This window comes from Bos indicus x Bos taurus, chromosome 13, assembly GCF_003369695.1.
Source record: "Bos indicus x Bos taurus breed Angus x Brahman F1 hybrid chromosome 13, Bos_hybrid_MaternalHap_v2.0, whole genome shotgun sequence".
Lineage (NCBI taxonomy): Eukaryota > Metazoa > Chordata > Mammalia > Artiodactyla > Bovidae > Bos > Bos indicus x Bos taurus.
In genome coordinates, this window is record NC_040088.1 from 72,866,917 (window position 1) to 73,011,095 (window position 144,179).

The window sequence follows — 144,179 nt, forward strand, 5'->3', positions numbered from 1 at the left end:
AAAAAACAGAACAAATATACATTGAATTTCAATACACTATCCTGCTGCAGGTTTATAAATGCTAAGGCATATATAGCTAGTTTGATCAAACAAAATCACTTCAGCTTACTTCAGAGGGTCGGTCATTGACTTCCCAAGGAGTCTCAGCCTTCCTCCCACCTGAGCAACACAAGTGTGGAATGTGATGCTGCAATTCCCTTTTGTGCCACATGCAGCCTGCACACAGCTTCTGAAGCACTGGAACGGGACCAGCCCCAGTAAACAGAGGTGGGTGGGTCGCCTCCTCCCTGGACGCCACTGTGGAGGAAAGATGTGGGTGCAGGTACATTTCCAGAAACAAATGAGTAACCTATATTTCTCTGTCCGAAGTAAGAGGCGAGAGCACGCTGCAGCCAGCAGTGAGGCAGGCAGAGCAGACCCAAGGGTGCAGGTCCCAGGACACGTGTCGTTACAGAAATGTTATTACTGGTCACAGAACCGGCTAGTTTTATCAGCGTTTGGTTCTCTATCGAAGCCAGAAATTCCAGAAAGACTTCACATAAACCGTTTTGTTTCATTTCCAAAATGTCTGAGATCTCAGTGTTGAAGTGAGTGGGTATTAGTGTGACGGCTCCTTGCTCACACTAATGAGCGAGAGAGGTCATTTTTTAAAAAACTTCCCTAGGGTTAGTCCAAGAACAGACCAGAAGGTCGGCACAAAGCACCCCTGCTGCTGTCTGCAGGGTTCACTTGCCAGAGCAATGTCCTCAGGATACCCAGGAAGACAGGCTGATTCTGACAGGCATGATCTTGCTTTTCTTCATCAAATAAGTAAACACTTAATAGACACAATCTTGCTAATGTCAACTTAAAAAAGAGTCACAGCCTAAAAGTTGAGAGTTACGGGTTTTTGGTGGGAATTTTTAGGACTTCAAGCCTAAAGTAATCTCAAGTAACCCTGGGGGAGGGGGGGAGGGTGTCAGGTTATATAGGTTTGCAACAAAGCGCAAGTAGTCTGAACATCAAAAGTTATTTTTCTGAATTAAAGAAAACCAGATATCTCAAGGAATTTAGCACTTTTCTACATATAGGAAGATGCAAGAGTCTGGGCCCACTAAAATCATTCCTCTCACACGCAGCTCAGCTATCTGGGGTCAGTATCCTACGTTTTTTCACGTCCTAAGTTTCCTCAGTGCTCACCGTAGGGAATGGTGCAACCTCATGGCTGCCTTACTGCAGGCATTGTTCTTCCCGGGTGCCCTCAGAGTTCAGAAATTCATATTTGGAGGGCTGGAATTGCTGATGGCTGTGACAGCCTTGTTTACTGGTATGGCAGGAAATACTCCATCTCTCACTAATCACTAAAGAAACCAGACTGAAACAGCTCAAGCAACAGGTTTCCACCCAGGGTGCAGGTGAGCTGGCTCCACCTCCCTGGCCCGGGGCAGAGGTGGGGAGGAGAGGGCTGACACTCCCACCCACCTCCCAGGGAAGGGCCACTGAGGATGTTCTGGTCAGAGACCCCACTGGACACCCATCCCACCAGCCACATAAAGGAGCAGAGGTGGGACTGGAAGAAAAAACCAAGGGGTGTGCTTTCATATCCAAAGAGAAAGACAAGAGGAAACCTAAAATTTTTCATAGAATGCTATGTGAAAGTTCCTAACTGTTCAGCAAAAAACTAGAAGCCTAACCAGAGGGAACAACAACTCAGCACACCAGGTGTATTTTTTTTTTTTTTTTGCCACACAGCCCAGCAGGAAGGATCTTAGTTCTTCAACCAGGCAGGGACAGCACCCAAGCCCCTGCACTGGAAGCAGAGTCTTACCCACTGGACCACCAGGAAGTCACCAGGTGTGTGTTTTCAACAACAGTGAAAATGGACAGACCTGCAAACTGTATCATCACACAAACCTCATCTTTAAAAAAAAAAAACTACAGAAATTAGCAGAACAAAGCAGAAATCTAGCACACCTTTCGACTCCACATGCTGCTTTCCTCCACAGCGGAGGCAAGGACGGAGCCTGCAGGGTAATGAGAGCATCCTGGTGAATATACTCTTTCCTTAAAGTTAATCTGTGTTCATCATTTTTTGAAATGTTTGCATATTTTGCCATTCTGAGTAGTTTCTCTTTGTAGGATAACCGTTGCAATTTATTTTTATTTCAGTCAAGTGACCTTAAACGTTGAGAGAGAAAAAGTAAAACAGGCTCCAGGAGGTTTTCTTAAAGCCTGCAGGCACTGGAGTCTACTTTCCGCGGACAGCCAGAGCCGCAGGAGAGATGTCTCGACCTTTGATACCTCCACAGAATGCTCGCTCTTGCTAAATAAACTTTTAATAATACAAAACTAGTATTTCTTGAGCACTCATCTTTTAATGGGCACGTTCCTAAAACTGAGGAATTTAGCCTTGTGAGGGAGGTGCTGTTATCATCCATATATATATATATATGTATGTATATATATTATCATCCTTATATTAAAAGCAAGGAAACTGAGGCATAGAGAGGTTAGGTAATTTGCTCAAAGTCACAGAGTTGGTAAGTGAACACATACTGAGGTCTAACTACACAGAACTACCAACTTGTACATCCTGCCTCATGCCTACTGATAGCATATAAACCCACAAAGCAGTTTTAAATACCAAAAAAAAAAAAAAAAAAAAGTTTTTCCATGACTAAGTTCAGGAATCTGAAATCCAGAATATATGAGAAAACGTCCTTCTAGCTCGAAACCAAACCAAGAATGTCCTAATGTTACGCAAGAATTTTCTATTAGGAAACCTAATTATAAGGAAAGAACATTAACTTGGATAGTCCCCCAAATTAAAAGCATTACTTTAACCAAACACTCTGTGTCCCGGTCCATTTCTATTCATCTGTTAAGAAACTTTCCCTTTGCCAGAACCTTTCTCATTTTGTGTTGGCAATAAAGAACACAAGAGAATAAAATAACAAAGACTACAAAATCTATTTAGAAAACCCTAGGAACAATTTCGGAGAAGGCAATGGCACCCCATTCCAGTACTCTTGCCTGGAAAATCCCATGGGCGGAGGAGCCTGGTAGGCTGCAGTCCATGGGGTCACTAGGAGTTGGACAGGACTGAGCGACTTCACTTTCACTTTTCACTTTCATGCATTGGAGAAGGAAATGGCACCCCACTCCAGTGTTCTTGCCTGGAGAATCCCAGGGACGGGGGAGCCTGGTAGGCTGCCGTCTATGGGGTCGCAGAATCAGGCACGACTGAAGTGACTTAGCAGTGGCAGGAACAATTTGCCCCTGCTCAGTGTTATCCAACTTTCTTATCTTAAATTCCAGCCAAGCCGTTAGGAGCCTAAAGGCAAATCACACAAAATTGCTGATCTTCTTTGTTCTCTACACATATTTAAAAGTCCGCAGAATTCAGCAAAACTCAGAAACCCCGGGTTTCTCCTTCTGAAGAATGAGCCTGCTGTGAAGGTCACTGTCAACACCAACAACTCAGTGGCCCAGCAGCAGACTCAGAGATGCCAAGAAGTGGGCTTCCCTGGTGGCTCAGCAGTAAAGAGTCCACTAGCAACATGGGTTCCATCCCTGATTCTGGAAGATCCCACGTGCGGAAGAACAACTAAGCCTGCCCCCATACCGGAACTACTGAAGCCTGCACGCCCTAGAGCCTGTGCACAAGAGAAGTCACCGCAAGAGAAGCCTGCACACTGCAACTAGAGAAAAAGGCCTCACAGCAACAAAGACCCCGCCCAGCCAGAAACAAACAAATAAATAAAATTATTGTACAAAAAATGCCAAGAAGCAATCACCCAAAATGTAGACAAAACACAGCAGTGAAGAAACCAGGCCATGGGGAAATCACCATATTTTGCTATTGCAGTTGCTTGAAGTCCATGCCAAACAAAATAGTAAAGTGTTATCATCCTGAGCTGATGCAGCCCCTAAATCAAACGGGGCTAAAAAGGTTCAGATGGAGCCATTCCCAAGTCTGACACATGAGCGGTTCAAGACTAGTGAGACAATACGATGCCACGCAAGTTCCCAGTGACACTGACCAGTGGCCCCAGGGTGGAGAGGACCCTGGGAGCACCAGGCACGGCCAGTTCTATAAAAGAGCCCTGCTCCTGGTGGCGCCTGCCAGCATCCGGTGTAAAACCAACACCACCCTGACTCACCCAGGAACCGGACTCCATTCGGGAAAGAAGCCTGGGAGGAAGTACTGGCTGCCCACACCCCTGCCCTCACTGACATGGGAGCTCAGAGCAGGTCTGCTTCATGGGAGCTCACTTTGCTGCTGCTCACTTTGCTGCTGCTGCTGCTGTGTCGATTCAGTCATGTCCGACTCTGTGCGACCCCATAGACGGCAGCCCACCAGGCCTCCCGTCCCTGGGATTCTCCAGGCAAGAACACTGGAGTGGGTTGCCATTTCCTTCTCCAATGCATGAAAGTGAAAAGTGAAAGTGAAGTCACTCAGTCGTGTCTGATTCTAGTGACCCCATGGACTGCAGCCTACCAGGCTCCTCCGTCCATGGGATTTTCTAGGCAAAAGTACTGGAGTGGGGTGCCATTGCCTTCTCCGGGGAGCTCACTTTGAATGATACTATAAAAGTCTTCCTAAAATGCTCTCCTGTTTTAAGTCACAGGATTTCAGAGTTTTATGGTTACTGAACTTGCTTGTCCATTATCTTGATAGACTTGAGGAAAATATCCTCATTTGACAAATGGGGGAAACGAGGCACAGATATTTGGAGCCCAAAGACAAAAACTAGGCAGTCTAAAATCAGCCTGTGTCCCAGGTGAGACCGGGATGCACCCACACCCCATCTCTGTAAGCACTGACGGGTCCTTGCGCTCCTCTCAGGGGCCCATTTTGAGCCAACTCTGGCTAAAAGTCAGGTTCCACTCTGAGACAGGAACCCAGAGGAAGAGCAGTTTGGGGGTAGAGGTGAACACAGAAATCCAGCCTGGAATGTGTTGAGTTTGAAATACCTAGCAGGCACAGAAGTGGAAATGAGCAAAGGCAGCTAGATATCTGGCCTGGGGCAAAGACACTAGCTGAGTAAAACTTCCTGTGAGCGAAACTTGACACAAAAAGCTACTCAAAGCACCATCTTCTTTTCCCACCTCTTCAAACAACAGAGCCAGGGAGAATACCTTACTGTCTGAGCCGCCAGGGGAGCCCAGAGAGAATACCACATTTCATCAAACTCAAGGTGCCTCTGATGCTAAGACAAAGGACAAAGAAAGGAAAACTCTGTCAAAACTTGACACGATGAATTCTAAGACAGCGTTGATCGTAAGATGCACCCGCAAGGACTTCCCTAGTGGTCCAGTGGGTTAGAATCTGCCAATGCAGGGGACACATATTCAATCCCTGAGCTGGGAAGATGTGACATGCCACGGAGCAACTAAGCCCCTGTGCCACAACCACCGAGCCCAAGTGCTGCAGTCACTGAAGCCTGTGAGCATAGAGCCTGTGCTCCACGACAGGAGCAGCCACCACAGTGAGACGCCTGTGCACCACAATGAAGACCAGGCCTCATGCACCTCAACTAGAGAAAGCAGGTGTGCAGCAACGGAGACCCAGCACAACAACAACAATTAAAAAAAAAAAATTCAACCCAAATTCAGAGAAGTGAGAAGATGAAAAAAATGCATCTTAGAAAAGATGAAATAGTGTAAGCTTTTATCAGTGGCAGATTTTTACATTGCTGTGAATCCAGGGCAGACATTTGTTTTTGTAACTTTTTATTCTGATGTACTTTCAATTTCAAATGCATAGAGAAGTTGCAAGAACAGTACAAAGAATTCGCCAACACTCTTTGCCTAGATAACTTCACCAATGTCTTGCTTTCACTTTGCCCCATTGATCCTACGTCCATATGATCATTTTCTCCCCTCCCCCTTACCCCATGAAGTTTTAGACTATGTGCCGTCTTATTCCTAAACATAGAATTGGCCAGAAAGTTTGTTCGGGCTTTTCACAAGATGTAACAGAAAAACCCAAATGAACTTTTTGGTCAACGCCCTACTTCCACATGTATTTACAAACACAAGGACATGGTCACAGCACTGTTATCAGACTCAGGAAACATGATATTGCTAGCATACTATTGGCCCATCCACCTTCACACTCAAATTTTGCCCACTGACCCAATAATGTCCTTTACAGCTACCCTCCCCCGAATCCAGTCCACAGCTAAGCACTGTATATAGTTCTCAGATCTCTTAGCACTCTTTCAACTGGAATAGTTCCTCATCTTTCTTTGTGTTTCTTGACCCTGAAAGTTTAAGAGTACAGAGGCCAGGGATTCCCTGGTGGTTCAGTGGTAAAGAATCCGCCTGCCAATGCAGGAGACACAGGTTCGATCCCTGATCCAGGAAGACCGCACATGCTGCAGAGCAACTAAGCTCGTGAGCCACAAACCGAGCCTGCGCTCTCGAGCCCACAAGCAGCAGCCGCTGAAGCTCACAGGCCCTGGAGCCGGGCTCTGCAGAGAGAGGTGCGAAGCCTGCGCGCCGCAACCAGAGTGCAGCCTCCGCTTGCCCCAACTAGAGAAAAGCCCGAGCAGCAACCGAAGACCTAGCATACCCAGAAAAGAGGCCAGAGGCCAGTTACTTTGTAGAATGTGACTCAAATGTAGTTTGTTTCCCACACGAGATTCAGGTTACCGCAGCAATACCCCAAGCAAGGCTGTGTCCTTCTCTGCACCTCTTATCAGGAGGTTATCTGGGACCATAACTTTGATCAGTCACTTAGTTAAGGGGCATCCACAGCAGGGCAGTCAACACCTTATTTTGTGTGTTCAACTTGAAATAATGAGTATTCAAAAAGAATTAAAAATGTATCAAGAACTGCTTAATTTTGAAGTCACACTGCTGCATGTAACTACCAGCTATGTTTTTACTTTTTTGCCACAGAGCAGGACCGACTAAGTCTGATTAATTATGTAGAACCTTGTGAACAACCTGTTAGAGTGCGACCAGCAGCGAGCACAGGTCATTGATGCAGACAGTGGCCCAGTCCAGGGGCAAACTCGCCCTGTCCCTTTCTTAATCTAGGTCCTCAGACAGCAGCGGCTTTCTCGGGAGCCGAACCACAGAACCAGTCACCTGGGCCCAGGGGGCTCAGTGGTCGCTGCAGTCAGCAGTATCACGCCCGGGAGGCGGCGGCACAGCCCTTCCTGTTATCACGGGGTCAGCGTCCCCCAGTGTGAGCGGAAGAGTCTGGTCTACCCCCGGCTCTGTCATTCGGCCCCAGCTGGAGAACTGGTGACGCTGCCCACTTTTACTTGGCTTTGCCCACTTCCGGGAACGCAGCCGGAAGCCGAGAGGCCAGGTGGCTGGATGGAGCGGCGCCTCTAGACCCCCGAGCGCAGGGCAGGTGGAGATGGTCCAGGTACAGGGAGCTCTCCCTGGGGTATGACAGCCTGCCTGCTCATCAAACTCTCCACTGAGCAGACTGTCTTGTTGGTTGTTAGAGAATTTACAATCGTTGACAAAATTCCTGTGCCCTGAAGTGAGAGAGTGAAGGTCGCTCAGTCGTGTCTGACTTTTTGTGACTCCATAGACTGTAGCCTGCCAGGCTCTTCTGCCCATGGAATTCTCCAGGCCAGAACACGAGTGGGCAGTGGTTCCCTTCTCCAGGGGATCCTCCCAACCTAGCGATCGAACCCAGGCCTCCCGCATTGCAGGCAGATTCTTTACTAGGGCGCAAGGAAACCCCTGTGCCCTGAAACTGAACCCCAAATCTGTGAATGTTTCATTACATGATGTGATGCTGGCTCTTAAATTCACGCCATCTTTGACCCTGAGAGCAAGGCCACCACCTGGCGTGAACCACACTCCTACACTCCAGCTCTTTTGTTACTATTGTTAGTTGTTATTGTTACTTCCAAGGACAGACACATCCAGGAGGCCCACAGAATGCAAGGCCAGTTTATTAAGCCATCTACACTCTTGTTCACAGATGGAATTTGGTTGACAGTTCCTCTCTTGTCCCGCACTTAGGATGACTAGACAGATGATGTTAGTCACAGCTTCATGGGGTTTTTTTGTTTTGGTTTTGGTTTTCAGTCACCAACACTGAAAAACCCTCATTTTCTTTCTAATGTAAAGAAACAACGTTGTCACTGAGGCAATGAAGTACCAGTCTTCGAGATGGGAATCACAGTACAGCCAGCTCAGCAGACTGCTGTGAGCACCAGCCAAAGGAATTTACCCGAAGCACTGAGAAGAGAGCCTGGCCCACAGTGAGTGCTTAGGCACAACTTAAACAGAAATCACCAAGAGAATCGGCTCCATTTCTGACAGTAGCTCAGCGTGGCATGGGGCCCAGGTACCAGGGACACACCACCTGTGCAATGAGCCACACAAGCCCACCCAAAGCCTGTACCTCAGCCCCCAAGTCTAAGGAAGGGCCATCCAGAGTTGAGAAAGAAGTGTGCAACTATCAGAGCAGATGCAAACTCCAACTTCCACCAAGAAACTAAAAATACAGAATGCCCAAAAGAACCCCTTGGTCCCATAGTTCACAAGTCAAACAATGCTGACAGTCAGAATCCCCTGGTGGAGAGGTCTCACCAGCGGGCTCAAGGTCACCTTGGGGCTGGGGCAGGGAAAACCTTCTGCTGCCACCACCCGCCAAATAGCTCCAGGTAGAGTCTGGCCTCCTGCTTGTGATTAACCAAATTGCTGGCCTTGAGCCTGAATTCCTAATTCATACTTGGAGAAGGAAATGGCACCCCACTCCAGTATTCTTGCCTGGAAAATCCCATGGACAGAAAAGCCTGGTAGGCTACGGTCCATGGGGTCACAAAGAGTCGGACACGACTGAGCGACTTCACTTCATTTCACTTCACTGCACTTGAAGCCAAGGACTAAGTTAAAACCTAAGTTACAGCTACTGCCACTCAACTTTTTAGGGAATGACCATGGAATCAGACGGCAAAGTGGCCTGGGTACTGGAAACACTCTTCCAAGTTGGAGGGCACTATTCCTTCAGTCAGAAGCCATGCCACGCAAGTGACTCCACCTCTGAAACTTCTACTTCAAGGCACACCAGACACTGTTTTTGCCTCCTTCTTCTAGACCTATCTTGAGTCAGAGAAGAAGAGAGATGTTCAGCAACTGCCTGCTTGTGGCAAGATCCAAAGCTAAGTGTCCAACGTAGAAAGAACATGGACAGAGGGATCTATCACATGCCCCAAACACCACATGCGCCATCTTCAAAAAAAAGAAACAAACCATCCAGTAACCAGCAACCAGCACCTAAAGCCACTCACCATAAAAGGGCAGGATCTGAACACCTTGAATACTCAGATAGAACTCTGCAACTCTTCTGTTACTCTATTTCCCACCACCAGATGTTCGTAAGGACTCAAGACACACAATCAAACTACAGTAAATCCCCTACATATGAACAAGCTCCATTCCAAGAACATGTCCTTAAAGCCAATTTGTTCATAAGTCCAACAAAGTTAGCACTGGTACCCAACTAACAAAATCGGCTATATAGCACTGTGCTATAGTTGGTTTACAATACTTTTCACACAAATGAAACAAACACAAAAAAAATAAAGAAAACATTTTTAATCTTACAGTACAGTACCTTGAAAAACTACAGTACAACAGCTGGCACACAGGGGCAAGAAGAGTTACTGACTAAACAGGCAAGGAGAGTTACAACAGGCAAGAAGAGTTACTGACTAAAGGAGGTGGGAGATGGTAGAGGTGAAGGATCATCAGCCACAGATGGAGGACAACCTGCAATTTCACTCCTGCCTGATGGTGATGCGATGCACATTTGCATCTTTGAAAGTTCACAACTTGAAGGTTCATATGTAAGGGTACTACTGTAACACTAAAGGATGAATCCCCAGCATGTTGTGCACAATGACACAGCCCATCCACCTCCGAGAAGCCCTGCAAACTGCAATGTCTGGGGCAAACATGAGCTAGAGAAAAACAGCTATCCATCAAAGTTTATATAAACTCCTCAACTGAACAGAATTCTCTGGTGGTCCTGTGGTTAGGACTCCAGGAAGGTGGCATAGGTTGGATCCTTGGTCAGGGGAACTCAAATCCCACAAGCGGAGTGGCCAAAAAGAAAAGGTAAATAAGATAAATTCCTCAATTAAAAAATGTTAAAACCCTAACTTTTCGATAAACTGTTCTCCTAGTTTGATGACGTAAAATGTTATCTGAGATTCAGGTGCTTTGGAGATGGCCTGTTATTTTACCATTCTGCAAAAACGATTATCTATTTTTTTTTATTGAACCTGAACTATAATTTCAGCAGCAGCCCCTCAAGAGCATCTTACCGTCGCTCCGTCCTATTGACAATGCTGGCGGTGGGACCGCGAGCATCACTCGATCCTCCAGCCTGGACCATCACAAGACCACCGGCTCCCAGTTCTTGCCCCCACCCCCCCCCCTTCCCTTGCACCACCACCCCCGGGGCCGTTCCACAGCTCGGCCTAAGTCTCCAGGAGCAGAAAGGACCCGAGCGAACTTCCTCACTTCCATCTTGTGCAAATACACAGCTCAACAAGGAGTTTCCAGTTATCAGTATGATTTATGGGATCCGCGACTAAGCGCACCCGCGGGAGGAAAGCCGCGCTTCTGCAAAAACTACTTACAGCATACAAAACTCATAACAAACTTTTCCGCCCCAGAGCGTGAGTCCTTATTTCTAACAATTTTTTCAAGTGTAAACTCGTAATACAGCAAAAGGAAGCAGGTAGGAAGCAGAGCTTCTGCACAGTGAGGCGATCTTACTCAGAGCTCATCCCGAGCAGTAACTGGACGCCAGCAGCCGCCTAGAGGACCGGCCCGGCCGCCTTGGGACCCCAGCCGATCGCCCGCCGGCCACCTGAGCCAAGGTCCTGGAGCGGCAACCCAGACGCGACCCGCGAGAGGGCCGGCCTGGCTCTACCGAAGCCGCCCCGCGCCCCAGGGTCTCGAGGGAAGCGAGTTCCCTCCGGACTGACTCAGGGGCCCCCAGGCCCGGGGGCAGAGCGAGGCGCGGAGCCCCGGCCCGCGGTCCCAGCGCCCGCCACTGTACGCCCCCGGGTGCGCGATTACCCCCGCGCTCGGCTCACCTGGGCTGCGGCGTCTCGGGTCCCGTCCGCGCGGGGACAGACCAAGGGCGCGAGCGTGCGCTCCGCTCCTAGCCGCGTCTCGCCGCCGCTCTTTGTGTCTGGAGGCCCGGGAGCCGCTCTCCTCCCCGCCTGCAGGCGCTGAGGCTGCTCCTGGCGCGGGGCAACGAGGGCCGAGCCCTGGGCGGGACCAGGGGAGGCGGAGCCTGAGTCGGGGGCGGGCCCCAACTTAGAGGCGGAGCCAGAGGGGCGCGGCGGGGCGGAGAGGCGGGGCGGAGAGGCGGGGCCAGAGATCGCGGGACCCTCCGCGGCGGGGCAAAGCCAGGGGCGGGGCCCCCTCAAGAGGGGCGTGGCCCGTGCCGAGTGGGTGGGGTCGGTGGGCGGGCCCGCAGTGGGTGGGGCCCCGTCTGGAGTCCGCGGGGTGGGGATCCTAAAGGACGAGAGGGCTACGCGCTGCCCCGGGAACATCTTGGGAAAATTTAGAGCCTCAAGGGATGAACCAAGGGGCTGACCTTGCTGATCTCTGTGAGCAATGCACCCCTGTTCTCAGGTGTCGGTCTAGCATCCTCTTTTGGAAGCAAACCAGGCAACACACCTTAAACCCAAGTTGAGCACCATGCTCTGCTGCTCGGGGTGATGCCAGAGCCTTTACGCTGTGCCTGTGACCTTTCCCAGACAGGGAGGGACCAGCAGAAAGTCAGGCCACGCCGAGGTGGTCAAGCTGCCAAGACCCTGGTCGATTCCAGTTGATGGAAATTCCCCTAAATTCCCAACGGTGCGTGTTGCCAGAGTGAAGACTGTCTTTCCTCTCCTGTTCCTTACTCTCTGCTTGCTTGGGTTCTCTCTCACTCACCAGCTGGTGAATAAATTGTATGTCAAATGATGCTAGTGGAAGTGACAGAATCCCAGCTGAGGTATTTAAAACTTTAAAAGATGATCCTGTTAAAGTGCTGCACTCCATATGTCAGCAAATTTGGAAACCTCAGCACTGGCCACAGGACTGGAAAAGGTCAGTTTTCAGTCCAATTCCAAAAAGGGCAATGCCAAAGAATGTTCAAACTAATGTACAATTGCATTCATTTTATATGCTAGCGAGGTTATGCTCAAAATCCTTCAAGTTTCAGCAGTATATGAACTGAGAACTTTCAAATATACAAGCTCGGTTTAGAAAAGACAAAGAAACCAGAGATCAAATTGCCAACATTTGATGGATTGTGGAAAAAGCAAGAGAATGCCCCCCAAAATCTACTTCTGCATTACTATGTTAAAGCCTTTGACTGTGTGGATCACAACAAACTGTGGAAAATTCTTCAAGAGATGGGAATACTAGACCACCTTTCTTGTCTCCTGGGAAACTTGTATGTGGGTCAAGAAGCAACAGAACTGGACATGGAACAATGGACTGGTTCAAAAGTGAGAAAGGGGTAGGTCCAGGGTGTTTAAGGTCACCCTGCTTATTTAACTTATATGCAGAGTATATCATGCAAAATGCCAGGAGAAATATCAACAATCTCAGATACGCAGATGATACCACTCTAATGACAGAAAGCAAAGAGGAACTAAAGAGCCTCTTGATGAGTGTGAAAGAGGAGTGAAAAAGCTGGCTTGAAACTCAGCGTTTAAAAAACTAAGATCATGGCACTCGGTCCCATCACTGCATGGCAAATAGAAGGAAAAAAGTGGAAGCAGTGACAGATTGTATTTTCCTTTGCCCTTATCCCAAAGAAGGGCAGTACCAAAGAATGTTCAAACTACTGCACAACTGTACTCATTTCACATGCTAAAGTAATGTTCAAAATCCTTCAAGTTGGGCTTCAAAAGTGTGTGAACCGAGAACTTTCAACTGTTCAAGCTGGATTTAGAAAAGGCAAAGGAACCAGAGATCATATTGCCAACATCTGCTGGATCATGGAAAAACCTAGAGAATTCCAGAAAAACATCTACTTCTGCTTCATTGACTATGCTAAAACCTTTGACTGTGTAGACCACAACAAACTGTGGAAAATTCTTAAAGGAATGGGAATACCAGACCATCTTACCTGCTTCCTGCAAAACCTGTATGCAGCTCAAGAAGCAACAGTTAGAACTGGACATGGAACAGTGGACTGGTTCAAAATTGGGAAAAGAGTATGTCAAAGCTGTATATATAATGGATATAATTTGAGCAAACTCTGGGAGGACAGAGGAGCCTGGCATGCTGCAGTCCATGGGGTCACAAAGAGTTGGACACGACTTAGAGACTGAATAACAACAATAACAACATGGGAATCATAGTGCCATATACTGGCTGCTTGTGAACCACCCAGTCATTTAACCTTTGGTTTCCTCAGTTCCCTCATCTGTAATTTAGAAATTTTAAAAATAGTCACTGGATAAGCATGTGTGCTAAGTCATATCTGACTCTTTGGGACCCCATGGACTGTATCCCACCAGGCTCCTCTGTCCATGGAATTTTCCAGGCAAGAGTACTGGAGTGGATTGTCATTTCCTCCTACAGGGGGTTTTCCTGACCCAGGAATTGAACCTGAATCTCTTTTGTCTCCAGATTGGTGGGCAGATTCTTTACCATTGCACCACCTAGGAAGCCCAACAAGCATGTATCACGTTTAAATGAGCTAATCAGTGGCTACTTATCTGAAGGAGGCAGGGAGACCAGGAATCCTTCACCTTGAATATTTAAAAATTAAATGCTAGTCGGAGGCCTTCCTTGGTGGTCCAGTGGTTAAGAATGCACCTTACAATGCAGGGGGGGCACTGGGTCCATCCCTGGTTAGGGAATTAAGATCCCACAGGCTGTGGAGCCTCCAACTACTGAGCCTACACACTGCAACTGCAGAGAAGCCCTTGAACAGCCTGAGTGCTGCAACGAAGATGCCGCAACTAAGACAAAACACAGCTTAAATAAGTAAAAGAATTAGATGTCTTAAATATGTAAGTAAATAAATGCCAATGGGTATATCTTACTGTAACCGAAAGTGGGAGTCCTGCTGCTTGCTGCTCAAAAACCAATAAAGAGGCAAGGTTAGTGGAAAGGAAACTTTATTTCGCTTTTTTTTATTTTAGTTTGCTTTATTTCAGATGCTGGCAACCCATGGTGGGGAGTGGAGAGCAGATTCTTGTCCAAAAGCTGACCCTCCACATCCATGTGGCTCTCCTACTTTAAATTTTTTTATTTTGAATTAGCATTATATTTATAGAAAACTTACAAAAATAGTACAGAGAGTTTCCATATACTTCTTACAAGGTTCCCCTAAAATTAACATCTAATACAATCATGGTTAACAGAATCAGGAATTTAACATCAGTACATTACTATTAACTAAAGGCCGTATTCAAAAAATCAGAAATATTTCCAGCTTATCTTGCTTAGGTGGAAGATGAAGTTGAAACATTACCCAACACTTTAGGGAGAAATGAGGTGTTCTGTTCTCACCATTACTTACTAGTGGCATATTGATTGTAATTGTTTTACAAACTCAGTATTGTTTAAATTTAACCAGCAGTTGGGCTCAGTGGTAGATTCCAGTGCTTTCCTTTCGAAAGATATTATCTTACCCACAGTCTGGATTTAGAAGAAAAACTAACCCCAAATTCTATTTGTTAGTTTGTAATCTTATCCTATGAGAAATACATTCAGTCTCTCTGTCTCTGCTGCTGCTGCTGCTGCTGCTAAGTCGCTTCAGTCGTGTCTGACTCTGTGCAACCCCGTGGACGGCAGCCCACCAGGCTCCTCCGTCCATGGGATTTTCCAGGCAAGAGTATTGGAGTGGGGTGCCATCACCTTCTCCGCTCTCTGTCTCTAGAGCATGCTTAATGTCTGGAGAGACTAATGATGCAAGGGGCTTCCCAGGTGGTGCTAGTGGTAAAGAACCCACCTGCCAATGCAGGAGACATAAGAGATGAGGGGTTCAATCCTTGGGTCAGAAAGATCCCCTGGAGGGCATGGCAACCCACTCCAGTAGTCTCACCTGGAGAATCCCACGGACAGAGGAGCCAGGCGGGCTACAGTCCATAGGATCACAGATTTGGACACCACTGAAGTGACCTAGCATGCAGGCACAATGATGCAAGAGAAAGAACATTCAGGACATGTTGGGTGGGGATCAGCATAACTTTAAGGTATGAGAGGGAGAAACTAGGGCCCTAGAGTTCTGAAGACCACTCACAACATAAGATGCACCTTATCAGGTTACACCCAAAGCCCCCACCTCCCAATGTTTCTCCTCCAATTTATGTGTTGTGACAAATGACAAACATCCCATAACCATGTATTCCTTTACTCAAGGCTTTGATGGCTCCACATTTACTAGGCAAGGGAATCTAGGCTCACAAACCCTAGTCCAGGGTTGTTCAGACATCCCAGTGCACCTTTCCAACTTCTATCTTTTGTCTCATGAAGCCCTGGCTCCAGCAAAGCCATGTACTGGCTGCCTCTTGAGAATGCCCTTGGCACTCCTGCCTTCGTGTTTTTGACATGAAAGGCTTCTCTCTGCTTGAGTTGATCCATTCATCAAGGTTGCACTCCAGCCTGATCACTTTGGAGAAGACACCCTCAAGACCATCTGTCCAAGTCATCCAGTAATAGTCCTCTTCTGCTTTGTGCCAATCATTCTGGTGTCCTGATCTGTTATTTACATCATTATCTGAAGTTCCCCTGGTAAGTCCTTGTTGTTTGAGTCCCACCAAGATTATAGCTATAGCTATATATATAATGTATTATATATATATATGTGTGTGTATATATATATATATTTATGTATATATGTTGGCCACTCCAAGCAGCTAACAGGATCTTAGTTCCACAATCAAGGATAGAACCCATGCCCCTTGCAGTGGAAGCAGAGAGTCCTAACCAGGGACTTCCAGGAATTCTGAATCCCACCTAGATTATAAACTCTTGCAGTCAGACATAGTAATTTTCACCTTTATATCCCCCAAGACACATTAGTAGAAAGCCTGGTAAGTGAGGGAGGGGGATTCCTTATTTTATTGGATTCTCATGTTGATGCTATGTTTCTGGCAATTGTCTCAGTACCGAGTGGGGAAAAGCGTGGTTTTTCTCTGTGAAGAGATATCCTAGTTTTTCTTTGATAACCTATCATGAAATTGCTATCTATGAATTCCAATGTCTTTCAGAGAGTTGAGAATGGCCAGCAAACCTTCAAACGGCTGTGCTTTGGCAAACGGCCACAAAATACTGCATTTGTCTTTATAGTGTTGACTCACAGATTTTTCATAGTCAGTTTTCAACTTAAAACAACAGCAATCAGATGACTTAACGGAGTACTTTATCCTTTAATCCTTTTAAAGGAAAGAGTTGCCGTATTCAGGTTCTTTTTCACTGGGAGTCATGGCTAAGTGCTGACCTCAGTACTTTTGGAAAACATATTCATTTGTGGATACTGTTGCTTCATTACACTTTGATGAGCCTGGATAACGTATGTAGCAATGTCACGAACCTAAGAACTAAAGAAAGAACTAAAGAAGCTTATTAACTCAGCTTGATTATACTGTGGAAGTGACAAATAGATTCAAGAGATGAGATCTGACGGACAGAGTGTCTATGGACGGAGGTTCGTGACATTGTACAAACCATCCCCAAGAAAAAGAAATGAAAAAAGGCAAAATGCTTCTCTGAGGAAGCCTTACAAATCGCTGAGAAAAGAAGAGTAGCAAAAGGCACAGGATACAAGGAAAGATATATCCATCTGAATGCAGAGTTCCAAAGAATATCAAGGAGGGATAAGAAAGCCTTCCAAAATAATCAATGCAAAGAAATAGAGGAAAACAATACAATGGGAAAGACTATAGATCTCTTCAAGAAAATTAGAGATACCAAGGGAACATTTCATGCAAAGATGGGCACATAAAGGACAGAAATGGTATGGACCTAACAGAAGCAGAAGATATTAAGAAGAGGTGGCAAGAATACACAGAACTATACAAAAAAGATCTTCACGACCCAGATAACCATGATGGTGTGATCACTCACCTAGAGCCAGACATCCTGGAATGTGAAGTCAAGCGGGCCTTAGGAAGCATCACTATGAGCAAAGGTAGTGGAGGTGATGAAATTCCAGCTGAGCTGTTTCAAATCCTAAAAGATGATGCTTTTTAAGTGCTGCACTCAATATGCCAGTGAATTTAGAAAAGTCAGCAGTGGCCACAGGACTAGAAAAGGTCAGTTTTCATTCCAATCCCAAAGAAGGACAATCCAAAGAATGCTCAAACTACCACACAATTGCACTCATTTCACATGCTAGCAAAGTGATGCTCAAAGTTCTCCAAGCTAAGTTTCAACAGTACCTGAACTGAAAACTTCCAGATGTTCAAGCTATATTTAGAAAAGGCAGAGAACCAGAGATCAAATTGCCAACATCCAATGGATCATCAAAAAAGCAAGAGAATTCCAGAAAAACATCTACTTCTGCTTCATTGACTATGCTAAAGCCCGTGACTGTGTGGATCACAATAAACTATGGGAAATTCTTAGAGACAGGAATACCAGACCATCTTACCTGCCTCCTGAGAAATCTGTATGCAGGTCAAGAAGCAATAGTTAGAACTGGACATGGAACAATGGACTGGTTCAAAATTGGAAAGGAATATGTCAAGGCTGTACATTGTCATCCTGCTTATTTAACTTTTATGCAGAGTACATCATGCAAAATGCCAGACTGGATGAAGCACAAGCTGGAATCAAGATTGCCAGGAGAAATATCAATAACCTCAGATATGCAGATGACACCACCCTTATAGCAGAAAGTGAAGAAGAACTAAAGAGCCTCTTGATGAAAGTGAAAGAGGAGAGTGAAAAAGTTGGGTTAAAACTCAACATTCAGAAAATGAAGATCATGGCATCCGGTTCCATCACTTCATGGCAAATAGATAGGGAAACAGTGGAAACAGTGTCAGACTTTATTTTGGGGGGCTCCAAAATCACTGAAGATTGTGACTGCAGCCATGAAATTAAAAGACGCTTGCTCCTTGGAAGGAAAGTTACAACCAACCTAGATAGCATATTCAAAAGCAGACATTATTTTTCCAACAAAGGTCCGTCTAGTCAAGGCTATGGTTTTTCCAGTACTCATGTATGGATGTGAGAGTTGGACTATAAAGAAAGCTGAGCGCTGAAGAATTGATGCTTTTGAACTGTGGTGTTGAAGAAGACTCTTGCGAGTCCCTTGGACTGCAAGGAGACCCAACCAGTCCATCATAAAGGAAATCAGTCCTGAATATTCATTGGAAGGCCTGATGCTGAAGCTAAAACTCCAATACTTTAGCCACCTGATACAAAGAACTGACTCATCTGAAAAGACCCTGATGCTGGGAAAGATTGAGGGCAGGAGGAGAAGGGGATGACAGGAAGAGATGGCAGGATGGCATCTCCAACTTGATGGCCTTGAGTCTGAGCAAGCTGCAGAAGTTGGTGATGGACAGGGAAGCCTGGTGTGCTGTGGTCCATGGTGTCCTAAAGAGTCAGACATGACTGAGCGACTGAACTGAACTGATTGTCTCCCAATTCTAGGAGGCTGGAAGTCCAAGATCAAGGTGTTGGTGGGGTTGGTGGAACCTGCAGGCTCTCTCCTTGGCTTGCAGAAGGATGTCCTCCCCTCCACTCCCTGGTGTCCTCATGTGCCCTTTCCTCTGAGGGCATGCATGGTTGGTGTGTCTTCTTATAAAGATACCAGTCCTAGAGGATTAAGGGTCCACCCTTATGGCCTCATTTAACCTGAATCACTTCTTTAAAGACCCTGTCTCCTAATAGTCACATTAGGGGTCAGGACTTCACCATATGAAATCTGGGTGGGGCGGGGGGACACAGTTCAGTGCAGACACCTCTCCTCATCTGTGGGTCCCTCACCCTCCTCCTTACATACCTACCTCCTTCTCTTCTCTCACTACAGATCCACTTTCTCTTTTTCTGCGGTTTTAACTCATTTGCCCTTTTAAGTGTTCACTCAGGAGAGTGGAATGTGCTGAGTTCACAGTCCTTGGACCCGTGGTTTCACCTCAGGCCTGTTTTGCTTGGCTCGATGACCAGGACCCTTCCTGTGGGTGACTCTCTCCCACATTGGGCTTCTTACAGTCATCACCCTCCCTGTGCCCCCACGACCTGGCCCCCTTGGCTCCTCCTTAGGGGGTCTGGCCCCCCTGGGAATTCACGAGTGGACCCCCCAAACTAGACCCTCTCAGTCCCAAACTGTAAGACCTGCACATTGAGGCTTCCTTGGTCCCACCAGGCAGAGAAGTTCAGAGAAGTCAGGGGTGGGAGCCCCTCGAAGCTGCGGGAGTTCAGACAATGCCTGACAGATGGACAATCGCACCCTGGCCCACATCTTAAAGGAGATTCCCAGCCTCTGTCTCCGTCTCTCACCCAAGCATGTTTTAACCTGGTCAAGGAATCACTCTTTCTCACGTCATTTTTATTCAGTCACCACACACACACACTTAACACAGTAGTACTGCACACACACACACACACCATCAAAACACCCCACTGCACACAATCCCACCAGACATCCCACCAAGCACATGCATACCCACTGCTCACATCGACACCGCAGTCCCTCGCCTCACAAACTCCACAACACACAGCCCACCACTCACACGATTCCACTGCATGCACCCCACCATTCACACACGCCCCGCTAATGAGCACTCCACTACATGCACAATTTCACACACATATACTGCAGTACTCAACACACATAATATTCACATACACGCTCCTACAAAAACTACATGCTTACACACAATCCCACTACGTACATACACAACCCTCCATATTCACCTCACGACTCACATATCCACATGAACACAGACCACTACACCCATATTCCTCACACACCCATGCACACGCACCCAGAACACTGTATTCGCTCCCCACTATTCACACACACACCACCACACAAAACTTCAGTGTGCACATATATACACCCCTTCCACGTACTTGCACACACACTACACATGCAACTCTCTGTACATTTATCCACCTCTACACACACACTTTCGCTCCACTATCCACACCCCCCCATATCCACACTCACACACCCCATTACACACATGCACACAAACCCACAAGCTCACACACACAAGCTTTACCCCTCCTTATTCTAAAATGCTGATGACAACGCTCTCCACACCCCTGAGCCTCATATCCAGGAGTGTCCTTCCTACCTGTCCAAGCTGCATTTGTCCCCTTCCCTACTCAGATCCCTTTCTTCAGCCAGGCTGATCACTTTCCTTCTTTGGAGGCTGTGAACTCCTCCTGACTGCTCAGCACTCACTGCCTGCCACTCAGTAGGGGTCTGATAACTTTGTGTTGAACTGAATTCTGTGCAAATATTTTGACTTGGGCATTTTTATTTTTTAAAAAACTTTTTATGTGGCTGCACTGGGTCTTAGCATGTGGAACCTTCTTTGCCACATGCAGGATCTTTAGTTGCAGCATGTGAGATCTAGTTCCCCGAGCAGGGATCGAACCCAGGCCTCCTGCATTGGGAGCTTGGAGTCTTAACCACTGGTCCACAAGGGAAGTCCCGGGAAGGGGTCGTGTATTTTGCAATATACTCCTTCTTTCTTATGTACCAGGATGTCAAAATTGAAACTAAGTCAGTAGATATCAGACATCAAAAGTGAGTGTGAGGCTCCCTGAAGTTTTCAAGGTAATTAGTTAAGAACTAGTTTCCTGATTTTTGAGGCTCCTCCCCGTTTTCAGAGCATAAAAGTTGAGAAAGTAGAGTTGGAGGTGGAAGGGACTTGATGGGGTTTCTTTGTGGAGTAACTGCAGCCTGTGTGTCCCAGTCCCCTGGAGAACGGTACAACTATCTCCTTGACCTCAAACTTACAGAGTCGGGTCCAATGAGGAAATTCAGAGAGGGTGACATACATTTGCTGCAGAAAGCACACAAGTTCCAGGGTCCTGGGGCAGCAGTCAGAACAGAGGAGGGAGGTGGGTGGGGGTGTAACTCCATTCATGGATGGTGGGGTAAAGACACGGGAAAGAGGCTGATCTGGACCCATGTGAAGTCCTTCTCATCCAGGACTGCCTGGGAGAGAAGGGTCTCACTCGTCAAGGTCGGTGGTGAAGAGGTCTGGCAGAGAACCAGGACTTGGGTGGGGGTGGGGGGCAGCCCGCTGGAGAAGGGGTCCGGCAGCAGCAGGAGCCAGTGGGGGCCTCAAGAGGCCTGGGCAAGCCCACAAGGTAGCCATGTGCGGCATCTGTTGGGCTTGCAGGCCGTGGGGCCAACTCACAACGGCAAAGGCTCCAGACACACGACCTCCTCCCTGTCCACACACCGTTCGCTGCCCCACCCCTGGCTGCAAGGAGATGAGCGCACGAGCCAGCCTGGCTTCATCTCCACTGGGAGGCTCCAGGAATCTCAGGCCTTGAGGGGACAGGCAGGGTGCTGGGGTCCTGTTCTTGACCAAAGATGGCAATGTGGACTCATCTGGTAGGCTAGCCCTTCTGCAAGTCTGAGCACTAGTCTCAATGCACTGGCAGGGAGAAACTTTCACATCTAAGTAGAAGTTAAAAAACAATAGGTGACAGGAAAGTTTCATCTTGATTACATTCCAGAGTCATCCGAGCTCAGCGTGCTGGTTACACGCATGTTTCCTCAAATTCTTTTATGTCTGACTACCTGGTGCTTCAAACGTGGTCCCTGCATTTTCTTTGATCTGCCGTACTATCCAACACTTGCCTGGGGAGATACTTGCCGGGCTGGGTAGGGGGACTGGCTGGGGCCAGGCTCTCACACCATGCCATCCAGACTGTCTCGCCCACTATGGTGTGCACCCAGGGTACTGACTGTTCTGCTTTGGCTCCATGTTTATCATTCCTACAGGGAGGAGTCAGCCGACTGATCCACAAAATTTGCACATTCCAAGGAGTTAAATGTAACAAACAGTGCTGTTTTCAGAGGAGCACTGTAAATCTTATTTCAACGACATCTGCTGGACACTCAGTGAAGAACCATATGTGTGATTTTCAGAGTGTATTTTCTCAATTATTATTTTATTTACTTTATTATGTTTTCAAGCACACATTTCAAGCTTAGGAGATGTACAAAAAGATTATCTCTAATTATTAGGAACTCAGCAAGTATTACATGGGTGATATTAAACCAACAAATAAACCACCACAAAATTTAACTTTGAAATTATTAAAAGCTTGGGTTGAGGATCTTATCCATTGATCAGCCTGATGCCCAGGAAAAAAAAATCATGACATCTTCCAGGCAATCCATGAAAATAACTGTATTGTCAATGTCATATATGTGAAGAGTGGTTTAAAATAGACAGTTTTGACCTACCAAGGTCACGTGACTTTTCTGTACCTTTCTTTTTGGCCACATCATGCAGCTTCTAGAATCTTAGTGCCCTGACCAGGGATTGAACCTGGGCCCTGGCAGTGAGAGCACCAAGTTCTAACCACTGGACCACCAGGGAATACTTGTTAACTGTTAAACTTCGTTGTAAAAGTATAAATCGAATGGATTATATTCAGAAGGGTTTTATTATGAAGAAATCTGAGTTTAAGTCTTAGAAGTGATCATAGGAACATAGTTGCCTATCAAAATAAATATCTTATGTATAAAGCAACTTTGAAAATTCAGGAACACAGGATCATAACGAGCCCTGCCACTACAATCAAAGTCAAAGAAGAAATGTATACAAGAATAAGAATATAGAGAATGAGGAAGTTGGGGAAGAGATCTTAAGAAATAAGCTGCATATATAATTTTTTTTAAGTTTCAGGCATGCTGTAAATCTCCAGCTCAAATGAGCGGCTTTTCTCAAACTGTGGGTAGTGACTGTGGGGCACAGGACTAGTTTTGTGGGGCCTGACCTACACTGAACATCGACTGGATAGGCTTCCATAATAACGGCAATACTGCTTCTACGCCAAACCCAATGCAAACTATGTATCATAAAGGAATTTAAACACCCACACGCGAACTGGGCAAACAGGCACCGACGGCAAAATTACGGAAGCCAAAAAGCACGGGGACAAGTGGCAAAGGATTTAGTGATGCAAGCAAGCGGAGACGAGAGCAGCAATGGGGAACGCTGAGGAACCACGAGGTGCACAGCTACCCCTTCAAACATTCAGGCACGGAAACCGCCAGATACCTCAGTCCTCACGGAAGAGAGCGAGCTGAGCTAAGGGTGATGGGGAAAAGGTGCTCCAAATACCAATGGAGGCAACTCTCTGGGAGTCCAGCAGTTAGGCCTTGGCATGCTCACTGCAGAGTTCGATCCCTGGGTTAGGGAACTAAGACCCCATAAGCCACGCAGCACAGCCCCACCCCCCTCAAAAAAGCAAAAAAAAAAGTGGTAAAGAAAACATGCAGATACAAATAGATCCCTGGATCCTTGCCGTCTCCAACCTGGTCCTCACTCAACAGAAGTCATGATGCTTCTCTGGAATAAAAACAGAGGGTCTCTAGACAGGGGCACCACACACAATGGGCTCAGGAACAACCAGAGATTAAGTGACCATACGGCTGTCCCCTCGTGTGACATACCTTCCCACTCAGCTCCCAGGGGCCCACATCAGACCTCCACTCAGTCAGGAGTCAGAGATTCCTCTCCAGGAAACCAGACCAAGAGCAAAGACCTTAAAACATTGACCCCAGGGGTTTTTCAAGTAACTGCCTACCAAGCACCCTACAGAAAAGGAACCTCTGAGTATACAAGCCCCATCCATTCATGCAGAGCTCCCAATCGTGCATTTTCATCCCTTTTCTCTTACTCGTGATACATGAGGTTCACTGGGCATTTAAGGAAAGCCTCTAATGTGCACAAACAGACCCAAATAAACAGAAGACAGCAACATGGAAGATACAGTGGATTCTTGGATTCTTCAAAAACATTAAAAAAAAAAAAAACTTTAGGGGTGATATTCCACTCAAACCAAAAATAAATGCTATTAAGAACATTTTCTTAAAACTGAAAAAAACTTGGAAATTAAAATACATAATGGCAGGCAGGAAAAAAATCAGTAAGACTGAAAGGTAAAGCTGAAGAAATCTTTCAAAAAGTAGAACAAAATAAGAGATTTTGGGAGAAAAAAGAAAACAAAGTGGAATGTCAGGAGAGGAGGTCCTGAAGGGTGGGAGGTCCACGGAGTGGGAAACACAGGAGCAGAGCGCTTATCAACTAAGTAAGGACATTTTTCTAGGACTGAAGAACGTAAGGTTTTGTTTGAAAAGGTTCAAGAGCGCCAAGGACAGAGAATGCAAACACAGCAAGGGAAATTTTCACAGACCACTGGGGGGCGGGAAACAGAGTTCTAAGAGCTTGAAGAGAAAAAGAAAAGTGTCACAACAACGTGGCCGCTAGGCCACAAAGCAATGCCTTTGAAACTCTGAGTGACCTCTGGCTACATGCTGTTAAACTATCAATGCTGGGAGAAGAGAATAAAAGCATTTTCAGACGCTTGAGATTTATCTCATCTTTACAGGGAAACTGCTCAAGGATGCATGCCACCAAAGGGGGAACAAGTCAAGAAAGGGATGACACAGGGCTCAGGACATCTAACCTAAGAGGTAAAGAGACTCACTGAGATGGGGTATGCCCCACAAGAAGGCAGGCAGATGGAGCAGAGGAAGGGCTTCACAGCTGTCCCGACCTCAAAGTGGACACCATGCAAGTCAGCAGAACCATCGCCTTTATTAGCAGTGGATGGCTGAGCTCAAAGGCGGATGCTCCTAACAGGAACAACTTACAGAAGCTTCATGGCTTTTTAAATCAGTATCTTAGCAAGATCATTGCTTTCTAAAATCAAAAAAGCAGAAATAAAAAGCTGACTGAATCAGAGGAATTTATACACTCACACCTACCTATATACACAGATACGCAGGAAAGTGCTGACAGAAGAGGCCTTTTTAGGGTAGGCGGGCTGCTGGAAAAGAGATGAGACGGACATTTTGCTATTCACACGTTCATTCTTTGACTTGTGCACCACAAATAGGACTTGTTCCAAAATGAAAAAAATACATTCCCCCATTTAAAAAAGGATGGAATGAAAAAATCCTGAGCATCATGCGTAGCAAGGAAGTAGCTTTGTTTGTTAAACAGGTAAAACTATGCCTAATGTACACACATTGAGTCAGTGTTCACCATACATGTGTCTAATGGATTGTGACAGAAAATGCTTCCTGTTGTGGGCCGCAAAGAAATCTGACAGTGCTAAATCGAGCACCTCTGCAACTAAAAAACTATCTTTCCTGCAATACCACGCTCACTGGGTCCTGGGCACTACTGTATCTAGGATGCGTGTGTGCCAGTGGGCGAGTGTGTGAATGGAACCAGAAAACAGCCAGCCTTGTGTCAGCGTTCCACGGGCACGGCCCGCTCGTGGCTACGAGGCATTCCTCCATAACGACAGTGTTTGGGTGAGCCTCTGGACAACTGAGAATCTGTGGCTTTCTAGGCATGTGGGCAACTATGAAAAACAATAAAGAATTATTTTAAAACAAACCCCCCTAAAAATTAATAAATTTAATTATTTAATAGGTCTATTCCAAGATTTCTTAATATCTTCTGTAACATTCCATTCAGAATGCAGAAAGCCAAAGTTCTTCCCTAAGGATGGGTGCAAATGGAAAGTAATAACACATTACAAGTAACGCAATTATGTCATTCCCCACCAGATCACTTTTGTTGAAGAACTGCTCACTTAGCAACTGAGGTGCCCACCTGTTGAGATCTGCTAGAGATCCCAGGAACTGGGAGCAGTGAGCCTTCTCAGGCAGCATAATGAACGCAAGTGCTGGACTGTCTCATGGGCGAAGTGAAAGGACAAACCCTCAGCACCACACTCGCCCCCCACTGAGAAATCACACACACAACCATTTTCCTATCAACAGCCTTCAACTTAACAATTTAAAACATCTACACTGCAACTGAGGTCACATGGGCACCACACCTAGAAGAGTTTTACACAAACATTCCCTGTTCACAGGCGTTCAGTTTCAGAGCCACAACAATGCTCTTCACAGTCAAGGGCACAATCACATTTTAAAAAATTACGAGTGGGATGCGTAACAGGCACTTGCACAATGCCTGAGAACCCTTTCTTGGGAGAATACCTGAAGGAGCCATTCTATATATCCAAACAATCGAACATTTTACATTAGTAGTTTCCTATACAAAAGGTAAAAAAGGTACCCCACCAAAAAACAACCCAGATCAGTATTTCTTTTTTCCTTAATTAACCTTTTTATTCCAGCTTTGGTTGGCGAAATCATGAGACTTTCTAGCCTCCTGGTCTTGAGAGAAGTTTTTCAAGTTGCAGGATGCCTCACTTTGGACTTAAGAGTAAGCTCAAAGCAAACCCTGAAATGGGTATAGAAATTTGTGAAACAATGACAGTTTCCAAAAGTTCAAGTATTAAAATGGCACCCTGGAAATGGTTAAGAGTACAATCTACTCTTCCGTCAGTTTTCACCACATGGTGAAACTATCCGTCAGGAGACAACAGAGGAGGCACAGCACGATTAGGACGCGCCAAGGCGAGCCCCTCTGATGTGCTCACAGGGCAACAGCCTGGGGCCACGCGGCCTGCACTCCGCACAGCGAGACTGGCCGGCCCCTCAACCCCGCCGCACTCCTGGGAAAAGACAGTGCAAGTACTTCCCTAAGAGGCGAGGAAGACTAACAGGAACCTACACACTCACTCTGGAAAGTTGGGAAAACGTTACGGAAAAGGAGCACTGTATGCTGAGTTTAACAGCTTTTTTACTGGAAGAATTTATTGGTCACATACACACCAGAGGAAAACTATCCCCTCCCCCCACAAAAAGGTAAGGCAGAAAAATTAGATTCATAAGAGAAGTATACATTCAAAGTAGGCAAAAATATGATGCATGTGTTTAAAACAGAAAAATATGAAAATAATTTCACTATGAAATGCTTTGATTGGCATGTAACTTGGTACTTACTTCATATCAACCAGATCCAACTGCTCTAATAAATCTCTATTATATGTTTCAAAATAGCTATTTAAAAAAAAAAAATCTATTTTTAAGCCAAAACATAAAATCTGTATTTGTACATCCATGAACAAATCATCTTCCTTGGTATCTTCAGAGATCCAAGATGCTAACAGATTAATAAAATAATTTTTTTTTTTTTAATCTCAAGCCACAGATTAACAAATATACTTCTTCAAAGTTTCCTGGATGACACTACTAAAAGTTACTTGTATTAATGTACTCTGGATTTTCAGATATAAATACCAGTCAATGGTTGGTTGGCCATTACATGACAACTGTAATTATCCTTAGAATTGGGTCACAGTATAGAGAATGCTTTATCTTTTCTTAGCTGTAACCCTGTTATTTGACCCTAAAATTCTTAAGTATACCGTTTTCTGTGCTTTAAGTGGACACACTGACTTTGCAGTCTATGCTGTGTAAGAGGGCAGGTAACTCTAGCACAGAAGAAACGATATAATGCGGTGTGGGGGATGACTTCAGGGGCACCACCCCATTTTTATTTATCCAGACTGTTGCCTTCAGCCCTGCATTGAGGCCTCCTTGTATATCGGTTTCCAGCGTGTCACCAACCATCACACAGTCCCCAGGCTGTACCCCGAGGAGGTCACAAGAGTAATATAATATGGAAGGGGCCGGTTTCTCCTCCTTCTGCTCTCCACCCACAACAATAGCGTCAAAATAGGACTGACAGGCACAAGCCTCAATTTTCTCCCTCTGGGTCTGTCGTTCTCCGTTTGTCAGTAAGAGAAGGCGGACCTCCTTTCGAAGTTCAGTGAGCATGGCTTTGACCTCTTCGGCCAGCGTCATGTGCTGTAAACGTGTAGATTTCCACAGGAAATAACATTCTTCAGCTAATTTCCTATTGGCTGCACCGCCTTTGGTTTCCTGGATTGCTTCTTCCCAGTGTGAAGTCCTGAGGTCAGTAATGCACGTATTAGAAGGATGAAAGCATTCCTTGCTGAGTTTAACTTGAACTTTGTTGCAGATGATTTCAGCCTCTTCTTTGTAATGGTATTTTGATTGTAAGAGCTTTATCACCTAAATAAAGGAAATAACTCCATCAACACACTTCATGTCTTCAATACCCATGTCCTCAGAAGCTGTGAGCCTATAAACCAAGAGCAAAGACAGATTCTAACTCCACTCCTGACTTGGGATGCTCTATTGCCACACCATTTCCGGTGGGAATTTGTCTTACTATAAGAGCACCATGGGACTTCCCTGGTGGTCCAGTGGTTCAGAATCTGCCTGTCAATGCAGGGGACAGGGGTTCAATCCCTGGTCCAGGATCTAAGATCCCACACGCCGTGGGGCAACAAGGCCCATGTGCTCCACAATGGGAAGCCCGTGCGCCACACCTGGAGAGTAGCCCCCACTCTCCGACCTAGCGAAAGCCCACTCACAGCAACGAAGACCCACACAGCCAAAAATAAGTAATTAAAAGTTCAAAACACAAACAAACAAACACCAGAGTGAAGATTTCTCAACATTTCCAGACAATTCATTCACACACACACACACACACACACACTCCCTCCCCGCCCCCAGACTCCTCCTAAGGAGATTCTTTACAACAGCTATAGAAATCCCTCATTTGTCAGTTTAAGTCTGTCACCCTTTATTCTGCTCATGAAGACATGAAAATAAAATTGCGCTTATATTTAGTGAAATAGAGAATTTCTAACAACCAGTATTTAGACTCTTCCCAGATATAAGGCTAGTTCACCTAACCTCTCCTCATCTATATCTATTTTATCTTTTGAAGGCCTAGTTTAATTAACCACCATATAATAGGGGACTCAATTCTGTACTTTTAAAAACATATGTGTGTAGTTCGCATGGAATCAAGCATGTTCTGTGATTTCAGCAGTCTAATGACAGTGGTTCTTCCTAACTTAATTTCTTTTTTTTAATTATTATTTTATTTTTTAACTTTACAATATTGTATTGGTTTTGCCATATATCAAAATGACTAACTTACTTTTCCAGATAAAAAACTTCAAGTAGTTCTGAGTCTCCCTTTTTGTCACACTGGTTGTGAATCCTTTATCATAATCCCTCTTAGGATCCCACAGCTCTTTACCTTGGCTTTTCATTATATGAGGTTCTTACCATGTGGCCTGTTTGCTAACATTTTCTAAGACTCCGATGTGGCAAGCATTATGCTCAAAGCTCACATATGCTATTTCTAATCTCTTCTACAACTCCCCGAGGGAGCTTCCTTCTTGAGACGAGAGAAAGGAAGTTTAGAACTGATAAAGAACTTGCCCCAGCTGAGCCTGAAGCCCATACTTGCCTACCTCCACAGGCCACATGTGTACCTTCATACTATGTATTCAGTGCTGGAGACTGGTCCCCTTGTTCTCATGACATTATCTGATAAGGACAATAATCATCACAAACGCTGGGTTGAGTGCCCTGAGAGTCACATGAAAAACTGGAACTCAACGGTAAGAAGCAATCCCAGAGTTGTTGGGTAAAGCAGGCAGAGGAAGAAACATTTAAACCAAGGCATTCCCAAGCCCAAAGGTGGGGATGGGAGGAGGATAAGAGCATTCTAGAAAGAAGGAACAGCACAAAGACCCAGTACTTGGGATTCTGTGAGCTGGGCAAGCTAGAAGCTGAGTTCGGCTGCAGTGGAGACCATGTGAGGGAGGGTGCCAGGTGAGGCTGGAACGGCATTGCCAGATGCACTGGCACACCTCACGCCCACAGGTGCCACTGGCCTCCTCCACAAGGGCCTGGGCTTCTCGGCCCAAGAGCCGCATCTCTCCACACGGGCACCGGTGCACATGGGCTGGAGCCAGAGGACAGCCCGAGGAGTAGGTCTCAACCAGTAAAAAGCAGAAATTAGTGGGTAGATATCACAGCTTCCTTGCCCCTTAGGAGGGAGAGTGGAATATGTCTGCATGTGTCTCCCAGAGTCCCAAGCCGTGCGCACAGTTACCTGCTCCTCAGCAGGGTTCGTATTAGATTCTTCCCCTTTCCCGTCTGACTCCACCATCCCCTGCAGCGCTTCCTAAGATCACTTGCCAAGTGAGTTACTTGCACTTGGGAGTGTAAATAATTCAATTACTTGATGTACTGGGGACTTCTGGGGAAAGTCGATCAGCCGCGGCACTTCTGGATCTTTGAGGATGAGCGCAATACACATGATTGGGGCTAAAATCTTCTTGTTGTCGAAGCAAAGCAGTCAAACAAGTGTTTCCTAAACTCTACAAGGAATAAATGATCTGCTATTCATGCCAGACACTCAGTTCACCTGCTGAAAAGGGGAAAGAGCTGAGTAGACCCCTTCTTCCTGTAATAGCTAAGAAAAGCCTTACTAGTCCAATGAAAATATACCAACCCTAAGAATTTTAGGTAAAGGCAAAACACTGAAATGTTTTGTTTTATAAAATTAAATTTCAATGAACCAATCAAGCCTTTTCAGTCACCATCTTGTCTAGCAATGTCAAGTGACTTCCTCCAGTGCTATGAGGGTCACTATAGTTTCAGCAATGCTACTGCTATACAATAAAAGGACACAGCCCTCGAGGACTCCACAGTACTCCAGATTCAACAGGAACTGGCTCACTGTTCATTGGGTTAGAGCTCCCAATAAAGATCCAGTTTCCTGTAAACTGTAATTGGCAATTCATTAAATACATTCCTGGGATGTGAAAAAGCCAATCCGCTCACCTTAAAGGGAGATTCTTGCAGAGGCATGGCGTATGGATCCCAAGTTTCAAAACTGCTTCCCATTATATTCCCTGATTTAACTTTGCCACAATGACTAATTACATATTCATCTGGAATAACCAGTGGTATTTAAACAGTATTAGCATCTTTGGGGGAAAAAGTTTATCAGTCATTTACATATTATTATTAGTTCAAACAGAAATAACATCTGAAGTGAATTAGTCCACATTATTGGTGCAAACTCACCAAACATCTGCACTGAGAAAAGGGAAGTTTTAATTGAACTCGATAGAGATGAAGAAAAAAGATCTCTAATTTGGAGGCATGACGACATCTTGTGTAAGGGCCTACAGTCTGTGTAAGGGCATCTTGGGCAGGCCTGAGGAGGGTTCTGCGGAGAATGAGGCCTCTAGACACCTACAGGCCCGAAGAAGGGAGAGACGGGAGAGCAACATAAACTCAAACTCCATCTCCTTCCAGACTCTATTTCAGGTTATATCCCAACACATATAGAAAGCAAACACTGCCCTACCTCCTGCTTTCCAGACCCAGAATTAAAGTTACCACCATGAGTACTAATGTGTGTGTTTAAGTTGCTTCAGTCGTGCCCGACTCTTTGCAACCCTATAGACTGTAGCCTGCCAGGCTCCTCTGTCCATGGGATTCTCTAAGCAAGAGAAATACCAGAGTCGGTTGCCATTTCTCACTCCAGGGAGTACTCATGTTTAGATATGATTTTAAAAGACTTTTTTGAGGCCTACTGTGGGAGCCATATAACACATATGATTAAGATATGAAGTGGCTGAATTCTAAATAAAACTAACTTACAAATACATGCTCACAAAACATGATGGCTGCATACAGACTAACCAAGTCAACCAGTTTTCCTGTTATTTTTAGTTCAAGACTTTGTTCAAATATCATGTACTCCATGTGGCCTAACCTCACCAACCTATTTTGAAACTGCAATTCTCTCTCCCTCCACCTAACACATTTGTAAATAAAAGCACATTTATTATGTTCCCTGTCATTCCCATTGGAAAGTAAACTCAAAAATGCAGGAATATTTTTTGCTTTGTTCTCTGAGAAACCCCAATTTTCTGGAGGCTTCCGCTTGAGTTGTTGCTTAGTTGCTAAGTTCAATCTGACTCTTTTGCAACACCATGGACTGTGAAGCTCTTCAGGCTCCTCTGTCCATGGATTTCTGCTTGAGTGGTGACACTGAAATACAGGCCTGAAGTGGGTGGAAAAAAAGTAGCTTTCCCAGATGACTAAAAAAAACAGTAATAAAGCTGATGGCCAATATTTTGTAATAACTGTAAATGGAAAGTAACCTTTAAAACCTGTATAAAAAATTTTAAGAAGAGGTTGGAAAAAGAAAAAATATTAGAGCTGATATTTAGTCAGTATGAGCTTTGCTGGTGGCTCAGACGGTAAAGAATTCACCTGTAATGCAGGAGACCAAAGTTCCATTCCTGGGTCATCCCTTGGAGAAGGGAACGGCAACCCACTTTGGTATTCTTGCCTGGAGAATCTCATGGACAGAGGAGCCTGGTGGGCTACAGTTTATGGGTCTCAAAGAGTTGGACAGAACTGAGTGACTAACACACACACACACAGTCAGGACATGATTCCTTCTCCTCAAGCCCAAAGCAATGGCATTGCTGGACTTCCCCCTCCTCCTTTCATAAGGCATTCAGAGTGACTCAGAAAGCTGGCATGTTTCTTTTAACTAGGCCAACATCTGTGGCTGTTGTATTCTTATGGGATAAAGCGATCCTAGATCCCTGTATAGTTAATCCTTGTATAGTTAATAGCATTTCACAGGATGTTTACAAAGGAAACAGAAAGAGAAACAAGTCTGGAAAAATGAACTTTTATCCATCCATTCAACATTCATTCAACATTTACCATGTGTCAAACAAGATGAATATGACAGCTTGTCTCCTCTTTAGAAGCTCATTACTGGGACTTCCCTGGCAGTCCAATGGTTAAGAAAGCGAGTTTCCAATGCAAGGGGCAAGTGTCCAATTCCTGGTCAGGGAACTAAGATCTTATAAGCCTCACAGTGAGCCGCCCCGCTCCCCACTAAAAAAGGAAACTCAGTATTTAGTCGTGGACATCTGAGTTGCAAAATTAATTGTAGTATCCTTTGACAAGAACATTAAAAGACATATGAACAAAATACAGAGCTGGTATAAGGGAGGGTGTAAAGACCAAGGAGAAATACAATCTGACTTTCGTTTTTAAAATTTCGCTGTGGTAGGAATGTGGAGGATGAAGAGGACACAGTAAGCCTGGAATCAAGATCACAGCAACAGTCTAGACAAGCAACAAGTCCAGCTTTAACTAAGACAAGGGCATCGGGAATATGCAGGAGGGCACAGACTTAGAGACAGAGTGGACAGTAGTACAATTCTGGAACACTGGACTCCATGTACTTCTCATACATTACATTAAACCTAGCAGATAGGGTTTCTGAGAACTAATACCACTACTCAAAATACCACTATTGAAAGATCTGAGGGTTAGAGGGGTTAAATAACTTGTCTGGGTGCTTTCAGCTAGGTATGGAGGAAAACTGTGATTCAAACTCAACTGTCTCATTTTATGTATTTATTTATTTATATTTATTTTTTGGACAAGCCACATGGCTTGTGGGATCCTAGTTCCCTGCCCAGGGATTGAGCCCCCAACCCTTGGCTGAAAGCACAGAGTCCTAACCACTAGGTTGCCAGGGAATTCCCTCAACTGCCTGATTTTTAAAGCCTACACTCTTGGCCTATAGCAAGAATTGGACTAAAACAAGGATTTAATTACAACACATTGGACTTGGCCTGCCGAGAAAACACAGGTAAATATGTACAGTCTGCAGGGAGATACTGGAGACAATGTATCAGGGGATGGTCATGACCAAAGGCGTGAAGATGGAAAGGTCAATCAATACTGTGTAATGCCTCAGTACAGTTATTAAAATAGCCTTAAAATGTCCAGGATTCTATCAGTTTAGGAGGTGCCTAATGATTGCTTTTTTTTTTTACTTAAAAAATGGACATTGCTTTGTTTTTTGCAAAAACTGTATAAAAAATTGTTAACATTTTTCCAATGCATATTTTGGAGAATCACTCTGCTAAACTATTATACACATTAACTCAATTAATTCCCAAAAGTAGTCTTTTGAAGTTGGCCCTAGTGTTGTACTGTAACACAGATGAGAAACTCAGGCTCTGCATTGAATTATCTGCCCCAGATCTCAGAGCAAACTGTGGCGCCAAGATGATTAAAGATTGATTACACTCTTATGGAGAATAAGAGAATATTAAATAAAGACATCTTTATTGGAAAAAAAAAAAAAACAAACAAGAGTACTGGACAGATCCGAAAACGCACCAGGAGTGTAATGCACCAAGAAAGGACGAAGAAGCTGAAGATCCGGGGAGATACAACTTAACAAAGCATGAAGTGGGCGGGGCACGAAGGGTTGGAAGGATCAGGTTCCGAAAGTGGGCTTTTCAGATATGGTAATCCTTCGTTTATTTCCGTTAAAGCTGAATGCAGAAAAACCCAAGCAAGGGTGGCTTCGGGTCTTGAAAGGAATGGGAAAAGGCTGAAAGAGCATCAGTGGGTACGGGAAGCGGAGGGTGCCGCTTCTGAGCAAGACCTCGTGAAAGTAAACGTGCTGAGGGTTACACTCACCGCGGGGACACCTGGGTGAAGCGCTCATGCTCCAAGGTCCAGCGCACACAGCACCGGGGGTCCACACTCCCGCGGCCAGGCCGGGAGAGCTGGGTGCGCGCGCGTATCGGCAGCTCCAAACCCGCCCCGACAGGAAGCCAGGCGCCCCGCGCGCGGCAGCCGCTCGGCGCGGCGGCAACCCTGCCCTCGTGGCAGTTCAGCGACACCCTTCCGGGAGCCCGCGCGCCGCGAGCGCCGTCCGCTCGCAGACGCCCCTCGCCCTCCGCGCGGGGCGGCCGGCACACGGGGCCTCCGGGGTGAGGGGCCCCGACGCCCAAGGGGGAGACGGGGCAGTGCCAGGGGCCCGAGGGGAGAGGGCGCGGGGCGCAGAGCTCGCCGAAGGGAAACGGGAGACAGGACGTTACCTCCAACATGCCCTTCCGACTCGCTCCGGCCGTGTCGATGAGCGTGTTGTCCAGGTCGAAGAAGACCGCCCGCACTCGGCTCAGCCCCATACCCCCGCCGCCAGCGCGACGCGCAAACTAGCCGCCGCCGCCACAGCCGCTGCCACCGCGCGCGCATGCGCGAACCTGGCCCGCGGACGGGGAAGGCGAGGGCGGAGCCGAGAGGCACCCCGAACCTTCCGCACCGGCGTTGAGCTCCCGCGAGAGGTCTGCAGACCTGAACCCTCCGGAACGCTGAGGTCCCGCGAGACCCCGGCATCGCGCACCTCAGGACTCCTCACCGTGCTACGGCTCTTCTGAGTGGGGCGTGTGTGGGGTGGTCGGGGGCGCCTATCGCTCCTTTGTGCATGTTTCTGCTTAACTTGGAGAACTATCAGAAACCTCAGAGATGCAGAACACCACCTTTATGGCAGAATGCTAAGAGGAACTGAAGAGCCTCTTGATGAAAGTGAAAGAGGAGAGTGAAAAAGTTGGCTTAAAACTCAACATTCAGAAAACTAAGATCATGGCATCTGGTCCCATCACCGCATGGCAAATAGATGGGGAAGCAATAGAAACAGTGAGAGACTTTCTTTTCTTGGGCTCCAAAATCACTGCAGATGATGACTGCAGCCATGAAATTAAAAGACGCTTACTCCTTGGAAGAAAAGTTGTGACCAACTTAGACGGCATATTAAAAAGCAGAGACATTGCTTTCCCAACAAAGGTCCATCTAGTCAAGGCTACGGTTTTTCCAGTACTCATGTATGGATGTGAGACAATTGTAGACAATTTTAGATCTGATTGGAAAGGGTGATACTTATCTCTAAGGAGACATATTTTGTAGGGGAAAACCAAAATTTTTTCCCTCTGTGTGAAGAGCCCTAAAGTACAAACATGCACATAGTTGAAGATGAAGAACTACTTCTTGGATGAATGGAGGAGCATTTGACTTTTTTTTAGCTCACTTTATGAGAATGAGGATTTGGAAATATTGTTACCATAGAAACAGGACTCCCTAGGATGAGAACATGATGTGAGGCCATAATCTTATGCACTGTGATATGTGATCTCTTATTCCAGTATGAAACAGGGATTCTAAAAAGGAAGGCAAAAATTTGTCTTTTGAAGACAATGGAAATTAATCAGTGTGCAAAATGCAATGTGCCACGTGGTTAAACAAAACAATGGGAGTGTGATCCTAGGCAAGTTAGGTAATAAACAATCTCAATTCAGTTCAGTCGCTCAGTCATGTCCAACTCTTTGCAACCCCATGAATCGCAGCACGCCAGGCCTCCCTGTCCATCACCAACTCCCAGAGTTCACTCAGACTCATGTCCATTCAGTCAGTGATGCCATCCAGCCATCTCATCCTCTGTCATCCCCTTCTCCTGCCCCTAGTCCCTCCCAGCATCAGAGTCTTTTCCAATGAGTCAACTCTTTGCATGAGGTGGCCAAAGTACTGGAGTTTCAGCTTTAGCATCATTCCTGCCAAAGAAATCCCAGGGCTGATCTCCTTCAGAATGCACTGGTTGGATCTCCTTGCAGTCCAAGGGACTCTCAGAAGTCTTCTCCAACACCACAGTTCAAAAGCATCAATTCTTCAGCGCTCAACTTTCTTCACAGTCCAACTCTCACATCCATACACGACCACTGGAAAAACCATAGCCTTGACTAGACAGACCTTTGTTGGCAAAGTAATGTCTCTGCTTTTTAATATGCTATCTAGGTTGGTCATAACTTTTCTTCCAAGGAGTAAGCCTCTTTTAATTTCATGGCTGCAATCACCATCTGCAGTGATTTTGGAGCCCAAAAAAATAAAGTCTGACACTGTTCCACTGTTTCCCCATCTATTTCCCATGAAGTGATGGGACAAGATGCCATGATCTTCGTTTTCTGAATGTTGAGCTTTAAGCCCACTTTTTCACTCTCCACTTTCACTTTCATCAAGAGGCTTTTTAGTTCCTCTTCACTTTCTGCCATAAGGGTGGTGTCATCTGCATATCTGAGGCTATTGATATTTCTCCCAGCAATCTTGATTCCAGCTTGTGCTTCATCCAGCCCAGCGTTTCTCATGATGTACTCTGCATAGAAGTTAAATAAGCAGGGTGACAATATACAGTCTTGACATACACCTTTTCCTATTTGGAACCAGTCAGTTGTTCCATGTCCAGTTCTAACTGTTGCTTCCTGACCTGCACATAGGTTTCTCAAGAGGCAGGTCAGGTGATCTGGTATTCCCATCTCTTTCAGAATTTACCAAAATTTATTGTGATCCACACAGTCAAAGGCTTTGGCATAGTCAATAAAGCAGAAATAGATGCTTTTCTGGAACTCTCTTGCTTTTTCCATGATCCAGTGGATGCTGGCAATTTGATCTCTGGTTCCTTGCCTTTTCTAAAACCACCTTGAACATCTGGAAGTTCACGGTTCACGTATTGCTGAAGCCTGGCTTGGAGAATTTTGAGCATTACTTTACTAGCGTGTGAGATGAGTGCAACTGTGCAGTAGTTTGAGCGTTCTTTGGCATTGCCTTTGTTTGGGATTGGAATGAAAACTGACCTTTTCCAGTCCTGTGGCTACTGCTGAGTTTTCCAAATTTGCTGGCATATTGAGTGCAGCACTTTCACAGCATCATCTTTCAGGATTTGGAATAGCTCAACTGGAATTCCATAAACAATCTACTGATCTCTAAATAGCATTATGGCCAAATAAAGCTATTCAAAAGAATAAGGTAAACCTATATACAGCCACATGTTATGATCCTTTGATGTATTTGGTGAAAAATATAACCTGCATACAGAGATTTTTTTTTTTTTTTTTTTCTTTTTTGCTCAGTCCTGTCTGACTCTTTGCCACCACATGGACTATACAGTCCGGGCAATTCTTCAGGCCAGAATACCGGACTGAGTAGCCTTTCCCTTTGCCAGGGGATTTTCCCAACCCAGGGCTTGAACCTGGGTTTGATACATACACAGATAGTACAATAATATAAAAAAGATACCCTTGCATATATCTGGACCTGCTTGCAAATGCAAAGAAAATGGTAAGGATAAACTCCCACTTTTTAACACTTCCATTAAGAAGAGGAACGTGAAGAAAAAAAAAGAAGAGGAACATGATAGAAGGAAGTTTGGGTTCTTCTATTCCCACTTTTATTTTATGCATTTACTTTGAAATTTTTACAAGGAGAACGTGTCTGTAAAGAATAACTAAATGATGTGTACCAGTTCACCAAATGCTTACCTGAGAACCATGCTTCTGGATGATCCCCTCAAAGGTAAAACCTGCCACTTAGAACACAGGGAAAATCTGTGCCTTTTGTGTGCGGGTATGTGTGTGAGTGTCTCTGTCTGTGAACAAGCCAGATTCTCCCAGTCAATTCTGAGTCATGTAAGCACTCATTTCATTCGCCTTTAAGAAGTGCTTCTTGTACTAACTAAACACTGAGAAGGTGGGTGCCAGAGACAAATTTGGGGCTAGTTAAACCATGGCATGTGGTCCCATCACTTTATGGCAAATAAATGGGGAAACAATGGAAAAGAGAGACTTTCCTTTTCTTGGGCTCCAAAATCACTGCAGATGGTGACTGCAGCCATGAAACTAAAAGACACTTGCTCCTTGGAAGAAAAGCTATGACCAACCTAGAGAGCATATTAAAAAGCAGAGACATTACTTTGCCAACAAAGGTCTGTCCAGTCAAAGCTATGGTTTTTCCAGTAGTCATGTATGGATGTGAGAGTTGGAGTAAAAAGAGAGCTGACTGCTGAAGAACTGATGCTTTTGAACTGTGGTGTTGGAGAAGACTTGAGAGTCCCTTGAACTGCAAGGAGATCCAACCAGTCCATTCTAAAGGAAATCAGTCCTGAATATTCATTGGGAGGGCTGATGCTGAGGCTGAAACTCCAATACTTCGCCACCTGATGCAAAGAACTGACTTATTGGAAAAGACCCTGAGGCTGGGAAAGATTGAAGGTGGGAGGAGAAGGGGACAACAGAGGATGAGATGGTTGGAAGGCATCACTACTTCATGGACATGAGTTTCAGCAAGCTCAGGGAGGTGGTGAAGGACAGGGAGGCCTGGCATGCTGCAGTCCATGGGTTCGCAAAGAGTCAGACATGACTGAGCAACTGACCTGAACTGAACTGAGGCCACCATGTGACTGCCACAGACTCTCTAGCATTCAGGTGTGACCAGCCCGGGTTCAAAGACTCGCTTGGAACTTCTCCAGGAAACCACTGGGTGCTGGAGACGGGCACTCTGTCCAACAGCTCTTTTCTGATCTTCTGTGCTGTATGGGAACCTGGTCTTTATTCCTGGAAATGAGCCTTAATCCCTCAAGTTTGCACCAGAGGTTCAGCGCGAGGCGGGATAAGAGCCTGTGTCCAGTCCTGGGGGCCCAGGTTGGAGTCCCGGCCTGACCTGGGGAGAGAGATCTGTCTCTCCACAGGGCCTGGCCTAGAGCCTGAGCCGCCCTTGGCCTCGGGTCAAGACAAGGAACCGAGCTTGGCTGGGCGGCGGGACAGAGCACAGAGCCCCTTCCCGAGTTGCGGTCGAGACTCCACTACTTCCACCAGTATCACAGACAGAACCAAATGGCCCAGCGGCCCCACTGCCACACTGACTGCCTGGAGCCACCACTGTCTTGGGCCTTCAGTTGGGCTGCAAGGTGGGCTCGCACCCCTGGCTCTTCCTGCTGCTGTCCATGGTGTTAATGGCTGTTCTCAGCACTGGCCTGATTTACCTGCCCCAGGATGAAGACGACGACCTCGAGCAGCAGTACACCCCGGTAGGGAGCCCTGCCAAGGCTGAGCAATGCTTTGTGCAGGAACATTTCACTGCCAACAACTCTCTCATCTTCTTCATCTCCAGGAAGTGCACCGAGGTCAATTATGCCTCCATCCTAGTGGTCTCCAACACCGAGACACCACTGGAGCCAGAAATCTTAGAAGAAATTAGCAAGGTGGAAGGTGCATGGCAGGCTTTGACTGTGATACAGGACAACAGAACCCAGATCCCCTACAGCAAGGTATGCACTAAAAACCAGGGCTCCTGTGTCCCCCCAACCCACTCTTGTTCGCCTGAAAAAGTAACAGGGGGCCTCAACCTGAAAAGCATCACCTTCCCCATCTACAGCCTAGCCAGTCAGATCATCAACCTGGCCAACATCCTGGGAGGAACTGTCTTAGGCGAGAGTATGGGGCTGATCCAGGTACTCCTTCAGGCCAAAGCCCTGCGGCTGCAGTACTACCTGAAGACAGGTGAAGGAGAGGAAAATGAACATAGCAAGGCGTGGATGATCCATTTCCTAATGAAGGTTGGCAGCCTTGAACAGAGTCTGGCCTTGAAGAAGATCAAGGTACCCAGCAGCTGGGGTTAATAGGGAGGCCAGGAGAAGGTGGGAAGGATAAGACTTGTTCCAAGGACCATAGCAGCAGCACTCCCAGATTATCAGATAGAGTCCGTGACTGGAAGCTAGGTGTGCTCTGCTCTATTTGATCCTTAATCCAACTTTCTTAAAATAGAACAGTGAAGAAAGCCACAATAGATTCTAAAAAAAGAGTGGGTATGTGTATACCTGATTCACATTGCTGTGCACATGAAACTAACACATTATAAAGCAACTATACTACAATCATTTTGTTTTTAAGTAAAAAGAGATAGGATGTAAAACAAACAAACAAACAAAAAATGCCACAAATCTTAAATCCTTGGTAACATTCTGGTTAAAAACACAAGTTGTACATTCTCAGGGGAGGTCTGCTCAGTACAGATGTTGATCTTCAGGTCTAGTTTGGTTTTGTGGTCAAATTACTCTGCAATTCTTACTTCCAGTTTAAGCCTTTGCTGTTTCAGGGAGCCCCCTAAACTTTGTTTGAAGTTCATTGGAATAAAAAAACAAAACTTTAAACAAAAGTTTCATGGTGTTCTTGAGAAAGAAAGATGAGCATTTTAAAAGTAAATTATAGGGACATATTATCTGTTCAGTAATTTTGGGGCTGGCACACGTAATACTCTGAATAAAACTGGTGAAAATGAGAAGACACCTTCTGGAAAAAGCCTGTTAATACTCAGGCCTTTCTGAAATGGTGTTTGTGCAATGAAAATAGTAAAAAATAACAATCTAATAGAAGTGTAGAAAAAGAAATAATGTCACAGTTTTTAGTGCTTTCACAGTTTTGTGTAAGATTCAGATTTTGTATATTCAGGAGTTTTAAACGTTAGATTTTTGAAAGAAAGTTTGAAAAGCATGCCAGAGATTTGTGGGAAGAAGAAAATCTTCATTACCTTCTTATTCTAAAATCATAATCCATATATTTTGATTTTTTACTGAATTTTAATATTTAAATCAATAAGCTGTAGTGTTTCAATATCATATGTAACACACACAATATCAAAATTGAAAGCTCTTTACCTGAATATATTTTTGTGGCAGGTCCTCTACATGACTTTCCAGACAACTGGAATTTGAGGCAAATTCTATGACAGTGGTGCCCTTGTTTCAATTGGCATGCCTTCTAATCATATTATTTACAATTCTATCATACTACAGGTAAAACAATTTTATTAGTAAACTCTAAAAAAGGTTTCATTGTGATAATAAATAAAATGTGTAGATATGTCGCTTAAATATGTGATTTCCTAAGTTCTGTCTTTCCAGAGCACAGATTTGAAACAGCGGACCAGTGTTACAGCTCGCTTACAGCTCAGAGTTTTATTCAGCAAGCAAAGGAAAGTACACCCTCGAGGTGTGAGAGCAGGCCAATCCCAAAGGGGAGGCCTCGATCCATCTTGGTTTCCTTTTTTTATACATCTGTCTCTTGCCCCTGAGCCTGCCCCATGGAAATTGGGTGAGCCAGGGGGCTATTTTTTTCACCTGAGATCCTTACTCCGGTCCTCAGATTTTCTTTGGTTCCACTTTCGCATGCTTTTTCCTTTCTTTGTCTTTTAGCCACCACCATTTTGGACTCCTTTTTCCTATTTTTCCTATTCTAACTAACATTCCCACCTCAAGAGATAGGAGGCCCATTTCTTTGGGAATAGAGACGTCAAGCTTTCTCTGGCTACTTCCAGCTGAGTGGGGATAGCGAGGGGCACTGGACCTCCCCCTCTTGCTAGTCTGAAGCCTCAGAGTCCTTATAGTGGTGTTCATCTAAGAGTAAGTGATATTTTCTGTGGTTGGGTGTAATCTCTTGTTGAACTGGCATTGCATGTTGAGACTAAATGGGTTAATCAATAATACACGGAGCAATCATAGGCAGCATCAATATGGTGATAACAGAGATTAGTAGGGGCATTAGCCAACTCCAAATTCCCCATCGCCAGGAGAAGAGCCCCCAAAGAGAGATTGTAGCCACCTCAAAAACTCTGCAGCTCGTTCTTTGAGATCCTGTAGGATCTGAATGTTTTTCTTGAGGACTGTGAGACTTTCTTTAACTTGGCTGGAGATATTTACCCAGAAACAACACGTCTCATTCAAGATGGTTCAAGTTCCTCCTTGTTCAGGGATCAGGAGATCTATCTCCTGTCTATTTTGGAGTACAACCCCTGCCAAGCAGTATTGGCTGTTTAAATCTATCCTGAGAAATCGTATCCCCAGAAACTTAATTTTGGGGGTTATGATTAGAATGGCACGCATTTGTAGTCCTGAATAGGCATCTGTGATCTCCCACTCCTGTTTTGCCCCCTAGTTCCTTCATCCTACCAAGTTTTGCATGGGTCTATGTATTCTTTTCCACCAGTCAGGTACTCCTGTCCACTCTCAGCTGGTGTTCTGCATGCACTTCTGTGTCTGAAGGTGTACTGGTGATATATATGTGGAGAGAGATGTACTCCACGTCCACCTCTCCTCCACCATGTTGTTCTCTCCTCTCTCAGGATATTTTAAGTAACATTTTTAAACGGTATTTCCAAGCCAAGGAAACATGCCTTTGCTTTTAGTTTATTGACTATTCTTAATGGTGCGTTTTCATCAGATTGGGCTGGGCTAATCAGGAATTCTATAATTGGTCTTTGATTTGTCAGTGCTTGTTCAAACTAACTTTCAAAAAACAGGAATACTGGGATACAAAATTAGACCATGAGCAGCTCCAAATACCACCACAAGAAACAATCTTAAAAAATGTCCTGAAGATGTATGCTTTAGCTGCAGATAGGACACACACGCCTATTATTGTTGAAAATGCACTTTGTAACACAGGGTAGCCTAGCAGATACAACGCCTCAATGGTTTTTCAGTTTACTGAGGGCTCTGAACTCGAAACAAACACACAGGAAATGTGAGCAGAAAAGTCAAAAGAAAACCCTATACAAATGACAAGATTAATCATGGCTATGGAATCAAGATTGACATTCCAGAAGGCCATAAAACCCAAGAGGCGCATAATCACAGAAGCAATAGCAAAAGTTGCCCACAAAGAACATACGGGATGAGGAATTAACAATAAGGAAACAATGAACATAGCTGTTGATGCAACAGTCACATTTGAACAGTGTTTTCTAATACTGCAGAATACTGATGAAAATATATGAAAGCCTGGTTGTATACCATTAGGGGAACTTGACACTTCTCGGCCATGTCTCGGAATTGGTGTAACATCAGTTTCTTATTGCTTGAAGAAGACATACTCATGGTTTGAATGAAGGCCTGGGAACAAATGTTTACCTGTGATGATGTAATATTAATGTTATACACATTCCATTTAAAGTGGAAATTCCAATTAAAAAGTGCATTTATTGCTCAGAAAAGCTGTCACCATTTTTATCTTGATGGAGGTTTTCCATATATTTCATATATTCTCATAACCAAAACTCTGTAAGATTTTTATCTACATACTCACTGTTTTCAAAATGTGCCAGACATTTTTCCAATTTTTGCCTAGTATTTTTATCCCAATAGTCAAGATTCAGTAATGATAACCATAACCCTGGGACCATAACTTGAAAAATATTCTTCTACATTACTATATTGTGTGGTGTAGGAGTCATCACTTGCCAAATTTCGGAAGTCTAAACCTTCCTGCACTCAGAAACACCCGTATATACTACTTATGATGTACAAAGTATAGGAGCACTACAAAAAACCTGGACTCGGTGCTTGTGAGAAAAGGACTAAAATATTCTCTAAAGAATAGATTCACTGGATTCCATATGTAAAATAGATAGCCAACGGAAATTTGCTGTATGGCTCAGGAAACTCAAACAGGGGCCCTGAATCAACCTAGAGGAGTGAGATGGGGAGGGAGATGGGAGGGAGTTTCAAAAGGGAGGTGACATTTGTATACCTATGGCTGATTCATGTTGAGGTTTGATTGAAAACAAAATTCTGTAAAGCAATTACCCTTCAATAAAAAATAAATTGAAAAAAGAATAGATTCATTGGATGGAGATCAGCTTTATGTTCAGCTTGGAGAAAATTACCTGGGAGGCAAAAGGACTTTTTTAATGAGGAACATTTTTGGTCAGGAGTTTCCTGCTTCTTCAGCCAGCGTAGATAGACTACTTCTCTTTTACCATCCATGGCCATAAACACTCCAAAACACACGATGTTATGAAAATAACAAAAGAGCAGGGTTGTTCCTATATAAATGTAAAAGTATTGCATGGACCTGAAAGAGGTCACGTTCTCTTTATTATTATGAAAGAGGTCATAATTCCTGTATAGGAGGCCAGGACATTGGTGATGGTGGTGATTGTAATGGATACTGCCACTTTTGAATAGACATCGGACATCTGCTCGCTTAAGCTATCCATGAGGCTGGTCTTCTGCCAGGCAGAAATCATAATAAACATGTCGTCAACTCCAACACTTGTTAGAGAAAAAAACAGAGTCTCTGCATTGTTTAAACATCCATTTAAAATTAACAAGATGAATTCAAACGGTTTTCTTTGCCTGTCTCTCAAGGTCTCACTGATCTTGCAGTGTGCTTGTGTGAATGAATGACATGTCCTGTGCAAAGCAAGTGATGAACCCTGCACTGGGGTTTTGTGGTGCGTTATAATGACTGAAGGCAGACCCCAAAATGAAAGGTTTGTCGGGGTTTATAAACCGACCTCCCAATGCCAAGAGACACCCAACATCCCTGTGAGGGGAAGGGCCAGAAATGGGTGAAGCGTGTGGACCAAATTTTCCTTTCTTGGTCAGCTTTTCCTGGTCTCTTTGACCATTCCATAATTGTGTGGAGAATTAGAACTACTAACCTAACCTGTCAGATCATAGACTTTCAAGGGACTTGTGATCCATGCCGTTACTCCGTACTTTTACTTAGACATCAAACTATATGGATGAAAGCGCCTAGCCTTGCTAGGAGCTGAAAGTTACAAGGGCACGTTTGGGAGCAAGGTGGAGCTCTAGTTCCAGGAACATCTCTCAGGCTAGAGGTCATTCTCTTGGCTGGCTACCTCAGGGCCCAGAGTCCAGAGTCCTAAAAGTAAGTCTTTGTCATGGCTATGCCTCTGATCTATGTGGGTAGAAGCATTGCCCCTGATCATGAGGTTTTTGAAGACATAGACTGGGAATTGCAGGATCTGGTCAACTTGGAAGTGCAGTGGGCTTCCTTTGGTAGTGCTAGCTCTCAGCAGACCAGAGAAAGCTCTCCAATGGCTTGTCTCTCAACTCCCTAGATATTCCTTTTGTGGAATCTCTGGGAATGAACTGGAAGGATTGGCCCTAGTAAGTTTAGCACAGAAATCACTTTTTCCTCACTGGCTGACCCTCCAGTCTCTCTTTTGCTGTCACATACACTGGTGTGGCAACACTAAAAAGAGACATCTTGGATTTCTTGTTCGTCTCTTTATAACCCAAAGCTTCTACTGTGTTCAGGACTGTACTCGGGAATGTGTATACACACATGGAACATGGATGCTTCCCCTAGAAGACGAGCTTGGGAAACACTCCAGGAAAGCTACTCTGCTCCACCCCAGGTGGCATCAGAGGAGGAGTGAAAATCAGACAAAGGTCTTCATGGTGAGGAACTGGACATCAGTCTGGGATGCCATCAGGCCTACCCCTGGTGCATCTCCACCCTACCTCGGTGGTGGAACTGGGAGGGACTGATAAGTCACCTTTGTCAGTAAGGGACAGACTAAGTCCAAGCAGGGAAGGAAAGCTTCGGTGGAACGTCTGTCTACACCCCAATCTAGAGCAGGGAGGGACACCTCCGGTGGAAAGAAGCCACGGCTGTGGATGCTGCTTTTTTCTCTCTTACAGATGGGAGCTTCCCTGGTGGCTCAGAGGGTAAAGCATCTGCCTGCAGTGCGGGAGACCCGAGTTTGATTGCTGGGTTGGGAAGATCCCCTGGAGAAGGAAATGGCAACTGACTCCAGTATTCTTGCCTAGAGAATCCCATGGATGGAGGAGGCTGGTAGGCTACAGTCCACGGGGTCGCAAAGAGTCGGACACGACTGAGTGACTTCACTTTCACAGATGGGAGCTAGCAGATCCAGAACCACCTCTTTAAAATGTATTTTTTTAAATGGGGACAATTTTGATTCCCAGAGTTTAAAAAAGACATGCCTGATCTTTGTCTTTGATACCAAATGGCCATGGTAGCCTTTGGAAGATGGGGAACACTGGTCAGCTGAAGGGTCTCAATTATAATACTGTTTCACAATTAGATCAGTTCTGTAGAAAACAAGAGAAATGGGTAGAACTGCCATATGTGTTGCTCTTTATCTCTCTGCGAGACATGCAAGACTTATGTCCTCAGGGTGCAGATTTGGCTGTGAAACCTTCAGCAGCCTCCTCTTCTCTTACTTTGCTCCTGTATCTAGGGCTCCCAACTAAACAGGCTGACTCAGGGCACCCTTCCAGAAGGGGATGCCTCAGTCTCAGTAGAAACTCAAACAGTCCCATTTCATAAAAGCCTTTAGAGGACTAACTTTATGACCTTACTTGGAGAGATGTAACGTATGTCTTGGGACAGATGCTGACTCCTGACTCGAGAACTCGAGTTTTGGGAGAAGCTACTACTTTTGAAGATGAATGGCTTGAGGATGAGACAAGGGGAAAGAGGAAGCACAAAATAGCTCTCCTCCTTCCTGGGAGCCAAGCACTTCCCATGACAAGCCAGACTGTGACTACAGCATGCCTAAACGAAGGTGGGATCAGAACTACTTTTCCAGGTGTATTCTTGAAGGATTCATGCCAGTGCGCACTAAGACTTTACACTATGCTAAGTTGGCTGACACAGAACAGGGAGAGAAAAAATCTCCTGAAAAATTCCTAGATAGACTACAAGAGGCTCTCCACAAGTTTACTGACTTTGATCCCAAAAATACAGAGGAAGGAATAATCTGAAAAATAGATTTCTCACTCAGTCAGCTCCAGATATCTGCCATAAGTGATGAAAACAGGCGTTTGGACCAAATCAGTCTTTAAAAGACTGTTAAAGCTGGCTCAGATGGTATATCATAGTAAAGAATACAAGGAGGAAAGTAGGAGAAAAAAAACTGACAAAAGAATGAAGCCCCGACAATGGCTGTTAGATCAACTCTGAAACAGACTGAGGAAAAGTGCCCAGAGTAACCTAGGTGAAAAGGGGTGGACTTGTTATTACGGCGGAAATAGAGGCATCTCTAGCTGGATTTGCCCTCAGGCATCTAAGCTGTGCCCGGCTCCACGTCCGGTCTATAAAATGACCACACCTGAGGAGAGGCCGCCCTCTGAGACATAGGCCCCAGGGGTTGGACTCTCAAGGCAATCGGGACTGAAAGTGCCTGGGGGTCCCCATACAAGCTCCCATTCTAATTACACCTGTGGAACCCTGGGGATTAATAACTGTGGGGGGCCAATGGATAGATTTTCTTTTGCACACTGGGGCAACTTTCTCTGTGCTCACTGAAGCCCCTGGTCCGCTTTCCTCCTGATGCACTATTGTTATGGGACTGTCAGGATGAGTCAAACGCTATTATTTCAGTCATCTTTTAAGCTGCAACTGGGTCTCCGTGCTGTTTTCTCACGAGGTTCTGATCAAGCTGGAGTCTCCCTCACCCCTTCTAGGGAGGCATATACTGAACATGGTCCAGCCTCTGTTTTCATGAATATGGAGCCTGCTCTTTTAAGTGAACAAAATGTAAATCCTAGAGTGTGCGCTGATGGAAAAACTGTGGGTTGAGCACAAAATGCTGTTCCTGTTGTTATCAAGCTCAAAACCCCTCACTTATTTTCACATGAAAAGCAGTATCCACTAAAGCCTGAGGTTAAGGAATGGGCGAAACCTTACTATACTGACTTCTCATGATGTTAAGGGGGATCTTAAACTCTAAAGTTCGGAGCAACAATGTTCCATCTTGAAGCTACTGTAACTCAAGGGGTGTCAAGACTTCCAGGAATAGAATATTCCTTACACTGTTCCTAGAGACCCCCATCTTCAGGAAAGGCTGGAAAGGCGAGTGCCATTATTAAAGGCCATCCATGTGAGCTAACTCAGGAAACACAAGACAGTTGGTTTAAAGTTTTACCCATGACTTTAACGAGGGCTTGAACTGCCCCTAAGAAGAAGGGACTGTCTCTATGAGACTGTTTTCATGCACAGATCTTGTCATACATCCTGAAACCTTAGAATTAACTATGTGACTCAGCTTTCAGGTTTTCAACCTTGTCAGGAAAGGCTTCGCATGGTGGGTTTCTCCACTACAAGGAAAGGACTTTCTTCAGCTCTGTGAATACCTGCACTGACAACAAGCATATATGATATCTTGTCTTCTTCTGATGACTTCTGTTGCTGCTGCTAAGTCGCTTCAGTCGTGTCCAACTCTGTGCGACCCCATAGACGGCAGCCCACCAGGCTCCTCCATCCATGGGATTCTCCAGGCAAGAGTACTGGAGTGGGGTGCCACTGCCTTCTCCACTGATGACTTCTAACAACCCTAAAATGGACTGATTCAACTATGGACATAATGTGACTTTTAATTTTGATTATGATTTAACTTGGTTTAATGGGTATTTTGCCTTACATCTGTAACTGTAAAATGGGGTTTGTTTCTAACCATCTGAAAGCTTCTAAGTTACAAATGGTTGTCCAGGCTCCTACGAGTGCCACAGCCTCCTCCAACTATTACTTGGGGACCCTGGATCAGAGACCCTCAATATGACAGTTAGGAGAATATATTGCCTCAACAACTTAGGGACAATGCCCTTCAACAGAAGGAAGTAGTTATGGAATGAAAACGATGGCCCTTTCCCTTGGCAACAAGATCCTCCTAAAAGAAAAGGGGGGAATGAGAAAGTCAATTCCTAGGTAGGTTGATAAGAAGACCAGGGTCCCTGAGGAGGAGAAAGGGGTCCTGAGCCCTCAAGAAGGAGAAAGGGGTCTGAGACTCCCAAGGAGAAAAGGACAAACGGTCTTTTCTACATTGCTTTGTCTTAGTGAATATAACAATGCTTCTTGCTCAAGGACATGTTTCTCCTTAACAAGAACCTTCTGACTAATCCTGTCATCTTAAAATGGATATTATGGGAGTGGGTCTGGTAATATCTTTCTATTGTTCATTCTAATCTTGTTCATTTAAGATGTATGTTGTGGGCGTGGGTCTGAAAAAAGTATATAAGGCCTTGAAAAGACTAGCTTGGGGAGCACTCTGCCTCCCCTTCTGATGTCTATGTCAAAAGCTTTCTCTGTCCCTTTTTATACTTTAATAAAACTCTGCTACACAGAAGCTCTTGAGTGATCAAGCCTGGTCCCTGGTGGAGAAGAAGCTAAATATTCTTCTTTGGAGATCACGAATCCAACATCATTCACCGTACGCTATCATACAATTAGCCTGTTTTTGTTTTTTCCTATTCTAAATCACACTGAAATGAACATACGTCTTCTATTTTGTGAGCACCTGTCCAATAACTAGGACGAATTACCAGGAGTGGAATTGGCAGGTCAGATTCCATTTAAAATTTTTAAGTCTTTTGATTTGTTGCAAAGTTATATTTTAAACGTGTACCAATTTACAAATTTCCCTCAGCAGAATGTGTGTTTATTTGCATACAACCTTCCCCAAACCTTCAGTCTTGCTGTAATATTCATTAATCTAATAAAAGGACAAGGTGTCTCACTTTTGGTTTAACTTGCATCCCTTGATTAATGGAAAGGTCAAATATTTTTTTCTTATATTTTCAATGATTAGTGTTTTGGATTCTGTGTGTGTGTGTATGTGTGTGTGAACTGCCTGTTCATGTCCCTGGTCTGTGTTTTTCCATTTGGGGTACTAAATTTTTCTAACTCTTAAAGGTACATAAGACAAAGATTGAGATGGTTGGATGCCATCACCAACTCAATGGACATGAGTTTGGGTAAATTCCAGGAGTGGGTGACGACAGGGAGGCCTGGTGTGCTGCAGTCCATGGGGTCACAAAGAGTTGGACACAACTGAGAGACTGAACTGAACTGAACTGAAAGGCACATAATTCCATTTGATTTTCTTTTTCTCCTGATTCCTCATTTTGCATCTGTAGAGTCACTGATATATAACTATTTTGCCTAATCTAACACAATATCCTTCCTTTACGCACCCCACACCCCCACATACACAGTGTGCAGCCTCATGCTTTGTTTTACTCACCTACAATAAGAAATGGTGAATTTGCAATGATGATCAAAAATGGCACCCCAATGTACATCAGGCCAAAGCCACTCACCACTGCCAAGGCAGCAGAAATGACTCCAAAGGCTGCGACCCACATTTTGTTCCGTACACAGACACACCTGTAAATTTGGAGGGACAAGTCATGGAACTTGCAGTGGTAGCTTCCATACTGAAATTCCAGCAACCCATAACATTCTTTACTCAGACATCTCTTCAGAGCCCTCTTGCACAGTATTTCCCATACCTGTCTGCTGGAGAACTTTAATTTCCAGGCACTAACCCAGACCAACTGAACAGAAGATGGGGAGAGGGGGGAGGCACAGACAGAAAAGTTGGGAATCTGTGCTGTTACCAAACTATACTGGTTGATTTTTATGCAGCGAGCCAAGCATCAATCCACCGACTGGACTTTCAAAACAACAAAGATATACTGCGGCTGCTGCTAAGTCGCTTCAGTCGTCTCTGACTCTGTGTGATCCCATAGACAGCAGCCCACCATGCCCCGCTGTCCCTGGGATTCTCCAGGCAAGAACACTGGAGTGGGTTTCCATTTCCTCCTCCAATGCATGAAAGTGAAAAGTGAAAGTGAAGTCACTCAGTTGTGTCTGACTCTTAGCGACCCCATGGACTGCAGCCTACTAGGCTGCTCTGTCCATGGGATTTTCCAGGCAAGAGTACCGGAGTGGGTTGCCATGCACTGCAAATAGCTAATTCCACTCTGATCTTCAAAGGAGCATGAATGGAAGTAAGCAGTATGAAAGTGCCCAGGTCTAGGGATCTTCTCACCCACTTATGAGTCCAGTTAGCCATAAAGACAATCCTAAATATCTCCTGTATGTCAAAGCTGGTTTAATATATATTGTCGCTAACCAAAAGAATGAAAGCCTTCTTCTAAAAGATTTTTGTGGTTCTCCTCTGCTAGAGACGTGTGTTCCAGAAAAGAGGCTGTGTGTGTGTGTGCTCAGTTGATTCAGTCATGTCCGACCGTTTGTGACCCTATGGACTCTAGCCTACTAGGCTCCTCTGTCCATGGGAATCTCCAGGCAGAATTAGTGGAGTAGGCTGCCATGCCCTCCCTCTAGGGGATATTCCCCACCCAGGGATCAAACCTGAATCTCCTGTGTCTCCTGCATTGCAGGCAGATTCTTTACCACTGAGCCACCAGGGAAGCCCAAGAAAGGTGGCTACTTAATTACGGGAAAAAAAGTAACATGTAACCCATTTTGAATAACATCCTATACCTGTTTCTTGGTTGGACCAACAAAAATGGGAATATATACACAGCATTTTAAAAAGACTGGATTTAATACTTAAACTCCCCAACAAGCACAACTTTCCATCTTAAAATATTGACAACAATCTCTAGGTTTCTGTTTTACTTCGTTGCTAACTTCTTCAAAAGAAATGACTGATAACTGCCTCTAGAAACTTTTAGTAGAAGAGAGAAACTAAGTTGGTTTGAAGACTAGCAAAGTCAACTATGGAAGTGGAGTTACTGATTCCCAAAGAGCAAGAATATAACTAAGACCTTGTTCATGCCAGGCCACATTGAAATAACTAAACTTTCCTCTTATTAAAACAGCTATGTGTGTCTGTATTTCACTTTTTCTCAAATTGCTGGTGTTATCAGTTAAACTCAGGGCCCCAAATCAACATACACACACATACACACACATTCACAAAATATTTTGTTTTGATTACAGAAAAAAATTTGATTGCAACCAATACTTTCTTAAAGCAACAACACTGGTTTACAGGAGTTTAAGATAAAAGTACCACAGATGAACCTTGAAATCAGAAAGATTAACAGGATAAAACCTACATCTGACATGTTTAGCTCTATTCCCTCTTTCAGGTCTCTGGATTGTTGATATAAATTCTTCACAGGATGGGGGAGTGAAGTATATTACTGGCTAGAGTGATTATTTGACTTTGACTAGTTGCTGTGTTGATTCTCTCAGCTGCTGCTGCTGCTAACTCGCTTCAGTCGTGTCCGACTCTGTGCGACCCCATAGACGGCAGCTCACCAGGCTCCCCCGTCCCTGGGATTCTCCAGGCAAGAACACTGGAGTGGATTGCCATTTCCTTCTCCAACGCATGAAAGTGAAAAGTGAAAGTGAAGTCGCTCAGTCGTGTCCGACTCTTAGCGACCCCATGGACTGCAGCCTACCAGGCTCCTCCGTCCATGGGATTTTCCAGGCAAGAGTACTGGAGTGGGGTGCCATTGCCTTCTCCATGATTCTCTCTAAATGACCTTTATTTTAATGTTCAATAGGCAATGGAAGGGAAGACGTGTATGTAGAACACTAGTGAAAACACTTGAAGATTTTCTAGTCCCCAAGAAGGACTTTGGTTAAGCAGTTTCTCAGAATGACTTAGGAGAGTCTTAGAACTTTAGATTCCTGCAATCTTGGAACATAGCTCTGCAGACTCTGATCTACAGTTTGTAGAGAAGTTGCAGAATCCATGTGTCTAAAAATTTCTACATGTGATTCCACTGCTCAGGCGGACTTGGGCATCACTGGCAGCAAAATGACCAATCAAAACAGCTCACTAGAAAAACAGATACTACACATTGGAGAAAGCATAAATCAGGAGTTCCCTGGTGGTCCAGTGGTTAGGACTCCTTGGTGCTTTCACAGCTGGGGCCTGGGTTTGCCCAAAAAAAGGCATCAGTGGATGAAATGAAGGATAATAAGCTATAATATATACATAATATAAACACCCAAACAATAGAAGTAAGTCTTTCCTTGTCAGCAATTATTTTAAATCTAAACAGATTAAACTTTCCAATAAAAAGGCAGATATTGTCATAATGAATAAAACAGCATGATTCAACTATATGCTATTTACAAGAGATTCCCTCTAGATCCAAACACTTAAATAGATTGAAAGATAAGAGGAATGAAATAGAAACTCCCTATGAATACTAACCAAAAGAGGCTAGGAGTGCCTATACTGATAACAGACAACATAGACTACCTCAAAAAAACTGAAAGGAAGGGAACACTTCCTAACTCTTTTGATGAGGCCATGTTACACTGATATCAATGCCAGACTAAGATATCACAAGGAAGCTACAGATAATACTTCTTATAAATATATATACAAACATCCTCAATAAAATTCGAGCAAACACAATTCAATAAGCATATTAAAAGGAGTATACATCATGACCACGTGGGATTTACCCAGGAATGGAAGAGTGGTTCAACATGAGAATATCAATCAATGTAATGCAGAACACTTTCAGAACAAAGGATAACAAACCATATGACTCTCAAAAGGTACAGAAAAGGTACTTGACAAAACTCAATGTCTTTTCATGATAAAAATTCAAAAACAACAAATGGAAGGAAAGTTCCTCAAAATTATAAAGGCAATGATGAAAACTGCACAGCTAACATTATACTCAATGGTAAGAAAAAGAAATCTTTCCCTCTAAGATCAGGAACAAGATAAGGATGCCCACTTTCATCAGTGATATTCAAAGATGCACTAGAAGTGCTAATCAGAGTAAATAGACAGGACGTTGAAATTAAAGAAATTCAAACTGGAAAGGAAGAATTTTAACTATATCTTTTTACAGATTATATGATCATATGTATGAAAACTCCAATGAATTCAAAGGAAGCCACTTAAGTTAGTAAACAAATTCAGTAAAGCTGCAAGATACAAGATCAACACACAGGATTCAGTTGTTTCTATCCATGTGCAATGAACAATCCCAAAAAGAAAGTGATTTCATTTAGAGTTTAAAATAATGAAATATTTAGGAATAGATTTAACCAAACAAGTAAAAGACTGGTACATGGAAAACTACAAAACATCGGTGAAAGAAACTAAAGAAGACCTAAATTAATGGAAAGATTTTCACAGTCCATGGGGAGGAAGACTTAATATTGTCAAAAATGACAACCTCACCTAAGGTGATCTACACATTAATCACAATCTCTATCAAAATTTCAACAGCTTTTTTTCAGAAATGTATAGGTCAACATTCAAATTCATATGGAATTAAAGGAGCCCTGGATATCCCAGAATAACCTTAAAAAGAAAAAAGAAATGGACAACTGAGATTTCCAGATTTCAAAACATGTAACAAAGCTACAGTATTTAAAGCAGAGTGGTACTAGTATACGGACAGACATATGGACCAATGGAGTAGAACTGAGCCTCCAAAAATAAATCCATATATCTACAGCCCACTGATTTTTGACAAGGATGCCAAATCCAATCAACTGGGAAAGAGCAGTCTCTTCAACAAATGGCACTTGGATGACTGGATTTCCACATGTACAAGAATGAAGTTGGACCCCTACTTCACATCATACACAACTATGATTAAAAACTGCAACCACCTAAATATTGCAGCTAAAACCATAAAACTTTTGAATGAAACAAAGTAAATGCACACAACCTTACTTGTTGATGGAAGCTTAGATATAAGACCAAAAACAGAAGTAAAAAATAAACAAACATGTTGAATTTCATCTTAATTAAAATCTTTGTACATTAAAGGGCATTATTAAGAAAGTAAAGAGATAATCTACAGAATGAGAGAAAATATTTGCCAATTATATAACGTGATAAGGATTTAATATCTAAGACATTTACTCATCAACAACAGAATAAAACAACAAGTTCAGTTCAGTTCAGTCATTCAGTCATGTCCAACTCTTTGCGACCCCATGAATCAGGGACAAACAATTTCACTAAAAATGAACAAAGGTGGGGATTTCCTGGTAATCCAGTTGTCAGAACTCTGAACTTTCACTGCCAAGGGCCTGGGCGCAAGTTGAACCGTTGGTGGGGAAATAAGATTCTACAAGCCTTGGGGCACAGGCAAAAAGAGGGCAAAGGACTTGATGTGTGTGTAACCTCAGTCACTCAGCTGTCTGATTCCTTGTGACCCATAGCCATCAAGCTCTTCTCTTCATGAAATTTTTCAGGCAAGAATACTGAAGTGGTTACCATTTCCTTCTCCAGTGCATCTTTCCAACACAGGGATCGAAACCAAGTCACTTGCATCTGCTGCACTGGCAAGCAGATTCTCTACCTCTGCACTACCAAAGAAGATATACAAATAACCAATAGACACATTAAAAAGATAATCATGGTTAGAATGTGGAGAAATTGGAAAACTTACACATTGCTGGTGGGATATAATATGGTGTAGCCTCTGTGAAAAATAGTTTGGTGCTTCTTCAAAAAGCTAACCAGTGAATTATCATACAACCCACTAATTCCACTCCTAGGTATATACTGCAAAGAACTGAAAATAGGGGCTTAAACAGAGATTTGGACACTATGCTTCACTGCAGCATCATTCACAATAGCCAAAACAAAGAATAAGAAAGCCTTCCTCAGCGATCAATGCAAAGAAATAGAGGAAAACAATAGAATAGGAAAGACTGGAGATCTCGTCAGGAAAATTAGAGATATCAAGGGAACATATCATGCAAAGATGGGCCAATTAAGGACAAAAATGGTATGAACCTAACAGAAAGCAGAAGATATTAAAAAGAGGTGGCAAGAACACAAAAAAACTATACAGAAAAGATCTTCATGACCCAGATAATCATGATGGTGTGATCACTCACCTAGAGACAGACATCCTGGAGTGCAAAGTCAGGTGGGCCTTCAGAAGCACCACTACGAACAAAGCTAGTGAAGGTAATGGAATTCCTGTTCAGCTCTTTCAAATCCTAAAATATGATGCAGTGAATGTGTTGCATTCAATATGCCAGCAAATATGCAAAACTCAGCAAAGGCCACAGGGCTGGAAAAGGTCAGATTTCATTTCAATCCCAACGAAAGGCAATGCTAAAGAATGTTCAAACTACTGAACAATTGCACTCATCTCACATGCTAGCAAAGTAATGCTCAAAATTCTTCAAGTGAGGCTTCAACAGTACATGAACTGAGAACTTCCAGATGTTCAAGCTGGATGTAAAAAGGCAGAGGAACAAGAGTATAAATTTCCAACATCCGTAGGATCTTAAAAAAAAGCAAGAGAATTCCAGAAAAACATCTACTTCTGCTTTATTGACGATGTCAAAGCCTTTGACTGTATGGATCAAACAAACCGTGGAAAATTCTTAAAGAGATGGGAATACCAGACTACCTCACCTGCTTCCTCAGAAACCTGTATGCAGCTCAGAAGCAACAGTTAGAACTGGACAGGGAACAACAGACTGGTTCCAAACTGGGAAAAGAACACATCAAGGCTGTGTATTGTCACATGCTTATTTAACTTATATGCAGAGTACATCATGAGAAATGCCACACTGGAGGAATCACAAGCTGGAATCAAGATAGCCGGGAGAAATAACAATAACCTCTGATATGCAGTTGCTGCTGCTGCTGCTCCTAAGTCACTTCAGTTGTGTCCGACTCTGTGCGACCCCATAGACAGCAGCCCACCAGGCTCTGCTGTCCCTGTGATTCTCCAGGCAAGAACACTGGAGTGGGTTACTATGTCCTCCAATGCATGAAAATGAAAAGCAAAAGTGAGGTCGCTCAGTCATATCTGATTCTTCGGGACCCCATGGACTGCAGCCTACCAGGCCCCTCCGTCCATGGGATTTTCCAGGCAAGAGTACTGGAGTGGGGTGCCATCACCTTCTCCGATATGTAGATGACACCACCCTTATGGCAGAAAGCAAAGAGGATCTAAAGATCCTCTCGAAGAAAGGGAAAGAGGAGGTGAAAAACCTGGCATAAAACTCAACATTGAGGAAACTAAGATCTTGACATCCAGTCCCATCACTTCATGGCAGCTAGATGGGAGAACAATGGCAACAGTGACAGACTATTTTTGGGATCTCCAAAATCACTGCAGATGGTGACTGTACCCATGAAATTAAAAGCTGCCTCCTCCTTGGAAGAAAAGTTATGACCCACCTACACAGCATATTAAAAGCAGAGATATTACTTTGCTGACAAAGGTCTGTCTAGTCAAAGCTATGGTTTTTCCAGTAATCATAGATGGATATGTGAGTTGGACCATCAAGAAAGCTGAGAATCGAAGAACTGATGCTTTCGAACTGTGGTGTTGGAGAAGACGCTTGAGAGTCTCTTGGACTGCAAGGAGATCCAACCAGTCAATCCTAGAGGAAATCAGTCCTGAATATTCATATGACGGATTCTGAAGCTGAAGTTCCAGTACTTTGGCCACCTGATGCGAAGAACTGACTCACTGGAAAAGACCCTGATGCTGGAAAGATTGAAGGCAGGCAGAGAAGGGAATGTCAGAGAATGAGATGGTTGAATGGCATTACTGACTCGATGGACATGAGTTTGAGAAGGCTCCAGGAGTTGGTGATGGACAAGGAAGATGGCTTGCTGCAGGCCATCGGTTTGCAGAATGGGACACAACTGAGTGACTGAACTGAAACATAAAATACTAAATGCTAATGAGCCAGACATCCTGGAATGTGAAGTGGGCCTTAGAAAGCATCACTACGATCAAAGCTAGTGGAGGTGATGGAATTCCAGATGAGCTCTTTCAAATCCTGAAAGATGATGCTGTGAAAGTGCTGCACTCAATATGCCAGCAAATTTGGAAAACTCAGCAGTGGCCACAGGACTGGAAAAGGTCAGTTTTCATTCCAATCCCAAACAAAGGCAATGCCAAAGAACGCTCAAACTACCGCACAATTGCACTCATCTCACACACTAGTAAAGTAATGCTCAAAATTCTCCAAGCCAAGCTTCAGCAATACGTGAACCGTGAACTTCCAGATGTTCAAGCTGGTTTTAAAAAAGGCAAGGAACCAGAGATCAAATTGCCAACATCCTCTGGATCATCAAAAAAGCAAGAGCATTCCAGAAAAACATTTATTTCTGCTTTATTGACTATGCCAAAGCCTTTGACTATGTGGATCACAATAAACTGTGGAAAATTCTGAGAAAGATGGGAATGCCAGACCACCTGACCTGCCTCTTGAGAAACCTGTATGCAGGTCAGGAAGCAACAATTAGAACTGGACGTGGAACAACAGACTGGTTCCAAATAGGAAAAGGAGTATGTCAAGGCTGTATATTGTCACCCTGCTTATTTAATTTATATGCAGAGTACATCATTAGAAATGCCAGGCTGGATGAAGCACAAGCTGGAATCAAGATTGCTGGGAGAAATATCAATAACCTCAGATATGCAGATGACACCACCCTTATGGCAGAAAGTGAAGAGGAACTAAAAAGCCTCTTGATGAAAGTGAAAGTGGAGAGTGAACAAGTTGGCTTAAAGCTCAACATTCAGAAAACGAAGATCATGGCATCTGGTCCCATCACTTCATGGGAAATAGATGGGGAAACAGTGGAAACTGTCAGACTTTATTTTTTGGGGCTCCAAAATCACTGCAGATGGTGATTGCAGCCATGAAATTAAAAGACGCTTGCTCCTTGGAAGCAAAGTTATGACCAACCTAGATAGCATATTGAAAAGGAGAGACATTACTTTGCCAACAAAGGTCTGTCTAGTCAAGGCTATGGTTTTTCCAGTGGTCGTGTATGGATGTGAGAGTTGGACGGTGAAGAATGCTGAGCACCAAAGAATTGATGCTTTTGAACTGTGGTGTTGGAGAAGACTCTTGAGAGTCCCTTGGACTGCAAGGAGATCCAATCAGTGCATTCTAAAGGAGATCAGTCCTGGGTGTTCTTTGGAAGGAATGATGCTAAAGCTGAAACTCCAGTATTTTGGCCACCTCATGTGAAGAGTTGACTCACTGGAAAAGACTCTGATGATGGGAAGGATTGGGGGCCAGGAGGAGAAGGGGACGACAGAGGATGAGACAGAATGCTGGATGGCATCACAGACTCGATGGACGTGAGTCTGAGTGAACTCCGGGAGGTGGTGATGGACAGGGAGGCCTGGCGTGCTGCAGTTCATGGGGTTGCAAAGAGTCGGACATGACTGAGCGACCAAACTGAACTGAACTGAATGAAAGTTTTTTTAATGTTGGCTATATTTACATTTCACTTTCTAAAGATTCTCTGAAGTAATTTTCACCAGTGGTTCAAGATATTCCAGGGTTATTTAAATCACATCTTACTAAAATAATCTTTGAAAAAAATCCCATGCAAAGCCCACCTCTTAAAAAAAAAATCCAACAAAGGAAAAAATATATTCTTTCAGAAAGAACTGTTCTATAGAGATGTAGTATTCATTCCTGGTGAAGAGAACAAACTGCAATATTAAAAATGATTCATTCTCTAAAATCTCACAGAAGGATTTGGATTACAAGAGAAATACAGAATTCTCAATCAAATCATTGCTAAAATTTCCAGACTCAAATAGATGATTGTGTACCAATGTTCATGGCACCATTATTAACAATAGCCAGAAAGTGGAAAAACCCCAATTTCATTGACAGAGGAATGAACAAACAAGATACGGTCCACATAAAATATTGCTTTTTGACTGATCCTCACAATGTTTTAAATTCTTACTATAAAAATCATTAATTTTATAAACTCAGTCCACTTTTTCTATAAAGAGGAATTATACTACCAGTAGCAAAACATGTCAGTAAAAATACAATAAACTCTTTAATCAATGAGATTTTTCACACTGTCCAAAATATTGTCGTATATTACTAGTAAAAAAAAAAAAATTAAAATTCTTCCTCAGTATAACAGAAATTAAGAGGTTGACTTACCAATCTTGTACTGAACAGGTTTTTCTGAAGTTGTTCAATTTTGTCCACTTGCTTTTTGACTGTAGTTTGTAACTTGGCATTTTCAATTTCAAGCCTAAAATGCAGATTTAAAATAATTATTTTCACACATAGGTTTTTTTTTTTTTAGATTTTTTTTTTTTTGGATGTGGACCATTTTTAAAGTCTTTATTGAATTTGCTACAACATTGCTTCTGTTTTATGTTTTGGATTTTTGGCTGTGAGGCATGTGGGATCTTAGCTCCCCGACCAGGGATCAAACCCACATCCTCTGCCTTGGAAGGCAGAGTTTTAACCCCTGAACTCTCAAGGAAGTCCTTCACACATAGATTTTTAAAATACCACACTCTTTCTGAACAAACATCTGCAGTTCAATTGTAGAGGATCTTAGAATTTAGAAAAGTACATGATTTTGTAACTGTACTGTTTTTTGAGTTGTGTTTTGTGGACAATTGGCTTCCCTGGTGGCTCAGAATGTAAAGAGACCCAGGTTCGATCCCTGGGTCAGGAAGATCCCCTGGACAAGGAAATGGCAACCCACTCCTGGCACCCTGGAGAATTCCATGAACAGAGGACCCTGGTGGGTTATATCCATGGGGTCATAAAGAGCTGGATGCAACTGAGTGACTAACACTTTCACTTTTCACTTGTGGATAATGTGCAAAATAGGGAAATAATGGGAGGAAAATATGCCTCTCAAAACAGCTCAAAGCCAAAATGTTACCCAGCTTCACAGTGTTGTGTTTATTATCATTACTGATTTAATTCTTGTATTATATTATTTATCGGCTCTATACTTGTTTTCTGTGCTGCTTTAAATCGTACTTTTGGATGTGATCCTGTGTTTTTTCAGCACATCTCACGGCCTCTATATGTTGATCCTGTGCTTCTTGCAACTAAAAAGAGAAAAAAAAGGAAAAACAACTGCTTTAACTACTGATAACCTAGCGAATCTGCCATCATCACTTTCTGTCTCTTTCATCTGCATATTGTTTACAGCTGCTTTCCTGCCATACGGCAGAGTTGAGTTGTTACAACAGACACCCTACAGTCCACAAACTGAAAATATTTACTGTTTGCCCTTTGTACATTACTGACCTCTCCTCTAGCACTCAAATACATCATCAAATACAAGCTTTAAAATAGATTTTCTCAAATAAACACACAAATGTATAAACTGGCCAAATGGGGAAAGACAGAAAATTACCTTATGGTAGCATTTTTTTTTTTTATTCCAAGCTCCACATCAGCCATCAGTTTAAATATCCACATATGTGAATGCCCACGGCTCTTCCAGTGATTATGAGAGCTAACACTGCTGTTGGTGACAACCAGATGCTTCAGGGACTATTGTGAGAGGCAGTAGCTACATGGGAGCCAGAATCCGTGGACCTGTGTTCCAGTTCCATCAGTTCTGAGCTATGAGTCCTGGGGCAAATTACTTAACCTTTCTGTATCTCAGTTTCTCCATCCATAAAATGGGGATAATGGTAGCATCAACCTCAGTGGGATGCTGGGAAGATTAAACTGGGGACCATACATAATGTATTTAGAAGAGGACGTGGCAGATACTAAGAGCTGTTTGTAACTGGCATTATTACGGTTGCTGTATTTTACCTGCAAAACAATCTGATACTTCAGGCAGACGGCATGCCAACGGAAGTGGTCTTCTACACAATCACAGTGAACTCACTCTCCATACCGTTGCAAGGGGCAGCAAGGGGGAGCATGAGGCCCAGAACACACGTGTCCAGACTTCAAAAACGTTCACTGACTCCACTAACCAACTAGTACTCTAGTACTTTTCTCCACTTACAGTAATTTGCAACTTCCTTTCTCTCTGTACTACTCAGTGGACAATGACCACCGGTTAATATGCAAATAGCACCTCCTGGACAGAGTGGTACAGAACATTACATGACTGTCAGAGGAAGGGTGAAGTGACTGCCATGGAAATATTACCCTACTGCTAAATGAAAGTTCTGAATCAATTCATTCCCAGCAACTGTTAATGTCTAGCAAGTACTCGGATGAGAAAAGTAAGGTTACCAGGTATGGGTATCAGAGAAGCCATCCCCAGAACCTTAGGCTGGGAAGGTTATAAATCCATAGGGGCCTGAAAGGCTAGATATCCATAAATCCCACTTCTGGCTGTATAATGAAGGAAGGCAAATTTACATTTTACTACCAGAGTCAGGGGAAAAATATGAGCATTTAATTGAACAATTCTCCTCTATTAGACTAAGCACTTTCAATTTTACATTTAATTACTTAAAATATACTTTAATAGAAGTTTTACTATACCAGCATCTCCAAGAAGAAATTATTGTATGGATGAAGTACTTAGTTGTGTCTTAACAATTGTTAAGCTATTTTCCATTTATGCAAGACAAGTGCTGTGCATATTAAGAAATATTCCGTTAGACTAATGTATACTTAGACAAGATTCTCCCTCACGAAAAAAATGACAACAATGTAAAATGAAGGGCTAAACTGTTCTTCACAGATGGGATGACAGGGCTGAAGAGAAAAGGCTCGATGAGAGCTGGACAGTCAGGAAAGCTCTGGAGAAGGAGAGACTGGGCAGCAGGTCTGAACAAATGGAGGACTACCCAAGAGGAATAGAAACTGTAAAGACAGAAAGGACAGTCTGAGCAAAGGCAAAAAAAGGAGAAATCAGCCAGTTAACTCGGAGGATAAAATCCAACCACAGGGAAATAAAAACATGTCCATCCAGAATAATGCTCACAGCAGCATTATTCCTAGCTGCAAAGTGGAAACAATGCAAATCTCCATCAACATATGAATGGATAACTGGCTTAGCCACATACTGTTTCTTGTTTGATAATCAACAGAAATGGAAGAACTGATACTTGCTATCACATGGATGAACCTCAAAAACATGACATCAAATGAGAAAAGCTAACCATAAAGGAACACACACTGTGTGATTCCATTTATGTGAAATACCCAGAACAGGCATGTCTACACAGACGGCTATTAGACTGGGGGTTGCCTGGGGCTGAGGGAGAGGAGGGGGCCATAGGTGGTGGCTAAGGGATGCAGGGTTTCTTTGGGGGGCTGATGGAAATGCTCTAAAATTGACTGTGGTCACAGATGACACCTCTCTAGACTAAGAGAAACTGAACTACACACTTGGAATGGGTGAATTATATGATACGTCAATTATATCTCAATAGCTTTTTAAAAAATCCAAAGGCACAATCTAGATAATGTTCTTTATTCTGGATGTACATACTATACTCCATCTGAGTACCTCCTTGCTTTTACAATATATCTAAAATGAAGAGAAAGGAAGGCAATGCCTAAATTCAACTGGTTTGTATAATACTCTCTCTGCACAAGTTATTCTGAAATTCATGAAATAAATATATACAGAACTCTACAGCCATTCACCAAAGGGAAGATGGGAAATTATAATTTTCTGGAACCTTCCATTAAACATTATCCTCTGATTTTATCTGGCTTGCTTCAGCATGATAATACAGCTATCACTAAAAAAAAATATTGTTCAATAGGAAAAAAAGTCTCTCAACTTGTGTGAAAAATGATGCACATTTCTCCACTTTCTTAAGGGTAAATAAAAAATATATAATGCAAATGGCAGAATGAAAGTCAGAGTTTAAGAAACGAGTGCATTATACAGATAATAAAACTATAGTAAATTACTTGTAATGAAAATACAAAAGAAAGCTGTCTATGAAAATGAGTGTCCTAAAACACTTTATCCTACATATTAATTGTCAACACATTCAATTTCACACGTACCTGACTTGGGAGTTGATGTAACTTGCTCTTTAAATCCTGTGCCTCATCTTCTAAGTTGGCACAGTTACGTGCCGTGACTTCCAGTGAAGCCTCCGTCATAGACCGCTTTTTTATGGTGTCCGTCAGTTCTCGCCAAAGTCATCTCACAACTGCCTAATAAGATTCTCTGTCACTAAGTTTATCAAATCACTTTACTACGACGTTGTGCTAATAATAGATAACGCCAACACATGGACTTTGAAAACCATCACCACACACAGCAGCTCACCTTCTTTTCCCTCCTCACTGAATCTGGTTACAGACACAGAAGGGGCCACCCTCTGGCCTTCCTGATATTAAGTTACTCAGACAAAAATGCAGACCCGCTGTCCACACCCTGCCCCTCCCGATAAATCTGCAGAGCTTCACCACCTCACAACCAGAAAGAAATGGGTGTGAATGTCCAACAAGTGGTGGAAAATTCCACCCTGTGCAGCATTTTCCCTCTTTCTTTATTAGAGGCTTTGATTAACTTCAGAGATCTTCACATATTCTAACCAGTGCTCAGATCTTTCCAACAGATTCCTATCCCAGCAAAAAAATGAGGCCATTCCCTTGTGGCTTATCTATTTTATATCTAGTAGTGGGTCTCTCTGGACACATTCTAACATTGAAGTCTTTTCTCTGAGATCATCTCTCATCTGATGCAGCTTGATTTTTAGCTTATTGAATTGACTTTCCACTTTAGAAAGTTGCTGGGAAGCTGTCTCACTGTTACTTCTCAGCTTAGTCACATCGAACTTCATTTGGTCCTGCAAGCATAACCTCTCGTCGTTTGCCTTCTGGAAGGCAAGCTCCAGGTCTCTTTGTGATGTCTGACCTTGATCATGATCGTGTGTGGCAGCAGCCAGTCTAGAACGGTATGATTCCACTTCTGCTTCCGGTGCTTGTTTGCTTTGTTTATTGTTCTCCAGCTCAGATTTGAGCATTGTATTCTCAGCTATCAGGACATTAAGCAGACCAGTATACTGGAATATAGTCTCTGTTAATATTTCCTCTTTCGATTTCATTGCCTTTTGAAGATTTTTAATATCCTCAAAATATTTCTTTTCCTTTTCCTGCTTCTGATTTTTTACTGTGTCTATTTCCAGTCTTAGGCTGGCAGTTTCATCCTGCAGCAGGTGGTTTTTGCATAACAGATCTTTTGCTTTTCTCCCACTATCAGAAACCTAAGTGAAACAAAGGAGACTTTTAGTTAGTACTCAATAAAATGACATTTCATTATTTCCTAAAAACGAAACACTAACCTGTATGTTTATACAGTGAAAAGACTGCAACAAGTGGCTCTCCAAACAGAAAAATAAAGGTTTGATACAAACCTCAAACTTCATAAGCAGAAACTTCCAAAGGTTCAAAAACTTAATTGAAGACAATGAATCCATGAAAGGAAAAAGAAATCCCAAGTGACTTTTCAAGAAGCTCAGAACTGAAAAGGCTTTTCTCTGAACCACAGCGAACCCAGAGGGCTTAAAATAAAAGATTTATAAATTTGACTACACTTAAAACTTGCATCTGATGTGGAATATTTATACAATGCAAAACTACTAAGCCATGAAAAAAGAATGAAATAATGCTATTTGCATCAAGAGATAGACCTAGACATTATCACACTATGTGAGGTAAGTCAAAGATAAATAATATATCATACTGTTTATATGTGGAATATAAAATGAATTTATTTCCAAAACAGAAAGAGACTCACAAACATAAAAAAAACAAACTTATGGTTACCATGGGGGAAAGGAGGGTAGGGGAAGGGATAAACAAGGAGGTTGGGTTTAACATATACCATTATATATAGACAAGTGCACATAAAATACCAATAAGGATCTACGTACAACATTAGGAACTACACAATATTCTACAAGAAGGATCTGAAAAGGAATATGCGTGTGTGATGTGTGTGTATCTGTGTTACTTACTCAGTCATGTCCAACTCTTTGCAACCCCACAGACTGTAGCCTGCCAGGCGCCTCTGTCCATGGAATTCCCCAAGCAAGAATACTGGACAGGGCAGCCATTTCCTTCTCCAGGGGATCTTCCCAACCTAAGGATCGAAGCCAGGTCTCCTGCTTTGCACGTGGATTCTTTACTGTCTGAGCCAGCAGCAAAGCCCCATTTATATAATATACACACATATATACATATATGTATGAATCACTGTGCTGTATACCTGAAACTGACACAATATTGTAAATCACCTGTGATTCAATAAACACCACTTGCTACCTTTAAAAACACGGCATCTGATACCTCCTATACAACTACTTCACAGCAAGAGCCTTAGCTCTATATGTATTTAAATAGATTATATTTTGTACAGAAATTGTTTTCTTGGGAATATGCTACCTCTCTAACATTTTAATAGGCAATTACAGACTTATACCTATTGACAACTGTACTAAGCACTTCTACAAACATCAATTAACCCATTAGCTATAATGATTCTGGAAAGGAAGAAGTTAAAACGATATAAGTAAGCTGCAGGCTTTTCACCAGGTCTTCTGACTCTGTTAGTCCTCTTACATCAAACCACAGTTACTTCTCTAGTACAAACATATCAATACAAAATAATCCTCCTATGTCATTCATGGTATATACACTAATGGTAAATAAGGTAAAATTCAGAGAGCTCTTCTTAGAGAGTCATGAGATTATTTGCTGCTGAAATAACTTTCATTATAGCTTCATACTGTTTAAAATAGTAAGATGGGGGAAATACAATGAGAAACATTATTATCACTAAATGTATACTATGGCATATCTCGGAGAAGGCAATGGCACCCCACTCCAGTACTCTTGCTTGGAAAATCCCATGGACGGAGGAGCCTGGTAGGCTGCAATCCATGGGGTCGCTAAGAGTCGGGCATAACTGAGCGACTTCACTTTCACTTTTCACTTTGATGCATTGGAGAAGGAAATGGCAGCCCACGCCAGTATTCTTGCCTGGAGAATCCCAGGGACGGGGGAGCCTGGTGGGCTGCCGTCTATGGGGTCGCACAGAGTCAGACACGACTGAAGTGACTGAACATAGCATAGCATAGCATGGCATATCTATCACTGTTTCCAAAAGTTCCTTGTACTGAAACAAGACACTACACAGAGCAGAGGGTTAATTTTCTCACAAGCACAAGAATGACTTCCAAAGTATGGTCTCTGAACTGCCTATAGTTTTCCTTCTTATCTTCGAAGTGATAAACTAACCTAATCATCTATCAAGGAAGGGAAATCACTACCAAATACTAGAATATCTATTAGTAATGGGAGTTTTTGATTTTTATTCTCTTGTTGGGAGGGGGACTTTTAAAAGTTTATTCTAAAAAAACACCTTGTTAAAGCATTCAAAAGTGTTTTTACAACTAATGTTGCAGCTTTTACAAACTGAAAACCTGTAAATGATGTGAAAGTGTCACTGACAGGATATTGGTTAAAGAAATGACAGTGGAGCCAAGAACAGACTCTGATTCAGACACTGAAGATGACGACGTGCATGGAGGGACAGACACGCTCACCCCAAATTAGAGGGACTTGGTCAGGTAGTGCAGTCGATGGGGACGCACACGTGGTCTGCCTGGACTAAACCACAATCAGGGTCCTGGCTCCTTTGACACAGTCGTGAAGGATCTGAGATCAATTCCTATGGAAAATATTGAAGGCCTCTCCTTGGACGAGGCCATTGTATGTCCCTACCTGACTGAGGTAGACAAATGGATTTGAATTACAAATAGTACTTTCCCGAGCTCTGCCTGAGAGGTTTTCATTGTGGGAGATCTGTTGCTAGGACCTCAGGGATGGGATCCGGTCCGTGTCTGAGAGGGATATCGGCTGGGGGAGTGAATTCCTCTGCTTGAGATGCCACTCGACAACTCTTCAGAATGAAGGACAATCAACTTCGAGAGTGTTTGGTATCTACCAGTTGCTGGAAAAAAATCTCATGGGGAGCATTCTCACACTTCTAGAGGATGCCAGTTAACACCTGTCTTTGAGGACTCTGCTGTGAGGGAGAACCCAGCTGGGAAAGTGGAGCCAGCTCTGAGCTGTTCACGGGGCAAGTGGCCTGGAGGGCTGACGGGCATAGAGGGAGCGTGTCCATGACTCTCAGCCACCTGCCGGATTGAAGGCCAGAGGTAACTTGATGTAAAATTAGGCACGATCTTCCCTCCCCATGCCCTTTCTCTTCTAGACCTATTCACTCACCAATGGTCCCTCAAGGCAGAAGGATCTGTCGCCTGAGGTGAGTGGAGAGCTTAGCCTCCAGTTTCTACACCAATCTCAACCCTGTGGTTTCTCAGTAACTATTGTGTGAGCTACTGACGTGACCTCTTCCTTCCTCTGATCGAAAAACTGCACCCAGCAGAGGCGGTCCTAAAATGGCGGAGGAGTAGGACGGGGAGACCACGTTCTCCCCCACAAATTCATCAAAAAACATTTAAACGCTGAGTAAATTCCACAAAACAATTTCTGAATGCCAGCTGAGGACATCAGGCACCCATAAAAGCAGCCCATTGTCTTCGAAAGGAGGTAGGAAAAAATATAAAAGACAAAAACAGAGACAAAAGAGGTAGGGACGGAGCTCCGTCCTGGGAAGGGAGACTTAAAAAGAGAGAAGTTTCCAAACATCAGGAAACACTCTCACTGCCGAGTCTGTGGCGAGCCTTGCAAGCACGGAGGGCAACATAACAGGGAGGAAAAATAAATAAATAATTAAAACCCACAGATTACGAGCCCAACGGTAACTCCCCCAGCGGTGAAACAGCGCAGACACCTGCACCTGCCACTAGCAAGCGGGGGCTGGGCAGGGAGGTGCAGGCTGCATTGCTTAGAGTAAGGACCAGGGCCTGAGTGCCCTGAGGGCAATCTGAGGGAACTAACGGGCTAGCAAACCAGACTGCGGGATAGCTACGACGCGAAAAGCCCTAACCTAAGAAACCACCAGGCCCCCGCACAGAACAAAGGACTGAACAGAACTAGCGGCTGCAGACCATCCCCCTCCTGTGACAGGTAGCCAGAGCCGGAAGGGGGCAATCGCAGCCCCAGGGAGACATTATCTACCAAACTGCAAGCAGGCTTCTTTGCTAACTAAGACTTCTTGGAGTTCTGGACAGTCAACATCTGCCTGAGAAGGTGCACCGGTTGTACACCCAGAAAACCGAGCGGCAGGGACGGGGGAGGCGATAAGTCGCAGCAACCGTGCTCGCCAAACACCTCATCCCCTGAGCTGCTCGGACCTGGGAAGGGCACAAAACTCAGGCCCAACCGAGTCTGCGCCTCTGAGGACTACCAGAGAGCGTGAACCTGAGCAGCTCAGACCTGGGACGTGCATGCAGCTCAGGGCAGGCCTCGGACGGTTCCTGGCTGAGCAACCTAGAGCCTGAGCAGTCTGGGCAGGGAGGGCACACGCTCCATGAGCGAGGGCAGGCCCAGTATGGCTGAGACACTGCGAGCACACGCCAGAGTTATTTGTTTGCAGCGTCCTTCCCTCCCCAGAGCGCGACTGAACAAGTGAGCCTAAAAAAGTGTCCACCACTGCCCCCTTGCGTCAGGGCAGAAATCAGGCACTGACGAGACCAGCAAACCGAAGAAGCTAAAACAGAGGGAACCGCCTTGGAAGTGACAGGGGCAATAGGTTAAAACCCTGTAGTTAGTACTGACTACATAGGAAGGGGCCTACAGATCTTGAGAAATATAAATCGGGACAAGGAACTATCCGAAAATGAACTGACCCCACACTGCCCACAATACCAGAGAAAGTCTTAGATATATTTTTATTATTTTTACGATCATTCTTTTATTTTTATTTTTTTAAATGTTAAGTTCTCTATTACTCCTTTAATTTTCATTTTTATAACCTACTATTACTTTGCCAAAAAAAAGACCCTATTTTTTAAAGCAAACTTCATATACATGTTTTTTTTCTTTTATAATTTTTGTGACTTTCTTTTTTTCTTTTTCTTCTTCTTTTCTTTAATATTGTATTTTTGAAAATACAACCACTACTCTAGATTTTTAATCTTAGCTTTTTGGTATTTGTTATCAATTTTGTACCTTTAAGAACCCAATCTTCAGTACCCATTTTTACTTGGAAGCAAGATTACTGGCTTAACTGCTCTCTCCCCCTTTGGACTCTCCTTTTTCTCCAACAGGTCACCTCTGTCTCCTCCCTCCCCCTTCTCTTCTCTACCCAACTCTCTGAATCTCTGTGTGTTCCAGACGGTGGAGAACATTTAGGGAACTGATTACTGACTGGATCTGTCTCTCTCCTTTGGATTCCCCACTTTTATTCTCCCGGCCTCCTCTGTCTCCTTCCTTTGGCTTTTCTTCTCTGTATAACTCCGTGAACATCTTTTGATTCCACCTCATCTCATTCCGGTCACCTCTAACTCCCTCCTCCCTCTTCTCTTCTCCATGTAACTCTGTGAACCTCTCTGGGTGTCCCTCACTGTGGAGAAAGTTTTCATCTTAAACCTAGATGTTTTATCAATGGTGCTGTATAGAAGGAGAAGTCTTGAGACTACTGTAAAAATAAGACTGAAAACCAGAAGCAGGAGGCTTAAGTCCAAATCCTGAGAACACCAGAGAACTCCTGAGTCCAGGGAACATTAATCGACTCATCAAATACCTCCATACCTACACTGAAACCAAGCACCAACCAAGGGCCAACAAGTTCCAGACCATGACATACCACGCAAATTCTCCAGCAACACAGGAACACAGCCCTGAGCTTCAATATACAGGCTGCCCAAAGTTACTCCAAACCCACTGACATCTCATAACTCATTAATGGACACTTCATTGCACTCCAGAGAGAAGAAATCAGCTCCACCCACCAGAACACCGACACAAGCTTCCCTAACCAAGAAACCTTGACAAGCCTCCCGTACAACCTCACCCACAGCGGGGAAACTCCACAATAAAGAAAACTCCACAAAATGCCAGAATACAGAAAGGCCACCCCAAACTCAGCAATATAAACAAGATGAAGATACAGAGGAATACCCAGCAGGTAAAGGAACAGGATAAATGTCCACCAAACGAAACAAAAGAGGAAGAGATAGGGATTCTTCCTGATAAAGAATTCTGAATGATGATAGTGAAAATGATCAAAAACCTTGAAATCAAAATGGAATCACAGATAAATAGCCTGGAGACAAGGATTGAGAAGATTCAAGAAAGCTTTAACAAGGACCTAGAAGAAATAAAAAAACAGTCAATATATAATGAATAATGCAACAAATGAGATGAAAAACACTCTGGAGGCAACAAATAGTAGAATAACAGAGGCAGAAAATAGGATTAGTGAAGTAGAAGATAGAATGGTAGAAATAAATGAATCAGAGAGGAAAAAAGAAAAACAAATTAAAAGAAATAAGGACAATCTCAGAGACCTCCAGGACAATATTAAACGCCACAACATTCGAATCATAGGAGTCCCAGAAGAAGACAAAAAGAAAGGCCAAGAGAAAATACTTGAGGAGATAATAGTTGAAAACTTCCCTAAAATGGGGAAGGAAATAATCACCCAAGTCCAAGAAAACCAGAGAGTCCCAAACAGGATAAATCCAAGGCGACACACCCCAAGACACATATTAATCAAATTAACAAAGATCAAACACAAAGAATAAATATTAAAAGCAGCAAGGGAAAAACAACAAATAACACACAAGGAGATTCCCATGAGGATAACAGCTGATCTTTCAATAGAAACTCTTCAGGCCAGGAGGGAATGGCAAGACATACTTAAAGTGATGAAAGAAAATAACCTACAGCCCAGATTACTGTACCCAGCAAGGATCTCATTCAAATATGAAGGAGAAATCAAAAGCTTTAAGACAAGCAAAAGCTGAGAGAATTCAGCACCACCAAACCAGCTCTCCAACAAATGCTAAAGGATCTTCTCTAGACAGGAAACAAAAAAGGGTATAAACTCGAACCCAAAACAATAAAGTAAATGGCAATGGGATCATACTTATCAATAATTACCTTAAATGTAAATGGGTTGAATGCCCCAAGCAAAAGACATAGACTGCCTGAATGGATACAAAAACAAGACCCCTATATATGTTGTCTACAAGAGACCCACCTCAAAACAGGGGACACATACAGACTGAAAGTGAAGGGCTGGAAAAAGATATTCCATGCAAATAGAGACCAAAAGAAAGCAGGAGTAGCAATACTCATATCAGATAAAATAGAATGAGACAAAGAAGGACACTACATAATCATCAAAGGTTCAATCCAAGAAGAACAGATAACAATTATAAATATATATGCACCCAACATAGGAGCACTGCAATATGTAAGACAAATGCTAACAAGTAGAAAGGGGAAATTAACAATAACACAATAATAGTGGGAGACTTTAATACCCCACACATACCTATGGATAGATCAACTAAACAGAAAATAACAAGAAAACACAAACTTTAAATGATACAATAAACTAGTTGGACCTAATTGATATCTATAAGACATTTCACCCCAAAATAATGAATTTGACATTTTTCTCAAGCACACACGGAACCTTCTACAGGATAGATCACATCCTGGGCCATAAATCTAGCCTTGGTAAATTCAAAAAAATTGAAATCATTCCAAGCATCTTTTCTGACCACAATGTGGTAAGATTAGATCTCAATTACAGGAGAAAAACTACTAAAAATTCCAACATATGGAGGCTGAACAACACGCTGCTGAATAACCAACAAATCACAGAAGAAATCAAAAAAGAAATCAAAATATGCATAGAAATGAATGAAAATGAAAACACAACAACCCCAAACCTATGGGATACTGTAAAAGCAGTGCTAAGGGAAAAGTTCATACCAATACAGGCATACCTCAAGAAACAAGAAAAAAGTCAAATAAATAACCTAACTCTACACCTAAAGCAACTAGAAAAGGAAGAAATGAAGAACCCCAGGGCTAGCAGAAGGAAAGAAGTCTTAAAAATTAGGGCAGAAATAAATGCAAAAGAAACAAAGAGACCATAGCAAAAATCAACAAAGCCAAAAGCTGGTTCTTTGAAAGGAAAATAAAATTGACAAACTATTAGCCAGACTCATCAAGAAACAAAGGGAGAAAAATCAAATCAATAAAATTAGAAATGAAAATGGAGAGATCACAACAGACAACACAGAAATACAAAGGATCATAAAGTGCTTATAGTGCAGGTAGAAAAAATAAAAATTAAAAAAAAAAGAAATACAAAGGATCATAAGAGACTACTATCAGCAATTATATTCCAATAAAATGGACAACGTGGAAGAAATGGACGAATTCTTAGAAAAGTACAACTTCCCAAAACTGAACCAGGAAGAAATAGAAAATATTAACAGACCCATCACAAGCACGGAAATTAAAACTATAATCAGAAATCTTCCAGCAAACAAAAGCCCAGGTCCAGACAGCTTCACAGCTGAATTCTACCAAAAATTTAGAGAAGAGCCAACACCTATCCTACTCAAACTCTTCCAGAAAATTGCAGAGGAGGGTAAACTTCCAAACTCATTCTATGAAGCCACCATCAACCTAATACCAAAACCTGACAAAGATGCCACAAAAAAAGAAAACTACAGGTCAATATCACTGATGAAGATAAATGCAAAAATCCTTAACAAAATTCTAGCAATCAGAATCCAACAACACATTAAAAAGATCATACACCATGACCAAGTGGGCTTTATCCCAGGGATGCAAGGATTCTTCAATATTTGCAAATCAATTAATGTAATAAACCACATCAACAAATTGAAAAATAAAAGCCATATGATTATCTCAACAGATGCAGAGAAAGCCTTTGACAAAATTCAACATCCATTTATGATAAAAAAAAAAAAACTCTCCAGAAAGCAGGAATAGAAGGAACATACCTCAACATAATAAAAGCTATATATGACAAACCCACAGCAAACATTATCCTCAATGGTGAAAAATTGAAAGCATTTCCCCTAAAGTCAGGAACAAGACAAGGGTACCCACTTTCACCACTACTACTCAACATAGTTTTGGAAGTTTTGGCCACAGCAATCAGAGAAGAAAAAGAAATAAAAGGAATCCAAATTGGAAAAGAAGAAGTAAAACTCTCACTGTTTGCAGATGACATGATCCTCTACATAGAAAACCCTAAAGACTCCACCAGAAAATTACTAGAGCTAATCAATGAATATAGTAAAGTTGCAGGATATAAAATCAACACACAGGAATCCCTTACATTCCTTTACACTAATAATGAGAAAATAGAAAGAGAAATTAAGGAAACAATTCCATTCACCATTGCATCGAAAAGAATAAAATACTTAGGAATATATCTACCTAAAGAAACTAAAGACCTATATATAGAAAACTATAAAACACTGGAGAAAGAAATCAAAGAGGACACTAATAGATGGAGAAATATACCATGTTCATGGATTGGAAGAATCAATATAGTGAAAATGAGTATACCACCCAAAGCAATCTATAGATTCAATGCAATCCCTATCAAGCTACCAACAGTATTCTTCACAGAGCTAGAACAAATAATTCCACAATTTATATGGAAATACAAAAAACCTCGATAGCCAAAGCAATCTTGAGAAAGAAGAATGGAACTGGAGGAATCAAACTACCTGACTTCAGGCTCTACTACAAAGCCACAGTCATCAAGACAGTATGGTACTGGCACAAAGACAGAAATATAGATCAATGGAACAAAATAGAAAGCCCAGAGATAAATCCACGCACCTATGGACACCTCATGTTTGACAAAGGAGGCAAGAATATACAATGGAGAAAAGACAATCTCTTTAACAAGTGGTGCTGGGAAAACTGGTCAACCACTTGTAAAAGAATGAAACTAGAACACTTTCTAACACCATACACAAAAATAAACTCAAAATCGATTTAAGATCTAAATGTAAGACCAGAAACTATAAAACTGCTAGAGGAGAACATAGGCAAAACACTCTCCGACATACATCACAGCAGGATCCTCTATGACCCACCTCCCAGAATATTGGAAATAAAAGCAAAAATAAACAAATGGGACCTAATTAAAATTAAAAGCTTCTGCACGGCAAAGGAAACTATAAGCAAGGTGAAAAGACAGCCTTCAGAATGGGAGAAAATAATAGCAAATGAAGCAACTGACAAACAACTAATCTCAAAAATATACAAGCAACTCCTACAACTCAATTCCAGAAAAATAAACAACCCAATCAAAAAATGGGCCAAAGAACTAAACAGACATTTCTCCAAAGAAGACATATAGATGGCTAACAAACACATGAAAAGATGCTCAACATCACTCATTATCAGAGAAACGCAAATCAAAACCACAATGAGGTACCATTTCACACCAGTCAGAATGGCTGCGATCCAAAAGTCTACAAGCAATAAATGCTGGAGAGGGTGTGGTGAAAAGGGAACCCTCTTACACTGTTGGTGGGAATGCAAACTAGTACAGCCACTACAGAGAATAGTGTGGAGATTCCTTAAAAAACTGGAAATAGAACTGCCTTATGATCCAGCAATCCCATTGCTGGGCATACACACCGAGGAAACCAGAAGTGAAAGAGACACGTGTACCCCAATGTTCATCGCAGCACTGTTTATAATAGCCAGGACATGGAAGCAACCTAGATGTCCATCAGCAGATGAATGGATAAGAAAACTGTGGTACATATACACAATGGAGTATTACCCAGCCATTAAAAAGAATACATTTGAATCAGTTCTAATGAGGTGGATGAAACTGGAGCCTATTATACAGAGTGAAGTAAGCCAGAAAGAAAAACACCAACAGTATACTAACACATATATATGGAATTTAGAAAGATGGTAACGATAACACTTTATACGAGACAGCAAAAGAGACATAGATGTATAGAACAGTCTTTTGCACTCTGTGGGAGATGGAGAGGGTGGGATGATTTGGGAGAATGGCATTGAAACATGTATAATATCATATATGAAACGAATCACCAGTCCAGGTATGATGCAGTTTGGGGCTGGTGCACTGGGATGACCCAGAGGGATGGTACGGAGAGGGAGGTGGGAGGGGGGGTTCAGGATGGGGAACACGTGTACACTCATGGCGGATTCATGCTGATGTATGGCAAAACCATACATACAATACTGTAAAGTAATTAACCCCCAATTAAAATAAATAAATTTAAATTAAAAAAAAAAAAGAAAGCTGAGCACCAAAGACTTGATGGTTTTGAACAGTGGTGTTGGAGAAGACTCTTTGGAGTCCCTTTGACTGCAAGGAGATCCAACCAGTCAATCCTAAAGGAAATCAGTCCTGAATATTCATTGGAAGGACTGATGCTGAAGCTCAAACTCCAATACTCTGGCGACTTAATGCGAAGAGCTGACACATTGGAAAAGACTCTGATGCTGGGAAAGATTGAGGGCAGGAGGAGAAGAGGAAGACAGAGGATGAGATGGTTGGATGGCATCATTGACTCGATGGACATGGGTTTGTGGGACTCCGGGAGTTGGTGATAGACAGGGAGGCCTGGCATGCTGCAGTTCATGGGGTCGCAAAGAGTCGGAAATGACTGAGTGACTGAACTGAACGGAACTGATGCTGGGAAAGATTGTGGGCAGGAGGATGAGGGGACAACAGAGGATGAGATGGTTGAATGGCATCACCAACTCAATGGATATGAGTTTGAGTAAACTCCAAATGTTGGTGATGGACAGGGAGGCCTGGCGTGCTGCAGTCCATGAGGTCATAAAGAGTCGGACACAACTGAGTGACTGAACTGAATTGACTGAATTGAAATTGAGAATTGGAGCAAATTTTTTGCAAAAATGTTCTAAGTAAATCATAAATAGCAGATGGAAGAGCAAATCAAGAAGTGTTTGGGTAAAGCTCACCATTTGAGTCCCAAATTATGACTGAATGACAAGTAGATGCCTTTAAACAGTTGACAGGCCATAAGAATAAATGATTCAAGGCTGAAATATTTCCCAAATTAAATTGACACGAAGAAAAATTATCCCAAGAAATATCACAAATACCTCCAATAAACACCACCACTTGCTAGTTTAAAAAAAAAAATACATCTGATGCCTAACCTATACAGCTACCCCAAAGTAAGAGCCTTAGCTCTGTACATATCTAAACAGATTAAATTTTGTAAAAAAATTTTTTCTTGAGAATATGCTACCGTTCTAACATTGTAATAGTCCACTACAAGAATTATACTTATTGATAGCTGCACTAAGCACTTCTACAAACATCAGTTAACTCATTAGCTATAATGATTCTGGAAAGGAAGAAGTTAGAAATATAAGTAAGGTGCAGGTTTTTCACCAGGTCTTCTGACTCTACTAGTCCTCTTACATCAAACCGCAGTTACTTCTCTAGTACAAACATATCAATACAAAATAAGCCTCTTACTTCACTCATGCTGCATACACTAATGGTAAATAGGTAAAATTTAGAGAGCTCTTCTTAGACAATCATGAGACAGACATGTAAAGCCACAATATCTTCTCTTCTCTACTTCATAACAGGACCTTTATAACAAGTTGCCAAGCTTCAACTGCAACATTATTCACGGTTTACAAAATTCCTGTCACTTTTTTTCCTTTTCTCAATTTCTTAAATTGAAATGCTTCTTTCCCAACAAATTACTTTTCACCTTTTAAAACTCATCCTTCTTTCTAAAGTTGTTCTTGATTACAGCTGTCTTTCCCCAGATAAACAGGTCTCTCTTTCCTTGTAGCTACCTTAGGACTTTATAGATTTTTCAAGTGTATCTTTATCACCTGAATGTACATGTCTACCTTGTTGGCCCTTAGACTGCAGAGGAGAAGCTCTTAAAAATCACCTTGGTATACATAAGTCTTTAGTTCTTTTATTCAATAATTGTTTTTTGGGTTCCTGCTCAGTACGAGACACTGGAGTTTAAACAAAAATGTACATAAAAGGTGTCAGGGATGGCTTTTCGAGAGATACTGCCTGAGTGCAGACTTACGCAGTTCAAGGGAACAGAGGGCAGGTGCGGTAGAGCACGGAAGGCTGTAGCAAGATGGGGAGAGAAGCACACACACGAAAGGGTAAATATTTGTTCAAAGTACAGGGACAGGTGAGGAGGGCATCAGCAGTGGTTCAGGATTCCCGAGCAAAGGACAGAAAGGACGAGAGGTGGAGAGTCAGGCAGAAGTCAGATTATGAAAGCATCACGTGTCACTTTCAGATGTCTAGATATTAATGTGATTTGATGAGTGGTTCATGGTCACATGTGCTGTTGAGACAGGTGACTCGAAATACTACAGGAGATGGAATTTGAAGGGCATACAAATAAATGGGGGGAGAAGAATCTGAAGGCATTAATAATGAAAAAAAAAAAAAAAAAGGTGATGCAGGCCTGAACTGGGGGAGTGTTTCCAGAAATATTTAGGATATAAAACTTTCTGGGTTGAGTACAGAATAAATCTGTATGAAATCAATACATGTACAAATCCTGGGATCCTGAAGGAGTAGACTCTGCCAGTTACTCTATAAAAGGTAGTGACTGACAAGAGAAATGATCAGCATGAACTGTCTGAAGTTGCTTCTATTTATTTGGTGGTTTTCCTATGTCTCATCTTTCAGTGTTGAAAGGATTTGTGTAGGTGTTTTATTTGAATCTATGCTTCTTGGACCTACCAAGCTCATTGGGAAAAAAGAGCAAACAAGGCACTTGTAGAGATGTTAAAAACACACAAAAAAACCACTTTGAGTTTATAGCTTGTAGTCACTATTCTAGGAGATAACTGAGAATCTTGTAAATGCAAAGGTAACTTCTACAGGTGAGGAAAGAAAAGAAAAAAAATAGGAGTGAAAAAAGAAACAGTGTATGATTTCTTACCATAGCCCTGATTGTATGACTGATTGAAGGCACTAAATTAATTGGTATTTATGGACAGCACGTATTAGATGTGATTACTCAAAAGACTGGGCATCCCAGTAGAATAAGAACTGGTTTTCTATATACTGCTTTTAAATGATACAGCACTCCTTAAAACCAACATTCCTTCTGAACTATTCATTTATTACAAATAATAAAACAAGTTGATATATTAGATGGATACAACTGAGGAGGTACTATGTAGCAAATTTCCCATGACTCCCATTATCACTGGGAAAGTCAATTCTAAAATACATAAAGTCATAGAAAACACAAGAAATATTTTAGCATTTGGCTTCACAGGTGCTCTTGCAGTCATACTGAATATAATTTATAACAAATACTTATGAATTAACAGCTATGTAAAAATATAGCTAGGAAGCCACAATTTGAGAAGGCAATCTCTAGATGTCTACCTAGGTCTCCCAACTAGATGCAAAATTCTGAATATAATCCTGCTACCCACTCTCAGGTATGCTACATACTAGCCTAAAAGTTAGGAGAGTTTCTCCTAACTCTCTTTGTCACGTATGATTGTCTTACTATGGTCAGAGGAAGAATGCAAACACCTTCCTAAGAAATGCTGTTTGGCTGTAGGTTGCATAAAAGGAGTCAGCACACGGTAGATTTTCCCACAACATTTAACTTTGGAAACGTCAGTGCCCAGGTGGCCCAGGACTGAGTGCTCTGGGCTTCTTCACTACCTTCTTTGCTTTCTGTTTTCTGGCAGCTGAGACTTGCACAGCTGATGGAGCGTGTAAGTCCCTGCCAGAAACACCACTCCAATATTCACCTTTTGTTTATCTATTAAGGTTGTCAGGGGAGTGTGTAATTTCCTTGGTTTTGTCTTGTCACAGCAAACATTTGAAGCGACGGACATTAAAGCCCTCAGCGTCACAGCTCTTGGACAGTGTTACAGCTCCATGTTACAGCTCAGTTTTACTTAGAAAATAACGGAAAATACATCCTCGAGGCATGAGGGCATGCCAACCCAAAAGACACGAAGAGAAGAGAGAAAGAGAGAGGGAGAGAGAGAGAGTGTGCACGCACGGGAGAGAGACCCCCAGCCCTTTGGCCCCTCTTTTTATGTTTTTTTCCTCCCCCTGGACTTGCCCCATGTAAACTGGGCTAGCCAGGAGTGCTGTTTGTTCTACCTGAGGCCCTCACTCCGGTCCTCGGACCTTCCTTTGTTCTATCTTTGCAGGCTCTACCCTTCCTTGTCTTTTAGCCACCGCCATTCTGGACTCCTTTTTCCTATTCTAACTACCTAACAAGGTCATCTGTCCCAATTCTGTGGATGCTGACTGATTTTTGGTCATTGATTGTGAAATCAACAGACACTGAACATCAACTTGCAAATGCCTAGCTCTCTGACAAGTCTCATTACTGAGGCTCAAACTAGTAGAATCCCAACCTGAAAAATCTGGAAACAAAGTCTCCATTTATTAGAATGTGAGGAAGAATGCAACTCTGAGGACCTCCTACAAACTTATTTCAGAGAATCACTTCCACGACCTCCTGTCCCCTAAACTCACTGCTCCTTCACAGCTTATTGTATCTCACACATCACTGCCATTCATGAAGAGATGCTAACCAGTGCGTCTCATTTTTTCTACTTTTTACTTTTCTAGTGTTACTTACATCGATTCACTCAATCTGTTCCCTATTCTGTATTCCATAAGAACTTTATGAATAATTTAATTGCCACGGAATTATTAGATATTAAAAATCTTGCATGTTTCAAAATCAGTGTGGTATTTATTGAAAATAACACTTCTAGCATTTAGGGAATGAACTCTATTAATCTGTTTTGTTTCAAAACTTAGTTTGGTTTGCTACATCATGCTAATGCTTCAGAGGATTTCTGTGAAACAACTGCCAAAAAATCAGCTATCTCAAAAAAAAAGAAAAAGAAAGTCAATGCCTTCCATATTCAAATTAGTCTACTTCAAATAATAAATACCAGTACAACATATACGTCTGATGCCTGAGAGTTACTTAGAGGGGTGGGGTTTCCCCTACTTCTAGCACCACCACCCTTCTCCCCCACCCCCAGTATTCTCTGGAGCAACAATGATCTTTTCTCTTTTCAGTGGAAATACACTGGAGCCATGTAGAAGGAATTCTCTCAAGTGTCCTCATCAACTCCAAACTCACCTCCCTAAGGACTTACTTTCCTCCCTTCCTCCTGTCACTAGAATCTCTCCTTTCCAAAGGGTAATCTCTGGATCTGCGGTCTGAATTCCTCCCCCTTTACATTCCTTCTATGGATCATCTCCACCACTTCTTTTTCCCTCTCTGCTTAGCAATGGTATCTTACACCTGTAATTGCTACTTCAACTCCTTGCTTCCCTCTGGCAATAAACACACTCAGAAAGAAAAACAAAATAATGCTTTTTCTTGACCCTGTTATGTCTCACACTATCCAATGCTCTTCTTCCAGATTTCTCTAAAGACAAGGCTACACCCTTGCTACTCAGAGAGCCTGTTAGAAACACAGAATCTCAGACCTTCGGCTCAGCCAGTGCACTTCCCACAAGATCCCCAGGCAACTAATTCAAATGTGAGAAACTCTGGTCTACACTGAGTCTGCTTCTACATGACTTCAACTTGATTTATTCTTCTAAATCTTAGCCTCAACTTACTCTCCAGAGAAGGCAATAGCAACCCACTCCAGTACTCTTGCCTGGGAAACTCCATGGATGGAGAAGCCTGGTGGGCTGCCGTTTATGGGGTCGCCCAGAGTCGGACATGACTGATGCGACTTAGCAGCAGCAGCAACTTACCTTCACTCTGCCTTCACTTTGGAGACACTTCCCTCCAAACTGAAACTGCATTAGAAGTTGGAAACTTGCCAGTGGTCACTGTATCAGGCTGTAGGTTCCTTGATCTCCCCATCACAGTCTCTGCTCTCTCCTTTCCAGTTCTCTTGTTTTGGCCTAAGTGACACCATCCTATAAAACAGCATCATCTCATATGACATCAATTTGCACACATTTACAGCTGAGCGCCTATGCCCATGTTCCTGCACAGAGGCTAACACACAGCTCTGCGTGCCCAGGGACCTCAATCCTGAATGCCTTCTCACAGCCAGAAAAACAGTAAGACAAGGAAAACTCTGCTGTTCTTCTCGGACAAGCTCACTTCAAATTCATCACCCATGTCAAATACTCTCCCCTTTTCTAAAGACCTATCTTCTTTCTTGCCACCTTCCCCCATAGACCCTTGCTTCCTTTTCCTTCATTTCCTCCCTGTACCCTATGGCTCTCTCATCCTTCATTCCCTCTTTCCTCTTATTTCTCAACCTTCCTGAGGTTGTAGAGTATCTTGAAACAGAACTAATAATTTTTTTCTTTTGGCCATGGATCACATGGAATCTTACTTTCCTGACCAGGGATTGAAACTGCACCCCCTGCATCAGAGAGTCTTAACCACACAGAGTCTTAACCATTGGACCAGACTGCCAAGGAAGTCCAGGAACTAATAATTTACCTCCTTAAATGGCAATCTCAATTTAATCTGTGGCTGACACCTGATAAGATACACTATCTCCCTCCTCGTCTTTTTTGTCACTACATGTCCAACAGGTGATTTTCTCTGGCTGTTGGAATATGTCAGCAGTCCCGTTTTAATTCAACGTTCTGTCAAATGACTTTTCTATCAAATCCAGTTCTTACCTTCTACTTGTCTGTTTAATGTCTTTTTTTCTTCTTTGATCAGCAGCTCCAGATAAACGATCCACATACTTCTGTGGAAGGCTCTCAGAGATACTCTGTTAAAATTAATACTGAGTTGTATGAAGATTTCCTAAACCCTTTCTAAGAAAATACCCTGCTTTTAAAAACTGCCCACGTTTAACCCAGGTAAGACAGGTTTTGTCAAGATCCCACAGCTGCTAAGTGTCAGAACCAGGATGCTGACTTCAGGCACGGTGCTGGATCACCAGGCAGCAGCCGCCTGCAACGAAGAGAGCAGGCCCTTCCTATCGCCTCCCATTGGTGCCACCTTCAAACAGGGCACCCTTACTTTCTGTTACTTCAAGTATGGCTGCCATAAAGGTACTTCGCACATCCAAAATGCTTTGTATTATTAGCGTAAAAATGAAAGTCGCTCAGTCGTGTCCGACTCTTTGCTACCCCATGCCCTATACAGTCCATGGAACTCTCCAGGCCAGAATACTGGGGTGCGTAGCCTTTCCCTTCTCCAGGGGATCTTCTTGACTCAGGAATCGAACGGAGGTCTCCTGCATTACAGGCAGATTCTTTACCAACTGAGCGATCAGGGAAGCCCTTGTTAAAACATCACTAAAGCAAACTGCTGTTGTCATAAGCCCACAGATTTATCACTACCCCCCATGCTTTTGTCTCTTGAAATGTTCCTTGAAGATCAACTTGACAATCCAAACCCAGTAATACTTTCAAGTTTCAAGAAGTATCTTTTCAATGCCGAAGTGGTAAAAAAAAACAAAAAAACACAATTCAGCCTGTTGCTCTCTGACGCTCTCTAGCAATTTTACACGTGCACATGTACCGAAGAAACATACATTTGGTTGGGAGACTGGGACTGACACATACACACTACACACTATTGTGTAGGAAATAGATAACTAATGAGGACCAACTGTATAGCACAGGGAACTCAACACTCTGTAAGAGCCCATACGGAAAAAATGCTTTTAAAAAGGGCGGATATACATATATACACATAATTGATTCACTCTGTTGCACACCTGACACTAACACAATATTGTAAATCAACTGTACTCCAATAAAAATCGAGGGGAGAACAGAAGGAAGAGACACAAATATTTGGCTACAGACTGACCTGGAATAATGCAGCAATTTTTAGATAAACGTCACTTCAGAACCCAAAGTGTAGGCTAGGAAAATCAGGATATTGTCATTATCTTCAAATTAAAAACAATTAGGAGCCCGGTGGCAGCGGGCCGCACGCACTCGCCAAACCCACCGCTGGTGCATGGCAGCTTTCTCCCGGCGCCTCGCCGGCCCCACGCGGAGGGGGCCCGAGTTCGACCGCCAGCTGCCGCCCCTCAGGCCAGAGGGTGATCGCCCGCCCTCCAGGCTCTCAGGGCCCCGGGGCGCCGGCGCGCGTTTCCCACCAACAGGGCCCCGTTTCCGGCTCACACGCCCCCTGAGGAGCAGGCCCGGCTCGCCGCTCAAACGCACCCCTGCTCCCGCTCCCCAACGGCCCGGCTCCCCGCTCACACGCTCCCCTCTCCCCGCTCCCCAACGGCCCAGCTCCCCGCTCACACGCACCCCTCTCCCCGCTCCCCAACGGCCCCGCTAGCCGCTCGCGCGCTGCCCTCACCCCAGTGCGCCGGGCGGCGCTCCCGCTCTCACAACCCAAGACGCCGGCCCGCGCTCCCCGGCCGCACGCCCCCCGCGCAGGCGCCCGCCCGGCTCGCCGCCCGCACAACCCCGCCCCCAGGCACGGGCGTGGTGCTGGCCGCTCACACGCCCTCTGCGCGCCGCCAACCCTCAAAGAGGCCCGGCCTAAACTCTCCGCCCGGCGCCCGCGCCGTGTTCTCCGAGAAGCCCGTGGAGCCGGCCCGGGAGCTGCCCCGCGCGGCCGAGGGAAGGCTGCCTGAGGCGGGGCGCCGTGAGGGCGGGGGCGGGCGGGCGTCTCCCGGGGCCAATGCTCTGGAGCTGCACAACCGCGTGCGAGATGGCGGGTGTGCCTGTGGTTCCACTCCGTGGCTGTGGGCAGGTCGGTTTCGGCGGCTTCCCGCGCGCCGGGGACGCCGCCACTTCCTCAGCGACCCCCGCCGCCCCGCGTCCTCGAAGCCTCTGTGCGCGCGGGCTGCGCGGTGGGCCTCTCGCCCCGGTGGCGCGCGGAGAGACCGGGAGACGGGCTGCTGGAGCTCAGGTGCGCGTTACACCAGGGAGGTGGGGACCGGGTAGCCCGGGCATTAGAGCCGCGCCCTGAGGGCTGCGGTGAGTGTAGCCCCACCGGGGAGCCGGCCATGCAAACACCCTCCCCTCCCCACCAGGGAAGGGCAGGCGGCAAGGGGGCTCTGGGGCGGGAGGCTCGCTCTTCACTCCCAAGGCATTTCAGAGGAGCGATGGGATTACTCTGTGTTTAGATAGCTGTTAGAGCGCTAGGGGCTCATCTGGTAAAGAATCTGCCTGCAGTGGGGGAGACCTGGGTTCAGTCCCTGGGTTGGGAAGATCCCCTAGAGAAGGGAAAGGCTACCCACTCCAGTATTCTGGCATGGACTCTCGCAAAGAGTCAGACTTTGCAAAAAGTCAGACTGAGCGTCTTTAACTTCACTAATTAAGGGGCTTCCCCACTAAATAAGGGGCTTCCCTCATAGTTCAGTCGGGGTTCGATTCTTGGGTTGGGAAGATCCTCTGGAGAAGGAAATGGCAACCCACTCCAGTATTCCTGCCTGGAGAATCCCGTGGACAGAGGAGCCTGGCAGTCCACAGTCCATGGGATTGCAAGAGTTGACACGATTTAGGGACTAAACCACCAGGCAGCACTTTGGGGAATGGATCGGATAGAAGAAAGACTGGTTCTGAGTGGGTTATAATAGACAGCAGGAGAGATGGATGTGGTCAACAGCCCGGTCAGGGGTCACTGAACACCGTGTCCTGAGACGACAGGACTTGTAGGTACAAGGACAGGGGTGGAGGTGAGAGGAGTAGCGGGGGAGGGGAGGGACCGCGTCTCTGGAGGCTTCTCTCAGGCAGCAGAGTAAACATCTGGCGGTCAGCAGGAAGAGCCTTTGGGTAAGGTGAGTTTTGTTTTGAACATTCCAAAGCACTTAGTCTGACACTTGGGCCATTTAACAGATGGGGAAGCTGAGCCACTAGGAATTAGGGATCAAGTTAAAGGACATGTCTGAACTTGTAGCTGTTGGAAGCGGAGCCGCAACTTGAACAGTTTTCTTCAGTTCCAGTCTGTTATTCTTGCAACTTCAGGCAGTTACCTTATCTAAAAAGTTAGGAGACCACAGTGGGAGGTTCACTGGAGAAGTAGTACTCAGAGGGGCCTTTGTTGTTCAGTCCCTAAGTCATGCCCCAGTCTTTATGACCACATGTACTGAGGCACGACGCCAGGCTTCCCTGTCCTTCCCTGTCTCCCTGAGTTTATTCAAATTCATGTCCATTGGGTCAGTGATGTCATCCAACCATCTCCCCCTGTGTAGCCCCCTTCTCCTTCGTCGTATCCTCAATCTTTCCCAGCATCAGGTTCTTTTCCAGTGAGTTAGGACTTTACATCAGGTGGCCAAAGTATTGGAACTTCAGCTTCAACATCGGTCCTTCCAAGGAATATTCAGGGTTGATTTCCTTTAGGATTGACTGGATTGATTTCCTTGCTGTCCAAGGGACTCTCAAGAGTCTTCTCTAACACTATAGTTCAAAAGCATCAATTCTTTGGTGCTCAGCCTTCCTTATGGTCGAACTCTCATATCCGTACATGACTACTGGAAAAACCATAGCTTTGACTATAGGGACTTTTGTCTGCAAAGTGGTATCTCTGCTTTTTAAAACGCTCTCTAGGCTTGTCGTAGCTTTTCTTCCAAGGAGCCAGGGTCTTTAAATTTCATGGCTGTAGTCACCATCCGCAATGGTTTAGGAGCCCAAGAAAATAAATTCTGCCACTGTTTTCATTTTTTCCCCATCTATTTGCCATGAAGCGATGGGACCGGATACCATGATCTTAGTTTTTGAATGCTGAGTTTTAAGCCAGATGTTTGAGAGGGGTGGAGTCTTTCCAATAAGTCCCCACTAGGGTGGGAAGACTAGGCCACGTGGGAAGAAAGGAGCCCAAAGGCGCAGTGCCCACAGGTGCTGGCTTTTCAGAGTGTGAGGCCAGCGGTCTATTTCGCTCAGACTTGAATGTTGGTTTCCCACTTTGGGAAGTGGCAGGGTGGAGGGGGGGAATCAGGGGTGAACTTAGAAGTGTAAAATCACTGGCTTTTCTGGGTCTTAGAGGGCGTCGGTGCACCTTTTCTTGCAGTCCTGGCTGCCTTTGGGGGCTGGCCATTGGGACAGCTGAGCTGGGTTAGACTAAGAATTGGTCTTGATCTGATTGACCCCTCACACCCTGGACGCACACATGCTTTTGAGAATCATTCCTCCCTGGCAGATGGTAGCTGGTTTAGGGCAGGGACTCTGCCTTTTTCATTCCAGAATCCCTCATGGTTAGGTGCTGTGTTTGGCCAATTGGAATGATGCACTTTGTATCTGCAGAACTGATAATCGTTTGAGTCTTTAGGAAAATTATCTTGAGTTCTCAGGGGCTTCCAGCTGGAGGTGAGAGCACAAAATGTTGCAATTCCCAGTGTAAATTTAAAAAATTTTAAGTCTTAAAAAAAAATAAAAATTTAAATCTGAAAACTCAGTTGTATCTTTACAAGTTTATTTCATACTTGTCTTTTGTGTACCTGCTGATCTCCTAATCGTGTAAGAGCTTCAGCTGTCCCTTAAAATAATATATGTGATAAAAGGAATATTTCAGTGAATTCTAGTAAATCATACTTTTCCATGATATCTTTTTAACGAGTTGATGAAAAAGTAGGTACAAGTCATGCTTTCATTTTTCATTAGAAATCATTTCTTACATCCAAGCAACATAATAGTGTAATTTTGTAGTTATACCCATAGTGCTAAAGCATTTATTTTGGCTCTAACAGTAGATGAGTTGCTTATCATTGTTTTGTTTTGAGGTTGTTTTTTCTTTCCTGGTTGTCATTGTTACAGCATTATTGGGGGGTTTTTTGGTAAAAATTTTAATTGGAAATACAGTTTACTTACAGTGTTTCAGGTGTAGGGGTTGCTTGTTGACAGACATTATGTAGCATTTATGAATTTTATAATTCTAATGTTTTTATCCTTCCAAGGGAAATTTTTTTAGAAATTTGCCAAAGTAGGTAGCAGAAAAACTGCTTTGGCCTTTCTGTTTTCTATCCTAGCAGTGTGTAGGTTTTTGTTTTATTTTGTTTTGTTTGGTAGTAACCTTTTAAGATCCTTTTCCAATAAATAATAAGTTATTTCCATGCTTTTTCTTGTGTTATTACTTCTGTAGACTATTGTTTTTTTGTCATTAGTTTTTTTGAGGTATAATTCATGTACAACACAATACACATTTTAATAGAGTTTTGACAAATGTATACAATCCTTGTAAGCAGCAACGCAACCAAGATTTCTGCTATCCCAAGGATTCCCTGTTCTCTTCTGTGGCACCTCCCATCTGCAGCCTTAGGCAGCCAAGGATTTTCTTTGCCCTACAGATTATATTTGTCTTTTGTATTGTATTTCTGCAGTCAGCATGCCAGCAATTGCAAACTTTTCTGTACAGGGCCAGTGAGAAGCATACAGTGTGTGCTCCTTTCTGTCTGACTTCTCAGTACAGTGTCTTTAAGAGTATCCCTCATGACTACGTTGATTGTGTATTTTGTTAGTAATTCATTCCTTTTTATTTTTTTTAATAGTGGTAAAGGATACAAAACTTAAACATTGCCATTTCTAACCATTCTTCTGTGTCCACTTCAGTGGCATTAATTATATTCCCATTGTTCTGCAACCAGCACCCCTGTTTCCAAAGCTTTTTCATACCTCCAGATAAACTCTATTGCTTTTAAGCAGTAACTACCGTCTCAGCCTGGTAGCCTCTAATCTACTTTGTTTCTGGGAGTTTGCCTATTCTAGACATTTCAGATAAGTGGCATCATACAATATTTGTCCTTTTGTGTCTGGCTTATTTCACTAAGCAGTGTTTTCAAAGTTCGTATTGTGTATGTATCAGCACTTTTTTTTGACTGGGTAATATTCCATTGAATAGACATACTTTGTATGAACATAGGTTTTCAGTTCTCTTGAGTGTATACCTAGAAGAGGAATTGCTGGATAATATGGGAATTCGAAATTTGACTTTTTGTGGACCCAGAAGGCTGATTTCTGTAGGGCTGTACTGTTTGACATTCCTCCCTGCACTGGACAAGGGTTCCAGTTTCTCCGCATCCTCTCCAACACTTGTCATTATAGCCATCTTAGTAGGTGTGGAAGGACTAGTGGTTTTTCATAAGGTACATAAGCGTAGAGTATTGCTACAAACTTGGTGGGGGAATTAATGAGTGTAATTTTATATGTTCCAGGAGGATGGACTGAGGCAAGTTCTGGAGGAGATGAAAGCTTTATACGAGCAAAACCTACCTGATGTGTAAGTTGGTAAGTTGATCTTTTAAAACAGGTTAAGAAATATGATATTGATGTCATATCATCTTAACATTAGTTTTTAGATATGATTTTTTTTTAATTCTTTGTGAGCCTGATCATACCCTAGCTATGCAGAAGTAGAAGGATTTGTGTTAATGGTTGTTATGTCTCTAGGGACCAAATAGTGCTGGCCCATGGTAGCTGTTCGGTAAATGCTTCTTGTCTGACTGGTGTGACTTAAAAGGAATTAGGGTGGATGCAAAAGAGATGACCTGGGAGCAAGTAACAGACCTGACGAGTGAAGTGTGTTGTTTCCTCTGCTTGTTTTCATCAGGTGAGGTCTTAGTGGGTCTACAGGGAGAACAGGCAGTTTGCAAATTTAGCAGGAGTAGCAGTGACTTGCAAAAGCTTGAGTGAAGTTGCCTGGGAACTCGTGCTGCGGAACACTACAGCTTGGTAGGTTAGAGGGTTCTGGAGTTGCAGACTGTTTAGAGCCAAGCATGGTAGTTGGCACAGAGGAGAATTTGAGCTGAACAACAGACTTCAGAAGACCTGCGATTGGGTGAAGAAGACTACTGACTGCTGGAGGAAAATTGAGTTATTGAGAGCTCATCCTGGAGAAAAGTATGTCTGCAACTTGAGATTTCGTCCCTGGCCTTGTTAGGTAGTGTTTTCATCAGTTAGTTGGGCACAGAAATCAGTAGCGTGTTGTTAGGGTGTGTGGAGTACACAGAACAGTAGGAACACTTTGCAGTGACTGTGTTTAAGGATAGATACTGGTGAACGAGGAACTTATCTGCAAGAGGTCTGCAGTAAATGTAAGGGAAATGGCAAGTCCTGCACTCAGGTTCCCAAGTCCTTCATTTGTTCATGCAACAGATATATACAGCAGTTATGAGCTGATAAAGGGCTCTGGTGTTTCAGTTGTAAACAGCAGAATCAAGAAGTTTGCCCCCGTGGCCCTCAACAGTGTCATGCAGAAGGCAGAGGTTAAATGCAGGTAAAGCGGATCCGAGTACCTGCCGTGAAGGAAAACACCACACTGGGAAAGAGAGAGTCATGCACTGAAAACACTGGTAGATTGAGAAATCCTGGAAATTCTCTCCGAGGAAGAGATTCTTCAGCTGGAGCCTGAAGAAGTGGATTTTAGCAACGAAGTTACTGTGGGCAGAGAGCATTCTTTGGAGGAAATAGCATGTGCAAAGGCCCTGAGTCTTGAAAGAGGATGGGATGCTCAGGGACCTGGTCATTCCCAAAGGCCAGTGTGGCTGGAACTCAGCAGGCTAAGGGCGACACCAGGGGAGATTTCTAAGCATGTGGGGCCAGTGGTGGCATGTTTGTGTTCTGAGGACCACCCTGGCCCCATGTGGATAGTGGATGGTGGTACTGAGAGGAAGCATGGTGGTCATGGAGGTGGCAGGAGGGGTGAGCCAGACTAGGGGAAAGGAGAGCAGTTTACACACCTGTTTAGGAGGTGACTGAACAGGCCTTGGTCCGGTAAGGGAATGATTTTCCTGTATTCATACCATGGGGAAATTCAGGATCCAGAATTCTGTGCCCTATCCTCCTAGTTTGGTTCTGGGCAGGACAGTCACTATTACCAGTTTCTGGTTAAAATTCTTTGTCGGAAGAAATCTATTCTTATTTAATTGTTCATGTGGAAATGTGACTTTTTAAGGAAGTTCTTGTGTTCTTAATTAAGAACTTTGATGTTAAGTTGGGTGTATTTTATTTGTACTGTTTCATTATAATCAAGAGCACATTGTAAGCAGCGTGAAGAATAAACCTAACGTTTGTAGAGTGGCAGAAGTATCTAGAACAGATCTAGAAAACATGGTACATCTATGTACATGGTCCATGTACATCTCTACGTGGTACAGATCTAGAAGACAGGGAACATATATTTATCTCTATTTTCAGGGCCTAGAGCAGGCACATACATTTTGTATTTATCTCTTTCCTTTTAAAACTGCAAAGTAGATACTTAGTAATTTTGTACACCTCCTTTTATTTTGTCCCCCCCCCCCCTTTTTTTTTCAATTGTGGTAGAGGTAGACACCAGGTAGCTCAGTGGTGAAGAATCTGACTGCCAGTGCAGGAGGTGCATTCCCTGGGTCGGGAGGATCCCCTGGAGAAGGAACTGGCAACCCACCCAAGTTCTCTTGCCTGGAAAATTCCATGGACAGAGGAGCCTGGCAGGCTACCGTCCATGGGGTCAGAAAGAGTCAGACACGACTTAGTGAATGAGCACACATACCACTGAGTGTATTCAGAACATCTGTAGTGTCATATCACCACCACCACCTTCTCCAGAACTCTTCATTGTACAAAACTGAAACACCACACCCAGGAAACAATTGTAGATCTGATTGGAAAGGGTGATGCTTGTCTGATATCTAAGGAGACATATATTTTATAGGGGAAAACCACAATGTTCTCCCTCTCTGTGTCAAGGACCCTAAAGTACAAACATGCACAAGATCAAGAACCATTTCTTGGACGAGTGGAGGAGGATTTGACTTTAGAGTCCTTTGCTCCCTTTATGGGAATGAGGATTTGAAAGTACTGATACCATAGAAAGAGGACTCCGATGGTATGGGGAGGGAGGAGAGAGGAGGGTTCAGGATTGGGAACACGTGTACACCCGTGGCGGATTCATTTTGATATATGGAAAAACCAATACAATATTGTAAAGTTAAAAAATAAAATAAAATAAAATAAAAAGAAAAGAAAGAAAGAGGACTCCATAGGATGAGAACATGATATGAGGCCATAATCTTATGCACCATGATCAGAGATCAGCTCAGTCGCTCAGTCGTGTTCGACTCTTTGCGACCCCATGAATCACAGCACGCCAGGCCTCCCTGTCCATCACCAACTCCCGGAGTTCACTGAGACTCAACGTCCATCGAGTCAGTGATGCCATCCAGACATCTCATCCTCTGTCGTCCCCTTCTCCTCCTGCCCTCAATCCCTCCCAGCATCAGAGTCTTTTCCAATGAGTCAACTCTTTGCATGAGGTGGCCAAAGTACTGGAGTTTCAGCTTTAGCATCATTCCTTACAAAGAAATCCCAGGGCTGATCTCCTTCAGAACGGACTGGTTGGATCTCCTTGCAGTCCAAGGGTCTCTCAAGAGTCTTCTCCAACACCACAGTTCAAAAGCATCAATTCTTCGGTGCTCAGCCTTCTTCACAGTCCAACTCTCACATCCATACATGACCACAGGAAAAACCATAGCCTTGACTAGACGGACCTTTATTGGCAAAGTAATGTCTCTGCTTTTGAATATGCTATCTAGGTTGGTCATAACTTTCCTTCCAAGGAGTAAGCGTCTTTTAATTTCATGCCTGCGGTCACCATCTGTAGTGATTTTGGAGCCCAGAAAAATAAAGTCTGACACTGTTTCCACTGTTTCCCCATCTATTTCCCATGAAGTGGTGGGACCGGATGCCATGATCTTTGTTTTCTGAATGTTGAGCTTTAAGCCAACTCTTTCACTCTCCACTTTCACTTTCATCAAGAGGCTTTTTAGTTCCTCTTCACTTTCTGCCATAAAGGTGGTGTCATCTGCATATCTGAGGTTATTGATATTTCTCCCGGCAATCTTGATTCCAGCTTGTGTTTCTTCCAGTCCAACGTTTCTCATGATGTACTCTGCATATGAGTTAAATAAACAGGGTGACAATATACAGCCTTGACGAACTCCTTTTCCTATTTGGAACCAGTCTGTTGTTCCATGTCCAGTTCTAACTGTTGCTTCCTGACCTGCATACAGATTTCTCAAGAGGCAGGTCAGGTGGTCTGGTATTCCCATCTCTTGAAGAATTTTCCACAGTTGATTGTGATCCACACAGTCAAAGGCTTTGGCATAGTCAATAAAGCAGAAATAGATATTTTTCTGGAACTCTCTTGCTTTTGCCATGATCCAGCGGATGTTGGCAATTTGACCTCTGGTTCCTCTGCCTTTTCTAAAACCAGCTTGAACATCAGCTTGAACACAACCCTGAAGAAGTTGAAGTTGAACAGTTCTATGAAGACCTACAAGACCTTTTAGAACTAACACCCAAAAAAGATGTCCTTTTCATTATAGGGGACTGGAATGCAAAAGTAGGAAGTCAAGAAATACCTGGAGTAACAGGCAAATTTGGCCTTGGAATACGGAATGAAGCAGGGCAAAGACTAATAGAGTTTTGCCAAGAAAATGCACTGGTCATAACAAACACCCTCTTCCAACAACACAAGAGAAGACTCTACACATGGACATCACCAGATGGTCAACACCGAAATCAGATTGATTATATTCTTTGCAGCCAAAGATGGAGAAGCTCTATACAGTCAGCAAAAACAAGACCAGGAGCTGACTGTGGCTCAGACCATGAACTCCTTATTGCCAAATTCAGACTGAAATTGAAGAAAGTAGGGAAAACCATTAGACCATTCAGGTATGACCTAAATCAAATCCCTTATGATTATACAGTGGAAGTGAGAAATAGATTTAAGGGCCTAGATCTAATAGATAGAGTGCCTGATGAACTATGGAATGAGGTTCGTGACGTTGTACAGGAGACAGGAATCAAGACCATTCCCATGGAAAAGAAATGCAAAAAAGCAAAATGGCTGTCTGGGGAGGCCTTACAAATAGCTGTGAAAAGAAGAGAAGTGAAAAGCAAAGGAGAAAAGGAAAGATATAAACATCTGAATGCAGAGTTCCAAAGAATAGCAAGAAGAGATAAGAAAGCCTTCTTCAGCAATCAATGCAAAGAAAGAGGAAAACAACAGAATGGGAAAGACTAGGGATCTCTTCAAGAAAATCAGAGATAGCAAAGGAACATTTCATGCAAAGATGGGCTCGATAAAGGACAGAAATGGTATGGACCTAAGAAGAGATGGCAAGAATACACAGAAGAACTGTACAAAAAAGATCTTCACGACCCAGATAATCACGATGGTGTGATCACTGACCTAGAGCCAGACATCCTGGAATGTGAAGTCAAGTGGGCCTTAGAAAGCATCACTACAAACGAAGCTAGTGGAGGTGATGGAATTCCAGTTGAGCTATTCCAAATCCTGAAAGATGATGCTGTGAAAGTGCTGCACTCAATATGCCAGCAAATTTGGAAAACTCAGCAGTGGCCACAGGACTGGAAAAGGTCAGTTTTCATTCCAATCCCAAAGAAAGGCAATGCCAAAGAATGCTCAAACTACTGCACAATTGCACTCATCTCACACGCTAGTAAAGTAATGCACCGTGATATTCGATCTCTTATCTCATCATGAAAAAGGGATTCCAAAAAGTGAGGCAAAAGTTTGTCTTTTGGAGACAATGGAAATTAATCAGTGTGCAAAACCCAGTGTGCCACATGGCTAAACACAAGAATGGGAGTGTGATCCTAGGCAAATTAGTTAGGTATTTAAATTCTTTCTTTTTTTTTTAATTTAAGTTTGTCCACACAGCTTGCAGGATCTTAGTTCCCTGACCAGGGATTGAACCTGTGCCCTCAGCAGTGAAAGTGCAGTGTCTTAAACATTGGACCACCAGGGAATTCCCTGACTCTTTTCTATTTTATCCTATTAGCAAAAGCTCTGATGTGGAGGCAGAGCTAAGTACTATTTAGGTAGGTTAACTACTAACCCAAATCCTAACAACAAGTATGGAGTCAGTTGTTAGCTGGCTTTGAAAATTTGACTTGTACTCAATAGGCATTCTTTTCCTTAAATGTCGTATCAGGAATAACACAAAGTCAAGTGGACAGGGTGATTTAATACCAGCCATCAAGTTTCAACACTGGTTTTTGCTAAGAAATCAGCACTGCACTGGAGCCTACCTGTGAGCTTCTCTGTGTTTGTGGGGGTGGCAGGGAGCAGTGGAGGGTTCCCATCCCAGTGGGTGTCAGAAATTCTTCGAGATGTCTCTCTTCTATGAGCATTCTGAATTTTCTCTTTGTTTCCATTTAAACATTTTTTATCATGGAAAATTGCAGTATTCTTAAAACTGGGGAATAATATTACAACCCCCACCCCCATGGAGCCATCATATAGGTGAAACAGTTCTTAACATTTTGCCATAATTGCTTCATCTTGTTTTATGTGTCTAGGCTAAACATTAGGCATTTTACCACTGAATAGTTTTGTATGCATCTTTAAGAAATAAGGACCTTTGGGGCCTTTTCTCACTGTAGAATTGACCTATGACCACTGTACAATTCTCATGCCTAGAGCAGTGACCATCCCTTCACAGCATCCATCCAGTCTATTCCTCTTTTCCCTATTGTCCCAAAGGTGTCCTCTTACAGTGGTTTGTTTGCCTCCGGAACCAAATCAAAGTCCACGTGTTACCTTTCCGGTGGTTCAGTCTAAAGCCTCTCCTGATCAAGACAACTTCTGCTCCAATGCTGTGTTAATGTTCTAGGTATGACCGGCTGCTTCGGATTAGAGCCCTCAGGTGGGATTATTGCAGTGTCTTGCCAAGTGCTTTACGATTGCACATGTCTGCTGAAGAGGTAAGTTAGCACTTGTTCAAATTTGTAAATTCAGACACTGGCTGAGCTTCTGGCTCAGCTTCTGTAATAGTATTTATAGTATTTGTCTTCTTGTTTTAACATTTGCTTTTCAGTAGTTTTTGGTCTGTTTGAGAATGGTAGGAGTAATTCTAAATGCTGTATGGAAAACTACTATTAACAAAATAAAGGGTCCCGTTATGTTAGTTGCTAGAGATCCATCAGTAGGGTTCAAAACTGGCATTAGTATTTGGAGATTTTACATAAAATATGTGTGTGTACATACTTTGCTTGGAGCTTCCCAGGTGGCACTTGTGGTAAAGAACTTGCCTGCCAATGCAGGAGACATAAGTGATGAGAGTTCGATCCCTGGGTTGGGAAGATCCCCTGGAGGAGGGCTTGCAACCCGCTCCAGTATTCTTGCCTGGAGAATCCCATGGACGAGGACCCTGGTAGGCTACAGTCCATAGGTTCACAGAGTCGGACACGACTGAAGAGACTCAGCAGGCACACATGTACTTTGCTTATGTTTGTGAATATGTGTGATGAATTCTTGATTTGTCCAGTCACTGAGGCACAGGATTTAAGGACACAGGATTTAAGGCAAGCAAACTCGTGTAGAAATGTTGGCTGTGCTTCTGTGAGATCCTAGGCAGGTGACTCCATCTCTCCCTGTGTCTAAATTGCCTCATTTGCAAAGTGAAGGTCATAGCAACTGCTGCAATGACTTCAGACACTAACGACCTAGTTAGACCAAACTTCATAGGTTAAGACTGCCCTGACTTCAGATACCAGCTATGGTTTGGGGGTTCCTAGGGCCGCTCTCTCTTCTGACCAACTGGCTGCAAATTCAGAGGTTCCCACTCTCCCCTCAGGTTTGAGGCTCTTAGCCTCTTGATATAATTGCAGAGAGGAGAGGGGAGCTAGAAGTAGGGGTCCGTCACCTGTGATTCAGTCCGTCATAGTTTGATCCATCGATGGAGCCTGTTTCGTGACACTCGAGGGTTGTGTGAGCTTCCCTGGTTGACATGACATCATGTGCATTGTTGCACAGCAGTGTGCCGGGAGGGTGGTGTGTCCTGATTCCTCAGGGAGAGGAATCAAAGCTTCACATCTGGGACCCTCCCAGACCTCACCCTGGGTGTCTCTTCCTTTGGCTGGTTCTAATTTGTAGTCCTTTCACTACAGTACAACAGTGGACATCAGGACAGTGCTTTCCTGGGTCCTGTGAGTCGTTCTGGCAAAGTATTAAACCTGAGGGAGGGGTGTATGTGTGTATATATGCACGCACACACTTTACTAGAGAAGATCATGAAGATGTTTTTCTGTACAGTCTTTTCGGAGTTATCTTGTATTATTTTTCACAAGATATCTACGGTAGTGGAGTAGATTTTTGTGAATAATGTACGAGCCAAGTTGTATGTCTGTGTTTGGTGGTGGGGGGCTTTCTTTTGTCTTAGTCTGTTTGTCCTTGTACCGATTTCATACTTAAATGATTGTAATTTTGTAATACTTCTTAAGTAATTTTCCCATTTTGTTCTTCTTTCTCAAGTGTCTTGACTATTTTTGGCTTTTTGAATTCCATGTAAATTTTAGCCTTATTTGTCAAGTTTGATATTTTTAAACAATTGGAGTTTTGATTGAGAATGACTTGGATCTATAGATCAGTTAACATTATTATAATACTGAATCGTTCAGTCCTTGAAAGTGATATATCATTCTGCATTATTAGGTACCAATATGCAGAATGACCAGTACCTACTGTTCTAGGTACCAGTGGTTGGTTCATAATAGGCAATCAATATTTGTATTTGGAATGAATGGTCATAGTAAAGATGCATGTGAGCATGTGTGCTGTTTTTGAAAGGCTTAGTATACAGTTTCTGCAAGTTTATTTTCTTACAGCTTTGTCAAATGGCCATCTTTATGTTTCCAGATGGACTGGTTCAATGGTTACAAAAAGTCCCTTGCTACCTACATGAGGTCATTGGCAGGAGACCAAGGTTTGGACATCACACAGGATATGAAACCTCCAAAAAGCCTATGTATAAAAGTAAGTAGACCTTTAAAAAAAAAAAAAAAAGGTGTTTCTTTAATGCATAGAGTGTGCTTAAGTGAAGTGAAGTCGCTCAGTTGTGTCCGACTCTTAGCGACCCCCTGGACTGCAGCCCACCAAGCTCCTCCGTCCACGGGATTTTCCAGGCAAGAGTATTGGAGTGGGGTGCCATCGCCTTTTGTCCAAAGGAGGGGGTATATGAATATATACTAGTGTATATAGACATATAACTTGGAGATACCATGGATTTGGTTTCTGACTCAAAATAAAGCAAATATTCACTAAAACGTGTCACACAAATCTTTTGGTTTCCCAGTGCATGTAAAAGTTATGCTTGCACTCGTCTATTGAGTATGTCTTAGCATTATATACATATTTTATTGCTTAAAAAATCCTGCTCTCTGACAATGCAGGGTTGACACAAATCATCAGTTTGTAAAAAAACAAATCAGTATTAGAGAAGCACAATAAAGCAAAGCACAAACGAGAGAAGAAACATAAACCCAAGCCAAAACTTTTGCTTGTAGACGGTGGTGGGAATAGGATTGAACAATTAAAAATTTCTGGCTGTACCTGTTTTTAAAGTTTTAACTTTAGAACCATGTAAGTGTTTTACACATTGTTAAAAGAAAATGAAATCAAAGTGAAAAACCAACCCAAACTCTCTTTGGCATCTCCTTCAGTTTCCTTGCTGTCTGTGCTGACCTACACATATATTCAGAGATTTGGCATTTTTCTTCCTCCCCATCAGAGCTGTAGGTACATGTACAGTGCCCAGCTACTTGATGGTTACTCCATAATAAAAAATAATTTAGATATGATAAACCATCAGTTTTTCTTTTCAGGTGCGGTGTCTAAAAGACTACGGAGAATTTGAGGTTGAGGATGGTGCTTCAGTGCTATTCAAAAAACATAGCCAGGTATTTACCGTCTTAGGATACTTTAAATTTTGTAAGGGTGTCAAATGATGGAAATGTTGGAATCAGTAGCAAACTAAATACCACCTTCGATGATCATTTGTGTCATAGGTATTAAGTTTATCATAAAATATCCTTTTATCCTTTTTCTAAAAACTTGAAGCAAACATTGCATAAAGTCAGAAAGGGATAATACAGTTGACCCTTGAACATCATGTAGGGATAATGGGTGTAGTCAGACTGCCCACTGCCCACAGGCTCTAGACACACGGGCTTCTTTTGTGGCAGCAGGCTTGGTAGTTGTGGCGTGTGGGCTCTGTGGCATGTGGATTCTAGGGTTTGTGGGCAGAAGCCTTCCCCTTGATGCGACTTTGTCTCTCAGTATCAGTCTGTAAAACTGGAGTAACTTAAAAGCATCATCTACTGTAGTGGACATCAAGGGGCTTCTAACATGTCTGAGCACATCTGAAATAAGTTTTCTATAAAATCTGTTATAGATCACCCACATAATGTGAAATACTAATAGGGAGACATTTTCCTACCATACAGTCCTTTATTCTTGACTCTATGGGGCATGTTTCTCATCGCCCAGAAATGAAAACAAATGTCTTTAGTAGACATTGGAATAACTGTTCAGTGAACAACTCCATCATTTTGTGTTTTTTTTCTTTTTTTTTCTCTTGCATTTCATAGTTGTAAGACTTAAAAATTCAGTTAAGTTAGACATCAGTCCTCGGCCCATGGGTCTTCAGGACTGGTTGGCAGGAATTTCTTTGGTCCCACGCGAGGCCTTTGAGTTTGTAGAGAACTGTCAGGCGCACGGTGCTGCTGAAATGGCATCCGCTTCCTTGAGTACTTGCTGTACTCGCTCCTTCGGTTGCTTTCTAGAGTTCTCTATGCTGCACTTTCTAATGCACTGTTTTTCGTTTTTACTCAAGTATCTATGTCTGTCTGGTCTTTGAGATTTCTTTGGTCACCTGTGAGCTTAAAAAGTCTTCTTGCCTCACTCCCTGCACCTCCCCATACCGGAATTTAATAAATGTTCCCTTTTGTGTTAAGCCTTGCTGTTTGGGAGGGAATGAGACCTGGAGATGCCATTCCACCTCAGAATGAGAGCAGTGTGCTCTCAGGAGATATGGAGGATGAGCCTTAACCGGGCACCACCTTCCTCACACACAGTGTGTGGCCAGCATCCTTAGGTTACAAAGACTTTTCATCCTTGAAAAATATGGGAGAAGAGTTGCACTGTTAGAAGAGGAATGACCGTTCAGACATAGATCCTCGAAGAGGTTTAATGGAGAATACACTCCTTCTGTTTGCCTTCTTAGTGAACTGTTGCCACACCCTTTGTGGTCAGTGGCCCAGATCACCTACCTGGCTTTCCTGTGTTTAAATCTTAAAATGCAAACACTGAGGAGAATACCTACTAGAATTCATAAGTCTTTAGTTTAAATTTAACTTAAGCAAGGAATGAATTTGTGTATAAAATTCAGATTTTAGCACAACTCTAAGTACCATCAATTTTGGTTGATGAAAATAGCAAATATACTTAAGCTTAGCCTTTAACTACTTCACTGGTGCAGTTTGAAATATTCATCGTGCACTGCTGCTTTTTAATGACACAACATGTATTTTAAATGCTTTTCATTCCTCTCTCTTCCTCCTCCTCTCCCCTCAGCACTTTTTGTCTCGGTGGAAGTGCAAGCAGCTGATTAGACAAGGCTTCTGGAGCATGTGCTGTCATGACCCCTGGCCGGATGGCTGCTAAGACTCCCTCCTGGTGTGAGATTGCACCCAACCAAGGTCACTTCTCCACCTCTCTCTCTACCTCCCCAAGGCCCACTGCTTTTTGGTTCTAAAACGGAGACATTCTTTAAGCAGGAATGTTTGGCGGAGGAGTATGGTTTGTTTGTTTTCTTTTTTCTTTTCATTTGGATGTTAATTTCTCTTTTTTTCGTTTCTGAATATAATTCCATTACCTTCCATGGTAAACATATTTGTGAATCTGTGTTGTCTGATTGTACTTTGAAGTATCAGTTCTCAAAAGAGAGTTTGCACTCTGGCCATACAGAGAATCCACACACACCCACTCTGCTGTCCACAGTTCTAGAGCAAAGTCCAATATCAGGGTTCTAGCAGATGCTGTGCTTAAAGAGAATGCTTCCTGGCTCGTATACTGCCATCTTCTCATTCTGTCCTCACAGCGTGCAAGAGGTTTGATTTTTCTATGGTACAGGATTCTCCCCTTTGTGTAGTAAGCTGTATCTGTAGTTACAACGTTCCTACAATTCCCAAAATACTATCCTGCGTTTCAGTTTCATGAAAGTAAACATTTGTTAGGTGTTCATCTCTTTTAAACATTGAGGAAGAGTTTCACCTAGGTGTATCAGATCAGATCAGTCGCTCAGTCGTGTCCGACTCTTTGCGACCCCATGAATCGCAGCACGCCAGGCCTCCCTGTCCATCACCAACTCCCGGAGTTCACTGAGACTCAGGTCCATCGAGTCAGTGATGCCATCCAGCCATCTCATCCTCTGTCGTCCCCTTCTCCTCCTGCCCCCAATCCCTCCCAGCATCACAATCTTTTCCAGTGAGTCAGCTCTTCGCATGAGGTGGCCAAAGTACTGGAGTTTCAGCTTCAGCATCATTCCCTCCAAGAAATCCCAGGGCTGATCTCCTTCAGAATGGATTGGCTGGATCTCCTTGCAGTCCAAGGGACTCAAGAGTCTTCTCCAACACCACAGTTCAAAAGCATCAATTCTTCGGTGCTCAGCTTTCTTCACAGTCCAACTCTCACATCCATACATGACCACAGGAAAAACCATAGCCTTGACTAGACGGACCTTTGTTGACAAAGTAATGTCTCTGCTTTTGAATATGCTATCTAGGTTGGTCATAACTTTCCTTCCAAGGAGTAAGCGTCTTTTAATTTCATGGGTGCAGTCACCATCTGTAGTGATTTTGGAGCCCAGAAAAATAAAGTCTGACACAGTTTCCACTGTTTCCCCATCTATTTCCCATGAAGTGGTGGGACCAGATGCCATGATCTTCGTTTTCTGAATGTTGAGCTTTAAGCCAACTTTTTCACTCTCCACTTTCACTTTCATCAAAAGGCTTTTTAGTTCCTCTTCACTTTCTGCCATAAGGGTGGTGTCATCTGCATATCTGAGGTTATTGATATTTCTCCCGGCAATCTTGATTCCAGCTTGTGTTTCTTCCAGTCCAGCGTTTCTCATGATGTACTCTGCATATAAGCTAAATAAGCAGGGTGACAATATACAGCCTTGACGAACTCCTTTTCCTATTTAGAACTAGTCTAACTGGTTCAGATTGTCCAGTTCTAACTGTTGCTTCCTGACCTGCATACAAATTTCTTAAGAGGCAGATCAGGTGTTCTGGTACTCCCGTCTCTTTCAGAATTTTCCACAGTTTGTTGTGACCCACACAGTCAAAGCCTTTGGCACAGTCAATAAAGCAGAAATAGATGTTTTTCTGGAATTCTCTTGCTTTTTCCATGATCCAGCGGATGTTGGCAATTTGATCTCTGGTTCCTCTGCCTTTTCTAAAACCAGCTTGAACACCAGGAAGTTCACGGTTCACATATTGCTAAAGCCTGGCTTGGAGAATTTTGAGCATTACTTTACTAGTGTGTGAGATGAGTGCAATTGTGCAGTAGTTTGAGCATTCTTTGGCATTGCCTTTCTTTGGGATTGGAATGAAAACTGACCTTTTCCAGTCCTGTGGCCACTGCTGAGTTTTCCAAATTTGCTGGCATAGGGAGGTCTTATGTCCCTGTGCCTCTTGTATTGTTGCTGGAAGTGTGCATTGTGGAGGCCAAGGAGCTGAGTTTCTGAAGTTTGTGTTCCCAAATCATATGGGCAGGTGGAGCTGGTGGTCTCTAAAGGACAAAATGGATTTTGCCCATTTCCAATGGTGGCTGGTCTGGCTCGTGCCTGTCTGCAAGCTTGTGTCGCAGGATGTCCATTTTGGAAAGGGAAATTGAGATTGAGGATAGGAAAGGAATTTTGTGCAATTTCCCCCCAAGAGTCACATTGACCAAAAAGTCACATGAAGAGCTGATCAGATAAGTAGAGGGCAATTTCTACTGCCCATTGAAATGATAGGCATTGGAGAGGCACAAGGTGGTCCTACCTGCTGGTCAATGGCCTTTCTCCACCAGTCCCCTCCATGACCAGCCCAGTAATCTCAGAGACATTCAAGTTTAAAATCCAAATAAACCCAGTACCTAGTGCTCTCTATGCAGTTTATTTCTTAAACGGGAATATTTCTGGCCAAAATTATACTCAAGTAGTCAAGCTATGGAGAGCCTCTACCTAGGGTGTGGATCTGCATATTTTCACAACACACATATTAAAACTTAGGTCAGCAGGTGGCCCTTGGCAGATTCTTTGTCAAGCTGCACGGCTCACAGAACCTGTTTCCTGACCAGGGATTGAACCTGTGCCCTGAGCATTGAAAGCACAGAGCCCTGTCCATGTACCTCTAGAGAATCCCCTCATTTTTAAAAATAATTCCTTCCATAGAGTCATAGCCAGATCAGATTTTCATCTGAATCTCTGCCAGTAAACAATAAGGAAAGTTTCTTTAGTGAATGGGATGGATGATGTTTTAACTGTAGGCCAGTGGTCACTTCCTTTGCATTCTGCTCTTCCAAGCATGTGGAACCATGTGCAGGGGAGCCCAGAGTCCATGTGAGTCAGCTGTGAGGAGGAACCTGCGGTAAAGGCCAGTGCCCTGTTGCCAGCCCAGCATCATTCCTGTATATAAACCATATGATGTACTTTTCTGATTCATTCCCAAAATAAAATAATAAGTATAGTTCTTATTTGAAGTTAAAATTTTGTAGGTTTTATTGATTTATGTTGGTTGGTTCTATAGAGTTGTGGCTAGAATTTTTAAATACATGTTTTTGTTTTTTTTTTCTTATTTAAAGGTAAAAAGGAAACATACAGTGTAGAAAATGAAAGTAAGTTCCCATTTTACCTACTAAATGCCACCACCCAGTGTGCCCACTGTTAACTGATTAAGGATATAAAATGCAATCCCATTTCAGGTGTTTTTCCAATGAAATACTTTCCAGTTTTTGTTCCTAATGTGAATGGAATCTTCTTTTCTGTTATATTTTCTAACTGGCTTTGGCTGATAAATATTAAAAAGCAGTAAATGATGATGATTTGGCCACTTTCCTTTATAAAGTCATTTCTTTTTCACGTTGATTTTGTCATCTGGAACTTTCGGAAAAATGTTGACTACTGCTGGTAGTAGCTGTCTTCATCTCTCTGCCCCATACTTCTCCAGGAAAACTGCCGAGACTTGTGGCTTCCCTCAGTGCAGCCTGAAACTTCAAAATAAATTTAAAACCATAGTAAAACAGTGGTAATTAACAAACATGATTTTTTCCAAGTATACTTTTGGAACTTGAGTGATGATCATATATGGTTTCTCCCTTAACTCCCTGAAGTTATGGATTACATATATATATATAAAACTGTTGCACTATCTTACAGTCCATTTGTAACATTCGTCTTGGCCATGGTGTGTTAACCATTCATTGAACTGCAAGATTTGATTTGCTGTTATTTTATTGTGGAATTTTGCAACGTTGAGTAATGCTGTTTTATAGTGCTTAGCCGAGGGGATGGATGTGTGTGTATCACGTATGTGTCTCTGCTTTGTCAGTGTTTTCAGTCATCTGTTCCTAGGAACACAATGGCTTTGAACCACACCATTTTATCGACTTTCCCAGCTCTGCAGATTTGCTGGGCTCTACTGGAAGGTTCTACAGCTCTTGCTTAGGGCCCCTGATGCAGGTGCATTCCTCTGGTGGCCTGACTGTGATGGCTTGGCCTCTGTTCTCCGTGTGGGCCTCTTGCGGGGTTCTCTCCAGTAAGCTGATTGGGCTTCTTACCTGGCAACTTGGGACCCTGCAGGGTTAAGAGGGTGGAGGTGGGTGCTGCTAGTTTTCTGAACGACTAGGCCTGGTAGTGGACTAGCACCGTTTCCTGCCAAATTCAGTCAACTGATACAGCCCCGGGTGCTCAGAGTCAGTGAAGAGGCCACATGGACCACATAAAGGCAGAACAGCAAGAGGCCCCCAGTCAGATGGGGTGTCAGTGTCCTGGTGTCAGTTTTTGGCGGTGCATGTTCCTTTATCTATGTTTCATAAAATGTACCTTTGAAAATAGCATTAATACCTACAGAACTATCTCAGTATGAGTCTTCTTTGGAGAGAGATACTTGATGATTCTTTTCTTTAGTTTGTAATCAAACTTTCTACTTTTTCTTAAGTAAATTTCAGTTAGTCTTTTTTTCTAAGCTTTTTTTAAATCTATATTTTGAAATGTATCAAGGCATTTTTTTTCATTTCACTACATATGATTAGCCCTAATATGTGTTTGTCTTTCCTTTCTGGTCTTAGTCCTATAACTAGAAGAAGTATCTGAATTGGTACTGTATTAATCCTTTAGGATGTAGCAGAGAGAAGTACTAATTTCACATGGTCTATTGCTTTTCACAATTGATGGTATTTTAGGATGAGTTGAATTTATTCTATTTTGTAACATTACAAAAACAATGTTTTCATATAGAACAAAATGTAGTAACAAAGAAGGCAGCCATCTGCAAGTCAAAGACAGAGGCCTCAGGAAAAACAAACCCGCTAATAAGTTTGGTCTCAGATTTCTAGCCTCCAGAATTGTAAGAAGATAAATTTCTTTTGTTTCAGCCACCCAGTCTGTAATATTCTGTTTTGGCAGCCCCTGCAAACTAATAGAGGGCGTTTAGTATCTTTTTTTTTTTTAATGTATTTCCCTAATTGACAGACACTTGAACAGATTCCATTCTTTTGCTATTATAGACAAAGCTGTATGTTGTACCCTTGTAGATACATCATTTTATACATGCACAGCTTGGTGAGTAGGATAATTGTACTTTTGATGGCTCTTGCCAAAATATATAGGAATCATAATTTGTACTACACCAGGAGTTATTAGAGTCACTCCCCCTAACCTTCTTTGCCAACAGTATATTATTTCCAGTTGGGGCTGTTACAGAAAAGATGCCAGGAACATTGATGTACAAGTCTGTTGCAGGCGTGTATTTCCTTTTCTTTGGGCAAATAACTAGGAGTAAAATGGCTGGGTCTTAATGTAGGTGTGATTTTAACTTTTGAAGAAACTTCCAAACTCCTCCAAGGTGGTTGTGCACTTTGCATTCAGACCAGCAGTGTATGAGTTCCAGTTCTTCTATATCCACTCCAATACTGGTATAATTACCCTTTTAAATTTTACCAATTCTAATGGGTGTGTAGTGCTATCTCACTGAGATTTCAATTTCTATTTTCCCAATGACTTAAAAGAGATGGGAATACCAGGCCACCTGATCTGCCTGCTGAGAAATCTGTATGCAGGTCAGGAAGCAACACTTAGAACTGGACTTGTAACAATAGACTGGTTCCAAATTGGAAAAAGAGTACGTCAAGGCTGTATATTGTCACCCTGCTTATTTAACTTATATGCAGAGTACATCATGAGAAACGCTGGGCTGGATGAAGCACAAGCTGGAATCAAGATTGCTGGGATGAAATATTGAAATATAGAAATACTGATATTTCTATCAGTAACCTCAGATATGCAGATGACATCAGCCTTAAGGCAGAAAGTGAAGAAGAACTAAAGAACCTCTTGATGAAAGTGAAAGAAGAGAGTGAAAAAGTTGGCTTAAAACTCAACATTCAGAAAACTAAGATCATGGCATCTGGTCCCATCACTTCGTGGCAAATAGACGGGGAAGCAATGGAAACAGTGACAGTCATTTTTGGGGCTCCAAAATCATGACAGATGGTGACTGAAGCCATGAAATTAAAAGGTGCTTGTTCCTTGGAAGAAAAGTTATGACCAACCTAGACTGCATATTAAAAAGCAGAGACATTACTTTGCCAACAAAGGTCCATCTAGTCAAAGCTTTGGTTTTTCCAGTAGTCATGTATGGATGTGAGAGTTGGAGTATAAAGAGAGCTGAGCACCGAAGAATTGATGCTTTTGAACTGTGGATGTTGAAGAAGACTTGAGAGTCCCTTGGACTGCAAGGAGATCCAACCGGTCCATCCTAAAGGAAATCAGCCCTGAATATTCATTGGGAGGACTGATGCTGAAGCTGAAACTCCAATACTTTGGCTACCTGATGCAAAGAACTGACTCATTTGAAAAGACCCTGATGCTGGGAAAGATTGAGAATATGATGAAGGAGAAGGGGGCTACAGAGGGTGAGATGGTTGGATGGCATCACCAACTCAATGCATATGAGTTTCTAAAACCTCCGGGAGTTGGTGATGGACAGGGAAGCCTGGCGTGCTGCAGTCCATGGGAACGCAAAGAGTCGGACACAACTGAGCAACTGAACTGAACTGATGTTGATATTTTCATAAAATTTGAAGAACAGTATAGATGCATAAAAATATATTAATAAAATCATATGAAACAGAGATTTTGCTCATAGTGTAGAAAAACTTGATACAGTATTAATAGTCTGTCTTAGGGCACTCCCTTAGCAGTGACTATCAGTTAGCTTTCACTTCCTACTAATCCCATGAACCACACTCTATAAAAATTAGGCTTTAGAGACAAATCAATGACCTAAATTTCTTTTCTGTGATTCTGTGTTTTGACTTACTTAGGTAGTTTATCTTCCAACAACTTTCTAACATCTAGTTTTACTAAGTACAATTTCATATATTTTTCCAGCTCTGCTTTGTTGTTAGAATCTTCTTGCAAAGTTTTCATCTTGGAGAGTTCAGATTCCAAGTCTTTAATTCTGAATTCCATCTGTTGAGATCCTGCTTTTATCTAAGGCAAATTGAAAAAGATAATGTTTTTAAAATAATTATAACCTGGAAAATTATATTTGTTCCCTTTAGTTTTGAGTCAGTGATTCAGAGAGAGATTTTAAAAGTGAAAAAAATAAAGAATAGAAGTTTAAAATAATTATTGACAATGTCAAGTGAATTAAATCTGAATTATAAAATTAAAGCAGAATCATTGTTATAGTAGTACTTATATAATCTTACAATTCAAAGAATAAGAGGATCAACTTAAAATTTTAAAAATTGAACAAGACAACTTAAGAATAATTCAAGAGGATGGTACCAGTTAAACCACAGTGTTTTCTTTTCTTCCTCATAGTCTTGTTTTATACCAATTGATCGTATAAGTAAAAGGATTCTCTGGTGAGAATCATTCTGATAGATCATTTTAGTGATAAGTGTGATGAAAACTGAAATATCTAAAGGGAGAACAAGTGCCCCCTTCTTTCCAGAAATCTACAAAACTAACTGCTCTAAGGGAAATAGAGGAAACACATAAGCTGTTTACATCCGGAATGTAATCTGCAGTGAAAGTGACTTCAAGCACTTGATAGATCAACAAATTAACCTGGAAACATAGTTTGACTTCTTTTAATTTCTCTGCTAGAGCCTCTCTACCTCTTTCCTCAATCTCCTGTTTATACTGGTCAACTTGACTGTGTTCTATTATATTCATTTCTGTATGACTTTTGAGAGTCACTGCTTCTTGCTCTAACTTCTTTTTCTTCTCTCTAGTTTTTCACATTTCTTTTGCATTCCTTTCATAGATAATAACTCCTATTGAAACACTTGATTTTTCTGCATCCAGGTGCAGACATTTTGAAAATGCAGTTTCCAGTTCTGCTGGAAGATCATCTGTCTTCAGGAATACAACAGTACCAATTGGTAATGAAGAAAGTGGACTGAGCACAGCCTAACTCAAACCCAGGATCAAATAAATACAATCATATCTGTATTGTAGAATGTAGGACCGGGAATTACTCAGAGAATCAAGAAAGATGTTCACACCACCAAAAGTCACAAAATATATTCTTCACTGTCATCTTTGTCACACAATATTTGTACTTGATTTTACACTCTTTTATTGTTCTATAATAATAATTTTCTATCTTTCCTCCATAAAATGACTACAAGTCACCTCTTAGTAGAACGTCTCTTACTCCTTCCCCCCATCTTAATGTCCGAGGGTTTTAAAGAAGTTTGAGGGATGGATACTGTATTGAGTTATCTGGGGCTAAGTTAATAAATGCCTCCCAAAAGAAGACTGTGAGAATAAGACTCTGATTCATAAATCTTATAAATATGGATTCTAATCTCATAAGCCTTTTTCTGAACTACAAAGACTTTTTGCTAATTTGAATGGCATTCCAAAGAGAAATCCCATTTCCTAATAGATTACCGAGATGATCCATACATTTTTCTCAACAGCAACAACAAAAACGCCTCATTCTTATAATCCTTCGTTACTGTCCATTTATGCAAGACAAGGGCTGTGCATATCAATAAATATTCCCTGTTAGACAAATGTATACTTGGCCAAGATTCTCCCCCATGAAAAAAAATGATGACAGTGTAAAATTAGGGACTAAACTGTTCTTCAGAGACTGGATAACGGGCTGAAGTGAAAAGGCTCAATGACAGCTGGACAGTCAGGAAAGCTCCATAAAGGAGAAGAGACTCAGTGCCAGGTCCCAAATAATGGAGGACTACCCAAGAGGACTTGGGTTACTGTGATCTGTGATACTGAATGGTTTGCCTTGGAAACGAACAGAGATCACGCTGTCGTTTTTGAGATTACATCCAAGTACTGCATTTCGGATTCTTCTGTTGACTATGATGGCTACTCCATTTCTTCTAAGGGATTCTTGCCCACAGTAGTACATATAATGGTCATCTGAGTGAAATTCACCCATTCTGGTCAATTTTAGTTCGCTGATTCATAAAATGTTGAGGTTCAATCTTGCCATCTCCTGTTTGACCACTTCCAACTTGCCTTGATTGGTGGACCTATTATTTCAGGTTCCTATGCAGTATTGTTCTTTACAGCATTGGACTTTACTTCCATCACTAGTCACATCCACAACTGAGTGTTGTTTGTGCTTTGACTCCATCTCTTTATTCTTTCTGGAGTTACTTCTCCACTGATCTCCAGTAGCATATTGGGCACCTACCGACCTGGGGAGTTCCTCTTTCAGTGTCCTGTCATTTTGCCTTTTCATACTGTTCATGGGGTTCTCAAGGCAAGAATACTGAAGTGGTTTGCCATTCCCTTCTCCAGTGGACCACGTTTTGTCTGAACACTCCACCATGACCTGTCCATCTTAGGTGGCCCTATAAGGCGTGGCTCATAGTTTCATTGAGTTAGACAAGACTGTGGTCCATGTGATCAGATTGGTTAGTTTCCTGTGATTGTGGTTTTCAGTCTGTCTGCCCTCTGATAGAGAAGGATAAGAGGCTTATGGAAGCTTCCTGATGGGAGAGACTGAGGGGGAAACTGGTTCTTCTTCTGATTGGGGTGCGGGGGAGGGCATGCTCAATGAATCTTTAATCCAATTATCTGTCAGTGGGTGGGGCTGTGTTCCCTCCCTATTATTTGACCTGAGGCCAAACTATGGTGGAGGTAATGAAGATAATGGTGACCTTCTTCAAAAGGTCCCATGGACACACTGCTACACTCAGTGCTCCTACTCTGCAGCAGGCCACCGCCAACCCATGCCAATGCTGGAGACTCCTGGACACTCATGGGCAAGTCTGGGTCAGTGTCTTGTGGGGTCACTGCTCCTTTCTCCTTGGTCCTGGTGTGTACAAGATTCTGTTTGTGCCCTCGAAGAGTCTGTTTCTCCAAGCCTATGTAAATTCTGGTGGTTCTATGGTTGGGTTAATGGCTACCTCCTCCAAGAGGGCTTATGCCATACCCAGGTCTGCTGTACCCAGAGCCCCTGCCCCTGTGGCAGTCCACTGCTGACCCATACCTCCACAGGAGACACTCAGACACGGTTCTGTCTTGGTCCCTGTGGGGGTCTCTGGGTCCTGGGGTGCACAAGGTATGTTTGAGCCCACTGAGAGTCTCTGGTGGGTATGGGGTTTGATTCTAAAGGTGATTTTGCCCCTCCTACCATCTTGCTGTGACTTCTCCTTTGACCTTGGGCACGGGGTATCGCCTCACAGACGCTCCAGCACCACAGAGCCGCATAACACAACCAGTAATGCTGAAGAAGCTGAAGTAGAACAGTTCTATGAAGATCTAACAAGACCTTCTAGAACTAACACCCAAAAAAGATGTCCTTTTTATTATAGGGGATTGGAATGCAAAAGTAGGAAGTCAGGCGATACCTGGAGTAACAGGCAAATTTGGCCTTGAAGAACAAAATGAAGTGGGGCAAAGGCTAACAGAGTTTTACCAAGAGAATGCATTGGTCATAGCATAGCAGACACCCTCTTCCAACAACACAAGAGAAGACTCTATACATGGACATCACTGGATGGTTTCAATACCGAAATCAGACTGATTATATTCTTTGCAGCCAAAGATGGAGAAGCTCTATACAGTCAGCAAAAACAAGACCAGGAGCTGACTGTGGCTCAGATTATGAACTCCTTATTGCCAAATTCAGACTTAAATTGAAGAGTGTAGGAAAAACCACTAGACCATTCAGGTATGACCTAAATCAAATCCCTCATGATTATACAGTGGAAGTGACAAATAGATTCAAGAGACTAGATCTGATAGAGTGCCTGAAGAACTATGGGTGGAGATTCGTGACATTGTACAGAATGCAGTGATCAAGACCATCCCCAAGAAAAAGAAATGCAAAAAGGCAAAATGGTTGTCTGAAGAGGCCTTACGAACAGCTGTGAAAAGAAGAGAAGCAAATGGCAAAGGAGAAAAGGAAAGATGTACCCATTTGAATGCAGAGTTCCAAAGAATAGCAAGGAGAGATAAGAAAGCCTTTCTCAGTGACCAATGCAAAGAAATAGAGGAAAACAATAGAATGGGAAAGACTAGAGATCACTTCAAGAAAATTAGAGATAGCAAGGGAACATCAAAGATGGGCACAATAGAGGACAGAGATGATATGGACCTAACAGAAGCAGAAGATATTAAGAAGAGGAGGCAAGAACACACAGAAGAACTATACTAAAAAGATCTTCACAACTCAGATAATCACAATGGCATGATCACTCACCTAGAGCCAGACATCCTGGAATGCAAAGTCAAGTGGGCCTTAGGACACATCACTATGAACAAAGCTAGTGGAGGTGATGGAATTCCTGTTGAGCAATTTGAAATCCTAAAAGATGATGCTGTGAACATGCTGCACACAATATGCCAGCAAATTTGGAAAACTCAGCAGTGGCCACAGAACTGGAAAAGGTCAATTTTCATTCCAATCCCAAAGAAGGGCAATGCCAAAGAATGTTCAGAGTACTGCACAATTGCACTCATCTCAGATGCCAGCAAAGTGATGCTCAAAATTCTCCAAGCCAGGCTTCAACAGTACATGAACTATGAACTTCCAGAGTTTCAAGCTGGATTTAGAAAGCTTGAGGAACCAGAGACCAAATTTCCAACATTTGTTGGATCATCAAAAAAGGAAAAGAGTTCCAGAAAAACATCTATTTCTGCTTTATTGATTACTACAAAGCCTTTGACTGTTGGATCACCACAAACTGTGGAAACTTCTTAAAGAGATGGGAATACCAGATCACCTGACCTGACTCCTGAGAAATCTGTATGCAGGTCCAGAAGAAATAGTTAGAACTGGACATGAAACAATAGACTGGTGTCAAGGCTGTATATTGTCACTGTGCTTATTTAACTTATATGCAGAGTACATCATCAGAAATGCTGGACTGGATGAAGCACAAGCTGAAATCAAGATATCTAGGAGAAATATCAATAACCTCAGATATTCAGATGACACTACTCTTATGGCAGATAATGAAGAAGAACTAAAAAGCCTCTTGATGAAAGTGAAAGTGGAGAGTGAAAAAGTTGGCTTAAAACTCAACATTCAGAAAACTAAAATCATGGCATCTGGTCCCAACACTTCATGGCAAACAGATGGGGAAACAGTGGAAACAGTGACAGACTTAATTTTTGGGGTCTCCAAGACAGTTAGAACTGGACATGGAACAACAGACTGGTTCCAAATAGGAAAAGGAGTACGTCAAGGCTGTATATTGTCACCCTGCTTATTTAACTTTTATGCAGAGTACATCATGAGAAACTCTGGGCTGGAAGAAGCACAAGCTGGAATCAAGATTGCCGGGAGAAATATCAATAACCTCACATATGCAGATGATACCACCCTTATGGCAGAAAGTGAAGAGAAACTAAAGAACCTCTTAATGAAAGTGAAAGAGGAGAGTGAAAAAGTTGGCTTAAAGCTCAACATTCAGAAAACTAAGACCATGGCATCCAGTCCCATCACTTCATGGCAAATAGATGGGGAAATAGTGGAAACAGTGGCTGACTTTATTTTGGGGGGCTCCAAAATCACTGTAGATGGTGACTGCAGCCATGAAACTAAAAGACGCTTACTCCTTGGAAGGAAAGTTATGACCAACCTAGACAGCATATTCAAAAGCAGAGACATTACTTTGCCAACAAAGGTCCGACCTGTCCAAGCAATGGTTTTTCCAGTAGTCATTTATGGATACGGGAGTTGGACTATAAAGAAAGCTGAGCACCAAAGAATTGATGCTTTTGAACTGTGGTGTTGGAGAACTCTTGAGAGTCCCTTGGACTGCAAGAAGATCCAACCAGTTCATCGTAGAGTCCATCCTGAATATTCACTGGAAGGACTGATGCTGAAGCTGAAACTCCAATACTTTGGCCACCTGATGCAAAGAACTGACTCATTTGAAAAGACCCTGATGCTGGGAACGATTGAAGGCGGTAGGAGAAGGGGATGACAGAAAATGAGATGGTTGGATGGCATCACCGACTCAATGGACATGAGTTTGAGTAAGCTCTGGGAGCTGGTGATGGACATGGAGGCCTGGCATGCTGCAGTCCTTGGGGTTGCAAACAGTTGCACATGACTGAGTACTGAACTGAACTGAACTGAGGTGTTGACTCTGAGCCATCCCAAGAGTGCCTTCCACATTTCAGGGAATTGCCAAACAGTGAGTCACCAGGTTACTCCTGGGAATCTTCTGTCTTTCTCTGCCCGGGTCACACGGTGCCTTAACCGCAGGCTTTTCAGGGGTCACCTCTCAGTGTCGGACTGGACTGTTGAGTCGGTCGGCCATTTTTATGCCTTTAGTTGCCAGGTGAGATCACTGGGAAAAAAGGATCGCCTTTCTGTCACCCGGTGACTCTCAGTACCCCCATTCTACGGTAGGTAGGCTAAGAGTGGGTGCTTGTACATCCCGGGAGCCTCTCTCAGACTCACCCCTTGGCCACATTCTCAGAAACTGGAAAATTTAGACCCTGCAAAAGGTCTGGCCCCAACACAAACTGGGGAAACTGAAAAAAATGGCCTGTGAATGGTACACAAGCTTTTGCCAAAAGCAGGGAAAGGACTCACCAACGTACAGAATGCCAACATAAAGAACAGTTCATGATTGTTTAAGGAAAATAAAATGCGTGTTTTTAGTAACAACAAAAAAAAATGGTATGAGAAATGAAATTGCAGTTTATTAAGAAAAAAGAAAGTAAGTCTGACTTACGGGTGGCTGTTTCTAAATTAACAAAGTTATTTTAAAGAAAAGAGACGGAGAAGTTTTATGGAAAGTAGACCCCAAGAAAAGAGTTTTGTACAAGTTTTCTTGAGATGTTGAACTGCCTTTGATCATGGATTTTAAGTTTCTTTACCTCTGAAGTGATCTCTTCTGTGTTTATGTTTGAAATCTTTTGTTAACTTTGGCTAAATGAGTAACTGTTGTTTCACAATGACCTACATGATCCTGTCTGACTGTTATGGACCCTGCTGATATTTTTGGCAAAACTTCCTAAAATTAAATTCTAATGCAGTTCTTTTGACCTTTAGCTGACTTTGGGATGCTTCATAGGGGAGACATCCCCAAAAGAGACATTAAACTGCATGGGTTCATTTGACATGCTAAATTACATGGGACGTATTGTTGGAGAAGTGATACATCTTGTCAGGTTACTGTAGGGTTGATGTTACTAATATAGATATCCTAAAATCATGTGGAATTCATAAAGATCTGATATTTCCTGATAAAATATTGTCAATGATAATTCTAGGTATCATATTAAAGTGTTACATGTCACAGCAATGACCAGGTTGCTTTGTAAATTGCAATGCAAGAGATTTTAAACATGCCTTCTCTGGTTTCACTCTGATGCCTTTGGAAGACTACTGCTAGTTCTTCAAGATTTATGGAAAAGACTTTTCTAAGATTAACCTGAGAAATCAATTTTGTTATTAACAGTAAACTGGTACCAGACTGGAATTTAGAAATCAATTTTGTTATTAACAGTAAACTGGTACCAGACTGGAATTTAGAAATCAATTTTGTTATTAACAGTAAACTGGTACCAGGCTGGAATTTTGTTTTCTCTCTCTGTTAAGAGAACAAAGGTTTCTTAGAAAGGGGCTCTTGATGACACATTGTGAATTTCTTTGCCTTAAATGATTTGGATTGGTTTTAAAAATCTTTTTTTACTTTGGTAAATAAGTATTATTTCACAGTGATCCATGAAGATTATGGTACCTGTAGAGAAAGATCATCCCTCTTCTACAAAATTAACCCCTCACTGTCAAACTATTGCTATCCTGATGTCCTTGAAACATGGCAATAGTCCACTTCTAAATTGGGAAATTCAAACTGGGTAAGCAGTAGCTGTAAATCAAACAGGGCTATGGGAAATCCAAGATGGCCACTTGGCTTTTCCCAGCTCACTGATGAACATCATTTTCATTTGATGGGATAAAGCCTTCCCTGGCTACAGGAAGGGTTAATGCCCTCACCGTGAAAAATGTTCATGTTTCACTGAACTTTGTGTTCTAGATTTGTTATTTACTTATGAGATAGTTCCTTGTCATTGCGTTGTATTGTTAAGATTTTCATCAAGTTGTTAAAAGGACACTCTAACTATGTTTCTAAAACGTTGTTTCAATAGTCAATCTCTGAATAAAGATCAAATGCACCATGATGTACAACCAGGAAATTCACACCTGGCTATAATCATTCAAGTCAGATGACCTGAGGTATATTGCTGCTGCTAAGTCACTTCAGTCGTGTCTGACTCTGTGCGACCCCATAGACGGCAGCCCACCAGGCTTCCCTGTTCCTGGGATTCTCCAGGCAAGAACACTAGAGTGGGTTGCCATTTCCTTCTCCAGTGCATGAAAGTGAAAAGTGAAAGTGAAATCAGTCGTGTCCGACTCTAGCGACCCCATGACTGCAGCCTACCAGGCTCCTCCATCCATGGAATTTTCTAGGCAAAAGTACTGGAGTGGGATGCCATTGCCTTCTCCGTGAGGTATATTGGGCTATACCTAATGAACGTTCTTGACTTAAATTCTTGCTTGTGACCTAACTAAAACTGCTAGTTATATTAATTTCTATTTCTGTGTTTCCTGTTTCAGAAAATTGTTGTCTCTTACATTACCAAGTATGTGACTGAGCCACTGATGAATTGATGATAATGTACGGTGGCTATGAAGGGGCCCTGTCGACTGAAAACTGGAACTTGCAGACTGCCTCTGCAAAGGTTAAATCATGGCCACTATAACTGCTGAACTTCAACACCCCTTGAAAGGAATTTCAGGGTGGCTATCAGAAATGAGACACTCAAACCGTGCTCTGAGAAAAATGGACAAAACAGGCCTTTATATAGTCAGATGTTTTCAGGTAAAGATGTTTTCTTTTTTATGAGTCCCAAATCTTGCATCTTCTCATACCTAGAGAAACACTAACATCATGCATCAATGTCTGGTCCCGATTCTCCTGTCTAACCTTTCTCCCAGGCACCCCAACAGCTCTTCTCTACCTTTATGCATCGTTAGCCCTCTTGTTAAGTTTTTTACTTTGAGAATGCAGCAAATGGATCTCCGAATGGTAGCACAAAAATATCACCTGGCCAACAGCCAAGTGTTCACCTACCCTACTGTTGTCCAATAGAAGCATGAAATCATACACTCTTGCAAGGGTGGTTGAATTATCTAGACTTTGATAACTGTACCCATGTACTGATAGGCTGTGGCAAGGCTACAGAAGGACTGCTGTATGGACCAACTTCTCAACTTTGAGAACTCTGTTTATTGGAACACTCCATCAATTACTGTGAATGGACTGTTTTCACTAAAACCTACAATATGTTCTACATTGTTACTTATAGAGTTAATAAGACCGCTTATGTTATTTTGCCTTATTCCAGTGTTCTTCAGCCTAAACAATCCTGCGGCAGACTATTAGGGAACTTTAAAAAAGTAGTCTTGTTTAGGCTTCAGAGACAAAGCAGAGCAGACCTCTGACCTTGCTTCTAACCTGCCTGGACACTGCCCTGACTGGGAGTGACTGCCTGCTGTGAGTGCAAGACTTGCAGAACCACAGACAAGATGGGGGAGAAATCTTGAGATTGTTGAGCCCCTGGAGGGGGCCTGGCCAACCAAGCCCCAGGCTTAGTCACTGGGGTCCAGTGGTTAAGAATCCACCTTCCAATGCAGGGTGCGTGGGTTCAATCCCTGGTCAGGGAACTAAGATTCCCACATCCCATGGGGCAACTAAGCCCAAGTGCCACAACTACTAAGCCCGCATGCTCTGGAGCCCTCAAGCTGCAATGAAGAATCTTGTGTGCAACAACTAAGACAAATAAATACTAAAAAAAAAAAAAAAAGAGGCTTTCCCTGTGGTTTAAAGGTTTTCTTTGAATGGGGGTATTGCTCAGTTAATAGGGGCAAGATAGAAACAACCAGAAGGGAATCTCAGGCTCCTGAGACGTCTGCCATTATCATCAGGTATACCCACCTACACTGCCTGCTGCTGCTGCTAAGTCGCTTCAGTTGTGTCCTACTCTGTGCGACTGAGCCATCCCTGCTGCCTTCTGTGGCCAACCCTGTAACTGTTTACTAGATATTTGCCCCTAGTTAGGGACATCTTCCCAGAACTTCTTTCCTTTTGTCTTTTATATCCCATCTGTTGGATCCACCCCTGTCACTCACAGTTGTTCAGTTGCTCAGCTTTGCCCGACTATTTGCCCAACCCCAATGGTCTACAGCACGCCAGGCTTCCCTGTCCTTCACCATCTCCCAGGGCTTGTTCAAACTCATGTCCATCAAGTTGGTAATGCCATCCAACCATCTCGTCCTCTGTCATCCCCATCTCCTGCCTTCAATCTTTCCCAGCATCAGGGTCTTTTCTAATGAGTCAGCTTTTCACATCAGGTGGCCAAAGTATTGGAGCTTCAGCATCAGTCCTTCCAGTGAATATTCTGAACTGATTTCCTTTCAGATTGACTGGTTTGATCTCTTTGTAGTCCAAGGGACTCTTAAGAGTCTTCTCCAGCATCACAGTTAAAAGCATCAGTTCTTCGGCACTCAGCTTTATTTACAGACTTGGTGACTAGCTCACTTTGTGAGAATGAGTCATTATGTGGGAAGAGCAGAGTATGGCCCCTGGTCTGTGGAGGTGGTGATCTCTGGACATTCCTTTCTGGCTAATGCATAATGGACCCATTTGCATGTGTGGTTTTATTCTTCCTGCCTAGGTTTACAGGTGAAGCATAGGGCTTCTTGTTTGAGGACTGTTAACAAGACAACAGCCCCCAAATGGAATTGCTTATGTCAACTAAAAAATTATTTATAACCTAAACGTTGAGAGTTATGTTTTAATTGGCTTGAAATTTTTAGGACTTCAAGCCTGGAAGGCAGCATCTCAAGTAACCTCCAGATAACTGCTCTGAGGAGGCGAGGGGGCAGGTAGGACACATGAGAGTTTTGCAACAAAGAGCAGGTAGTAGTGTTACTGAAAGTGGGGGTCTGGCTGCTCACTGCTCAAAAGCCAATGAAGAGGCAGGTTTGGCAGAAAGAAAAGTTTGCTTTATTTTGGATGCTGACAAGCAGGAGTAAGGGGGACAGGAGGGTGGACTCCTGTCCAAAGGTCAACTCACCGACCCCCCCCCCCCCCCCCCCCCCCGCCCAGCCCTCGCCCACTAACAGTGGCAAGAGATTTAATACACAAAGGGATAGGGCTACATGCAGCAGTAGCACAGTCAGCTCTGACAGTCAGCTTCAAACCATCGGTGGTCTGATCAGTGTCATCTTGATTGTTTTATGTACAATTAATCTTTGGTTCCAGGGTTAGTTTGTTCCCATTTTCTTGAGGCCAATTCTTGGGATTGTGGAAGCTTATGTCATGGCTACAGCCTGGTCATCCACTTAGTGGGGGTTTCTGTATCTATAAGACAGCTCACACGATATGGCTTAGAATATTATCTGTAGCCCTTTGTTAGGAGACCCACTGACTGAAACCACCTGCCCTGGCCAGGCACCATAATGACCACTTGCATGAATTATCTTAAACAAGAGGTCCTGGTAAGGAATGCAAAACTAACAGGCTACCACCAACCGGAACAGTTTGGGAAAAGCCAAAAGGAGAGAGGAGACTTAAGTCCATATGTCCTACCAACATCCCCAAATCCTCATCGCTGGAATCCATCTTGGCTGAGTGACGCATGCACCACCAGGAAGGATGCTGAGTCAAAGTGATTGGCCAGAGACAACCCAGAAACTAACCCCGTTACCATAAAACCTAAGACTGCAAGCCATGTGGCAGAGCAGTTCTCCTGGGTTCCCTTGCCCTGCTGTTCTCCACCCGTGCATCCCTTCTCAATAAAGTCTCTTGCTTTGTTAGCCCATGTGTCTCTTCAGACAGTTCATTTCTGAGTATTAGACAGGAGCCCACTTTTTTTTTGGGAGGGGGCCTGGAAGGAGTCACTGTTTTCCTGTAACAGTTGGAAGAGAAAGTCTGTCCATCTCTGTCTGACTGCTTCTTCCTTGACATCTGTCTGCTTCCTCTTGCCATGTCTCTCCAGTTCCTTTTTCCTGCTCAGATCAGCCCAGAGAAGAGCAGCAGATTGAAGCACATGCAAACGTATAACTGGGGGAAAAAATCAATGAGACAACAGAGTCGAGGAATGTAATAGGATTCTCCATGTAGGCTGAGAACCCCCCACTCTAGCTACTTTCCCTCCGCCAATTCTTGTAGACCAGTGCTATCCAACAGAACGTTATGCAATGCTGGAAATAATTCTACTGTCCAGTGTGCTGTCCAGGGCAATAGCACTAACTCCGTGTGGCTATTGAGTGCAAGCAATATAGTTAGTGCAACTGAGGAGGTGAAAGAATTTTAATTAACTTACATTTAAGTAGCTGCCCATGGCTGGTAGTTACCATATTACTCAGCACAGTCACCTGGTAGGGGTGGGATGACCACTACCACATAAAGCTGGCTTAGCCTCCTCTTATAATGGTTCTTCAAGATGTGTCTGGAGGCTCTTGTTAAGTAGTCTTTAGACTTCAGGTTTCCTTTTGTTTTTGTGTTATCTCAGAGACAAGAAATAAAACTTCCAGTTACCATCCTGGTATCCAACAGATGGATATGAATACTTGTCCATTCTTCAATCTCAGGCAATTCTTAACTTGCACGATGGTCTCCTTACCCCTTGCAATGAATACTCTTGAAGTTTCCTTTCCCGATATGCCCTCTTTTGTTCCTTCTTTACTGAGTTCCCTTGAGCATACCCGTGTTGCATTGTCTCTTGTCCTTTAAAACATCTCATCTGGACCTCATTTGCCCCCATTTCTCTACTCTTTATAGTAAAATTACTCCCAAAGAGTGGTCTATTTCCCTCCACCTGCTCAGTTTCTGTTTGTTCTTGAACCTACTCTGACTGTGCTTTGACTCCCCCTAGAATCATATTAAAACCTCATGTTACCATACCCATACCCAGTGATCAGGTCCCAAGTCTCACCATGCTCACAGCAGTGTTTGACACGGCTGATCACACTGTCCTTGAAATATGTTTTCCTTTTGTTTCTAGTTCACTACTCATTCATTGAACGACTATTTATTGAACATTACTTGATAAAACTGGGAAAGACTTTGACAGGGATGGGGAGGTTCTAGAGTGTCCTTCTAGAAATTGCTTCTGAGTTGTCTCTGCCTATCATTGATTTTTAACTAGTTTATAACTCTGTAATTCACGGAAAACTGATAACAAAACAGGGCTTCCCAGGTGGCTCAGTGGTAAAGAACCCGCCTGCTAATGCAGGAGACGTAAGAGACTTAGATTTGATCCCTGGGTCAGGAAGATCCCCTGGAGTAGGAAATGGCAACCCACTCCAGGATTCTTGCCTGGAAAATCCCATGGACAAAGGAGCCTGGCTTGCTACAGTTCACGGGGTCGCAAAGAGTTGGACACTACATAGTAAGTAAACAACAAATAGTTGTTTTAGTTTCAGGATATTACATAATGACAACATTTGTATACACTGTGAAATGATCACGACAATAAGTCTAATATTTGTCCATCCCTATATAAATTAGTACAATATTAGTGACCATATTCCTTATGCTGTATAATACATTCTTGTAGCTTATTTATTTAATAATTGGAGGTTTGTGCCTCTTAATCCTCTTCATCTATCCCCCCCCCCCCACACACACACACCCTATTCCCTTGGGTTCTTTTCTTCTCCCACCATCAAACTTTGGTCTACGGCAGTGAAAGCATGGAATCTTAACCTCTGAACTGCCAGGGAATTCCCCCAGCATTATTTCCTTAGGGCCTAAAGAGTGCCTGGAACACACACAGCAGGTGCTCAATCAATGTTGTGCTCCAGAAAATACTTGGAGCCACTAACTTAATAAAGGGCATCAGTGAAAAACTCACAGCTAACATGGTTTATGGTGGATAAGACTGCATGCTATCCCCCTAAGATCAGGAAAAAGACAAATATATCTACTCTCACCACTTCTATTTAACATGTACTGAAAGTTCTAGCCAGTGCAATTTGGCAAGAAAAATAAATAAAAGGCATATCAAGATTAGAAAAAAATAAAACTCTCTCTTTTTGCAGAAGATATAATCGTATATATATAAAAAAATTTTTTTTAATTCACAAAAAAACTATTTGAACTAATAAATGAGTTTGGCAAGTTGCAGGACATATGATCAATATATAATATCAACTTTATTTTTATTTACTTGCAATGAACAAATTTAAAAATTATGAGAATGATTCCATTTATAGTAGCATCAAAAAGAGCAGATACTTAGGAATAAATTTAACCCAGGAATTGCAAGAACTTTACATTGAAATTATGAGATTTTTGTCTAAAGGAATTAAAGAAAAACTGCATAAATGGGAAAAGTCATGGTCAAGAATTGAAAAAAATTTAATATAGTTAAGATGGCAATTCTCCAAAAACTGATCTATAAATTCATTTTTTTACTTTTATTTTTTATTATTTTTTAATGTTAAAGATGTTATTTTATTTTTTTATTTTTTAATATAAGTTTGTTTATTTTAATTGGAGGCTAATTACTTTACAATATTGTATTGGTTTTGCCATACATCAATATGAATCCGCCACGGGTGTACCTGTGTTCCCCATCCTGAACCCCCCTCCCACCTCCCTCCCTGTACCATTCCTCTGGGTCATCCCAGTGCACCAGCCCCGAGCATCCTGTATCATGCATCGAACCTGGACTGGCGATTCGTTTCACATATGATATGATAACATGTTTCAATGCCATTCTCCCAAACCATCCCACTCTCGCCCTCTCTCACAGAGTCCAAAAGACTGTTCTATACATCTGTGTCTTTTTTGCTCTCTTGCATACAGGGTTATCATTACCATCTTTCTAAATTCCATATATATGCGTTAGTATACTGTATTGGTGTTTTTCTTTCTGGCTTACTTCACTCTGTATAATAGGCTCCAGTTTCATCCACCTCATTAGAACTGATTCAAATGTATTCTTTTTAATGGCTGAGTAATATTCCATTGTGTATATGTACCACAGCTTTCTTATCCATTCGTCTGCTGATGGACATCTAGGTTGCTTCCATGTCCTGGCTATTATAAACAGTGCTGCGATGAACATTGGGGTACACGTGTCTCTTTCAATTCTGGTTTCCTTGGTGTGTATGCCCAGCAGTGGGATTGCTGGGTCATAAGGCAGTTCTATTTCCAGTTTTTTAAGGAATCTCCACACTGTTCTCCATAGTGGCTGTACTAGTTTGCATTCCCACCAACAGTGTAAGAGGGTTCCCTTTTCTCCACACCCTCTCCAGCATTCATTGCTTGTAGACTTTTGGATAGCAGCCATTCTGACTGGCTTGAGATGGTACCTCATTGTGGTTTTAATTTGCATTTCTCTGATGATGAGTGATGTTGAGCATCTTTTCACGTGCTTGTTAGCCATGTCTTCTTTGGAGAAATGTCTGTTTAGCTTTTTGGCCCATTTTTTATAGATTCAATTTAATTCCTTCAAAATTCCAACTGCCTTTTCTTTTTCTTTGCAGAAATAAACTAACCCTAAATTTTACATGAAATTGTAAGATAACCCAAATAGAAAAATAATCTTGAAAAAAGAAGAACAAAGTTGGAGGACTCAGACTTCCTGATTTCAAAATTCACTATAAAGATCCTAATCAAAACTGTGTTGCTGGCATAAAGACAAATACACAGATCAGTGGAGTAAAATTGAGAGTTCAGAAATAAAACTCATCCATCTATGGTCAATTTACTTCTAATAAAAAATTTACTTCCAAAAAATCTTGGAATTGAATAATTCCAAGGTTATTCAATGGGGGGAACAATATTATTTTCAACAGATGTTCCCAGGGCAACTGAATACCCACACGAAAAAGAATAAATTTGGACTTCTCAGTTCAGTTCAGTTCAGTTCAGTTGCTCAGTCGTATCGACTCTTTGCGACCCCATGAATTGCAGCACGCCAGGCCTCCCTGTCCATCACCAACTCCCGGAGTTCACTCAGACTCACGTCCATCGAATCAGTGATGCCATCCAGCCATCTCATCCTCTGTCATCCCCTTCTCCTCCTGCCCCCAATCCCTCCTAGCATCAGAGTCTTTTCCAATGAGTCAACTCTTCACATGAGGTGGCCAAAGTACTGGAGTTTCAGCTTTAGCATCATTCCTTCCAAAGAAATCCCAGGACTGATCTCCTTTAGGATGGACTGGTTGGATCTCCTTGCAGTCCAAGGGACTCTCAAGAGTCTTCTCCAGCACCACAGTTCAAAAGCATCAATTCTTTGGTGCTCAGCCTTCTTCACAGTCCAACTCTCACATTCATACATGACCACAGGAAAAACCATAGCCTTGACTAGATGGACCTTTGTTGGTAAAGTAATGTCTCTGCTTTTGAATATCTATCTAGGTTGATCATAACTTTCCTTCCAAGGAGTAAGCATCTTTTAATTTCATGGCTTCTGTCACCATCTGCAATGATTTTGGAGCCCCAAAAAATAAAGTCTGACACTGTTTCGCCATCTATTTGCCATGAAGTGATGGGACCAGATGCCATGATCTTTGTTTTCTGAATGTTGAGCTTTAAGCCAAGTTTTTCACTCTCTTCTTTCACTTTCATCAAGAGGCCCTTTAGTTCTTCTTCACTTTCTACCATAAGGGTGGTGTCATCTGCATGTCTGAGGTTATTGATATTTCTCCCGGCAATCTTGATTCCAGCTTGTGCTTCTTCCAGCCCAGCCTTTCTCATGATGTACTCTGCATATAAGTTAAATAAGCAGGGTGACAATACAGCCTTGACGTACTCCTTTTCCTATTTGGAACCAGTCTGTTGTTCCATGTCCAGTTCTAACTGTTGCTTCCTGACTGCATACAGGTTTCTCAAGAAGCAGGTCAGGTGGTCTGGTATTCCCATCTCTTTTAGAACTTTCCACAGTTTATTGTGATCCACACAGTCAAAGGCTTTGGCATAGTCAATAAGGCAGAAATAGATGCTTTTCTGGAACTCTCTTGCTTTTTCGATGATCCAGCGGATGTTGGCAATTTGATCTCTGGTTCCTCTGCCTTTTCTAAAACCAGCTTGAACATCAGGAAGTTCACGGTTCACGTATTGCTGAAGCCTGTCTTGGAGAATTTTGAGCATTACTTTACTAGCGTGTGAGATGAGTGCAATTGTGCAGTAGTTTGAGCATTCTTTGGCATTGTCTTTCTTTGGGATTGGAATTAAAATTGACCTTTTCCAGTCCTGTGGCCACTGCTGTTTTCCAAATTTGCTGGCATATTGAGTACAGCACTTTCACAGCATCATCTTTCAGGATTTGAAATAGCTCAACTGGAATTCCATCATCTCCACTAGCTTTGTTTGTAGTGATGGTTTCTAAGGCCCACTTGACTTCACATTCCAGGATGTCTGGCTCTAGATGAGTGATCACACCATTGTGATTATCTTGGTCGTGAAGATCTTTTTTGTACAGTTCTTCTGTGTATTCCTGCCACCTTTTCTTAATATCTACTGCTTCTGTTAGATCTATACCATTTCTGTCCTTTATAGAGCCCATCTTTCCATGAAATGTTCCCTTGGACTTCTGGCTCACACTAAAAGTTGTGGGAGGAAATTGCACTGGAAACCCAATCTGTGTGTTAAGAATACACAGATCATGGGCTTCACTGGTGGCTCAGTGGTAAAGAATCTGCCTGCTAATACAGGGTACACAGTTCAATCCCTGGTCTAGGAAGATCCCACATGCCACAGAGCAATTAAGCCTGGGTGCCACAACTATTGAGCCCGTGCTCAAAAACCTGGGAACTGCAACCACTGAGCCCTCGAGCCACAACTACTGACGCCCCTGGCGCCCAGAGCTTGTGCTCTGCAACAAGAGCAGCCCCCCCACTGAGAAGCCTGCACACCACAACCACAGAATAGCACCCAATCCCTACAACTAGAGAGAAGCCCAAGCAGAAAGGAAGAACCAGCACAGCCAAAAATAAATAAATAAAATGTTTGTTTGTTTATATAAAAATACACAGATCATGACCTGCTGAACAAGGAGGCACAAAGTGGGTTGGCAAGTAACTCCCTCAGCATCCAGCTACCCATTCTGAGGACGTGAAAACCCCAGGGTCATTTTGATTGAAAGCACGGTTTCAACATACTCATATAAAGGAAGTAAAGTTACAAGATTTATTGCTTCCAAATCCCAGAAATGGGGGCAGGGACACAATTAGCTAGGGGAAGGCAGGCTCCTACTTGAGCCAGAACTAGAGGACAGGGTAGCCAGCACTTGTTACTTACAAACTGGTTGTGATGGAAGTAACAGACTTTTCTCTGGCTCAACTCTAAGTTGTTACTTTAAATAATTTTCCCGGAAGAAGGAAAGTGGGAAATTGAAATATTACTTCATATGCAAATACAAAAATAATAGCAATAGTAAGTATTGGAAAGGATGAGGAGAAATTGGAATACTAGTACATTGCTGGTGAGAAAGTTAAATGATACACCTATTGTGAAATATATTTTGACTGTTCCTCAAAAAGTTATAGTATTACTATAAAACCCAGCAATTCCACTATGCTTGTACCTAAGAGAAATGCAAACATGTTCCACACAAAACGTGCAGGTGAATGTTAACACTATCATTATTCATAATAGCCCCAAAGTGGAAACAAACTAAATGTCTATTAACTAATCCACAGATAGACAAAATGTGGTGGTCTGTCTGCACAATGGGATCTCATGCAACCAGTAAAAGAAATGAAATACTTAACATATGCTATAACACTGATGAACCTTGAAAATATCAAGTGAAAAAACCAGACCAAAAAATGCTACATAATTATACAATTTCATTTATAGAAAATGTCCAGAATAGGCAAATCCGTAGAGACACAGAGCAGATCACTGCTGCTAAGTCACTTCAATCGTGTCCGACTCTGTGCGACCCCATAGACGGCAGCCCACCAGGCTCCCCGGTCCCCAGGATTCTCCAGGCAAGAACACTGGAGTAGGTTGCCATTTCCTTCTCCGATGAATGAAAGTGAAAAGTGAAAGTGAAGTCACTCTGTCGTGCCCGACTCTTAGTGACCCCATGGACTGCAGCCCACCAGGCTCCTCCGCCATGGGATTTTCCAGGCAAGAGTACTGGAGTAGGGGTGCCATTAGTGTTTGCCAAAGGCTAGGGGCAGGGCAGAATGGGGAGTTACTGCTTAATTGGTACAGGGTATCTTTTTGGTTGATATCCTCTGGAACTAGATCATAATTATGGTTGTACAACATTGTGAATATACTAAGAAAAAAAACCCTCGAATTTTATACTCTAAAATGATTATTAACACTGATTTTTAAATGGTACAAATTTTTACTTCAATTAAAAAAGAAGAGAAAGCAAATGAATATGGCATAGAGAAGAAAACAGGTAAGGAGACCGGTGTGTGGACCTGTCTGCACAGCTACACTGAGATTAGGTGGAGGACAGAGGAGGGGCACGGGTACCACAGGTTTACAACAGGAGCCTTCATTCTGAGTGGTCTGTATGCTGCTACGATTTAGGAACATGCTACTGAAGGAAAGAGAACACAGATCTAGGGAATCAGTTGGTGCTCTCTGTCAAATAGCCCTTCACTGCTTTATCTTTAATTTTTTCTCGATAAAGCCACCAACAAGGAAACTAAACCCAGGATCACTAAAAGGCTGAGGTTGGCATTTCTGCCAATCATTCCAGTAAGGAAATTCCTCGAGACAAGTTGAGGCTTTGTTAAGACCCCAAACTTTGCCTTCGTGGGTCCATTTGGATCAGCTCATGTTTTTGGTAAACCCTGTCTTTTTGAGTACATTCTCTGTCATGAGAGAGATCTGAGCAACTCTTGTAAGCATTACCACTCAGAGCAGTGGAAGAAGGAGGGCTCACTATTGTGTATTACAACCTTCTCTTTAAAAAAAAAAAAGTAAAAAAAAAAAAAGATTTACTTACTTATTTGCTGGCTGTGGTGGGTCTTGGAGAAGGCAATGGCACCCTACTCCAGTACTCTTGCCTGGAAAATCCCATAGACGGAGGAGCCTGGTAGGCTGCAGTCCATGGGGTCACGAAGAGTCGGACACAACTGAGTGACTTCACTTTCACTTTTCACTTTCATGCATTGGAGAAGGAAATGGCACCCCACTCCAGTGTTCTTGCCTGGAGAATCCCAGGGACGGGGGAGCCTGGTGGGCTGCTGTCTATGGTGTCACACAGAGTCGGACACGACTGAAGCGACTTAGCAGCAGCAGCAGCAGCTGTGGTGGGTCTGTTGCCATGTGAGGGCTTCCTCTCGTTGCAGCGAGCAGGGGCTACTCTTCCTTGCGGTGTGTGGGTTTCTCATTGCAGTGGCTTCTCTTGTTGTGGAACACAAGCTCTAGGCATCTGGGCTTCAGTGGTTGCAGGGCATGGGCTCAGCAGTTGTGCCTCTCCAGCTCTAGAGCACTGCCTCAGTGGTGGTGGCGCACAGGCTTAGTTGCCTGTGGCATGTGGGATCCTCCCGGACCAGGGATCGAACCAGTGTCCCTTGCATTGCAAGGCAGAATCTTAACTACTGGACCACCAGGGAAGTCCCAACAGCCCACTCTTAAACTTTGTGGTTCAAAACAGCGTTTTGTTTGCCCATAAGCCTGCATTTGGGGAAGTGCTTGATGGGGACAGCGCATCTCTGCATTTGAGCCCCTAGATCAGCTCAAAGGTTAGGGGCTGGAATTTCCTGAAGCCTTGCTCATTCACATGGCTGCTGCTGCTGATACTGATAATGGGTGGTCAAGGCTGGGTTTGTGGCCTTTGCATGTGACTGGTAACAGGATTCCCAGGTCAAGGATCCCAAATGGGCCAGTGAAAGCAATGTTGCTCTTTATGACCTATTCTTGGAAGTCACATAGCATCCGTCCACCACCTGGATGCAAAATGAAGGAGGAAAAGAGAACCACCCCTCAATGGAGGAGAATCTGTGTCCATTGAAAGAAGAGTATGTGGAACGGGTGGGACACGATAATGGAACCATGTTTGGAAAATACAATCCTTCACTGAGAGTTTGAGAGTTAGATAGATTATTCCTACCAACTGCCCATATCCTGTGGGGGGTGTGTGTGTGTGCTGTTTTCCTTTAACCTCATATCCACGGCTCCCTGCTGTCTGGAATCTGACCTTGGAAAAAGCCCCTTATCTCTCCATATTCTGGGCCATGAGACAGCTTGGGAGAGAGTGTCAGGCTTTATTTAGCACTTTTTAATGAAATCTGCAGAGCTCCCAGGGTTATAAATCATGTGCCGAAAATTTGGACTTTGTGCTTAATGGCAAAGCTAAGACGAAATGCCTTCCTCTTGGGTTTCCAGCACCTTATTAACTGGCTTAGAAATATTACCACTCAGCAGTTTCCAAAGTTTTTCTAATAACCCTTTCATCCTGTTAGTACATTTCATGGATCTCTTCCCCCCCCCCCCTTTTTTTTTACAGAATGAAGAAACCTAGGTTATCTTTCTCTGATTACCCTGAAGTACTTACTTATTCCAAGATTCTTTATAATTCTTTATTCCCATCAAGCAGCGTGCTCAGTCCCCTTCCTTTTGCCCACATGCCAAAGCTATCACACAGCTCAAACGAGATTGCATCACACACATGTCGGGGTCCTAGCAATGCTATTTGTTTATTTTCGTTTTGGCTGCTCTGGGTCTTCGTTGTTTTTGCACAGGCTTTCTCTAGTTGCAGTGAGCAGGGATTATCTTCATTAAGTGCAGGCTTCTCGTTGTGAAGCACAGGCTTCAGGTACAAGGGCTTCAGTAGTCACAGCATTTGCGGGCTCAGTTATGGCACAGGGGCTTAGTTGCTGCGTGGCGTGTGGCATCTCCCTGGACCAGGGATAAAACCTGTGTGCCCTGCACTAGCGGGTGGACTCCTACCCACTGCACCACCGGAAAGTCCAGCAGTGCTTATTAGTTAGAGATTCATCGGGCTGCAAATAACCAAACTCCCAGTAGCTTATCGAATAGTGATTTGTCTGTTTCACATAAAAAGTCCACAGATGATTCCTGCTTCTAGCAGTGATAGACTGGCTTATTGCTCACCAACACTCTCACCAAGAACAACCAGAAAAGCTGCAGAAAGTATATGAAATATGTCTGAGCTATCAGAGAGCCAATGAGGCAGTGAGGACTTGAAGAGCCAGATCTTAGAGAGAAGGGAAGTGCAGAGAGGGGAGTCCCACTAAATTAGTGCCGCAGCCCTCAAAATGGAGCAGAGTCCTGAGGACAGATGCGGTTCTGGGCATTAGATTTGTAACTGTTAGAGGTCTTGGTGATCCCAGAGGAGGAGCTGTGAGGGGAGGGTGCCCATGAAAGGGCATTCAAAGAGCTTGAGGGCAGCGACAACATACCAACCACTAAAACAGTATTTCAGGTTTCCCTGATGGCTCAACAATAAAGAATCCTCCTGGAATGCAGGAGATGCGGAGGGCTCAGGTTCAGTCCCTGGGTCTGGAAAATCCCCTGGAGGAGGGCCTGGAAGCCCACTCCAGTATTCTTGCCTGGAGAATCCCATGGACCGAGGAGCCCAGTGGGCTATAGTCCCTGGGGTCACAAAGAGCTGGACATGACTGAGCACAGCACAGCACAAAGCAGTGTTTCAAAAATTTAACTAGTACCAGTGAATCTAGGAAAAATTAACTGCCCACCATAAATCTCAGAGAGGCAAAACCATTTGTTAAATCCGGGTATGTCAGAACATCACTTTTATAACAGGTAACAAGTCCAACAAGTTTCTGCATGGCTTTGATTAAATCAGGTGAAGTTGAGAAAAGGTGCTGGAACTTCCTGTTGTGGAGAGTGTGGTCAGAGGCTCAGGAAAGCGCCAGACGACATCCCTGCCTCTTCATTCACTTGGTCCTTGGACAAATGTGTATTGTGGCTGCTTCAAGGCTTGGTGATGTATTATACTGACACTAAGAAAACCGAAGAGTTTCTCACACCTGTGTGTCTCCCCTGTAAGCGGCTGGTCATGCCTTCCTCGGCCAGGAAAGCAGCTGTGCTAGTGCACCTGTGAAATGTCAGGTTTCTGGCCCATAACAGGTTTAAGAGCGGCTGCTCTCATCCCCAGCCCACCTGTCCCCTGGGGAAATGGGACCCAGGTCTGGCAAACTGAACCCGGGAACAGGTGCCATGAAGGAGCAGGACACTTAATTGGGTCGTGCTGGGAAGGGGGCCTTGGGAGCTTTTCTCCTGTTTAAATTTGAGGCTGTGCCGAGGACCAATCTAACTGCACTCCTTCAATTACACTTGTCTTTGAGAATACTTGTATTTCTAAAACAGACACATGCACTTTTGAGACTTTGAAAGAAGAAACAGATCTCCACTTAAAACCAGTCTTCTCCCCCTCCTTTTTTTTTAAATACCTGTTTCAAGCTGTTTTAATCTTTCTGATTATATTTTGGTTTGCCCTTTAAGTAAAGACCTTTCTTGACCTAGCAGCCATTTTATTCAGCTTCCCAACCTGAGAAAATGTTCCCTGCCTGTGGAGTACTAGGGCGTTAAGCCAATGTTTGCCTAACCTTTGCTTCAAGCATAATCTTACCTTTTAATAAAACACACTCCAAAGGCTCCATTACACGTTTTTCGTAGCTCAGAGTCGTGTTCATACCAGGAAGAGGGGGAATTAAAGAACTATCTTGTTTGAATAGTAAGTCCTACCATGATGAATCTGAAAGTGATTCGGGTCTGAAAGTCAAATAGTATTCTGTCTTCCCTGCAGGGATGGGGGCTTATGGGGAGTTCTGACCATGGACAGCTTGGAATGCTTGCCCTTCTGAAGTGGGAAAAGCTTGGGACAAACCTGAGCTGTTGGGAGGGGAAGCTATTTTGGCTTTTCTCTATTTAGGAGTGGGCTGGGCTGGAACCTGAAGGGAAGAATCCCAACCTTCTACTACCCTGTCTTCTGCCATCTCCCCTTGAGTGGAGAAGGAATTGTAAATATTACTGTCAGATGCCAAGACACTCACTGCGCCAAGCCCTACTTCTGCATGAGGACCGCTGGGCTTATAAGACATATGGCTCTGCCAGCTCCTTCTTTTTCACCTCCTGCATCTTTGCACACCAGGCTTTCTTACATTCAGTTTTGCTTCCAGCTTCTCTGGAGAGGGTCTGCCTGTTAAGGATGGAACTAGTTGTCTATCCTTTTTGTCTTGGTTTCGGTTTCCCGAGAAATAGACCCAGAAACAAGGATAGGAGTAGAAGTAATTTCTTAGAGAGGTGATTCCAGGGATCAAGATAGGGGAGTGGGAAAGTGACAGGGGAGGAGAAGAGACAGCCACGAAGTGTGTGTTATCAAGACAGTCATCCCTGTAGGCACCTGGACCTCAGTTTCACCCAGAACCTCTGATAGATACAGCTAGGAGTTATTCCCTCCAAGGGTGAGGTGCTGTTAAACAATACACCAACGCTTTCAGTCACTGGTTAAGGGATCCTTCTGTGGGCCTGCATGCTAATTTGATTCAGTTGTTTCCGATTCTTTACGACCCTATGGACTACAGCCCACCAGGTTCCCCTGTCCATGGGATTCTCCAGGCAAGAATACTGGAGTGGGTTCCCATGCCCTCCTCCAGGGGATCTGCCCAACCCAGGGATTGAACATGCATCTCCTGCATTGCAGGTGGATTCTTTACCACTGAACCACCAGGGAAGCCCAAGGGGTCCTTCTAGGGAGTGTCAAGCCTCTGGTACATCCAGACTGCCTGGAAGTGCAGCTGACCAAAAAGGCCATCATGCAAAGAGATGCAGATGTCATAGAGCAGGTGTCAGGAGCACCTGCTCTTCTTCCTGTCTATTGTTGTGACTTCTCCATCGAAGTTGAGGGGGCTCCACCACTTGTCCACACAGTCAGTTGAATCCTGTGCCACAGACCCAGGCTACCAGGACTTGAGGAAGCCAGAATGTGGAAACCTGGTTGCCCCCATCTGAGCCTCACTCTTCAACCCCGCCTATGGTGCAGAAGCCCTGTATGAGGAGATGGGGGCATCACTGGACGCTTGAAAGTAAAAAAGTGATAGTGTTAGTGTCTCAGTCGTGCAGACTGTTTTCGACCCCGTGGACTGCAGCCTACCAGGCTCCTCCGACCATGGGGTTTTCCAGGCAAGAGTACTGGAGTGGGGTGCCATTTCCTCCTCCAGGCTTTGGATGCTTGCCCAGTGGTTAACCGAGCTGATATTTTGCCACTCACTTTGTTCTTTCACCTTGTGGAGGAGGGGAGAAGGCGCGAGAGTGTAGGATTTGGAGGACCCAAACCCAAATTCCAGCTCCTAGTGTGTATCTTAGCCTTTTTTGCTTTCCTTCTTTTCAGATTGTCAATTTTAAAAATTGTAATACTCTGTTACATGAAAGCAGGAGCTTTTACAGAGAAGGGCAAGACTGTCTTCCTTCTTTTAAATTTAAATTCAATAGCAACTTCAAAAAAAAAAAAAAAAAATCACACCAGCCCCTTCAAGCCATGAGCCAAGACAAGCAGAGGTTAACTTTGGATTTTGTTCAAAAGTCTACATTGGTATATGATTCCACTATGAGATAAAGTAACCAATTTCAAATTCAGCTGCTGCTGCTGCTGCTAAGTCACTTCAGTCGTGTCTGACTCTGTGTGACCCCACAGACGGCAGCCCACCAGGCTCCGCTGTCCCTGGAATTCTCCAGGCAAGAACACTGGAGTGGGTTGCCATTTCCTTCTCCAATGCATGAAAGTGAACAGTGAAAGTAGGTCTCCATTTGCATATCTTTTTTAAACAAACCCACAGTTCTAACAGATGAGAGCTGCGTGGTGTACCTTTCTCCCCTTCTCAGCTTGGAAAGTCCGTTGCACTTTTAGTTATTAATGTTTAAGTAAATTCCTCCTCTAAGGAATGAGAAATGTCAACATTAAGCTAAATGTGCACTGTTTAAATTTTAATTGTATCCACAAGTGTACAGAGACTCTGTAAATATAATTGTGTGCCTAGGAAGCTCTTCCCAGAAAGATTAAACAGGCTGACAACAGCAAAGGAGGGGAAATAAAGGGGGAAAGAGAGCCATGTCAGGTAAAGGCAGCTGGCGCTATTGAAATTGACAGTGCATATATTACGAGGGGTGAGGGAGTGCTGTTTTTGCTTGAAAAATAATAGACCATTGTAATCATCTTCTGGAAGAAGCTGTAAAGCTAGGAGGGCATGATAGCTGTTTGAAAAGCAATTAAGCAGTCTCCTAGTCCTCCAGGAGCGAAAATAAATGCTGGAAGAAATGCAGATAGCCTGCAGCCCTCATCATGCATCAGCCCTTCACTAGCCCTGAGCCCTCCCCGAGCTGATGAAGGTGTTTGGCAAAATGTTACATGGGGAGCTGGGGCACGCATAGCTAGCTGCATGAAGCAGAAGGGCTGTGTTTAAAATCGTGCAGAAGGGAATCTGCTGATGGTCATCTGTAACAGGCGCATTGCACAACGGAGGTTCTCTGTACTGTGTCCTGTCGCTGGAAGGCGTGGGGTATGCGTGTTGGGATGAGCCCGCACAGACCTATTTCTTAGGTATCCAACTCTACCTAATGGTTGCTTAGAAAACAAACACACCCCCGGCTGAACTCAGACCAGATCATTGCTTAGGCTTTCCTAGGATTTATTATTCTTTCAACGTTCATTTACTGATCAATATCACCCCTTACAGTAGACTTTCTTAACCTGGACGCTATTGCCCTTTGGCTCTGGCTCATTCTCCTCGGGGTCTTTCTTGAGTCTAATAGGATGTTTAGCAGCATTGCTGGCCTCTAGCCACTAGAGGCCAGCAGTGTCCCCATCCACTTGTGACAATCAAAAATGTCTCTGGATACAAATGAATTTACAGAGACAGACTCACATAGTTCCCAAATGGAGAAGTGGGTGGGGGAAGGATAAATTAGGAGTTTGGGATTAGCAAATACAAACTACTCTATATAAAATAGATAAAATGTATAGCGCAGGGAATTTTGCTCAATGTTATGTGGCCACCTGGGTGGGAGGGGACTTTGGGGGAGAATGGATACACGTATATGTATGGCCGAGTCCTTTGCTGTTCACCTGGAACTATCACAACTTTGATAATTGGCTATTCCCCAATACAAAATATAAAGTTTGGAAAAAATATCCTACTCTATAGCACACAGAACTACACTCAATGTCTTGTAATGACCTATTAATGTAATGGAAAAGAATCTGAAAAATTACATATATATATATATATATATAAACGGAATCATTTTGCTCTACCCCTGAAACTAACACAGCATTGTAAGTCAACTGTGCTTCAGTAAAAAGAAAAATGTCTCCAGACATTGCCAAGTGTCTTCAAGATTGGGATATGAGGTCAAAATGCGCTCAGTAGAGAACTGCCCTGTTAGCTCAGGTAGAAATCTAGACTTTCTTTTCTTTAATCATATTCCTGCATGATGTTGTGGACAGCTTGTTACTTGAAGCCAGGTTGTCTAACTGCATTCCCCGCCCCCACACTTTATTTAAAACGTGATCTTGGACACTGAGTCCCATGCCTTCAGCCACCCCCATGACACCCTTGCAGGGGGCTGGGTGTCATGTTGACTGTTTTCTAGAGAAGCGTCTAGTCTCTGAGCTCAAGGTGCTATTTCTGCTTTCCTATAAGTGAATTAAATCAACTAAAACAATCTATAAACTCTGCAGGGCTCCATATCTAAGGCAAACATACAAAATGAGTCCAAGTGAAAAGTCAGCTTTCCCCTAAAGTGTGACTTTTTAAATTAGTTGAATTGATTACAAGGTCAGCAATAATGGCGTATTAACACCACCCTGATCCATGCCATGTGGTGGGCAGATTTTAAGAGTGTGGGTGATGGAGGGGATGGTGGGGTGTGTAGTTGAGTCCATTCCAGGAGGTGACCCAGATATTATTGATTCTGAATGCTGTGAAGGACACTCATGCCCTGACTTGTAGACTCAAGTTTAGAAATTTCTCTCTGAATGCCAGATCCCAAGTCCACCACTAGATGTCACCCTGGTCCCACCAAAGTTTCTCACTAATGCACATCATAGTTTCAGGGTCCATGGAAGCCGTGGAGAAGGAAATCAAAGGCCTGATTAGCCGCCTCTTGCCCAGAAAGGACAGAGAAGGCAATGGCACCCCACTCCAGTACTCTTGCCTGGAAAATCCCATGGACGGAGGAGCCTGGTGGGCTACAGTCCATGGGGTCGCTAGGAGTCTGACAATACTGAGCGAATTCACTTTCACTTTTCACTTTCACGCATTGAAGAAGGAAATGGCAACCCACTCCAGTGTTCTTGCCTGGAGAATCCCAGGGACAGGGGAGCCTGGTGGGCTGCCGTCTATGGGGTCGCACAGAGTCAGACACGACTGAAGCGACCAATGTGTGCAGCCGCCCACAAAGGATGCAGTTGGTACAGGATGCTGTGAGGATGAAGTGAAATGGAGCACACTGTGCAGAGCTGGGCTGCAGCAGATAAAATCGGTGCTCCCCCCAGACGCCCTGAAAGTCCTTGTGAGGGTTGTTGTGTACCTCAGCACCTAAATGCAGAGAGAACCAGAACTGCCTTGAGGTGATATCCCCTTACTGCAACCTTTAATTAAGACCAATGGGCCAGAAGAACACTCAGCTTCTCAACTGGGTCCCTATGGCCCCTAAGACATCACTTTCTGCACCTGAGCCCCAGGTGGGATGAGGCAGAAGCCAGGGCCACAAGGCGTTGCCTGGTTTGCTGCCTGTTGAACTCCTGCCCTGTCCGGCTGCCCCTGTCTCCCTCACCTGCTTCTCCTGGGAGTCATTCTTCCTTCAGTCACTGTCCATGAACCCTCATCTCAGGGTGAGCTTCTGGGGAACCTCCTCTAAGATACTGGTTTATAGCTGATATGCAAAATAGTTGGTTCCTTTCCCCCAGGACCATTTCTCTGTCTGCTTCAGGTAACAGTGGGTTTGGAAACTCAAGTGCCCTCAGCACCCCCTGCCTTTTTGTGCAGGAAGACCAGCACTGCCAGTCTATCCGGGTGACCCACTCTGTGTCTACTGTCCCCCGAGCCCGGCTGAGGCTGGTTCTGGGAACCAGTGTGTCTCTTGTAATCGTTGGGAGTCAAGGCTCAGGCTTTTGTCTGTTGATCCGTTTGTGCTGGCACTGATACTAGTAACTTCCGGCTCAGGGAAAGATCCAGAAGCAGATTATACAATCCATAAGTCATTTTGGAGGCAAGAGGGAGGAGAAACAGCAGGAGAGCATTAATGAGGGCTGACTGACTGCGGGTCCAGGGAACACGACTCAGGTTTCCGCCTTGGGTTTGTGGAAATCTAAAAGCTGGCATGGGATTGTTTTAAAAAGTAATTTTATTTCATTCAGTTTATTGGCCGAACCACAGGGCATGTGGGATCTTAGTTCCCTTACCAGGGGTTGAACTCATAAACCTGGCGCTGGAAGCGTGGAATTTTAACCACTAAACTGCGAGGGAAGTCCATGATTTTTTTTCCCAGCTTGACATAGGATGGCTCAAACAAATTAACATTCCCATCTCAACTGGTTCATTTGGCCAGAATAAACTCACATGCTGCAGCAAATAGGGAGAAGGAAGAGGGAAGGTAAGATGAGATGGGGTGGGGGAGAAGGAGGGAGAGATTTAACAGCTCAAGCTCATTTTTTATCTCCCTAACATACTGACTTTAGTGTAACTTATTCTTGAGAAAAATGATTAAAACAATTGCTCACAGGTGACAGAAAAGTCATTTCCATTTAGAAAAATATTTAAATCATGGTTTGGGGAACGTTCCCTGTCTTTGTTAATAATGGGTTAGAGGGTAGGTTATATAAAGCGTGTGGATCAATAGATCATTTTCCTGATTAAATTACCGCTACACTGTGGGTTTTGTAGGTGATACAGCTGAGAAGACACCATACCGTGGAAAGGCCTTTAAGTCATAAAAATTGTATTTCAAGGGTACAACATGGAATAGTATTAGTTTGTGTGATTTCCCTTTCTCTTTGCCGCCCCCCACCAGCATTCAGATATATAAGGCCGCTTGTTGAAGAAATGAGATTTTTTTTTTCCCTCCTAGTGCTTGCTCCTATGTCTTCTCTCCATACGGAGCTGAAATACCCACTCCCTCCAGAGATGTGTTTACGTGCGACATGAATGAAGCTTCCTATTTCCCTGTACAGAATTGGGGGCACAGCCAATAAACTTGAGAAGCAGTAAATGCCCACACTTATCAAGGGTCAGGAGCCCATGATGCCTAGAGCGCTGGCACCTTCAATTTACCTCTTTTCTAAGCATATGAAATAGGCTAGGATTTTCTAAAACTTGACTGTGCAAAAACCACTGCTGAATTTAACCACACTGTGAACATTGAACGAAGTCAACTGTGACTCAAGTATTTTTTGCACAAACTGTGTCTTTACCAAAACCATCAGGGCAGGGAAGGAGGTGGGGACCCTAATGATCTGGATTTTCTGGTAGAAGTTGACTGGAGGCTTGATTATCCTGACAATCACATCAGTTACTCTGTTTCACTTTGCCATTTCACATAGCAAGTCAGAAAGAAAACCGTTGCTAGGACTGGTGGGGAAAGGGTTTTAAGACTTCACCTCTGGGAATCGAAAAACTGGGTCTCTATTCTTAATATCTGATGGAGATTCTGATTTACCTCTCGCAGGTTTGCAGAGACCAAAGCAGCTTGGCCAACCACCAGCCCCTTGAACAAGAGATACAACTTTTAACAAAAAGGAATGCTATTGCAGCAGGAATGTGCTGCCCAAGGGCAGGGAGAGATGAGCTCATGGTGTTTTCAGCAGGTAATCAAAGTGGGGCCTTAAATTGCCTTTTCTTGCCATTTGCTGAATGTTTGTTCCAGGGAAATAGCCAAGAAAGGGAATTCTAAAGCCTGTTCTCTGAAAATGAGGTGCCTCACAGATCTATGGGCTCATTAATTAGGTCAGTCTTTAATAGTTTCTGCAGGATGGCAAGGGATTTACTCTGAAAGACCTCTAGCCACTTCTTTATTAGTCACCCCAAGGATATGTCACAACTGTGAGTGCTCAGAAGGAGTGGCTGAAGTCAAGCAAAGTTGCTCTTGGCGGGACATCAGACACCAGGAAGAGTCTGATGGCCTCCTGCCATTGGCAATATCCTTTGAGGATGCGGGAGGGTGAGAGCAGGAAGAACTCTAAGAAAGAGGGCATTGAGGCTTATAAGGGAACAGTATCCCCCTGGTGCCCAGGTGTTTTTAAACATCTCTTTGACAGAGCACCAGAAACATTTCCCCAGTAATGAAGGTAGGAAAGAGGTGCCATCCCAGACGTTAAATATAACATTTGTCAAGCTTGTGTATATGCGTGTCTGCATCTTCATGCTAAGTGTTTGCAGAATGCCTCGCAAACCACTTCCAAAAAAACTATGGAGAAAGACAGAAGTGTTCTGGAAATAAAAGGTGCGCAAGATATACTTTTGATTCACTTAGAAAAATCTGTAGTTTTTCCAAGGTTTCAAAATGTTTTATGTTTTTTTTTAAAAAAATAAATATTTATTTGGCTGTGTCCAGCCTTAGTTGCGGCATGTGGGACCTTTGTTGCAGCATGCAGGATCTTTCGTGGGGCCCACAGACTCTCTAGTGTAGCGCAGGGGCTCAGTAGTTCTGGCCTACAGGCTTAGTTGCTCCTCAGCATGTGGGATCTCAGCTCCCAGACCAAGGATGGAAGCCATGTCCCCTGCATTGTAAGGCAGATTCTTAACACCTGGACCACCAGGGAAGTCCCTCAAAAAGATTTTAAAAGCCTCTCATTTTGAAGTTAGTTTTACTAACGTTTGTTACATGCCTACTGTGTACTGTGCACTGTGCTGGGTGATTTTACAAACAGTATCTCATTTAATTTAATCCCCTTAATCACCCCCACAGTTAGTTATTGCTATCTTCAAAGGCATTGTTATTCCCACATGTAGATGAATAAAATGGGAAGCAAGAGTTTAAATGACATGAACTTGGTGACAAACAACAGAAGTCTGAGCCAGCGTCCCACATGATAAGGAAGAGTCTCGAGGGGTCTGAAATCTATGACGATTCCATTGCAGAAGTTCCACTGGCTTTGACATAACACGAGGAACCAGCCAAATGCAGCCTGTTTAGATTACTTATATTTACTGTATTTACCGTAACAAAGATGTATCACATATAACGTTATGCATCCTAGTAATCTATCCCGAATAACGTCCTCCTCAGTATGCATTCTGACCCATGCGTGCCTTTTTAGAAAGCAAGTGGAAACCACAGTACCTCAGTCTCCCTGTGGGTCCCTGTTGTGATCTGAGGAGGAGTTCTCTCTCCCCAGTGGCCCCTGGGCTGTTGTGTGCTTTGGATCTTATACAAGGCTTTCAACAGAATGAGGGTCAGAATGTCTGGCCAGGAACTTGAACTTCCCACCTCCAGAGAGCAGAGGGACAGCATACGGCCCTGCAGATACAGCAGCTGCCCTCAAGCTGTGGACCCAAGGGACCACGCTCTGGTGGGGCACCCTTCCCCCACCATGAGGTGGATTTCCCAAGAGACGCTGCTGTTTACACCCCTGCTAGGATGGAGATACACAAATGAGACAACCTTAATATGATTAGTTTACACGCTGACACTTATCTGACTGTAGGTCTCATGGGTGAGCAAATTATACATGTTGATCTTTCTAAGGTGTGGTGACCCTTACATGCTGATGCTGATGAATGGCTGTGACCAGAACTGGGACCTCGAATCTAAATTATGCATGCAATATGTAAAAGAATATATATGTAAAAGTACATATTGGCAGAGTTAAATAAACAAAAAATAGTCTTGAAAAAAAATTATACACACATATTTCACACCATGACCCTGAAATGACTTGGAACTGTCAGACAATTTTAGGTGATTAAAAAAAAAAAAATAAAACTACTTAAAAGTATGCAATCTGGAAAGTGTTCCAAATATCTTTGCTGTAGACGTTCCAGACGGTCTGATGGGGAAATGCAGTGTCTGATCAGTGAAGCGTCCGGTAGGTTACAGCACAAGTGTAGGAGTGAAGGGCATCATCCACGGAAATCCTCTCGGGTCAGCTGATAGTGACTGCCGCTTAGGGGTCCTACCCTGTGCAGACCCTGTGCACACATTGTATTTAAACCTTGCCGCAACTCAGCCACAAAGTCGTCATTAATCCCTTTTATTATTTCCTTTGTTTTTTTTAAACCTTTTTATTTTATATTGGAGTATAGCCAGTTAACAATGCTGTGATAGTTTCCGGTGGACAGCAAAGGGACTCAGCCATCCGTGTACACGTACCCATCCTTCCTCCCCCTCCCCTCCCATCCAGGCTGCCACACTGCGTTGAGCAGAGTCCCCTGTGCACAGTAGGACCTTGTTGGTCCTCCATTTTCAATACAGCAGGGTTTACGTGTTGATCCCAAACTCCTTAACCACCCCTTCCTCCCATCCTTCCCCACCAGCAACCGTAAGTTTGTTCTCTAAGTCTGCATTTTTTATTTTATTTTTGCCACAGCACATGGCATGTGGGATCTTAGTTTCCCAACCAGCAATTGAACTCATTGATCCTGCCTTGGAAACACGGGGTCTTAACCACTAGACTGCCAGTAATTGCCACTAGACTGTCCATAATCCCTTTTGTAGTCAAGAAAATGGAGGTTCCTCGAGGTTAGGACCTTATTCAAGCACGTGCACAGCTAGGAAATGGCAGCACTAAGCTGTGCAGCCCACCCTCTTCCTGGGTGCCCTGGGCTCTGCTTTCATCACCCAGCTTTTCTGAGCCACCCATTCCACACATCCTTAAAAAAAGATTTCAAGTTTTTGCCTGCCAGCACCCCCCATGCTCTGACTCTTCTCACCTTCACGGGCTTTCTGTATTGGCCTCATCCTGAAGTGGTACCCACTTTTTGGGAAAAAAATTAACTTTATAGTTTCAATTAAAAAAAGGTTTTTTAAAATTTATTTGGCTGCACTGGGTCTTAGTTGTGGCATGAGGAATCTTTTTTAGTTGAGATCTATGTGATTTATGTGAGCTCAGTTCCCTGAGCAGGGCTCAAACCTGGGCCTCTTGCATTAGGAGCATGGAGTCTTAGCCACTGGACCACCAGGGAAGTCCCTCACTCGCACTGGCACCCACTGCCCTGCCCTAGGCCGTCTCCCTCTCCCTAAGTGGGCTCGTGGAACCGACTTGTCTGTGCTACCCATGTCCAAATCTCATCTTATTTCCTTATCCTTCCATAAATCTTATGAATTAAATGTGTATGCTTTTTTCCTATCTACCTGTCCTACAACAGTTTTAACTCTTAGGTCCAGCCACAGAGTCGAGAAGGGTAGAAGGAAGTTTTCCCCTTCCTACGATGTGTCCGTGAATCCCCGAGGGTCCTGTTAAGATGCAGGTTTTGATTCAGAAGGTCTGCGGTGGGCCCTGAGACTCCACTTTCTAACCAGCTCCCAGGTGAGGCCCTGCGCCTACTGGTCCAGGGATGACTTTTTGCTTTCCCAGAGCCTGCTGCTGCTAAGTCACTTCAGTCATATCTGACTCTGTGTGACCCCATAGATGGCAGCCCACCAGGCTCCCCCGTCCCTGGGATTCTCCAGGCAAGAACACTGGAGTGGGTTGCCATTTCCTTCTTCAATGCATGAAAGTGAAAAGTGAAAGGGAAGTCGCTCAGTCGTATCTGACTCTTAGCGACCCCATGGACTACAGCCCACCAGGCTCCTCCATCCATGGGATTTTCCAGGCAAGAGTACTGGAGTGGGGTGCCATTGCCTTCTCCTTCCCAGAGCCTAGATGGTATTTAAAGTTCCTGCAAGAGTTTTCCTTCTTTTCCAGCAGGTGAGCCCGCAGGAGATTTGAATCAGTCAATGAGCTCTGAATTTCTGGATGAGACCAGTCCTGAGGGTGGGAGCAGATTTGGGCCAGGAGGGAGCCTACAGCTGGAAGCCCTGTACCTGAGGAGTGAGGCTGGATGCCTGAGCCTGGGCAGATGGGGGTTCTGGGTAGACTGACGGCACAGTGGGGGTGCTGGATGTCTTGAGAGGTGATGGGGTATCTGGAATCAGGGGAGGACAGCAAGTAACAGGCAGATAGAAACAGAGGTTGGATAAATGCCTCTTGCCTTAAAATTGTGTTGAGAGATCTAGATGCTGCCTGAAACATTTTAGGAATAAAGTGAGTAGAAAAAAAAGAAGAAAAAAAAGGTTTGGGTTTAAGGGCTTTTACTTGGGGGATACCATTTTATTCGACTGACCTCCACAAGAGTTTGGCAAAAATATATTCACCCAAAGTCACAGTGGACACAGCTGTAAAATGACCCTGGGGTCCAAGTCTCCAACCTGTCCTAAAAATCCTCCTCTCTATGCTTGTGGGATGATCAGACCGCAGAAAACGGGAACAAATCTCATTCCCAACTCCCACCTCCCAGACTTTCTATTCCTCAAGCTGAAAGTGTTTTTAAACATTTTTAACTCGGAAATTGTGAAAATTTTGAGTGTAGCACAGGCATTTTAATTACATGTAAACAAACAAACAAAAGCTCATGACTACATCAAAAGAATTACATTAGTAACATACAATCAAAGCTGATTTCCAGTTAACTGTGAAAAAACTTGTGGGTCCATCAGGATTAGCAAACCTGAATCCCCTCACCAGATGTCTTAGCATATTACCCTTGACTTAGGGAAGAGGATATTCAAAGTTGAAATAGAAGTGGACAAAATAACCCACAGACTTTTTTTTAATATTTTGATTTGAAGCTTGAATAATATCCAGTAATAGCACATAATAAGGGGAAATTATTATATTACAAATATTTCATAAAGCACCCCACCACTTAAACTAATTTAAAATTTAAAAGTTTAATTTAAATTTTAAAATATTTAAACTTTATTAAAATTAAAATTTATTGAAATTAAAATTTTACATTATTTAAAATTTGGGGAGAGGTAAATTTATTGTTCAGAAGGTAAAGTTATTCAACTGAAATAATTTGTGAGACATTTTTTAAAAGAAATTTAGAAGCATAGTCCAACAGTTCTTTTTCTCCTCCAGCAGCTTCACACCCCAAAGGCATCAAATATCATGTCCATTGGGGAACATTATAATATTGCAGCTGGCCAGAGAGACTAGAAGACATCATGTCCAAAAAAAAGAACCATGACCTTAAGTTTATTCGAGGATCCAAAGAGCTGGGAAGAATTACTATTTAGAAATAACTATAAATGAACTATCTTCTATTTGATCCCTTTGTAAGAGAAGGCTCTAGGCTGAAAAACTAATTCTCTGCTTTCAACTCACCCATTTGAGGCAAACGTCATCCAGTTCCATGTAGTCTGGAAGACCAGACCAGGAGAACATTCCCCCTCCCATTTTCCTTTCCTTCTTCCTCCTTCACCCTCTCCTCTCCTCTCCCCTTTATCTGCCATCTCCAGGCTCAAGTCAAACCCTTGAAACAAAAGTCAGAAAACAGGGACAGGTATTTTTTGGTTGTTTTGTTTTTTTCCTTTATTTCTGAAGTTTCCTTTCTATTGGTGAATTTGTCTAACTTCTTACTCGCAGAAAAAGTCAATATCCTAGGGAAAAAAAAAAGCGAAAAAAGACTGAGCTGAGCATGCAGGACCAAAAAACAGATGTACATTCTTTATTTAAAATCATACATAATCAAAGGGAAATTTGGAGTTAAAATACGTAAAGCTTGAACCCCAAGAGTATGACTCAAGTTTTACTTTAACTCAAAAACTACTTAAAATGAAAATTCTCAAATACACTTTTAATTTATGATTCTTTGACACATT

At 43.2% G+C, this 144,179-nt stretch overlaps 3 protein-coding genes, 1 long non-coding RNA gene, 1 other non-coding gene and 2 pseudogenes across 7 annotated transcripts in view; 2 read left to right on the forward strand and 5 right to left on the reverse strand.

The window, feature by feature from the left end:
• LOC113903700 (ninein-like protein) overlaps positions 1-11,302 on the reverse strand; it is a 96,684-nt gene extending 85,382 nt beyond the window's left edge. The window contains exons 1-2 of one of the 3 annotated variants that reach the window (XM_027560261.1): positions 11,070-11,230; positions 110-297 (exon numbers count right to left, since the gene is read on the reverse strand). The gene's annotated coding sequence lies outside the window, so the exon portion shown is untranslated. Of the gene's footprint in view, positions 1-109; positions 298-11,069 lie in introns of all 3 variants that reach the window. The other 2 variants (XM_027560260.1, XM_027560262.1) reach the window with 2 other exon arrangements.
• A 10,763-nt stretch (positions 11,303-22,065) lies between these two features.
• Positions 22,066-35,038, reverse strand: NANP (N-acetylneuraminic acid phosphatase). The gene is made up of 2 exons (XM_027560264.1): positions 34,858-35,038; positions 22,066-28,114 (listed from the first exon to the last, which is right to left on the reverse strand). The coding sequence occupies exons 1-2, from the start codon at positions 34,945-34,947 to the stop codon at positions 27,458-27,460; spliced, it is 747 nt and encodes a 248-aa protein (XP_027416065.1). The 5' UTR covers positions 34,948-35,038; the 3' UTR covers positions 22,066-27,457.
• On the reverse strand, positions 22,449-22,520 carry TRNAE-CUC. Its single transcript has one exon. It is a non-coding gene; the product is annotated as a tRNA-Glu (tRNA).
• Positions 35,039-42,645: 7,607 nt separating the features above from the next.
• LOC113903702 lies at positions 42,646-84,047 on the reverse strand (annotated as a pseudogene).
• Positions 84,048-84,284: 237 nt separating this feature from the next.
• On the forward strand, positions 84,285-95,439 carry LOC113903704. Its single transcript, XR_003514274.1, has 3 exons — positions 84,285-84,737; positions 88,975-89,047; positions 94,765-95,439. It is a non-coding gene; the product is annotated as an uncharacterized LOC113903704 (long non-coding RNA).
• Positions 95,440-95,443: 4 nt separating this feature from the next.
• On the forward strand, positions 95,444-100,504 carry LOC113902738 (annotated as a pseudogene).
• Positions 100,505-143,861: 43,357 nt separating this feature from the next.
• Positions 143,862-144,179, reverse strand: part of OTOR (otoraplin) — a 2,676-nt gene continuing 2,358 nt past the window's right edge. The window contains exon 4 of the mRNA XM_027560265.1: positions 143,862-143,957. Coding sequence (XP_027416066.1) covers positions 143,934-143,957 — 24 coding nt within the window. The 3' untranslated portion in view covers positions 143,862-143,933. The remainder of the gene's footprint in view (positions 143,958-144,179) is intronic.

Excerpts from the sequence above, each read along its gene's own strand:
- NANP (XM_027560264.1), bottom strand. The coding sequence starts at position 34,947 with ATGGGGCTGAGCCGAGTGCGGGCGGTCTTCTTCGACCTGGACAACACG. Across the intron at positions 28,115-34,857 it reads GTCGGAAGGGCATGTTGGAG|GTGATAAAGCTCTTACAATC; the intron begins GTAACGTCCTGT and ends TCCTTTATTTAG.